General features: G+C 40.2%; 3 protein-coding genes across 5 annotated transcripts; 1 reads left to right on the top strand and 2 right to left on the bottom strand.

Moving 5' to 3' along the window:
- Positions 1-21151: 21151 nt before the first annotated feature.
- LOC308337224 (uncharacterized protein) lies at positions 21152-63193 on the bottom strand. Its single transcript, XM_080795339.1, has 4 exons — positions 62935-63193; positions 58741-58865; positions 22977-23103; positions 21152-22264 (listed from the first exon to the last, which is right to left on the bottom strand). Exons 2-4 carry the CDS (start codon positions 58751-58753, stop codon positions 22099-22101), a joined length of 306 nt encoding a protein of 101 aa, XP_080651465.1. The 5' UTR covers positions 58754-58865; positions 62935-63193; the 3' UTR covers positions 21152-22098.
- A 155-nt stretch (positions 63194-63348) lies between these two features.
- Positions 63349-89189, top strand: CSTF2 (cleavage stimulation factor subunit 2). Of its 3 annotated transcripts, XM_080794757.1 has the most exons (16): positions 63349-63444; positions 64769-64847; positions 65386-65555; positions 66269-66405; positions 66877-66996; positions 67111-67248; positions 68777-68900; positions 73491-73553; positions 75883-75942; positions 76124-76210; positions 76589-76730; positions 77532-77707; positions 78289-78596; positions 82059-82169; positions 83078-83203; positions 86422-89189. In XM_080794757.1, the coding sequence occupies exons 1-15, from the start codon at positions 63387-63389 to the stop codon at positions 83198-83200; spliced, it is 1896 nt and encodes a 631-aa protein (XP_080650883.1). In that variant the 5' UTR covers positions 63349-63386; the 3' UTR covers positions 83201-83203; positions 86422-89189. The 3 variants fall into 3 exon arrangements, with proteins under 3 accessions (XP_080650883.1, XP_080650884.1, XP_080650885.1); XM_080794758.1 differs by lacking the exon at positions 76124-76210; XM_080794759.1 differs by lacking the exons at positions 75883-75942; positions 76124-76210.
- Positions 89190-89584: 395 nt separating this feature from the next.
- Positions 89585-113927, bottom strand: NOX1 (NADPH oxidase 1; the record flags this gene model as incomplete). Its single annotated transcript, XM_080794760.1, has 12 exons — positions 89585-89711; positions 93753-93877; positions 94615-94777; positions 94995-95230; positions 96323-96415; positions 102364-102496; positions 102585-102766; positions 102871-103022; positions 103721-103805; positions 104045-104155; positions 108586-108681; positions 113883-113927. The coding sequence occupies 12 exons, from the start codon at positions 113925-113927 to the stop codon at positions 89585-89587; spliced, it is 1548 nt and encodes a 515-aa protein (XP_080650886.1).
- Between the last annotated feature and the right edge of the window lie 30252 nt (positions 113928-144179).

The raw sequence follows: 144179 nt of genomic DNA on the forward strand, positions 1-144179 counted from the left end.
ATCACTATTGATAGGCTGAGACTGACAGAAAACTGCCTAGCAGCAGGATTGCAATGATTGCTCTTGTAATTAACTGAAGGAAATGCCCTTTAGCTGCAACTGACTTAATAACTGTTTAACCCAGGTGGGTAACACCATCTGGAAAGGTAGCACTGCTTACTGGTGGTCTCTCACACTGCTATGTGCTTTTGCATATTGCCTCAGCTGTGTGTTGCCTGCAGTATCCATCCTAAAATGTCACCATTGCCATAATAACTCAACAATCTCCCCAGAGTAGCGTGATCAAAGCCATGTGGACCAATGAGACAATTAGACCACTTAATTGACTATTAATATGTGTGAAGTTCCTCCATGCCTCGAGGCCAAGAAGAGCTAAGAGGTGGGGGAGTGGATCACAAAGCTATTGTCACCGCACAAGGAAAATCTCACCACTAAAGCCATGAGGAATAGATACTACCCTAGGTAAAGGGGAGGGAGATCTCTGCCTGTGACTGCTGAATTGGTGGGTTCAGCAAGGACTGTGTGTCAACCCAGAGGAGTAAAATAGCCTTGCAACAGGAGACCAGTGGCACTGTGAAAAGGGAAATGCAGCAGAGACCTAATGTCTCTGCATTGGTGCTTCAAATTCATGCTGTTGCTCTTCATCTCCTGACCTGATGTGATATTATGGGTCCAATTCCTGGTGTGATGTTGCTAAAAAATTAATGGACAAATATAAAAGTCCTGAACATCTGGTGCCAGCATCTCCTAAGGACCCCAAGGAGGTATACTAGCTCCTTGACAAATGCAAAACCCCTATGAAGATTCCTGAACATTGCCTAGTGCCTTGGCACACCAACATATCAAGGCTCCGGTATTATGCTCCAGAGGTGTAGGGACTTTTCCCAAAGACTCTCCATATTGTTGTAGCGAAGGTGGATTCCAGTCCTGAGGAGGTGGATTGGAACACCCTGGAAAGGGAAGTGGCTGCCTATGAAGAAGGCTCACAAAGGCATCATCCACAGATTTTTCTGGTAACATATAAGTTTAAGGTAATAAGAAAGAATCAGAAAGTAGAAACTGAGATCAGAAACTATACCTTAACTTAAATTAAAAAACCTTTTTAAAAAGATTTCATGCAATAGGAAGGAAAGAAGGGAACCGATTAACTAATTACGGGTTTTTGGAACAGCCGCTGAATTGTTACTCACAGCTACCAAAATGCTTGAACTGACTAGTATCTCAAAAGACTGTAAAATCTACAACTTCTCAAAGATACATCTAGGCTCTATGTCCTCTTCCTCTGGGACCACAGATCCTGAATCCCCTTGCCTTTCCTCTGAATGGAGCGGAACCAAGAAACATGCCTCATGAAGCTTCCCCGCTACCAAGGGAAAAGCTGACAGGGTTATCAAGTCCTTTACTGAGGATGAAGAGGGAGGAGGGAATGCAAAGGCCTCTAAAGCCATGGATATTCATACCATGACCCTTCCTCTCCTCCCATGGATAATATTGCCTGATACCATGCCTGTTTTTCCATCATGATAATCACTGCTAAAATTCACAATGAATGGAACACATTAGATGAGGTCAGTCTCTTGCTGCACAAAATTGGCATGGTCCAATGGATTGTCATTTCCATGACCAAAGTGACCAAAATCACCCCCTCTTTATTTCTAACTATGAAAAGGCCCCCATTTGATTCTGAGTCCAGAGAATTCTTTTTGCAGGGTGCTCCCTGTAATTACAGGGTGGCACTATGACATTTTATTGGGTCATCCAAAACTATCTAAAAGTCACTGGAAAAATAAACTATAGGGACTTCTCAAGATAAAAAGCTTCTGCACAGCAAAGGAAACAATCAACAAAACTAAAAGACAACCTTCAGATTGGGAGAAGATATTTCCAAATGACATATCTAATGAATGATTAATATCCAAAATTTATAAAGAACTTATCAAGCTCAACATCCAAAAAACAAATCCAGTTAAAAAATGGACAGAAGACATGAATAGACATTTTTCCAAAGAAGACAAACAGAGGGCTAACAGACATGAAAAGATGCTCAACATCACTCATCATCAGGAAAATGCAAATTAAAACCATGATGAGATACCACCATGCACTAGAATGACTGAAACTAACAACACTGGAAACAACAAATGTTGTCACGGTTGGAGAAAGGGGAACCCTCTTACACCATTAGTGAGAATACAAACTGGTACAGCCATTCTGGAAAACAGTATGGAGGTTCCTCAAAAAGTTAAAAATAGAACTACCCCTGATCCAACAATTGCACTACTAGGTATTACAGAAAGGATACAAAAATACTGATTCAAAGGGATAATATAACCCAATGTTCATAGCTGCAATATCAACAATAGCCAAATAATGGGAAGAGCCCAAATGTGCACTGACTGATGAACAGACAAAGAAGATGTGGCATATATACATACAATGGAATATTACTCAGCCAAAAAAGGGTGAAATCTTGCCATTTACAACACAGGTGGAGCCAGAGTATATTATGCTAAGTGAAATAAGTCAGTCAGAGAAAGACATGCCATATGATTTCACTCATATGTGGAATTTTTTTAAGATTTATTTAATTGAGAGAGAGAGGGAGAAAGCTCAGGGAGAGGTGACAGAGAGAGATGGAGAGAGAGAATCTCAAGCAGATTCCCTGCTGAATATGGACCCTGAGGTGGGGCTCAATCCCATAACTCTGAGATCATGACCTAAGCTGAAATCAAAAGTCAGATGTTTAACACCAAGGCACCCTTTATACTTGGAATTTAAGAAACAAAACAGATGAACACGGGCAGGGGGGTAGTGAGAGTCAAACCATAAAACAGACTCTTAACTATAGAGAACAAACTGAGAGTTACTGTAAGGGAAGTGCATGGGGGGATGGGTTAAATTGGTGATGGGTATTAAGGAGAGCACTTGTGCTGAGCACTGGGTGTTGTATATAAATAATGAATCACTAAATTCTACTACTGAAACTAATATTACACTATATTTTAACTAACTGGAATTTAAATAAAACTAAATTGAAACTAAAAATTATAAAAATAAAATTAAAATTAAAGGTACTGGAGGACATTGATATGGTTGCTAGACATGGGGCGATCCTGCCCAGATACCCTGATACACCAGAGTCATGCCCTTCCATATATGCTGTCAACTCCCCACCCATCCCCAATAAACCCTTACCTAATTTTGCCCCTTATGGGAAAACACAGGCAAACCTCTACTGGGAGTTACAAAAACTTGAGGTTCCTGGCCACTTTATCTCTGGACAGCCAGTCTCTAAACCCTGGGCCCTAAAACCAGTATTCTTGCAGCTATAGTCCTGTTCTGCCATCCATCCTCTTGCCACACAGCCACCCTCTAACCACTGTGGCCTCAACCTAGTGCCACTACTCCTCTTTCCCCCTTCCCTGACCTCCAAGACTGGAAGACATCTAACCCCCTACCCTAGGAAATTGATGGTTCCTTGGGGCTTGCCCCACCTTTTGGGGACAATCCTCTATACCACTCTAGTAATCCATTGAGACAATAAAAATGCACAGTCCTGAGGCACCTGGGTAGTTCAGTCAGTTGAGTGTCCAACTCTTGATTTTGGCTCAGGTCATGATCTCAGGTTTGTGCAATCGGGCCCCAAGTCAGACATGGAACCTGCTTGGGATTCTCTCTCCCTTTCCCTCTGACCATCCCCACCTCTCTAAGAAAATGCAGCCCTTCTTGGCCCTGTTAGACCCTGGGGTGGGGCCCCAGTCACTGTCATTCCAGGCAATCCCACCAAATTCCACAAATTCCACAAATGCACCTAAAGAGCATTGCTAGTGTACAAACCCATTCGGGTATAACCATTAAGACCACTCACCTTAATTAACCAGCTTCCTCTGGTGGTGCCCCCCGACCCTGGTTCTTTTCTCCCTATTATAGGCATGGAGGCATTTGACATAATACCATGCTATATGGAACAAGCCCAAATTCTTGGCTTTCCTGGTGGGACTTGCCAAATGGATGCCAGTGACTCTCCCTCCTCAGGTCAAGATGGAAAACGCTTCCCAATAACTGATTTTTTTTTTATTTCTTTTCAGCGTAACAGTGCCAGCCATTGTTTTTGCACCACACCCAGTGCTCCATGCAATATGTGCCCTCCTTAATACCCACCACCTGGCTCCCCCAACCTCCCACCCCCCGCCCCTTCAAAATCCTCAGGTTGTTTTTCAGAGTCCATAGTCTCTCATGGTTCACCTCCCCTTCCAATTTCCCTCCACTCTATGGTCAAATAATCTTTGACAAAGCGGGAAAAAATATACAGTGGAAAAAAGACAGTCTCTTCAATAAATGGTGCTGGGAAAATTGGACAGCTATATGTAGAAGAATGAAACTCGACCATTCTCTTACACCATACACAAAGATAAACTCGAAATGGATAAAAGACCTCAACGTGAGGCAGGAATCCATCAGAATCCTCGAGGAGAACATAGGCAGTAACCTCTTTGATATCAGCCACAGCAACTTCTTTCAAGATATGTCTCCAAAGGCAAAGGAAACAAAAGCGAAAATGAACTTTTGGGACTTCATCAAGATCAAAAGCTTCTGCACAGCAAAGGAAATAGTCAATAAAACAAAGAGGCAACCTGCAGAATGGGAGAAGATATTTGCAAATGACAGTACAGACAAAAGCTTGATATCCAGGATCTATAAAGAACTTCTCAAACTCAACACACACAAAACAGATAATCATATCAAAAAATGGGCAGAAGATATGAGCAGACACTTCTCCAATGAAGACATACAAATGGCTATCAGACACATGAAAAAATGTTCATCATCACTAGCCATTAGGGAGATTCAAATTAAAACCACATTGAGATACCACCTTACACCAGTTAGAATGGCCAAAATTAGCAAGACAGGAAACAATGTGTGTTGGAGAGGATGTGGAGAAAGGGGAACCCTCTTACACTGTTGGTGGGAATGCAAGTGGGTGCAGCCACTTTGGAGAACAGTGTGGAGATTCCTCAAGAAATTAAAAATAGAGCTTCCCTATGACCCTGCAATTGCACTACTGGGTATTTACCCCAAAGTTACAGATGTAGTGAAAAGAAGGGACATCTGTACCCCAGTGTTTATAGCAGCAATGGCCATGGTCGCCAAACTGTGGAAAGAACCAAGATGTCCTTCAACGGACGAATGGATAAGGAAGATGTGGTCCATATACACTATGGAGTATTATGCCTCCATCAGAAAGGATGAATACCCAACTTTTGTAGCAACATGGACGGGACTGGAAGAGATTATGCTGAGTGAAATAAGTCAAGAAGAGAGAGTCAATTATCATATGGTTTCACTTATTTGTGGACCAATAGCTGATTTAAAGATGACATTGAATGTCTATACCCTGTCATTAAAAATTTGCTTGAGACTGGAGTCATAATCTCCCCTTTTGACAGCCCCATTTGGATGGCATTTAAGCCAGGCACTAATGAACAGAATCTCATAGTTGGCTATTGAAATCTCCTCCAATTAAGGCTCCAATTCATATTATTATAGAATTGATTGGGAACATACAATGGCCTAAGAAGCATCCATGGGTCATCAACCTTGCTAATATGTTATTTTCTGTTCCCATTGCAAAGGAACTCCAAAACCAATTTTCTTTCACTTTTGAAGGGGCTCAATATATATTTATGGGTCTCCTCATAGGAAATTTAAATAGCTCTGCAATTGTTCATAACCTCTGATGCCAGGATTTACATCCCTCGCAATTGGAAAGGTACTGTTTTTTGGCATTGTATTATGCTGAGGGGTTCTTCTGAGAAAGTACAGGAAAATTTACACACCCTCACAGACTAGCTACACCAACAATTGCCCCTCACAAGGCCCAAGGTCCAGCCTCATCTGTCAAGTTTCTGGGCATCATCTAATCTTCTGAGGGCTGAGAAATTTGTCCAACAGTCAAACATCAATTATTCACCATTAAACCACTCACTACCCTCAAAACAGTCACAACACATACTAGGAATTTTCACGTTCTGGAGGCAACACATCCCTCATATCTCACTAATTCTTTACCCTATATATGCAAGCACATAAAGTTCTGCCATCTTCCATTGGGATTAAGCCCAGCATTGTGCTTTGGAACCTGCCCAGCAGGCAGTTCAGTAAGTCTTACTTTTGGTCCCACCTAGCTCTGCATTCCAAATGAGACCACAACTGACTATGCCTCCTGGAGTTTCTGGACCGAACAGGAATCTACGTGGCTTCCTATGGGGTTTTGAACTAACTGCCTACTTCCAGTGGCAACCTGCTATACTCCCCTTGAATGCCAGCTTTTGTCATCCTGTTGGGCTCTTTTAGAAACTGAGGCCTAAACTGGCCCCCATTGGGTAATACCTTAGACCTGAGCTCCTTTATTGTCCTGAGAAATGCCTCCCAGTAGAAACTCTGCATGACCACTGATGCCTCCTTGATAAAATGGAAATGGTACCTTTAGGAAAGGACTAAACCTGATGTCAGAAGCCTTGCCAAATAACAAGGAGATGTGGCTTCCCCCATGGTCAGTCCCTTGCCTGAAAGCATTGAGGAAGTGATAGTAGCACCCTGCTTCCTCTTCTTCTGGCTGCTTGGGGAACCCCTTGGAACCAACTCTCAGAGACAGACGGGGGTCAGTATTGTTTACTGATGGTAGAACATACAACTTTGTACAACACTGTACACAATGCAGCTTGTTGGAGGGCCATAGCATTCTACCTAGCCTTAAGCACCTCACTAGTTGATGAGGGCACTCCAGGTTCAGCCCAGTTGGTGCAACTTGTAGCTGTTCATTTCGCCCTTAAGGAAGCAAAAAAGGGCTTTTCACAACTCCACATTTTCATAGACTACTGGGTTGTTGCTAGTGGCCTTGTGGTTTGGTCTGGCCAGTGGCTAAGGGACAATTTTCTCATAAAAGGCAAGCCCTTCTGGGGCACTCAGATATGGAAGTGATTAACAGAGTCCCCAGTTTCTATTATTATTACTCACATTTCTGCTCCTAACCACTGCACACTAGAAGACATTTTCAACAATATTTTAGAATCTCTCACTAAGACCTCTACAATCTGCCTGGTACAGACTCCTCAGGGTATTAACTTTTCCTACTAGCTCACAAAATGGATCTACACAACCTCAGGTCATTAGAGAATTCAGCCTTAATAACTTGGGCTCAAGTGAAGGGACTCCCTCAGTCTTCAGTGGCAGTCAAGTTTGTTGGTTTGCTCATATACCAAACAATGTAGACTATCCAGAGGGGGATATACTCCAGGGGAAACCAACCATACTTCTGTTTTGGTGTATTGATTTCATCAGCCCACTTCTCCCTTCTGCTGGGTTTTCCAGATGCGCCATTAAAATCATATACACAACTGATGAATTGTTGAACACTATATCAAAAACTACTGATGTACTACTATATATTGACTAATTGAAAGTAATAATAAAAAATCATCAATACTTACATGGGTCTCCTCTTGGTGACCCCAACCCAGAATTTCTCTTCAAAACAGGTAATACCTTCCTTACTAAATTTGTTCTTGCTCCCTTTGGATCACCAAACATTATTGACCCTTACCATGGTATTCATTTTACCTCTCAAAAGACTCAACAGTGTTCTATCCAATATAATATTCTTTGGATCAATCTAGACTATTGCTGCAAGGCAGAAGACCTCATTGAGCACCATAATAGCCTTCTCTTTTTCAGTATAGTTGACATATAATAGCATATTAGTTTCAGGTGTACAACATAGTGATTCAATAATTATGTAAATTATAAAATGCTCACAATGATAAATATAGTTACCATCTGTCACCATACATAGTTATTACAATATTATTGACTCTATTCCCTATGCTGTGGTTTTATCCCTGTGACTTATCAATTTTATAACTGGAAGATTGTACTGCTTAATCCTCTTCACTCATTTTACCCATCTCCCTTTAACTCCAGGAACCACCAGTCTACTCTCTATATTTATGAGTCTCTTTCTCTTTTGTTTGCTGATTTGTTTTGTTTTAAATTCCATATATACTTGAAATCATATGGTACCTGTCTTTCTTTCTCTACTTATTTCACCTAGCATAATACCCTCTAGATCCATCCATGTTGTTACTAATGGTAAGATTTCATTTTTTTAAATGGCTGACTATTAGTCTATTGTGTATATATACCATATCTTCTTTATCCATTCATTTACCAATGGACACAGGTTGCTTCAATATCTTGGCTCTTGCTTCCATATCTTGGCTCTTGCAAATAACACTGCAATAAATATAGAGGTGCATATATCTTTTAGAATTAGTGTTTTTGTTTTCTTTGGGTAAATATCCAGAAATGAAATTAATGGGTAGTAGGGTATTTCTATTTTTAATTTTTTGAGGAATCGCCATTTTGTTTTCTGTAGTCACTGCACCAATTCACATTCCCAATTATAGTGCATGAGAGTTCCATTTTTCCACATCCTTGCCAATGCTTGTTATTTCTTCATTTTTCTTCTTTTTTAAAAAGATTTTATTTATTTGTCAGAAAGAGAGAGTGCACAACAGGGGCAGCAGCAGGCAGAGGGAGAAGCAGGCTCCCTGCTGAGCAAGAAGCCCAATGTGGAACTCACTGTCAGGACCCTGGGATCATGACCTGAGCCAAAGGCAGATGCTTAATCAGCTGAGCCACCCAGGTGCCCCTATTTCTTCTCTTTTTGATACTAGCTATTTTGGTCCAGTTTCACATAGACCAATGGAAAAGAAATGAGAGCCCAGATATGGACCCTCAACTCTACGGTTAAATAATCTTCAACAAAGCAAGAAAAAATATCCAATGGAAAAAGGACAGTCTCTTCAATAAATGGTGCTGGGAAATTTTGACAGCTATGTATAGAAGAATAAAACTCAACTATTCTCTTACACCATACACAAAGATAAACTAAACATGGATGAAAGACCTCAAGGTGAGATAGGAATTGATCAAAATCCTGGCAGAGAACATAGGCAGTAACCTCTTCAACACTGGCCACAGCAACTTCTTTCAAGACATGTCTCCAAAGGCAAGGGAAACAAAAGCAAAAATGAACTTTTGGGACTTCATCAAGATCAAAAGCTTCTGCACAGCAAAGGAAAGAATCAACAAAACAAAGAAGCAACCTGCAGGATGGGAGAACATATTTGCAAATGACACTACAGACAAAGGGCTGATATTCAAGATCTATAAAGAACTTCTCAAATTCAACCCCCAAAAGATAAATAATCAAATCAAAAAAAATGGGCAGAAGACATGAACAGACACTTCTCCAAAGAAGACATACAAATGGCTAACAGACACATGAAAAAATGTTCATCAGCAGCAGCCATCAGGGAAATTCAAATCAAAACCACATTGAAAGTGCTCACTTTGGCAGCACATAAACTAAAACTACATTGAGATACCACCCTACACTGGTTAGAATGGCAAAAATTGACAGGGCAAGAAATAACAAATGTTGGAGAGGATGTGGAGAAAGGGGAACCCTCTTACACTGTTGTTAGGAATGCAAGTTGGTATAGTCACTTTAGAAAACAGTGTGGAGTTTCCTCAAAGTTAAAAATAGAGCCAGCTACCCTATGACCCAGCAATTGCACTACAGAGTATTTACTCCAAAGATACAGATGTAGTGAAAAGAAGGGCCATTTGCACCCCAAAATTCATAACAGCAATGACCACAATAGCCAAACTGTGGAAAGAGCCAAGATGCCCTTCAACAGAAAAATGGGTAAAGAAGATGTGGTCCATATATACAATGGAATATTGCTCAGCCATCAGAAAGGATGATACTCAACTTTTGCATGAACATGGATGGGACTGGAGAAGATTATGCTAAGTGAAATAAGTCAAGCAGAGAAAGCCAATCATCATATGATTTCACTTATTTGTGGAACATAAGGAATAGCATGGAGGACATTAGGAGAAGGAAGGGGATAATGAAGCTGGGGGGGAATTGGAGGGGGAGACAAAGCACATGAGACTATGGACTCTGAGAATCAAACTGAGGGTTTTAGAGGGGAGGAGGTGGGGGGATGGGTGGGCCCGGGGATGGGTATTAAGGAGGGCCCATATTGCATGGAGCACTGGGTGCTATATGCAAACAATCATGGAACATCAAAACAAACATCAAAAACTAATGAGGTACTGTATGGTGACTAACATAATAAAATATAAATAAATAATTAAAAGGTATGATATTGGAAAATTTTAAATTTTTTTTAAAAATGGTCCAGTTTCACTCTTCTACATGTGGTTGTTCAGTTTTCCCAGCACCATTTATTGAAGAGACTGTCCTTTTCCATTGGATAGTCTTTCCTGCTTTGTTGAAGATTAATTGACCATGGAGTTGAGGGTCCATGTGTGGGCTCTCTATTCTGTTCCATTGATCTATGTGTCTGTTTTTGTGCCAGTACCATACTGTCTCAATGACTACAGCTTTGAATAGAGCTTAAAGTCTGGCATTGTGATGCTACTGGCTTTGGTTTTCTTTTTCAATATTCCTCTGGCTATTCAGGGTTTTTTCTGGTTCCAAGAAATTTTAGGATTATTTGCTCCAGCTCTGTGAAAAATATTGATGGTATTTTAATAGGAATTGCTTTAAATGTGTAGGTTGCTCTAGGTAGCATAGACATTTTAACAATATTTGTTCTTCCAATCCATGAGCATGGAATGTTTTTCCATTTCTTTGTATCTTCTTCAATTTCTTTCATAAGTGTTCTGTAGTTTTTAGAGTACAGATCCTTTATCTCTTTGGTTAGGTTTATTCCTAGGTACCTTATGGTTTTTGGTCCACTTGTAAATGCAATCAGTTCTTTACTTTCTCTTTCTTCTGTCTCATTGTTAGTGTATAGAAATGCAAGTGATTTCTGTGCAATGATTTTATATCCTCCACTTTGCTGAATTCCTGTATGAGTTCTAGCAAGTTTGGAGTGGAGTCTCTTGGGTCTTCCACATAAAGTAACATGTAATCTGTGAAGAGTGAGGGTTTAACTTCTTTGCCAATTTGAATGTCTTTTATTTCTTTTTGTTGTCTGATTGCTGAGGCTGGTACTTCTCATACTACATTGAACAACAGCGGTGAGAGTGGACATCCTTGTTGTGTTCCTGACCTTAGGGGGAAAGCTCTGTTTTTTCCCCATTGAAAATGATATTCACAGTGCCTTTTCATATATGGCATTTATGATATTGAGCTATGTTCCCTCTATCCCTATACAATGGAGAGTTTTAATCAAGAAAGGATGCTGTATTTTATCAAATGCTTTTTCTGCATCAATTGAGAGAATCATATGATTCTTGTCCTTTCTTTTGTTAATGTGATGTATCACACTGATTGATCTATGAATGTTGAGCCAACCTTGCAGCCCAGAAATAAATACCACTTGGTCTTGGTGAATAATCCTTCTAATGTACTGTCGGACCATATTGGCTAGTATCTTGGTGAGAACTTTGGTATGCATGTTCATCAAGGTTATTAGTCTATAATTCTCCTTTTTGATGGGGTCTTTGGTTTGGGGATCAAGGTAATACCAGCCTCATAGCACAAGTTTGGAAGTTTTCCTTCCCTTTCTATTTTTTGAAACAGCTTCAGAAGAATAGGTATTAGTTCTTCTTTAAATGTTTGGTAGAATTCCCCCTGGGAAGCCATCTGGCCATGGAATCTTATTGGGAGATTTTTTATTACTGCTTCATTTTCCTTGCTGATTATGGGTCTGTTCAGGTTTTCTATTTTTTCCTGATTCAGTTTTGGTATTAACTCTTCTTTAAATGTTTGGTAGAATTTACCTGTTAAGCCATCTGGTCCTGGACTTCTGTTTGTTGGGGTTTTTTAAATTACTGATTCAATTTCTTTGTAGGTTATCAGTCCGTTAGTGTTTTCTATTTCTTCCTGTTTCAGTTTTGGTAGCTTATACATTTCTAGAAATTTGTCCATTTCTTCTAGGTTGTCCAATTTTTCACCTCTAGTTTTTCATAATATTCTCTTATAATTGTTGTGTTTCTCTGGTTTGGGTTGTTTTTTCTCCTCTCTCATCTGTGATTTTCTTTCTTTCTCATTTCTTTTTCATACATCTGGCTAGAGGTTTATCAATTTTATCAATTTTTTCAAGGAACCAGTTCTGGTTTCCTTGATCTGTCCCATTGTTTTCTTTGTTTCTATATCATTTGTTTCTGCTCTAATCTTTATTATTTCCTTCCTTCTGCTGGCTTTCATTTGTTTTTCTTTTTCAAGCTTCTTTAGGTGTACGGTTAGGTTGTTTATTTGAGATTTTTCTTGTTTCTTGAGTTAGGCCTGTATTGCTATATACTTCCCTGTTAGGACCACTTTTGCTGCATCCCAAACGTTTTGGACTGTTTCGTGTTGTCATTTTTATTTGTCCATGTACTTCTTTATTTCTTCTTTTATTTCCTGGTTGACCCATTCATTGTTTAGTAGAACATTGTTTAACCTCCATATATGTATGCAGATTTTTTTCTTGTGGTTGACTTTGTTTCATAGTGTTGTGGTCAGAAGAGGTGCATGGTATGACTTCAATCTTTTTTATTTTTTTGAATCCTCTTTTGTGACCTAATATGTGATCTATTTTGCAGAATGTTCCATGTGTACTTGAAAAGAACGTGTATTCTGCTGTTTGAGGATGGAATGTTTTGAATATCTCTGTTAGGTCCCTCTAGTCCAGTTTGTCATTCAAAACCATTGTTACTTTGTTGATTTTTTGTTTAGATGATCTGTTCATTGACGTAAGGGGGTGTTAAAGTCTTCTACTATTATTGCATTATTATCAATGAGTTCCTTTATGTTTGTTACTAATTGTTTTATATATTTGGGTGCTCCCATGTTGGGTCCATAAATATATTTTTTAAAGATTTTATTTATTTATTTGACAGACAGAGATCACAAGTAGACAGAGAGGCAGGCAGAGAGAGAGGGGGAAGCAGGCTCCCTGCTGAGCAGAGAGCCCAATGCAGGGCTCAATCCCAGGACCCTGAGATCACGACCTGAGCCAAAGGCAGCGACTTAACCCACTGAGCCACCCAGGCGCCCCAGGTCCATAAATATTTACAAGTCTTATATCTTCTTGTTCAATTGTCCTTTTATGATTATATAGCACCATCTTTGTCTCTTGTTAGTCTTTGTTTTAAAAGTCTAGTTTGTCCAATATAACTATTGTTACTCCAGCTTTATTTTGGCAGTCATGTGTGTTATAAATGGTTATCCACCCCCTCACTCAATCTGCAGGTGTCTTTAGGTCTTAAATGAGTCTCTTATAGGCAGCATATAGATGGGTCTTGTTTTTTCATCCATTCTGACACCCTATGGCCTTTCATTGGAGCATTTAGTCCATTTTTGTCCAAAGTAATTATTGATAGATATGTACTTATCACCATTTTTTATTTGCTTTGTCCTTGTTCCTGGAGGTTTTCTCTGATTCTTTCTTGTCTTTGTCACTCTTGAGAATTTCCTTGAATATTTCTTGCAGGGCTGGTTATAGTGGTCACAAACTCCTTTAGTTTTTGTTTGGGAAACTCTTTATCTCTCCTTCTATTCTGAATGATAGCCTTGCTGGATAGAGTACACTTGGCTGCAGATTTTTCCATTTAGCACTTTGAATATATCATGCCACTCTCTTCTGGCTTGGAAAGTTTGTGTGGATAAATCCCCTGATAGCCTTATAGATTTTCCTTTGTCAGTTAAGGACCTCTTTTGTCTTGATGTTTTTAAAATGTTTTCTTTATCAGTATATGTTGCCAATTTAAGTATAATGTGTCCTGGTATGGCTCTGCTTTTGTTGATTTTGATAGGTGTTCTCTGTGCCTCCTGGATCTGGATTGTCTTTTTCCTTCCCCAGATTAGGAAGTTTTCAGCTATTATTACTTCAAATAAATTTTCTTCCCCCTTTTCTCTCTTTTCTGGGGCTCCTATAATACAAATATTACTATGTTTGAAGGAGTTACTGAGTTTCCTAAGTGTGCTCTCATTTTGCCTAATTCCTTTTTCCATGGGGACATGGAAGAAACCATAGGTGGAGAGGGTCTCTCTTAGCACTGAGCTTATATCGCCTTAAAGGAAGGGTGACTTAAGTGCAGGAAACCTTTTCCTCTTACCATTTACAATGTGTCCAATCTCATTATTTTTGCTCCAGTGATATGCTAGAACTTCTCCACTGGAATCCTAGGCTTCTGTGAAGGCACTCTCATCTGTAGAGGATTGTGAAAATTGATGTTCTGAAGAAGGGGAAGATAGTATAAAACTTCTAATCTGCCATTTTGCTGATGTCACTCTGAATCCAGTAAGTTCTGTTATTTCATGCTTTTGTTTTCATTTGTCTCAGATAACTTTCTAAATTTTATTGTAATTTCTTCTTTGATTATTTAAGAGTGAATAGCTTAACTTCTACACTTTTGTAGATTTTCTTGTTTCTTGCTTTTGATCTCTGATTTCATTCTATTGTGATCAAAGATTCTTTGTATGAATCCAATCTTCTTAAATTTGTTAAGAACTGTTTTTGTGATGTAATCTGAATGTTTATGTTTATGTTTATGTTTATGTTAAGAAGAATATGTATTCTGCTGCTGTTAAATGAAATGTTCTATATACATCTGCTAGGTCTATTTGGTCTACAGTGTTGGTCCAGTCCTCTGCTTCTTTACTGATCTTCTGTCTGGTTTTTCTACCAATAACTGATATTGAGGTATGTAAGTCTCCTATTATTATTGTACTACTATTTATTTCTCCTTTTGATTTTGTCAGTGCTTCCTTCATATATTTGGGAGCTCTGATTTTAGATGCACATATTTATAATCATTATATCCTCCTGGAGAATTGACCCTTTTATATTTAATATCCTTTTTTGTCTCTTAACAATTATTGTCTCAAAGTTTATTTTGTCTAATATAAGTATGGCTATCCCTATTCTCTTTATATTCCTGTTTCCATGGAATATCTTTCCCATCCTTTCATTTTTAGTCTAACATGAATGTCTTCTAGATGGCATCTGGTTAGACCTTGTTGTCATCCATTCAGCCAATCCATGTTCTTTAACTGAGGTGTTCAATTAATTTACATTTAAAGTAATTACTGATAGTGAAAAATAATTGCCATTTTGTTCATTTTTCTGTATGTCTTGTAGTATTTTGTCCCTCTTTTCTTGTTGTCTATTTTTGTGTTTGTTGAATTTTTGTCATAACATGTTTTGAGTCCTTTCTCATTTATCTTGTGTATATTCTATAGATATTTTGTTTGTTATTATTATTACAATTACATGAAACATCTTAAAGTAATAACAATCTATTTTAAACCAAAAACAAGTTAAATCCAATCACACAAAACAACACTAATTTTTTAAATCTCTGTCCCTTCAACTTCATGTTATTTATTACAGAAATTACCCTTTTATACCATGTATTCATTAACATAGATGTATAACTACTTTTTATGCTTTTTCTAAAATTGCTTACTAGTTTTTAAAATGATGTGTGTACTTAGAATATTACAAGATTATTTCTGTATATATTTACCTTTATTTTTTTAAGATTTTATTTATTTATTTGACAGAGAGACACAGAGAGAGAGGGAACACAAGGAGAAGGAGTGGAAGAGGGAGAAGAAGGCTTCCCTCTGAGCAGGGAGTGCAATGGAAGGCTCCATCCCAGGACCCCAGGATCATGACCTGAGCTGAAGGCAGACACTTAACAACTGAGCCACCCAGGCACCCCTATATTTACCAGGGAGTTTTATATTTTCTTATGGTTTTGTGTTGTTGTTTATCATTCTTTAACCTCAACTTGAAGGAATCCCTTCAGTATTTCTTTTTTTTTTTCTCCCTTCAGTATTTCTTGTAGGGCAGATGTAGTGGTAATAAATTCCCTCAGCTTTTATCTAACAAAATCCTAATTTCTTCTTTATTTTTTCTGAAGGTCAGTTTTGCTGGAAATAGTGTTCTCAGATAGCAGGGTTTTTTTCTTTCAGCACATTGAATATGCCATCCCACTTCCTTCTAGCCTGCAAGGTTTCTGCTGAGAAATCCACTAATAATTTTAATAGAAGTTCACTTGTATATTACAAGTTGCTGTTGCTGCTTTCAATTATTCTTTTTGTCTGTGAACTTTGACAGTTTGCTTAAATGTGTATATCACCTTATACTTATCCTAGTTGGAGTTTTATGAGGTTCTTGAATTCATGTGTTCATTTCTCCTCAGATTTGGAGAATTTTCAGCCATTAGTTCTTCAAAGAGATTCTCTGTCCCTTTTTCTCTTTCTTCTCCTTCTGAAACTTCCAAATGCATATGTTGTTCTCCTTGATAGTGTCTCTTAAACTCCGTTCAGTTTTTTCATTCTTTTTTTCCTCCTCTATCTTGGTAATTTTAAAGTCTTTGAATTCATTGATTCTTCTGACTGGTCAAGTCTACTGTTGAACCTCTCTAGTGATTTTTTCAGTTCAGTGATTGCATTCTTCAGTTCCTGAATTTTATGTTTCTTCTTCATAATTTCTAACTTTTTCTTGATATTCTAACTTACTCATGAATTTCCGCCCTGATTTTGTCTGCACTCTCTTTTAATTCATTGAGAATTCATATTATGGCAGTACTTTGAATCTGTTGCCTGGTAATTCATATATCTTTATTATTCTAGGAATGGCTTCAGGATATTTAATTTGTTCCTTTGAGCCATGTTTCCCTGTTTCTTTGTATACCTTGTCATGTTCTACTGGGTCTTTGGTATTTGAAAAATCAACCACCTCTCCCAGTTTTTGCGGTCTGGTTTTGTATAGTGAAGACTTTCTCCAATCACTCAGCTAGAGATTCAGTAAACCCCTAAAGCTTTTTCTGGGAATACATTCTCTCCGGGCTTGTATGTAAATTCCTAATTTAAGAGATTTTTTTTTTTTTTTTTTTTGACAATGTCTATTCGCAAGCTCCCTCTGGTGTCTGTTTGCGATACTGCAGGCTCTTTAATATTATACTAAGCCACTGTACTGGAGCACCATCTAGTGTCTGCAGGCTTTGGTCCATGTTAATTTTCCTTGTTCTCAAATGCTTCCAAACTGACACCATTTTAGAGTTAAGGCAAGGTAAAAGCAGTCTCTCGGGGAACACCCCCAAAAGTCAGAATACTGCATATGTTTTCTACTCTCCTCTTTCCCTCCAAAGGGAAAAGTAGGGGGTTGGGAGTTTTCTCTCAATCATGCGTACTGTGCTGGGGGGAGGGGCTCTAGTGAGCGAGCACTATGAATTTTTCTACCAGGCTTTGAAGCAGTGGGCTTCTTGCGCACCTGGAGTACTGGAACCTCTTAACTGGTGTGTCTTGATTTCTTACAAAGGCAACTGGTCCGTGTCTTGTAGTTAAGTTGGTGTTTGTGTGGGGGAAGGAGGTTCTGGGGCTTCCTATTCTGCTCTCTTGCTGATGACACTATCCAGTAGTCTGTTCATTCTTTTTTGTTGTTGTTGTTCATTCTTTTTTTAAAACAGATTTATGAATTATAATTCACATGCCACACAATTTACCCATTTAAAGTGTACAACTCAGTAGTTTTTTTTTTTTACCGTATTTACAGATATGGGCAAGTAGCACCACAGTCAATTTTAGAACATTTTCATCACCTCTAAAAGGAGCCCTGTACAATTTAGCTACCCTCATCTTTCCAAACCTTAAGCCACCACTATCTTCTGTGACTATAGATTTCCCTATCCTGGATATTTTATATGAATTGAATCGTATGAAAGCATGATCTTTTAAGACTGGCTTGTTTTGCTTAACACAATGTTTTTAAGCTTCAGCCATGTAGCATGTATCAATACAGCACTACTTTTTGTGGCTGAATATTATTCATATTATTAATATTCATATTCACATTATTCCATTGTGTGGTTATACTACATACACAAAAAATTTACCCAACGAAATAACAAACTGAACCCAAAAATGTATAAAAATAATTATATACCAGGACCAGTTTCTTCCAACTATGTAAGGTTTGTTCAATACTTAAATATCAATGTGATCCATTATATTAACAGGCTAAAGGAAAAAACAGTATCAATTCTTGAGAAAACTTAACACCTATATGTGAATTTCAGTAAAGCTATTTTTTAAAGTCGTAGTAAACTTGGAATACAAGGGAACTGTTTTGATGTGTATTTTTACATATATATTCATAAGGAATATTGTTCTGTAGTTTTATATTTTTTGTTAAGTGTTTGGGAACTTTTGGCATCAAGGTAATACTGGTCTCATAGAATAAAGCTGAAACTGTTCCTTTATTTTTCAAAGTTTATATAAAATTGATATTAATTCTTCTTTCAATGATTAGTAGAATTCACCAATGAAGTGATATGGTCCTGGGGTTCCTGTTACAGGAATATTTTATTGATATAATTTAGATACTATAAAATCCAAACTCATAAAGTGTGCATTTGTGAATTAGTATGTTTTCAGAGTTGTGTAACTATTATCACAATTAGTTTTAAAATACATTCATCTTATACCAGCTGGTATTCTCCTGCGCACTATGCTCCCCACTATATTCCTATGCAGCCAATAATCTACTTTCTATGTTTTTGTCTATTATAGGCACTTCATAGAAGTGAAATTATAAGATATATGGTCCTTTGTGACTGGCTTCTTTCATGTAGCATAATGTTAATGTTCATTCATGTTATATCATACATCAGTACGTCACTGCTTTGAATGTCTGAACAATATTCCATTGTATGGAAATGTCACATTTATCCATTAATTGACATTTTTGGCTATTATCAGGAATGCTGCTATGAATATTTGTGCATAATTTTTTGTGTGACCATGGTTTCAGTTCTCTTGGGTATATAACCTAGGAGTGGAATTCCTCTATGTTAACTCAGTGCTTAACCTTTTTTTTTTTTTAAAGATTTTATTTATTTGACAGACAGAGATCACAAGCAGGCAGAGAGGCAGGCAGAGAGAGAGGAGGAAATAGGCTTCCTGCTGAGCAGAGAGCCCGATGTGGGGCTGGATCCCAGGACCCTGGGATCATGACCTGAGCTGAAGGCAGAGGCTTTAACCCACTGAGCCACCCAGGCGCCCCAGTGCTTAACCTTTTAATGTTTTGTTTCACATAGCAGCTGTACCATTTTCCATTCCTACTAGCAATGTGGGAGGATTCCAATTTAACTGTGTCCTCATCATTTGTTATTGTCTGTCTTTTTTTTTTTTTTTAAGTAGGCTCCACGCTGCCCCCGCCCATGGAGCCCAACACAGGGCTTGAACTCACAACCCTGAGATCAAGACCTGAGCACTGAGATCAAGAGTCATGCTTAACTAAGTCACCCACGAGCCCCTATCATTTTTAAATATAGACATACTGCTATGTGTGAAATGGAATCTCATTGTTGTTTTGACTTGTATTTCTCTAACAATTGATGATGGTGACCATCTTTTTGCTTATTGGTCATTCATATATCTTCTTTGGAGAAATGTCTACTCAAACACTTTGTCCATTTTTAAGTTGGATTGTAGGCCCCACTTTTCTTTGTAGGCTCCACACCCAGCATGGAGCCCTATGCAGAGCCTGAACTCATGACCCTGAGATCAAGACCTGAGCCAAAATCCGGTGTCGGACACTTAACTGACTACGCCACCCAGGTGCCCTGAGTTGTATGTCTTTTTTTTTTTTTTTTAAGATTTTTTATTTATTTACTTGAAAGAGAGCACGAGAGGGGAGAGGGTCAGAGGGAGAAGCAGGCTCCCCGCTGAGCAGGGAGCCCGATGTGGGACTCGATCCTGGGACTCCAGGATCATGACCTGAGCCGAAGGCAGTCGCTTAACCAACTGAGCCACCCAGGCGCCCCAGTTGTATGTCTTTTTGAGTTGAAAGAACTCTTAGATGAATGTTAAAGAGTTCACACATTCTAGATACTAGATCCTAATCAGATATATGATGCAAATATTTTTTGTGGATTTGCTTTTCATTTTATTAAAAATGAATTTTAATGAATAAAATTTTATTTTATTAAGTGTCATTTGAAGCAAAGAATTTCTTTTAATTTTGATAAGGCATAGTTTATATTTTCTTTTGTTGTTTTTCCTTTAGATATCATACCTAAAAAGACATGACCTAATCTAAGTATAAGAAGATGCACACTCACGACTTTTTTAAATTGTTTTTATTTTAATTCCAGCATGATTAACACACAGCATTATATTAGTTTCAGGTGTACAATATAGTGATTCAGCAATTCCATACAACACCCACTGCTCATCACAAGTGCACTCCTTAATCTCTACCACCTATTTCACCATCAAAGAAATATAAATTTAAACTACAGTGAAATATCAGCTCACACCTATGAGAATGGCTAAAATCAAAAACACAAGAAAGAAGTATCAGCAAGGATGTGGAGGAAAAGGAACCCTCCTGCACTGTTGGTAGAAAGGCAAACTGGTGCACCCACTGTGGAAGAAAGTAGAGGGTCCTCAAAAATAAAACTACCCTACAATCTAGTAATTGCACCACTGGGTATTTACCCAAAAAATACAAAAACGCCTATGCCTTCTTGTAATAATTTTGCAGTTCCAGTTCTTAACATACAGGTTCTTTGATACACTGAGTTAATTCGCATATGTAGTGTGAGATGGGTATAGTTTTCCCAGCAAGATTTGTTAACAAGACTGTTCTTTTTCCATTGACTTGTCTTGGCATCTTTACTGAAAATCAAGACATACTGGTTTATTTCTGGACTCTCAACTATATTCCACTGATCTATATAACTATCTTCATGACAAAATCACACTGCTCTAATTACTGTACCTTTGTAGTAAATTATGAAATAGGGAAATGAGTCCTCCAACTTTGTTGCTCTTTTTCAAGATTCTTTTAGCTCTTAACAGCTTCCTTGAATTTCCATATGAATTTTAAATCAGATTGCCAATGTTAGGGAAAAACAGGCATCTGAAATTCTGATAGCGATTACATTGAATCAGATCATTTTTTTTCAGAAGATCATTTTGGATAGTATTACCACCTTAACAATATTAAGCCCTCTAATCTATAAACATAGAATATATTTCCATTTATTTAATTTCACCCAATAATGTTTTGTAATTTTCAGTGTAAAAGTCATGCATTTCTTTGGTTGTTCCTAATACTTCTTTTTGATGCTATTGTAAATAAAATTACTTTCTTTAATTCATTTTGGATTGTTAATTACTAGTATATAGAAATACAACTGATTTTCATATTGATCTTGTATCCTGCAATGTCTCTGAACTCATTTATTAGTTCTAACAGTTTTTTCTGTGTAGATTCCTTAGGACTTCTTATATAGAAAATTATGTCTTCTGAAAGTAAATAATGTTTTACTTCTTTCCTTCTGACCTGGATGTTTTTATCCTTGTTTGTTTCAGGTTTAATAAGGTAGAGCTGACAAATAGAAATTGTATATATTTAAGGTATAAAATTTGATGTTTGTTGTTTTTGTTTTTTTAAGATTTTATTTATTTGACAGAGAGAGACAGAGCTAGAGAGGGAACACAAGTAGGGGGAGCAGGAGGGAGAATGAGAGAAGCAGGCCTCCTGCTGAGCAGGCAGCCCAATCCCAGGACTCTGGGATGGTGACCTGAGCTGAAGGCAGCCATCTAACGACTAAGCCACCCAGGTATCCCTACAATTTGATGTTTTGATAAATGTATACACTGTAAAATGATCACTACCATCAAGGTAATTACCATATCCATCACCTAATGTAATTACCTTTTCTGTGCATGGTGAGAATACCTCTTAGCAAATCTCAAGTTTATAATAGAGTATTTCTAACTAGTCATTATGCTAGACATTAGATCTCTAGGACTTCTTTATCATATATAACTGAAACTTTGTACTCTTTTCCCATCTCCCCATTCCCCCTCACCCCAGCTCCTGGCAACAACCATTCTATTCTCTGCTATGAATTTGACTGTTTTAGATTCCATATTGTATTAGTCAGGGTTCTCCATAGAAACAGAACCAATAGGATGGATGGATTGATAGAGAGCTATAGATATAGATACAGCTATATAGATGAGGGGACTTACTATACAAATTAGCTCATGTGATCATTGAGGCCAGGAAATCCCAAGATCTGCCATTTACAAGCTGGAGAACTAGGAAAGCTGTAATTCAGTCTGAATCCAAGGGGCTGAGAAATGAGGGGCCAGTTGTGTAAATTCCAGTCTGAGTCTAAAGGCGCAAGAGCCAGGAGTGGCAATCTAGAAGGGCAAGAGAAGAAGGATGTTCCAACTCAAGCAAAACTCAAGCAAAGAGTAAATTTGCCCTTCCTCTGACTGTTCTATTTAGGCCTTCAATGGATTGGATGATGCCCACCCACATTAGTGAGGGTGGTCTTTACTCAGTCTACCAAGTCATATGTTAATTACTCTGGAAACATCCACATAGACACACCCAGAAATACTGTTTTACCAACTGAGTATCCTGTAGCCCAGTTATGATGATACATAAAACTAACATAAGTTCACCACCTATCAATTTGGCACCAGTACATATCTCCTTAAACTATACTTAATCTCCAAATAAAGACAATAAACAAGGTCATAATTCTACCAAACAGGACACAACTCTCCTGCATATAACTGAACATGTATTAATCCCTTCTCCAGAAGATGAGGTAGAGTCCTTGAGTGGTGTTTACCCTTCTGATATCCTGTAATTTAAATACTATGATGTAAAATTAGCAATACTTAAAAACTAATATAAAGTCAATTCATGATAATGGAATAAGAAACAAAGATATTTGCTTCTTTACGTGTATATATGCACACAAACATGTTTATGACAAAATGAGGAAATATTCATCACAATTAGAGTCATTTCTGTAACTTGTCATGTGGTTGTAGGTGGTATTTATAATGACCTTCTTCTAATACCCATTCAGTATTCCCTTTGCCTTCAATGAACACTTACCTCAGCTGGTCATTGTTCTTTAGCAGGCAGGGTAACTCTTTCATTCCTGAAGGGTGTGGGCCATTATTAGTCCTGCCTGGATTGGTTTGTTGTAGTTTTCCATTGGCTTTACTTTTTTTTTTTTTACCTGTTTTTATGAAACAATATTTATTACAGATGTTTATAACAATATGCATACAGAATATAATACAATCAGAAAATTCAGAATACGGGGGCGCCTGGGTGGCTCAGTGGGTTAAAGCCTCTGCCTTCGGCTCAGGTCATGATCCCAGGGTCCTGGGATAGAGCCCCACATCGGGCTCTCTGCTCAGCAGGGTGCCTGCTTCCTCCTTCTCTCTCTGCCTGCCTCTCTGCCTACTTGTGATCTCTGTCAAATTAAAAAAAAAAAAAAAGAAAATTCAGAATACAACAAAAAATCCCACACATCCACCAAATAGCCTTATTAAATTTTAACTTTTCCTTGTTTGTCTCAAATCCATTCTTTAACAAAAAAAAAAATTGCATATAAAAACGAAGCCCTGTGTATTCTGATATCATTCCCTTCCTCTCTCCTTCCTTCCCAGAAGTAACCACTATTCTATCCTGAATTCTTTTATCAGCTTCATACATGTTTTAATACTTGTACTATAGAATGACTATATCTATGAACAACATATTAAAATTCACCAGACTTACTGGTTGTTTCTCATATAATTTCAAGCTGTATCTAAATATTGGGCTTTAGGTAACCTTCTTTAACTTGTGGGGTTTTTAAAATTAACCTAAAATGTACTATTTGTTTCAGGGGTACAGGTCTGTGATTCATCAGTCTTACACAATTCACAATGCTCACCATAGCACATACCCTCCCCAATGTCCATCTCCCAGCACCCCCATCCCTCCCACCCCACTCCCTTCCAGCAACCCTGTTTGTTTCCTGAGATTAAGAGTCTCTTTTGGTTTGTCTCCCTCTCTGGTTTCATCTTGTTTCATGTTTTTCTCTCTTCCCCTATGATCCTCTGCCTTCCACTGACTTTAATCACAAGGCATGGTGATACTAAGAGACATCCTAAGAGACTGACTGTATTCCAGACATACTTATCCTAAGTTCCCTTGTGTAGTAGTAATCCAATTTCCCCTTGATAATCAAGAACAATCACCCCAGGTAATGCCATAACTCCTTTCTTCATCTATGGATTCAGAGGCATGAGGAGCCCAAAGTAGCTAGGTGGCCGTCTTAACCTTCAGCTCGTTGGAATCATTGTTGTGTCTCCCAATAAAAGCTTTCCTCCCTCTGACACCAAAACCTCTAGGCCAGCAGAACACAATATCATGAGAACGGGAAGCAAAAATTTTGGTAGTTAGTCACTATGATATTAGTGAGTGGTGCACTTTCATTTCTACCCCTTGATTCCTGGACCTGTGAATCCTGGCTATTGGAAAAACAGCACCATATACTGAACACTTATTCAGAGCATATACAGTTTTCTGAAGAACCCTGCCCTGGGCCTGCAAGGTACTACCACCTAGCTGGTACTATAACTAAATCTTAAAAAGGTCATTCCATTGTTATATTAAGCAAGCTGCTTCAAGATGATAGGGAATAGGGGTGCCTGGGTGGCTGAGTCCATTAAGCTCAGGTCATGATCCCGGGGCCCTGGGATGGAGCCCCGCATCAAGCTCCTTGCTCCGTGGGAAGCCTGCTTCTCCCTCTTCCCTCTGCCCCTCCCCCCAAAAATAAATAAAATCTTTTTTAAAAAGATCTTTAAAAAAAGATAGGAAATATAGTAAGACCAGTGAATTCCCTAAGTATGAGCCCACTGTCATACTTCTTTTGCTGCGAAGTGAGTTCCTTGATCTGCAGGCAATGCTCTGTGAAATACCACAATGGTGGATAAGGCATTCCTTAAGTCCACAGATGGTAGTTTTGGAGGAAGCACTGCATGCAGGGTAGGCAATCTGTATCTAGTATGTCTATCCCAGTAAGGACTGCCCTTACTGGGATAGACATACTAGATATAGACTGGCAGAAATGCTGCCCCTTCCACGATGGGAGCAGTCCAAGGTAACCAACCTGCCACCAGGTAGCTGGCTGATTATACCAGGGAATGATACCGTATCAGGGGCTCAGATCTGGTCTCTACTGTTGACAGACTGCACACTCAGTGTTGGCCATAGCCATGCTGCGCTTGGTTAGTGGAAGTCCATGTCGCTGAGCCTATGTATAACTACCATCCTGCCACCACAGCCACTTTGCTCATGAGTCCACTGGAAATGACAGAAGCGGCTGGAAAAAGAGTTGAATGGTATCCACAGAATGGGCCATCCTACCCACTTGATCATTAAAATATTCCTCTGGTGAGGTAACCAAACCATTGGTGAGCATTCACACAGGTTATAAATATCTTCACATCTTTTGCTCATTCAGACAGGTCTATCCACATACCTCATTCCTAAATTTCTTTATCACCAATTCTTTAATCATGTTCTTTCCAAGTCCCTGGCCCTTGGCCACAGCCCAGGAACTGGTATATAATCACTTGTCTGGTCATTTGTCTTTCCAACATAAGTGAACAATCAGAGGTACTACCTGAAGTTCTGCCCACTAGAAGGATTTCCCTTCACCAATGTCATTCAGGGATGTCCCAGAGAGGGGCCACAGTGTTGCAGCTGTCCACTTTTGAGCAGTACCTGCACACCATGCGGAACCATCTATAAACCAGGTCCAAGTCTTTTCTTCCTGTCAACTGATTGTAGGGAAGTACCGCATGAAGCAACAGATACAGGCTGGGAGGAAGAAGGCAGTACAGCAGGAGTGGAGACCATGGCATTTGGGCCACTTCTTCATGTAACTTGTGTCTTTAGGGCCCATTTGGGCCTGATCACATATATACCACTTCCATTTGATGATGGAGCATTGTTTTGCATACCCAGCTTTAAGGCTTGCTGGGTCAGACAACACTCAAGTTCATGAAAGGCAGCTAAGGTCATGTGGTAACTTGGTGGCCCATGGTCAAGTGTTCAGTCTCAGGTCCAGTAGCAGGTCGGAGCAGTTTCTCAAAAGGGGAGTTATTTCCAGATGATGACAGGGTCTTGCTCCAAAATCCTAAAGGACTACACTGCAATTCACCTAGAGAAGTCTACCAAATTCTTCAAACACCATCTCTGTCACTAACACTTCAAGCACCTATTGGATCTTCTGGATCATATGGCCCAAGTGTGGTACACCTTGCTAAGTAGCCTGGACTGCTGCAAAGCCTTCTCTTGTTGTAGATTTCAGTCAAAACTAGCAACTTTCCAGGTCGCTCAGTAAATGGGCTGGAGTAACACACCCAAATGAATATGTTCCTTCCAAAATTCAAAGAGGCCCACTAGGCACTGTGCCTCTTTCTTGGTTGTAAAAGGGACCAAATACAATTTATCCTTCATCTTGGATGTCTCAGCATTGGTGCCCCACACCACTGGATCCCTAGAAATTTCGGACAGAAGACCCCTGAATTTTAAAGATTTTTTATTTATTTATTTGACACAGAGAGAGAGAGCACAAGTAGGCAGAGAGGCAGGCAGAGAGAGAGGAGGAAGCAGGCTCCCCGCTGAGCAGAGAGCCTGATGCGGGGCTCGATCCCAGGACCCTGAGATCATGACCTGAGCCAAAGGCAGAGGCTTAACCCACTGAGCCACCCAGGCGCCCCCAGAAGACCCCTGAATTTTAGTTCAATCTATATCCCACCCTCTGAGTACAACTGTATCACCAATAAGTCTAGATCAGTTGCTAATTCTCACTCACTAGGTCCAATTATCATAATGTCATCAGTACAATGAAACAGTGTGACATCTTGTGAAAGGGAAAGGTAATCACATTCCCTGCAAACTACATCACAACATAGAGCTAGACAGTTGATTTACCCCTGAAGTAAGACAGTGAAGGTACATTGCTGGTCTTGCCAGCTGAAAGCAGACTGCTTCTGGTGGATCTTTTGGACAGGTATGGGGGAAAAACGTGCATCTGCCAAATCAATACCTGCATAACATGTACCACATAATCTTAATTTGCCCAAGCAATGATACCACATCTGGTATAGCACCTGCAACTGGAGTCACTACCTAGTTAGGCTTAAAATAATCCATTGTCATTCTCCACCTGTCTTCTGCATAGATCAAAGATATAGAAGAGCTGAAGGGGGATGTGGTAGAAATCACCACTCCTGTATCTTTCAATCTTCCATGGTGGCACTAATCTCTGTAATCCCTCCAGGAATGTGGAGTTTTTTAAATTTATTATTGAAGTATTTTTGATTTATTATTTTCCTAAGTAGAGGCAGTTCTAATGGCTTCTACTTGGCCTTTCCCACCATAGTAGCCCTCACTCCATAGATCAGGAAACAGCTGAGATTCTGCCAGCTGTTATGTGTTTCTATTCCAGTTATATATTCTGGAACTGAGGAAATAATCACAGAACGGGTTTGAGGACCCACTGGACTCCCTGTGAGATAGACCTGAGCTACAACTCCATTGATCACGTGATATCCATAAGCCCATACTCTGACTACAGGGCCACAGAGATCTTTCAGGCCTCCTAGAATTAGTGTCAGTTCAAATCCATGTCCAGCAGTCCCTGAAAGGTCTGATTATTTCCTTGTCTTCAACATGCAGTTACCTCAGTAAAAGGTTGTAGGTTCTTTTGTACAACAGAATAACAGTATAAATTCTCAATAGTGTACGGGGGTCCTTCCTCAAGGGAACTGGCCTCTCCTTCCTTCAAGAGTTGTGGGCCTGGGCACCTGGGTGGCTCATTGGGTTGAGTGACTGCCTTCAGCTCAGGTCATGATCCTGGAGTCCTGGGATTGAGTTCCACATCAGGCTCCCTGCACAGCAGAAGGTCTGCTTCTCCCTCTGACCTTCCCCATCTCATGCTTACTCTCCCTCATTCTCTTCTCTCTTTCAAATAAATAAATAAAATATTTAAAAAAAAACAGAGTTCTGGGGCTACAAACTATCTCAAGTGTGGGAATTTATTGAGAAACTGTGATTCTTGGCTTTAGGATTTGAGTTAGACTTTCATTCATGTGACCTAAAACTTTTCTGTTTATACAGATCAAATAAGAATCTAGTAGGTTTTCTATTTATTTCACTTTTTAGAACACAATACCTAGCCAGTGCCATAAGTCTGCATGAATCAGAAAAATCTGCTGTTTCGATTCTATTGCCCATTACAATAACCACACCCAGCTTCCCTTTGGTGTCTGAGTGCCACCACTTGGCCCCCAGGATCCAATTATTCCCATTACATTTAGTTTTTCCAACTGAGTGGCTGTGGTTCCCACTATAAGGTCTGGCCCACAGAGAAGAGCAATCACAGAACTCTTTGAGGATGCTAGGGCTCCATTCACAAAATTATTTCTCATAGTATTAGTAAAAGGTAGGTCTTCTGGACCCTCCCAGTATGGATGAGTACATCTTAAATGACAAATCCACTCTAATAGTCCAATCTCTCTAAGCCTCTCAACTCCTTCCTTTACATTAAACCAAGGGAGATGGGACATTTCCAATTCACATAAGGTGGGACATCTTTTGGTCCATATTTCAGCCAACCAACCAATTAAAGCCCTAATTTCCTAAGCTACATTATACTGCAGAATTACATTACATGCAGAATCTCTGCTTAGTGAACTGTTGGAGGTCATTGAGAGGATGGTTGACACATGAACTAAACCCAAGAAATCAGATGCACAAAATTGTAACTAATTGGAGAAGACTTTTAAGATTTGTATTTGCCCTTGATGAATAATCTTATGGAAACTATACACTACATTTTGGGGAAGGAAGCTTCAACAGCAATTGGTATTTTAGAAATTCATCTGTTTCATTCTCAACCACAACATTCTCCACTTTGTTCTCCTCAATTTCCCAGTGATTCCACCTCTTAATGTCTCAATCAGGCTTTGTCACAGCACTCAAACTTTAAGCCATGGCAGTTTGTGTCCTCCTGGCTATGCAAAAGTCTCCAACTTCTTATTCTGCTCTCCTACCTTGTCTGCTAGCCCCAAAGTTAGTTGAGTAGTGGATAACTCTGGATAACATCCTTCTCTACCTTGGTCCTTCTGCCAACTTTCTAACTGGAGCTTCAGCTTCTAATTGGGCTGAAATGCTTACAATAGAGACCAGCTCAACATAGAAGTAATCTGTTTCCTTTCTTTGCTGCAATGCACTGTGAAGTTTCTCAAACAAGCACATCAAAATAATCAGCATTTTTAGAAGTCTCTGTACTTAAGCAGTGATCAAGCATCTAACATACTACTCCCACACACACACACACACACACACACACACACACAGGTTGATGGCCAACTCAGGACTCCCCACCCCCACAGATGCCTCTTTCCCAAGACCCATTTCTGCAGTCTCCTGGCTGGCTGACCAACTGTTTATTCACAAATGGGCCCCATACACACAGGACTAGGAGAGAACAAAGAAAAAGACCATTCCAGACTAGTACGTAGCAGTTTTAATAAGCAAGGGAACTTAATGTAAGACTTGTCCTGGGCAGTCACAAGATGAGTAAATCACTGCAACCAACCACCAGAGGCTTACAAGTTTATTTAGTTAACTGCATCAGTCACATATTCCTTCCAGATGGGCTCAGCAACACACTGCTCTCTCAAGGCTGCATCCTTGAAAATAGCTCCTACTGTGAGAATGGTGAACAGAATGTACATTCCAACGATAGGGGAGGAGGCAAGGAGCCGCTAATTGCCCAGGTCCAGTTTGTGGGTCAACTGGCAGTCACGTCCTCTCAATTACCTCCTCCTATAACAATTCTAGTTATTTTAGAAGTGATGTTACAGTGGGGTGCCTGGCTGGCTCAGCCAGAAGAGCATGTAACTCTTGATCTCCGGGTCATGAGTTCAAGCCCCACGTTGAGTGTAGAGATTACTTAATGAAATATTTTAAAAAATGATGTCACAGAAATCATTAAATTCCCTTGTCAAATGCATTATAATGAACTCTCATCAGATCTTTATGCACAGCCACTTGTAAGTCTTATGTCATTTGCAGACAGTTGTTGTTTTACTCTGATGCTTTGCAAAAGTGTTCCTGCAAACCTACTTTATCTTTAAGGAAATTCATGGAAAAGGCTCTGACAAGTAAAGGTTTTTGATAACTAAGATCATTCCACTGAACTAAGAATTAACAGAACTCTAATGGAAAAAAAATTAGATGAACTCACTAAACTGCTAACAAAAGATCAAAAATTATATGGGACTAGAGACTGATTATAATTTTTATGACTTTTTGTTTAAAATATTCTTTGTGTGTGTGTGTTTTACACATTTAAGATAAACTTTTCCTCTTTTCTCTTACACTATTGGCAATTTGCCAAGATATACCTTTGTCAATAAGGATAAAACACTTGTCTTTTTCTCTCTACCTGATCTCTTTAGAATTCAGAAACTCTTAGTGATTATTCTTACATCCATGATGATAATAGTTATTTGCCTAAGTTCCATGAGAACCTGTTCACCTTATAATGGGACACAAATGGAAACACTGGTTATGTTACCAGGGCTTTGACTAGAATGCCATATTCCAAAATGTACACAGAATCAGATATGACTAGACAGTATTAAGGAACACATTATCAGGGTAAGAACTTCCCTTCCTACCAAGGGATGGATTGAGAATATAGCCCATCAACCCACCTCTGAGATACCCAACACCATGAAAGTGTATAAAGGTATGGATCACAGGAGATACCCATTGCCCAGATTCTTACCATGGATCAGTGTGCTATGCTGCTGAGAATACCATGCCCCACCATGCCTGGGAAAGGTGTTAACCACTGGAGTTTGCAATAGGACATCCCACCAAGAGGGGTAAATTACTTTGCACCCCTGGTTCACAGAGAACTGTTCAATCTCCACTGGAATCTCATTGTCCTGGTACAAGCCGGACCTACTGAAACACAATATACCTGTAACAGAACATGCACCATTAAAAGAGGGGTAAAGGTGGGAATTCTGCTGTGGCAGATCCCATCCCCAGTCCATCTCTTCACACCTGCCAGTCCTGCCTCCCCCCGCCAACATGTATGGTATGTACAACTAGGTCAAATTCCTAAAGCTGCACTCACATTAACATCTGAGGTTCACGCCACAAGTGTAATTCTTATAGAAGGGGAAGGCCTTCCCATACAAGTTCCTACTAAATATCTGTCTTTTCAACCTTAGATTTCTGCTGCTTCTATAGGATCCAGTCAGTGGATGAGCACATTCTTTTTTCTACCAATACAATCATTTGGCCACTGTCTATATACCCTCCACTGGCCTGGAGAAACTTACAGCACACATAGAAGCCCTCATTAAATTCACCCAATAAGACTTAAATGATAGACAGCAAACCTATTTTCGTTGAACACTGAAATATTTGTAATAAGAAAAACTGTCCTCCAAATTAGGATGGTCTTGGGACATTATTACTGCCTCACAAGGAGGCCTCTATGCCATTATCAAAACAGAATGTTGTATGTTCATATCTGATGACTCTGCTCACGTATAATCTTTATTAAATGACATGAGGACACAAGTGAATGTCTGAGTGATACAACCCCTAGCCTAGGGGACTTAAGAAATCAATGGATTATGTTGCTCTTGGTAGAAAAAAAAAAAAGATGTTATCACGAGCTGTACCTGGACAATCAGAGGCTCCTTACCCTGTACTTTGGATATATGTTCTGCCCACCATTCCCACACTAGATGCCACTTCAAGGATGCAGCCTTGAGATAAGACCATCTGGACTATGTACGTGACTGAATTCCATTAAGAACTCTATATAAACTTTTAAGATTCTAGTGGATGGGTACAGAGATCTACCCCTCTTGCAGCCATCCAAGACAAGCCTCATAAGTAAGTTTCCTTGCTTATTAAAACAACCTCCTGCCAAAACTAGAGCAGTCTGCTGCTTCAGTCTCTCCAGGCCCCCTGTATATGGGAGCCAGTTCCAAATTTCACCCAGGAAGCTCCCAAGGTCGAACCAACATGAGCCTGTATCAATAAATTTGGACTGATCCAACTTTATATTCTTTCTACCATTATTCCATACTCTGAGTACACATTCCCACAATTTCCTTGGATTTAGGCATGTATAAATTACTTGAAAAAACTCAAGTAATTCATCTGAAGTAGAGTGCACCACCCCATGGATCACATTTTATACCATATCTTTAGAGGTTTGCTGGGACTTGAGTCTATTTATAGAAGCAGTGAGGGGGTGATGAGAGTGGATCCTAAGTCTCAGTATTGTCTTGCATGGAAACTGCCTCTGGAGAAGCCATTGCCATTTCCTCAAGCAATGCAGTGTTAATCCCCATAGACAGGTGGAGAGGCCCACACTGCTGTGACTAGGGAAATGGCTGCTACTGCGGGTAGGGAGGACACTTCTCCTGTAGTTGAGGGAAATACTTTTCCTGGGGCTGGACAGGTTGCTTCCACTGGGAGTGGGAAGACCTCTTCCACTAGCAAAGAAGATCCTTCAGTATTTAGAAGCTCGATGTTCCTAGCCTCATCAAGATCTTCCTATACATCCTTATAGCAATTTACAGGATGCCATTCTTTCCCAATCAATGCCCCTTTAACAGAAGATATCCTGCAAGGTTGAGAGTTAAACTTATGTTGTAACTCAGCCAATTACAAGGTGAGGTTCTATATTTGAGTGTCAGCAATTTCAACGCTGCAGCTATGAGATAAGACTCTCTTTCAAGGCACACATAAGGCTCTTAAGTCATTTACAGGGCATTTGAGCTGGGAATTCAAATCCCTGACCTCATTTCTTTCTTTCACCACTCTGTCCAGCAACATTAGGAGCAACCAACCAATGTCATTATATTCCTTAGTTTTCAAAAAAAAATGTTTAAAAGTATCATATTCTGAGTCACTTAGCTCCTTGCTTCTCAAGAGTGGTTGGTTAGGAGTATCTGATGCAGAGATTTTGCATATCTCTACAAATAGTTCCCACATGGACTATCAGTGTTCTCTGTCCTAATGGAAATAGAGTCATTAGCGTCTTTTTTAAAAAGATTTTATTTATTTATTTGACAGAGAGAGATCACAAGTAGGCAGAGAGGCAGGCAGAGAGAGAGGGGGAAGCAGGCTCCCTGCTGAGCAGAGAGCCTCATGCGGGGCTCGATCCCAGGACCCTGAGATCATGACCTGAGCCAAAGGCAGAGGCTTAACCCACTGAGCCACCCAGGCACCCCCTTTAGTGTCTTAAAATCTAATCAGATTAGAGAGCAAATTCCAGAAACAACAGAACCAAATCCAAAAACATCCTTAAATTTCTATTCCTCTAGAACCACTCTTGGTTCCAAATTCTGCATTGGTCAAGGTTCTCCCAGAAACAGAATAAAACGGATATAGATAATGACATGGGGAGAGTCAGAAAGGGAGGGAGGGAGAAAGGAAGAGAGAGAAGAGAGATTTATTATAAGAATTGGATCACATAGTTATGGAGACTGAAAAAAACCTACTTTTGGATATCTGCACTCCCCATCTTCATTGCAGCGTTACTTACAACAGCCAAGACATGGAAGTCACCCAAGTGCCCACCAATGGGTAAAAGAAAGAAAATGTAGTAAATACAGAGCAATTCCTCCTGAAGAACTGAGGGCTGACTGAACAGCAAAACAAAGGATAAAGGGACCATACTGAGAATGGCAGGAGAGAAGGAGGCACAGACATGTTAACAATAAAATCCCACCCCCGATGCTGCAAACTATGGTAGGGAGAGTCAGTCCTGCAGAAACAGGAGCAGATTCAGTTGCCCTGGAACAGAGAAAAAAGATGCAATTTAAAAGGACAGCAGCAATGAAAAGGAACTAACCCTCCTCTAAATGGTGGGAGGCTACTGGAACTCTCTTAAGTGGGGGCTAGCCAGCACCATCTTTTACATACCCCCTCCACATTTTAAGTGCAGACAGGAGCAGGGTCCAGGTGCCCCAGTGGGCTCACTGCCACAACAATCCCCAAGCCCCTAGAATACACCAGCCCCAGACACCTTGGAGTACAGGGGAAAAAAAAAAAGCTGTGGTTTAAAAGAGCAACTGATGGGCATCTGGGAGGCTCAGTCTGTTAAGTGCCTGCCTTCAGCTCAGGTCGTGGTCTCATGGTCCTGGAATCAAGCCCCGCATCAAGGGAGTCAGCTTTTCCCTCTCCCTCTGCCCCTCTCCCCTGCTTATGCTCTCTCCCTCTCTCTTTCTCTTTCAAATAAGTAAATAACATCCTTTAAAAATAGTAAAAGATCAATTTAAATATCAAGGAACGAGTCCTAAAACTCAAAGAGCAGGGGAGCTGCAGGAACTCTCTAAAATCAAAGGGACTGGTGGCACCACTGTTTATATTCCCCCTCCACCTTAACAGTAAAGATGGGAACAAGGTCCAGGCACCTGAGCCATCTGCTGCCTCAACAAGTAGTGGCCCCTAGCCCACACCAGCCCCAGCTTACCCCCAAGGTGGCCCCACTGCCTCAAACCATCCTGAGCTCCAGCCATCCCACCAAGACAACCCCAGCGGGACACACCCTGGGACACTCCTACTAGACAGTGACCACTACAGCTCCAGCCAAATGACCAAGGTGACACAAGTACAAAGAACCCTAGAACATCCCAGGCCCACACCTAATTCAGCTCCAGACCACTTGCCAGGTCAATCACTGCATGAAGCACCATGAAACCTCCCAGCCCACACCCACCTCAGCTCCAGTTACCCACCAGGGCCCCTATTCATGGAACATCACAAGCCTCCCAGCCTATAGCCACTTCAGCTCCAGCCATTCTGCCAGCGTGTCCCATGTACACAGTACCCTGAAACCACTCAGCCTGCACCCACTTTGGATCTTGTGATCTTTCCAGTGTCCACTATGTGGAGCACCCCAGAACCCTGTGGCCCTGCGTGCTTCAGCTCCAGATGCCCTGTTAGGACACCCACTGAGTGAAATAGCCCAGGATCCCCAGGCTGCACCCACTACAATTCCAGCCAACCAGCCAAAGCAACCAGGTACACAGTCTATACAGGGGCTGTTCCTACACAACACCATTCCTTCAACTCTAGAAGCAGCTAGTCTGCATAATTCACAGAAAGAAACACAGCAAGTCAAACAAAATGAGGAGAAAGAGGAATATGCTCTAACTGACAGAACAAAATAAAACCTCAGAAAAAGAACTAAACAAAGTGGAGACAAGCAATCTACCTGATAAAAAGTTCACAGTATCAGGGGCGCCTGGGTGGCTCAGTGGGTTAAAGCCTCTGCCTTCAGCTCAGGTCATGATCCCAGGGTCCTGGGATCGAGCCCCGCATCTGGTTCTCTGCTCGGTGGGGAGCCTGCTTCCCCCCCTCTCTCTCTCTGCCTGCCTCTCTGCCTACTTGTGATCTCTGTCAAATAACTAAATAAAATATTTTTTTTAATTTTTTTTTAAGATTTTATTTATTTATTTGACAGAGAGAAATCACAAGCAGGCAGAGAGGCAGGCAGAGAGAGAGAGGAGGAAGCAGGCTCCCCGCTGAGCAGAGAGCCCAATGTGGGGCTCGATCCCAGGACCCTGAGATCATGACCTGAGCCGAAGGCAGAGGCTTTAACCCACTGAGCCACCCAGGCGCCCCACTAAATAAAATCTTAAAAAAAAAAAAAAAAGTTCACAGTATCAGCCATAAAGAAATTCACTGGATGTGAAAGAAGAGTAGATGAACTCGGTGAGAATTTCAATAGAGAGAAAAAATATAAAAAGAACCAATTGCACCTGAAGAATATAACCGAAATGAAAAATAAACCAGAGGAAATCAACAGCAGATTAAAAGATAAGGAGGAACAGGGGGTGCCTGGGTCGCTCAGTCAGTTAAGTGTCTGTCTTCAGTTCAGTCTTGATCTCAGGGTCCTGAGATCGAGCCCCACATGGGGCTCTCCATCGAGCAGTGAGTCTGCTTCTCCTTCTCCCCCTGTGATCTCTCTCACTTTAGTTGTCTCTCAAATCAATAAATAAAATCTTTAAAAAAATAAAAGATAAAGAGGAACAGATTAGTGATCTGGAGGCTGGGTAGTGGAAACCACGCAAGCAACACCACAAAAAAAAAAAAAAGAATTTTAAAAAACAAGGACAGATTATGGAAGTTCTGGGGAAACATCAAGCATACTAACATTCACATCATAGGGGTCCCAGAAGAAGACAGAAAGGGGCAAAAAACTTACTTGAAGAAATAACAGCTTAAATTTCCCTATTCCAGGAAAGAAAACAGACATCCATATCCCAGAAGCAGAGATGCTCAAATAAGATGAATCCAAAGAGATCCACACCAAGACATGTAACGATGAAAAATATCTAAACTAAAACATAAAGAGAAAATCTTGAAAAACTTAAGAGAAGAATACTTACATACAAGAGAAATCTCACAAGGTTATCAACTGATTTTTCAACAGAAAGTTTGCTGGTGAGAAGAATAACATGAAATATTCAAAGTGCTGAAAAGAAAGAATCTACAACAAAGAATACTCTACCCAGCAAGGTTATCCTTAAGAATCGAAAGAGAGAGGGTGCCTGGGTGGCTCAGTGGGTTAGTGTCTGCCTTCGGCTCAGGTCACGATCCCAGAGGCCTAGGATTGAGTCCCATATCAGGCTCCCTGCTCACAGGGGAGTCTGCTTCTCCCTCTCCCTCTCCCCCTACTCTCTGTTTGTGCTCTCTCTCTCTTTCTTTCTCTCTCTCTCATATAAATAAATAAAATCATAAAAAAAGAACTGAAAGAGAGATAAAGAGTAACCCAGAGAAACAAGAGTTAACAGAGTTCATCACCACTAAACTTTAATTATAAAAATTGTTAAAGGGACTTCTTTATTTTTTTAAAGGGACTTCTTTAAGCAGAAAACAAAAGGCAATAATTAGAAGTAAAATTATGAAAGAAAAAAGATTCACAAGTAAAAGCATGCATACAGGAAGGATGGTAGATCAATCAATTGTAAAACTAGTATGAAGGGTGGGTGCCTGCGTGGCTCAGTGGGTTAAGCCTCTGCCTTTGGTTCAGGTCATGATCTCAGGGTCCTGGGATTGAGCCCCACATCAGGCTCTCTGCTCAGCAGGGAGCCTGCTTCCCCCTCTCTCTCTGCCTGCCTCTCTGCCTACTTGTGATCTCTCTGTGTCAAACAAATAAAATCTTTAAAAAAAACTAGTATGAAGGGTAAAAGACAAAAGTAGTAAAATCAATTATAACTAAAAAATCAGTTAAATAAAAAGACGTAAAATATAACATCATATACATAAAATATGGAAAGGAAGTAAAAATGAAACAGACTCTTAACTATGGAAAACAAAGTTATGGTTACCAGACAAGGGTGGGGGATGGATGAAATAGGTGATGGGGATTAAGGAGTGCACTTGTTATGATGAGCACGAAGTGATGTATGGAATTTATGAATCACTATATCGTAACCTGAAACTAATATATAGGTTAACTCTCCTGGGAAATAAGATTTTTTAAAATGAAGGTCTTTTAATATGTGTTCAAATTTAAAGAACCATCAACTGAACACAGAATACTATATACTTAGGATATTATATATAAACCTCATTATAACCACAAACCAAAATGTGTAATAGATATGCAAAAAATAGAGATAAATCCAAGTATATAACTAAAAAAACTCATCAATCACAAGGGAAAAGAGTAAAAGAAGGAACAGAGACCTAAACATCCAGAAAAGAGTGAATTAAATGGCATTAACTACATACCTATCAATAATTACTTTAAATGTAAATGGTCTAAATACTCCACCAAAAAAATATATGGTGAATGAATTTTAAAAAGCAAGATCCATCCATAACATGCCTAGAAAAGACTTCAAACTGAACAATACATATAGACTGAAAGTGAAAGGATGGAAAAACATAATTCCATGCAAATGGTAGTGGGAAAAAATGTGCAGGTAGAAATACTTAGATCAGACAAAATAGATTAAAACAAAGACTAAGAGGCTGGGAAGATGGCCAAGTAGGAGGACCCTAAGCTTGCCTCCTCCTAAGATACAACTAGATAACACTCGTATCAGTGTAAATAACCCAGAAAATGACACAAAGATTAACAGAACAGACTCCACAACTAAAGACAGAGAAGAAGACACATAGAAAAAGGGAGGAGACAGAGTCTGGGAGTGAAACAGACTATGGAAGTCTACAGTTGGAAGGGAGCTGAGGGCACAGAGAAGGGTAGGAAACAGACAATAACACTATGGAGTACACACGAGAAGAATATACCATATATACGTGGTTTTGAAAGGAAGAGGGGCCAAATTTCCTAAGTTGTTACAACGAGCGAGACTGAAGACCTGGAATTCTAAAAATCAGTGAGCTCTACTCTAGGAGCACACAGAAGATGTTAAGAAGCTGAGCCCCCTCCATGGGACGCCTGGGTGGCTCAGTGGGTTAAAGCCTCTGCCTTCGGCTCAGGTCATGATCCCAGGGTCCTGGGATCAAGCCCCACATTGGGCTCTCTGCTCAGCAGGGAGCCTGCTTTCTCCTCTCTCTCTCTGCCTGCCTCTTTGCCTACTTGTGATCTCTGTCTGTCAAATAAATAAATAAAATCTTAAAAAAAAAAGAAGCTGAGCCCCACTCTTAAAGAGACAGCATGACAAACACCTTGCAGAGATATAGCCTATGAGGCACATTTAAGGGAGAGTGATTTACTCATCTCAGAGCTTGTGCTGGAAAAGCAGGAATCACAAGGAGCCCCCTCCAGAACAAAGGAGCTGGAAGGTACCATGTCCATTCCCCGCCCCTCAGCATAAACACACAGCCACCTACAGGAGTCAGTGTGGTGCCAACACTCTTCCCTAACTTGCTTACACAAACCCTGTGCCCTCAATTGACAGTCTGCCCTTTTGAGTCATGCTGGCCTCAATCTCTTGCTAAAGGGCCCCTCCCCCAGAAAAACCTTGTCAAAGACAATATATTTTGTGGGGCCTCAATTCTGATGATGGCTACGACAGCAACTGCCACTGTGGTAGCAGGCCCTACTGAAGCCTGAGGTATGCCTTGTTAAGGTTGTACACATGACCCACATGGACTTTGCTGATCCCCTTAGCCAGCCCAGTCCCAGCAGCGGGTCTCATTTCAAAACCAGAGTGGCAGGTAACTTGTTAAAATTAACCCAACACAAGCCAGGGACCAAACACAGCTCACACAAAAGACAGCTACTGCACCCAACTGGACTGAATGAAAACGTGTCCAGGACAAAACAGGGAACTCAGAACACACACAGGAGACACCCCTGAAGTGCCAGGTCCTGGGGAACAGGGACATTGCACTGTGGGCACTACAGGACCTCTTCATAAGGCCATTACCTTCAAGAGGAGGAGACATAGGTGACTTGTCTAACACAAAGAAACAGACGCAAAGAGTTACACAAAATGAAGAGACACGGGAATATGTCCCAAATAAAAGAACAGGAGGAAAAAAACACTGTAAGGAACCTAAGCAAAACAGATATAAGTAATATGCCTGATAGAGAGTTTAAAGTAATGGTCATATACTCACTGGACTTTAGAAAAGAGTGGAGGACATCAGTGAGACCCTTAACAAACACACAAAAAACAGCCATCCAAGATCAAGAACATAATAAATGAAATCAAAAATAAACTTGATGAGGGACGCCTAGGTGGCTCAGTCATTAAGCATCTGCCTTCAGCTCAGGTCATGATTCCAGGGCTCTGGAATCAAGCCCCATGTCGGGCTCCCTGCTAACCCTAAACCTAACCCTGGGATCAAGTCCCGCATTGCTTTCCTTGCTCAGTGGGGAGCCTGCTTCTCCCTCTATCCTGCTCATGCTCTCTTTCTCTCTCTCAAATAAATAAGTAAAATCTTTAAAAAAATAAAATAAAATCAGAAATAAGACAATAATGTCCACTCTCACCAGTTTTCTTAAACATGGTAGTGGAAATTCTAGCAGTAGCAATCAGAAAAATAAATAAATAAAAATCATCAGTTAAACAGTTACTCTTCACAGATGACATGATACTATACAGAGAAAACCCTAAAGACTCCACCAAAAAACTATTAAAAATGATACATGAATTCAGTAAAGTTGACACAAAATTAATATACAGTAATCTGTTCCATTTCTACACACTAATAATGAAGAAGCAGAAAAAGAATTAATAAAACAACCCCGTTTACAATTGTACCAAAAAGAATAAAATACCTAGAAATAAATTTAACCAAGGAGGTGAAACACCAGTACTCTAAGAACCATAAAACACTGATGTAAGAAATTGAAAAGAACACAAAAAAGGAAAGATATACATGCTCGTGGATCAGAAGAATTAATATTTTTAAAATGTCCATACTACCCAAGGTAATCCTCAGACTCAATACAATCCCTATCAAAACACAAACAATGAATCACAGAACACTACATCAAAAACTAATGGTGTACTGTATGGTGACTAACATAACATAATAAAAAAAATTAATAGTACTTTTCACAGAACTAGAAAAAATAATGGTGAAATTTGTATGGACCACAAAAGACGCCAAATAGCCAAAGCAACTCTGAGAAAGATGAAGAAGACTGGAGGTATACAATGCCAGACTTCAAGATATACTACAAAGCTAAAATGATCAAAACAGTATGGCACTGGTACAAAAGAGACCAACATATAGATCAGTAGGACAGGACAGAGAGCCCACAGAAACACACCCACACTTATAAGGTTAATTACTCTATACAAATGAGGCAAGAATATATAATGGCAGAAAAGACAGTCTATCCAATAAATGGTGCTGGGAAGAGTGAACAGCTACATGTAAGAATAAAACTAGACCACTTTCTTACACCATACACGAAAATAAAGCCAAAATGGATTAAAGACCTAAATGTAAGACCTGACACCATAAAACTCCAAAAAGAAAACACAGGTAGTAATCTCCTGGGCATCAGCTCTAGCAACATTTTTCTGGACTATTCTCCTCAGGTAAGGGAAACAAAAGCAAAAATAAACTATTAGGACTACACCAAAAAGAACAACAAAAAAAAAATCAATAAACAAAAAGGACACCTACTGAAGATATTTGTAAATGACAAATCTGATAAGGGGTTAATATCCAAAATACAAAGAGAACTTTATTCAAGTTATCACCAAAAAAACTCAAACAATCCAATTTAAAAATGGACAGAGGACCTGAATGGACATTTTCCCAAGGAAGACATATAGATGGCCAAACAGACACATAAAATGATGTTCCATATCACTAATCATCAGGGAAATGCAATCAAAACCACAATGAGATCACTTACACCTCTTAGCATGAAGACAAGAAATAAATGTTTGCAAGGATGTGGAGAAAAGAGAACACTTGCATTACTGGTGGGAAGTAAATTGGTGCAACTACTGTCGAAAACAGTATGGCAGTTCCTCAAAATGTTAAAAATAGAAATATCATATGATTCAGTAATTCCACTACTGGGTATTTACCTAAAGAAAATGAGAACACTAATTCCAAAAGACATATATGCCCCTATGTTTATTGCAGCATTATTTATAATATTCAAGGTATGGAAGCAACCTATGTGTCCATCAATAAATGAATGGATAAAGGAGATGTCATACACACACACACACACACACACACACACAGAATAGAACATTACACAGCCATAAGAAAGAATGAGATCTTGTCATTTGCAACAACATGGATGGACCTAGAGGGTATAATGCTAAGTGAGAGACATCAGAGAAGACAAAAACCATATAATTTCACTTATATGTGGAATGTAAAAAACAAATGAACTAAGAAAACAGAGACAGAGTTGTTAAGTACAAAGAATAAAATCATGGGAGAGACAAGATGGCGGGGAAGTCGGAGGAGGCGCCATTTCAACCTATACCCCAAAGTGAGCTGATTACCTACTAAAGAACTCCGATCACCCAAGAAATCAGCATGAGATCAGAATTATACACGTCTGGATCTCTACAGGGGCAGAAGACATCAGTGGGCAGGTAAAGCAGAGTGGGAACATTGGACTGATTTCGGAAGAGAAACAAAAGGGGGAGGGAGCCACCAGAGGCGACCAATTGGAAAGGAATACCCCAATACGAGAGTGCCCTGCGTCTGGGGACCAGCATTAACTTGGAGTCTGGTTAAAGCACTCAAAAAGAGCAAAGGATCATGGGGGGAAACTGTGGGAATCGGGGCAGCTAGGGACAGGGGCTTCAGTCCCCAGACCCAGGACAGCCTCCCCTGGCGCTGCACCAGAGAGAGTGCGGCGGAGAAACCAGGTCTTGGTCCCTGAGCTGCCAGTGCGCCCGAGAACGCGTGGAGTCTGGCTCCCATGAGGGGCTGGGAGCCGCGCCAGACGGCAGAACGCGCACCTTGCTATCAGCCTGAGACGCGCGCTCCACACACTCCCCTGGGAGAGGTGTGTGCAAGCCCGGCGCTCTTAGACCCGGAAAGACCAGGCACTCCCAGCCCAGGCCAGCGAGAAAATCTCAGTGTGCGATCACTGCTTGGAACTTCTCTGGCGGTCTGGAGCTGCCCAGACAGCCGCCACTGCTGTGGTTTTGCGTACAAGCAGGAGATCCTGCATCCCCAGGGACTGCAACTAGGAACCTGCTCTGCCAGCGGCCAAGGGGGAATTTATATGGGCTCTGCAGCACCCACAGGGGAGCAGACTGAGGCTTCTCTCTGAGAGGGAGGTCGGGGTGCAGTTTGCTTTCCTCTAAACCTCCAAAAACCATCAAAAGCTGTCAAGGCAAGAGAAAAGAAGTGAACAAACATAAAAACCTCCAGAGAACAAACGCCTGAAAAAAACAGTTTCCTCAGAGCCCACCCCCTTGAGGGGGGTGGGAGGACTTAACTCAGGGAACACCACTGACTGAAAATCCACGTGGCAGCCCCCTCCCCCAGAAAACAAACCAGGAAAGAAAAAAAAAAAAGACTACAAGAGAACAACCACCACTACTTCATAGATACAACTTTTATTTTTAACTCATTCCCACTATTCTGGTTCATTTTTTTTTCTTTTTTTATATAGATAATTTTTTAACCTATTTACCATCACAGTGAGATGTCTAGTACATCAAATTCCATAATAAACTTCTAACCTGAACTTTTTGATACATACACCTGTGTTTTTCTTTTGCTTTTCTATTTTTTTAATTTTTTTTTAAATTTTAGTTTCGTTTAGTCCAGTTTATTTCTTTTTTATTTTTATTTTCTAATATTCATATAGAGTTAAACTTCAAGGTAACCCCCTTTCTCCAATCAATGCTACCCCTATAGGTAAACCAATTTTTAATCCCCCTTTATCTTAGGAAAGTTGAGTCCTTTAACAAAGATATCAAGATACAGCCAGGAAGAATCAAAATAACCTTCCTCGCCCACACTGAGAATCTATAACCACGCTCCCATCTTTTTCTTCCGCCAGTGTGTCTGTGTATTTGTGTTTGTCCTGATAGTATATAAATCTTATACTTGGGGTTCTTTTTGACAAGGTTCTTACTTTTTTTGCTTTTATATATATATATGTATGTGTATATATATATATGCATATATATATGTATGTGTGTATATATATGCATATATATATATTCTCTTGTCATATACTTTTATCAGTCTTTTTGTTTGTCTGTTTTTGTTTGTATACTTCATAAATCTTACCTTGGGGCCCATTTGGGCTGAACCTTCTCTTTTATCTTCCCTTTTTTTCCTGTCTCTCTCTCTTTTTTCTTTTTCTTTTCTTTTTTCTCTCGTTTGGGTGGGGAATCCTGAGTATTCAGAAGCGTTCCAGGGTGCACCTTGACTGCACCACGGTCGATACATCCAGCTACATCTGTTCAGTCATCCCTTACCAAAATGACTAGGAGAAGGAATCCCCAACAGAAGAAAAATACAGAAGATGGGCTTTCTGCAACAGAGCTAATGGCTATCAACATAGACAATATGTCGGAAAGAGAATTCAGGCTAACAAGTATCCAGGCAATAGCTAGGTTGGAGAAAGCCATGGATGACCAAACGGAATTGATTAAGGCAGAACTGAAAGCCACCAGGGATGATGTTCACAATGTTAGGGCAGAGCTGAAGGCCACCAGGGATGAGGTTCACAATGCTCTCAATGAGTTCCAATCTAATCTAAATTCTCTAAAAGCTAGGGTAACTGAGACAGAAGATAGAATTAGTGACCTGGAGGACAAACAGACAGAGAGAAAGGATCAGGAGGAAGCCTGGAACAAACAGCTTAGAAGCCACGAAAACAGAATCAGGGAAATAAATGATGCCATGAAACGTTCCAACATCAGAATTATTGGAATACCTGAAGGGGAGGAGAAAGAAAGAAGTCTAGAAGATATAGTGAAACAAATTCTTCATGAAAATTTTCCCAATCTCGTGAATGGAACCAGCGTTCATGTACTAGAGGCAGAACAGTCTCCCCCCAAGATTATAGATTCCAAAAAAACATCCAGGCACCTGATAGTAAAATTGAGAAATCATAATTGTAGATACAATCTCTTGAAAGCCGCTAGGAGAAAGAAGCTCCTTACGTACAGAGGAAAGCCCATCAGAATAACGTCAGACCTGTCCACAGAGACCTGGCAAGCCAGAAAGGGCTGGCAAGATATATTCAGGGCACTAAATGAGAAGAACATGCAGCCAAGAATACTTTATCCAGCAAGACTGACATTCAAAATGGATGGAGAGATAAAGAGTTTCCAAGACCGGCAAGGCTTAAAAGACTATGCAACCACCAAGCCGACACTGCAGGAAATATTAAGGGGGGGTCTATAAAAGAGGAAAAATCCTAAGAATAGCATTGAACAGAAATATAGAGACAATCGACAGAAAGAAAGACTTCAAAGATAACACAATGTCAATAAAAACGTATCTCAATAATCACTCTCAAGGTGAATGGCCTAAACGTGCCCATAAAACGACACAGGGTTGCAGATTGGATAAAACGACAGGACCCATCCATATGTTGTCTACAAGAGACCCATTTTGAACCTAAGGATACACCCAGACTGAAAGTGAAGGGATGGAGAAGCATCTTTTATGCCAACGGGCCTCAAAAGAAGGCTGGGGTAGCGATTCTCATATCAGATAAATTAGATTTTAAACTAAAGACGGTAGTCAGAGATACAGAAGGACACTACATAATTCTTAAAGGGACTATCCACCAAGATGATCTAAGAACAAAATCATGTTTGCCAGAGGGGAGGGGTTTGGAGAGATGTGTGAAATACATGAAAAGGATTAAGAGTTACAAACTTCTAGTCATAAAACTGGTAAATCACAGGACTAAAAAGTACAGCATAGGGAATATAGTCAATAATACCGTAATAACATTGTATGGTGACAGATGGAGATGGTAACTACACTTTATCATGGACAGAATTATTGAATCACCACTGTACACCTGAAACTAATACAACATTGCACATCGAATATAGTTCAAAACAAGGGAAAGAAAATATGGTAAAATATTACAATGGAATGTAATTCAGCCATAAAAAAGAGGAAATCTTGTCATTTGGGATACCATGGATGGACTTTGAGGGTATTATGCTAAGTGAAGTAAGTCAGACAGAAGATGAAAAATACCATATGATCTCACTTACATGTAGAATCTGGGGGGAAGGGGGTGGAAACAAACTCACAGAGAACAGATTGGTGATTGTCAGAGGTGGAGGTGGGCAGTGGGCTAAATGGGTGAAGGGGGTCAAAAGGTACAAGCTTCCAGTTTTAAAATAAATAAGTCATTGGATATAATGTATAGCATGGTGACTACAGCTAATAATACTGTACCGTATATTTGAGAGTTGCTAAGAGAGTAGATCTTAAAAATTCTCACGAGAAAAAAATATAATTATATGTGGTGATAGACATTAATTAGACTTAGTGTGGTGGTCATTCTGCAACTTATACAATTTAAGTGCTTATGTTGTACATTCGAAACTAGTAATATGTCAGTTACACCTCAATAAAGAAAAAAGAAATGGGTAGAAGTAGCCAAAGATCACCAAAAATACTTGCAAAAGAAACATTTGATAAGGATTTTAACCCTGATCAAACAACAGGTCAGAGACCTAACAGACACCTCACCAAAGACCCACATACAGCACATGAGCGTATGAAAGAAGTTCCACATCATATGTCAGCAGGGAATTGCAAATTAAACCAACAAATACATACCACTACATAACTATTAGAATGGCCAAATTCTAGAGCAGTGAGTGACAACACCAAATGGTGGTGAGAATGTGGAGCAGCAAGAACTCTCTCATTTACTGCTAATGAGAATGTAAAATGGTATTTAGCCTCTTGGAAACAGTTTAGTGGTTTCTCACAAAACCATATATGTTTTCAACCATACAATCTAGCAATCACATTCCTTGGTATTTACCTAAAGAAGAAAACTTACATTCATGCAAAAACCCGCACACAGATATTCTAGGAGCTTTATTCATAATTGCCGAAACTTTGGAAGCAATAAGATGTCCTTCAGTAAGTGAATGGATAAACAAACTGTGGTACATCTAAATAACATAGTATTATTCATTGCTAAAAAGAAATGGGCTATCAAGCCATGAAAAGACATGGAGGACCCTTAAATGCTTATTACTGAGCAAAAGAAGTTAATCTGAAAAGGCTACATGCTGTGTGACTCCAACTATATGACATTCTAGAAAAGGCAAAACTATGAAAACAATTAAAAAAGAGATCAGTTAGGGGTTGCAAGCAGGGGTACTGAGCAGACATTATTTTTAAGGCAGCAGAAATACTCTGTATGATACTATAATGATGGACATGTATAATTCCATATGTTTCCAAACCCAAAGAATTTACATCAAGAATGAACTCTAAGGACACCTGGGCGGCTCAGTGGGTTAAGCCTCTGCCTTCAGCTCAGGTCATGATCTCAGGGTCCTGGGATTGATCCCCGCATCAGGCTCTCTGCTATGTGGGGAGCCTGCTTCTCTCTCTCTCTGCCTGCCTTTCTGCCTACTTGTGACCTCTGTCAAATAAATAAATAAAATAAAATAAAAATTAAGTCTTTTAAAAGACCCACAGGATAGAAGAAAATAATAGCAAATAAGGGTCAAAAAACCCACAGGATAGAAGACAATAATAACAAATAAGGGTCTAATATTTAGAATATATAAAGACCTCTTATAATTCAACAACAAAATGACAACCCAGGGGCACCTGAGTGGCTCAATCAGTTAAGTGTTTGACTCCCGATTTCAGCTCAGGTCATGACCTCAGGATTGTGAGATCAAGCCCCACATCAGGCTCCACACCAAGCCTGCTTAAGATTCTATCCCTCCCACCCAGATCACACTCTCTCGGAAAAAAAAGAAATGACAACCCAATTAACAAATGGACAAAGGACTTACACATTTTTCAATGAAGAATTACATTATCTGCAGTAAGCACATGAAAAGGTGCTCAACAGCATTATTAGAGAAATGCAAAATAAAATCACAACAAGATACCACTTTACACCCACTAAGCTGCCCAAATTTAAAAAAAAAAAAAAACCAGAAATGAGTATTGGTGAAGATGTAGAGAAAATGGAACTTTTGTATACTGTTTGTGGGACTGTAAAATAGTGCAGCCACTTTTGAAAGTTTGAGACTTTGTTAAAAATTGAAACACAGAATTACCATAACACCCAGCAATTCCACCCCTAGGTATATACATAAAAGAACTGAAAACAGGAGTTCTAAAATGATCTAAAATGACTAACAATTGCATGTGTCTATGATTATAGTAAATATTATTGAGTAGTTTACTATTTTTTTAAAGATTTACTTCTTTATTTTAGAGAGACAGAGCCACTCAGGCACCCCTGAATTATTTTGTGTGAATTATACAGGGATAATATCTGAAAATAGCTGCTATACCCACACACACACTCTCACACATAAATACAGAATGAAATACTGATATATGCTACATCAATGAACCTTGAAATCATTATGTTCATTCAGTTAAAGAAGCCAGTCACAAAAGACCACATTACATGATTCAATTTATATAAAAAGTCCTTAATAGTCAAATATACAGAAATGAAATATACATTATTGGTTACCCAGGGCATGACGGAATGGGGAATTCGGGTGATTAGAGCTAAAAATTACAGAGTTTCCTTGTGATGTGATAAAAATATTTTAAAACTGATGGTGGTGATAGTTCCACAGTTCTGTGAATATACTAAAAACAACTAAATTATATACTTCAAATGGGAATATGACAATAAACGGTTTTTCTGTAAAGGAGAAAAAAAAGAACTGAAGCAGATTACTAGGAGATAAGGGGCTCAGAACTTAACACTGAGATAACAAGTTAAAGGCATCAACTACGGAAGCTCATTCACACATGGAACCCTTGTGCACAGGATTTACCTCCTCTAGTCAACTAACGGACAGGGATAATCTGCTCATACAGTTCGGATCCAGGACTATGTGATCTTACATGGACAGAACAGGATTTTACCATCTGAATATGCAGGATCTGTGTCTTCCATAGTTCAGTGTGCACTTGGATGAAAAATGGCAAAGTGAGTTTATTCAGATCAAACCCACCTTTGCCACTCTAGCTCGGCTACTGCCAGATTTCCTCACAGAAACCCTGGTAGCCTTGTATTTTCAGTGGTCATTGATAATTTGCTAAGGATAATGACAGTGTTTCTCCATCTCTATTTCCCTGCTTCCATGAAGATGGAGATTCTTCCTCAGGAAAGATCCCACAATTTGGTGGACATGCAAAATGCCCCCAGTTCTGATACAACCTTTTTTTTTTTTTTTTTAAAGAAGGGAAGTTTTTTTTTTATTTATTTATTTGACAGACAGAGATCACAAGTAGGCAGAGAGAGAGGAGAAAGCAGGCTCTCCACAGAGCAGAGAGCCCGATGCGGCGCCCGATCCCAGGCCCCCAGGATCATGACCCGAGCCAAAGGCAGAGGCTCCAACCCACTGAGCCAACCGGGTGCCCCTGATACAACCTTTAACAGGCAATGAACCAACCTTCTTCAAAGTGAAGGACCAGCCCCAGAATTACCCTATCAGTGATGTGCAACAGTTTCAGCTACAAGAGGCATAAAGAAATGAAATGAGGAACAATAGCAGTACTATCAAATGGGACACAGCCATAGCAAAGCAAAAGAAAACAACAACTACCTAGATTTTCCCAATTCTCTTTACCAGCTGTGTATTCTGAAAAGAAGAAAAATAAATTCTTCCACACTTTATTCTGTAGGAAATGATGACTCATCCTTTTTTAAAAATTTTATTTATTTATTTGACAGAGAGAGAGATCACAAGTAGGCAGAGAGGCAGGCAGAGAGAGAGAGGAGAAAGCAGGCTCCCTGCTGAGCAGAGAGCCCAATGCAGGGTTCGATCCCAGGACCCCAAGATCATGACCTGAGCCAAAGGCAGAGGCTTAACCCACTGAGCCACCCAGGTGCCCCAATGATGACTCATCTTTCATGAGTTTTCACTTCGACTTATTACATTTCTCACATCATCTTCCTCTCTAATTTAAGGCAAGCAATACACATCTTTAAACAGTTTTAAATTCCTAAAGTCCCATACTTTTATTTCTACCACTTTATTATCTTTCTGTATTGGTTCCAAACCTTGGCTTCCTACCGCATCCCCTTCCCCCATCCAATTACATGCAAATAACTTCCTACGTTGCTATCACTGAAATTCTGAGTAAAATCACTCAATATGAGAGCAGTACTTTGTACAGTGAGATGATAAAGGCAAGCAATAGAGGTGGTCTGGTTTTATTTTTGGAGAGAAGGATACTTTCTGACTTTACTGTAAAAAGTCACTCCAAATTATCAAAAGATGTATTTCCCCAGCACTCACCTGTTATTCTCAAAGTATATTTAGCACCAGTCTGCTACTCCATCTACCTCTAGATTTTTTTTTCTCAGCGTAGCTATGAGGATTCCAATCACAGCCATATAAGGCAGCGCAGCATGAACTGGGAATGGCAATGTAAAATAGTCAATCTCCACAGCAAGATTAGACACTGCTTGGTATTATGGACCCCAAGTGGCCAACCAAAAAAAGGTTCCAAGTTCTAAGACTCAGAAATAGCAATCTCCTTGAGGGAACACCTAGCTCTGGACTGAGTTGGAAGTTAATTTCCTATAATCACAGCCAAGGGATTAAAGAAGGCATAATGAAACCGACTACCTCAGATTTAAGAAGTCCCTTTATTCATATTTGTAGATGACTATACTCGAGAGCTACTAGAAAATGTTTATCTTCCTCCTGATTATCAATAAGCAGATACTTAGTACTATCTTGACTGGGGTATTTACGCACATGTTCTTTAGGAAGATGACAGCATTAATACAAATATTTAGAAGATATGTAGGAACATAACCAAATGTTCAACACTTTGAGTATTTATACCATATACATATCAAGGGCCAGTACATTCTGGAGGATAAACAGCAGTGTTCAAAAGGCAGTAAACAGGGAGGTATTAGCACTCCCTGTATTACTCCAGGTGGCGTTTGAAGTTATTTGAATCGTAGTCTAGTGAAGAAAATGATGAGAAAAGAACATGTCATGCATGAAAATCATGGGAGAAGGTTCACAGGTATAAAAAATATGGCAATCTTACAGGGGGTGCCAACACTCAGGAGGAAGATTTTGGACACTGCCCACAGTGAAAGAGAAAGACTCTTTAGGAGAAGAATCACAAGATCAAAAGGAAGATAACTGCTTCTTTAAGGAACCACTTAAGGAGCTCCCCTAACAAGGGTACACTAAATTTGCTAGGAAGATAATAAAAAAATTTAATTCTATTAACAAAAAGAGATTGGGGGGTTCCTGGGTAATTCAGTCAGTTGAGCATCTACCTTCAGCTCAGGTCACAATCCCGGAGTCCTGGAATCAAGCTCTGCATTGGGCTCCCTGCTCAGCAGGGAGTCTGCTTCTCCCTCTCCTTTTCCCCCTCCCCCCACTTAAGTTTGCACTCTCTCTCTCTCTCTCTCTCTAATAAATAAATAAAATCTTTTTAAAAAAGAGATCTGGTGTTCAGTTCACATTAATATGAATATTTTATATCCGAACAACACAATTTTTTACGGTCTTGAAGAAAAAAGATTGATAAAAACTCAAGAGTGAACTGAACCTGAATATGGGTCTGAGGAAGAGATAACAAGTTAAAGTAAAAGGTCCCTAGAACTGTTATCTACATACAGACCCACACGTGCTTCTCCAGTACGAGGCAGTGATGCCACTTGCAACTTCTCTGTGGTGATCTCAAAGGAAAACACACACTGGGTCACATCAAAAGTATTCCTAGGGAAAGTAATACAACAAGGGGGAGCTGAGTAACAGAGGCATCAAACAAAAATGGTGAGGGTTCATAGTTGTTCATGACATTAAAATAGCTAGTTCAAAGGAATAAAGAAATGAGACTAGTAACAATAGCTAACATATGAATGCTTACTGTGTGCCAGGCACAGCAAAGCATGTGCTTTATATTATTTAATCAAATTACAGATGAGGAAATTGAGGTTCACAGACACACAATTAAAAATGTCAGAGTTGGTATTTAAACCTAAGGCTTCTGACTCTTAGTTTATGCTGTTAAATTACCTCCGATTGTAAACTATCATTCAGGAGAAAATTGGATTATGACCTTTCTGGCTTTCTCTTCTTCTTTGGTCTTGTTAACCACCTCCTACACATATATACCTTTCCAAATGAGTTTTCATTGGCTACTACAATCTATTAGACCTTTCACATATTCTGGAAGACATCTTGATTTACTAAAAGGAACCACAGCTCTTTGGAGAAATGACTGATTCTCCAGTGGCTGAGGCAAGGAATATACAAAATGGGCATCCTGTAGTATAAGAAAGTAAGGAAAGTGCACAAAAAAACACAACAGTGAGGGCATGCCAAAGAGACATAGGGACCAACATGAAAGAGCTTCCAATGGACAAAGCTGAAACAACTGGAGAAACAAAATAAATAACCTACAGAAGAATGCTAAATAATTTATGTAGTCTCTCACCCTCCAAGAAGTAGAGCTTAATTTTCCCCAATCCTTCTTAACTGTGGTATATGAAGTAGAAAAAGTAATTTTACAAAGCAGAAACCTGTCCAACACTACCTTGGCCAGCTGATCAAGGCCTTAACATGACACAATAAGAATGGTCTTCCTCCCAAACACCCATAAGGCAGTCTAATGATGAGAAAAGCCATCAGACAAATTCAAATGAGGCACAGTCTACAAATACCTGAGTGGTATTCCTCAATACTGTCAAAGTCATCAAAACAAAAAAATTCTGTGAAACTGCCACAGTCAACAGAAGCCAAAGGAGCCACGACAAGAACGTAACATGGTATCCTAGACTGGGTCCTAGAATGGAAAAAAATAGGTTAAAAGTAAGAAAATCTGAATAAAGTATGGACTTTAATTAACAATAACATATCAGTATTGGTTGATTAATTGTAACAAACATAGCATACTAAACTAACATGTTGATAAAAGGAACAACTGTGTAGGTCAGAGGGTGGGTGGATATGGGAACTCTGTACTATCTTTGCAACTTTCTGGTAAATCTAAAATTATTCTAAAATACAAAGTTTATTTTTCAAAAAAAATTTAAAAACCTGGAGAAAGAAATATAGTCAAATCCCAGCCTTTATCCTTATTAACTGCATAACCCTGTCCAAGTCACTATCTGAGCTTTGGTATCCCTGTTTATAAAATAGATACTCTTTTTAGGGGACATCTGCAAGTTAGCAGACTAGCAAGGTCTATCCAGGCCTTCCATCCCCCACCCACACTGACATTTAAAAAAAAAAAACAACTAGAGGCGACAAGGAAGATGACAGAGTAGGAGGATCCTGGGCTCACCTCCTCCCACAGACACACTAAGGCAATGACTTCATGTAGTGCAGTACACTCTGAAAACTACCTGAACACAGGCAAAACAGACCCTCCCAAAGCCAATGACATTTTAAAAAGGGGGGGGGGGCTATATTGAGAAGAGTAGAAGGGGCAGAGACATAGCCAGCAATCAAATGCCTGGCACAGTGACCCACAAGCAGAAGGTGTATCATAGGCATGGAGTCCTCTCCTTCAAGGAGTAAGGGGATCAAGACCCACACTGGGCAGCTCCAGCCCTGGGGAGCTACAGCAAAAGGAAGAGCCTCCATTATATCTGTCTTTGAAAATCAGCAGGACTCAAAACTGCAAGACTTGAAAACCAGCAGGGCTTGACTCCAGAAGAGCCACAGGGCTATAGGAAACTGAGACTTCACTCCAAAAGGGCCAGTACCCTCTATCACTCAGTCTGACACTCAGCACAGAAGCGGCAGTTTGAAAAACACCTGTGTTATACGTGAAGGAGATTTACTAATTTCAGGTATGTGCTAGAAACACAGGGATCTATTGGAACTTTTTCCAGGAAAGGGAATGCTAGTGGGCAGCACCATTTTTCTTGCCCTCCTTTAGTCTAGCTGGCCCAGCACTGGTGGACACCAGTTCTGATACTCTCCATCTACCTTGCTAGCACTCTTTGCCCTGCCTCAGTGTTCCCCTGCAAACCCACCCCCGCAGGAGCCCCTCCAAAGCAACTACTGCCTCATCATGCCTGGCAGGCAGCCAGCCCACGACAGGCACCCCTACAAAATGACTCCTGCCCTAGGGAGGGGGGTAAGATTCCTGCCCCATCTACCAGCATACCCACAGCCATTGTGGCCAGCCAACTCAACCAGCTGTACCAAGAGATGGTTGCACCCACTAGCAAGCCACCAGAATCTATAGCCCAGCTTCTCAGCCAGCTACAATGGGAACTAATTCCACCTACCAGCACACCAACAGCAGCTATAGATGGAACTCTCAACCAGCTGTGTTAGGAGCTACCCCACCCACCAGAAAGCCAGCAACAGCTGTAATTGCACCACTCACCAAGCTGCACCAGGGTCCAGCTCTGCCTACCAGCATGCTCACAGCAGTCACACCTGGGTCACTGCTGACAACAGGGCTGATGGCCAGCCAGGCCCACAAGTGTACCAGCAGCAGTCGTGGCCAAGTCACAACAAGACATATGTCCCACAGAGTGGACACTCCCACAGTGGCTGGTTCTGTTGACCAGGGAGAATGCACTACTGAGCACCACAAGGTGCCTTTTCATAAGGCCACTACTTTCAGGACCAGAAAACATAGATGACCTACCTAATTCAAAGAAACAAACACAGAGACTCGGACAAAATGAGGAGACAGATGTATATATTCTAAACAAAAGAACAATAAAAAGCTTCAGAAAAAGAACTAAAGGAAATGGAGATGAGCAATCTATTTGATAAGGACTTCAGAGTAATGGTCATAAAGATATTCATCAGACTTGAGAAAAGAGTGGATGAACTAAGTGAAAACAGCAACAAAGAGAAAAATATGAAAAAGAACCAAATAGAACTGAAGGATAAAATAACTGAAGTGAAAAATATGCTAGAGAGAATCAAGAGCAGATTTTAAAAATGTAGAAAAACAATGAAGCAATCTGGAAGACAGGGTAGCAGAAAGCATCCAAGCTGAAGAACAAAAAGGAAAAACACTTTTTAAAAATGGGGACAGGTTAAGGGACCTCTGAGACAATATCAAGCATACTAACATTCACATTAGAGAGGTCCCAGAAAGAGAAGACAGAGGGAAGGGGGCAGAAAACTTATTTGAAAAAATAATAGCTAAAATTTCCCTAATGTGGGGAAAGAAAAAGACATCCAGGTCCAGCAAGCTCAGAGAGCCCCAAACAAGATGAACCCAAGGAGGTCCACATCAAGACATGTATTAATTAAAATGTCCAAAAAAGTTAAAAATAAAAGGAGAATCCTTAGAGGCACTTGGGTGGCTGAGTCAGTTGGGTATCCACCTCTCTATCTCAGCTCAGGTCATGATCTCAAGGTTGTAAGATCAAGCCCTGTGTCAGGCTCTGTGCTCAGGTGGAGTCTGCTCAGGATTCTCCCTCTCCCTCTCCTCTCTCTCAAATAAGTAAATAAAGAGAATCTTTTAAAAACAAGAAAAAAGCAAATAGTTATGTACAAAGGAAATACCATAACCCTATAAGCTGATATATTAGTAGAAAATCTGTAGGCCAGAAGGAGTGGCATGTTATATTCCAAGTACTGAAAGGAAAATACCTGCCACCAAGAATATTCAACCCACAAGGTTATCATTCAGAATTAAGGGAGAGATAGTTTCCCAGAAACAAAAGATACTAGTACATCACCACTAAAACTGCCTTACAAGAAGTGTCAAAGGGAATTCTGAAGTGGAAGAGAGAAAGCCATAACTAGAAGAAAATTATGAAAGGAAAAAATTTCACTGGTAAAAGCAAACCAAATAAAGGTAGTAAATCAGCCACTTATAAAGCTAATATGAGGGTTAAAAGACAAAAGCAGTAAAAACAATTGTATCTACAAAAGTTGGCTAAGAGATGCACAAAATAAAAAGACATAAAATATGACATATAATACATACAATGTGGAGTGTGGGAAGTAAAAATGTAGTGTCTTTACAATGTATTTGAACTTAAGTGACCATCAACTTAAGACAGATTGCTATATATATGCCATATATACATATATATGTGTGTGTGTATATATATATACATATATATATACACATATGATGTTACATATGAACCCCATGATAACCACAAAAAAAAACCTGTAATAGATACACAACAAGGAGAGAGAGGAATCCAAGCATAACACTAAAATCATCAAATCACGAGTGAACAGAACAAGATGAAAGGAAAAGAACTATAAACACAACCTGAAAACAAAAATGGCAATAAGTACACACCTGTCAATAATTACTTTGAATGTTAATGGTCTAAATGCTCCAATCAAAAGAAACAGGGTGAATTAATGGATTTTAAAAAGCCCATCTACATGCTGCCTATAAGAGACTCACTTCAAACCTAAAGATACATAAAGACTGAAGGTGAAGAATAGAAAAAGATACTCCACATAAATGGAGACAAAAAAAAAAAGCTAGGGTAGCAATACTGAGATCAGACAAAGCAGACTTCAAAGACCATGATGAGAAACAAAAAAGAGCATTACACAATAAAGGATCAATCCGACAACAGGATATAACAATTATAAATATATATGTACCAAATAGAGGGGCACCTAAACATATAAAGCAAGTATTAACAGACCTAAAGGGAAGGATTAACAGTAATTCGATAAGAGCAGGGGTCACCCACATACATCAGTGGATCACCCAGAGAGAAAATCAATAAGGAAACCATGGCTTTGAACAACCCACCAGACCAGCTGGACTTAACAGATATATACATAACATTCCATCCAAAAATAGCAAAATACATATTCATGTGCCCATGGAACATTCCCCAGCATAAATAACATGTTAGGCAACAAAACAAGTCTCAATAAATTTATGAAGGCTGAAATCATATCAAGTATCTTTTCAGACCACAGTGGTATGAAACTAGAAAACAATTACCAAAAACAAAAAAAAATGGGAAAAACACAAACATGTGGAGGCTACACATGCAGCTAAACAACCAACAGGTCAACTACAAAATCAAAGAGGAAATCAAACATACATGGAGACAAATGAAAATGGAAACACAGCTGTTCAAAATCATTGGTACACAGCCCAAGCAGCTTTAAAAGGGACATTTACGGGACGCCTGGGTGGCTCAGTTGGTTAAGCGGCTGCCTTCGGCTCAGGTCATGATCCCAGCGTCCTGGGATCGAGTCCCACATTGGGCTCCTTGCTCTGCAGGGAGCCTGCTTCTCCCTCTGCCACTCTGCCTGTGCGCTCGCTCGTTCGCTCTCTCTCTCTCTCTCTCTCTCTCTCTGACAAATAAATAAAATCTTTAAAATAAAAAAAAAAAGGGACGTTTACAGGGTGCCTTGGTGGCTCAGTCATTAAGTGTCTGGCTTTGGCTCAGGTCATGATCCCAGGGTCCTAGGACTGAGCCCTGCATCCGGCTCCCTGCTCAGCAGGGAGCCTGCTTCTCCCTCTCCCTCTGCCCCTGCTTGTGTTCCCTCTGTCACTGTCTCTGTGTCAAATAAATAAATAAAATCTTTTTTTAAAAAAGAGAGAGGGAGAGACATTTACAGCAATACAGGACTATCTCAGTATGAAAAATCTCCAAGAATCTAACTTTACACCTAACAGAACTAGAAAAAGAACAAAAAAAGTCCAAAGTTAGTAGAAAGGAGGGGGAAAAAAAGATCAGAGCAAAAAATAAGAGTTGATCCTTCAACAGCATGGATTTGAACTATGCACGGCCACCTACACACAGACTGTGTGTGTGTGTGTGTTTTAAGATTTTTTATTTATTTGACAGGGAAAGAGAGAGAGAGAGAGAGAACAAGCTTGGGGAGCAGCAGGCAGAGGGAGAGAGAGAAGCAGGCTCCCCCTAGGGGCGCCTGGATGGCTCAGTGGGTTAAGACTCTGCCTTTGGCTCAGGTCATGATCCCAGGGTCCTGGGATCGAGCCCCGCATCGGGCACTCTGCTCAGCAAGGAGCCTGCTTCCCCCTCTCTCTGCCTGCCTTCTCTGCCTACTTGTGATCTCTGTCAAATAAATAAATAAAATCTTAAAAAAAAAAAAAAAAGAAGCAGGCTCCCCACTGAGCAGGGAGCCCAATGTGGGGTTCGACCCCAGGACCCTGAGATCATGACCTGAGCTGAAGGCAGACAATTGACAGACTGAGTCACCCAGGTGCCCCCAGATTTTGTTTTATAAAGTACAGTACTGTAAATGTCTTTTCTCTTCCTCACAATCTTCTTTTTTTTTAAGATTTTATTTATTCATTTGAAAGGGACAGAGACAGAGCACAAGCAGGGGGAAAGGCAGAGGGAGAAGCAGGCTCCCCGCTGAGTGGGCAGCCCACTGTGGGGCTCAAACCCAGGACCTGGAGATCATGACCTCAGCCGAAGTCAGATACCTAACCATCTGAGACACCCAGGCACCCCTTCCTTACAATTTTCTTAATAACATTTTCTCTTTAGCACACCTAATTGTAAGACTAGAATACATACATATTAAATATGTGTCAATCAATTGTTTGTATTCTCAGTAAGGCTTCCAGTCAAGAATAGGCTATCAATAAAGCTATGCAGGAGTCAAAAGTTGTATGCAGATTTTCGACTCTGCAGGGGTTGGGGCCCCTAGCCCCCACAATGGTCAAGAATCAACTGTAAATGATGGGGCGCCTGGGTGGCCCAGTGGGTTAAAGCCTCTGCCTTTGGCTCAGGTCGTGATCCCAGGGTCCTGGGATGGAGCCCCGAGTCCCCCCACGGGGCTCTCTGCTCAGCAGGGAGCCTGCTTCCCCCTCTCTCTCTGCCTGGGGCTCTACCTACTTGTGATCTCTCTCTCTGCGTTAAATAAACAAATAAAATCTTTTTAAAAAATAAATAAAATTTAAAATTTTTTTTAAAAAGAATCAACTATAAATGAAATGCAGCCCCCAAAACAATCAAAAATATAATGAAACTCAGTGCTGGTTTTTTGCGTTTTTTTTAAATTTAATTTTATTTTTTTTCAGTGTCCCAAAATTCATTGTTTATGCACCACACCCAGTGCTCCATGCAATATGTGCCCTCCTTAATTCCCACCACCAGGCTCACTCAAACCCCTACTCCCATCCCCTCCAAAACCCTCAGTTTGTTTCTCAGAGTCCACAATCTCTCATGGTTTGTCTCCCCCTCTGATTTCCCCCAACTCACTTCTCCTCTCCATCTCCCAATGTCCTCCGCGTTATTCCTTTTGCTCCACAAATAATTGAAACCATATGATACTTGACTCCCTCTGCTTGACTTACTTCACTCAGCATAATCTCAGCACTGGTTTTCTGAAGAGATAAAAGTGATAAACCTTTAGCCAGACTCATCAAGAAAAAGACAAAGAAAACTCAAATAAAATCAGAAATTAAAGAGAAGTTACAACCAACACCAGAGAAATACAAATGATTTTAAGAGGCTACTACAAAAAATTATATGCCAATAACTGGACAACACACAAGAAATAGAAAAGTTCTAAGAAATATACAATCTTCCAAAACTGAATCAAGAAATGGTAGAAAATGTGAACAAACCAATTACTAATAACAATATTCAATCAATAATCAAATCCCAGCAAAAAAAGTCCACAACCACATGCTTCACAGGTGAATTCTACCAAACATTTACAGGAGAGTTAATCACTATCCTTTTCAGGGGCACTTGGGTGGCTCAGTCATTACGCATCTGCCTTTGGCTCAGGTAATGATCCCAGGGTCCTGTGATCGAGCCCCACGTCAGACTCCCTGCTCAGTGTTCTCTGGCCCTCTCAAATAAATAAATAAAATCTTTTTTTTAAAAACGCAATGGAATACCACTTCACACCCATTAAGGTGGCTATTACTCCAAAAATAAAAATGTAAATAACAAATGCTGGTAAGGATGAAATGGGAATTCCCAAGCACTACTGATGGGAATGTAAAATGATGCAGCCACTGTGGAAAATGGTATGGCAGTTTCTCAAAAAATTATACACAGAATTACCACATGATCTAGCAATTACACTTTTGGATACATACACAAAAGAATTCAAAGCAGGAACTCAAACAGGTATTTGTACTCCTATGTTCACAGCAACATTATTCACAATAGCCAAAAGGTAGAAGTAATGCAATTGTCCTTTAACGGATGAGTGCCTAAACAAATTTTCATGTGTACCTACAATGGAATATTATTCAACCTTAGAAAGGCAGGAAATTCTAACACATGCTACAACACAGATGAACCTTGAAGGCACTACACTAAGCGAAATACACCAGTTACAAAGTAAAAACAGTGTTAAGATTCCACTTATATGAGGTACCTAAAGTAGTCAAATTCATAGACACAGAGAGTAGCATGGTGGTTGCCAGGGGCTGGTGGGAGGGGATAATGGGGGATTAATATTTAATGGATATGGAATTTCTGTTTGGGAAAATAAAGAAGTTCTGCAGATGGATAGTGATGATGGTTGCACAATGTGAATATACTTAATGCCACTGAACTATACATTTGAAAATGGTTAAAATGGTAAATTTGGGGGCACCTGGGTGGCTCAGTGGGTTAAAGCTTCTGCCTTTGGCTCAGGTCATGATCCCAGGGTCCTGGGATGGAGCCCCACATTGGGCTCTCTGCTCAGCGGGGAGCCTGCTTCCTCCTCTCTCTCTCTGCCTGCCTCTCTGCCTATTTGAGATCTCTGTCAAATAAATAAATAAATAAAATCTTTTAAAGAAATGGTAAATTTTGTCATGCATACTTTGTTATAATTAAAGAATACATATAGCACACTAAAACAATCCCCCAGGTTTTGTGAGACTGAAGATCTATGTAGATAAGCTTTGTAATCTATACAGCCCTTCACAAATACCAGCTCTTTTTAATCATTATCACCCTGTTTACTCCAACCTGATACCATTACCCACATGTTCTGTCCAGCCCTGTTCACCCAGCAGCACACTGTTGGAGTTTTAGTGTGGTACAAGTGATAGTCACCTTCGTTTTGCTAAACCCTGGATTCCACACATCACTGCAATAGTCTCCCAGAGTTCTGGTTCTGAAACAGAACAAGGCCCCCCAAAAGACATAAGTTCTAGACAAGCCTGATTGGATTCTAGGGAAAAAAACTCAGAGACTTCCTCCTCTAACCCAGTTCTCCCCAATGCTTGGTTTGGAAGCAGTCCTCGTTTAGCAGCAAGAGGTCACCATGCCATTGCCAAGAACAAGGAAAATCTTCCTCCAATTGAGCTAACCAACTAACTCCCTGGCCTACTACCAAGCAGTGTATCTCATAAGGCAGCCCTTGAGCAGGTGAACAATCAGGAAACTTCAGGGTTCTAGGAAAGGAATATAGGAAATGTATTCATTGAATTTGAACTAAGAATAAAAGTAGTTAGATAAGAAATAAAAAATGAGGGTTGCCTGGGTGGCTCAGTTGGTTGAGCGTCTGCCTTTGGCTCAAGTCATGATCCCAGGATCCTGGGATGGAGCCCCACATCGGTCTCCTTGCTCAGAGGGGAGTCTGCTTGTCCCTCTTCCTCTGCCCCTGCTCTCTCTCTCGCTCACTTTTTCTCAAATAAATAAATAAAATCTTTTTTAAAAAAGAAATAAAAAATGAAAAAGCTAAAATCAAAAGACCGGAACGACCACCTTTGATGGACTGCACAATTCTCTACACCGTAGCCTCAGAGCTGAACCCTCAAAAACTCAGAGAAAGTATAAATATTACTGCAGAACAGGTGTGATAATACAGTAGTGCAAAATGTAGGAATAATGTTCCTTTCTAGAAAGCAAGCCAATTGGAACCTACACCCAGATACTGACCAGGACCTGCATGACCATTCAGGTGCTCTCTGAGTGCCCCAAGTTTCCTTAGCTATTACAGTGCTGTTCATTGAGAATTTCTCCTAACATGGGTAATGCTACAGTGCCATCTGAAATCTTTTTCATGCAATGATGTATATCCAGGAGTTGCTGCCTTTGCAGATATTCCCTGGAGACCAGAGGGATTTTATTCCATGGCTCTGAGGAACTTAAATGTCGGTCAAACATGAAGTAGTACTTACCACAGCCTTTTTTTTTTTAATTAAATTTTTTATTTATTTTCAGCGTAACAGTATTCATTGTTTTTTCACCACACCCAGTGCTCCATGCAATCTGTGCCCTCCCTAATACCCACCACCTGGTTCCCCCAACCTCCCACCCCCGCCCCTTCAAAACCCTCAGGTTGTTTTTCAGAGTCCATAGTCTCTCATTACCACAGCCTTTTAAGTTTGACTTCTATGGCCAAGTGTGCCCTCACAATCTTGAATGCCTTCACTTGCTTCACTTTTACGTTGGCCAAGATTCTTGGTATCGTCAACAAGACTAAATAAATAAGAACTCGGGACTTTTCCATGAAACTTTCTGCCAATGCCCCACAAATCTTGACTATGGTTTCCCAAATTCTTTGATTCTGCACCGGGTATCCTTTCTCTTCTGTGCAAAACCCCCAAATAACACTTATTCTAAGCATAGTCCCACTGTTGTAGAAATGCATTTTTCCTAGTTCCCCCTCACACACCTCTTCATACTGCATCGATATTGTTAACTGAGGTTCAGTCATGACACCTACAAAAACACCATGAGGCCCCCTACCTTCTGCCTTCATTTTGTTATAACCTATAGGCTAAAGATATGTATCACTCCGAGAGTGTTGCAGTCAAGGAAAACAACTCTGAGGGACATCAGGCACTGAGGCAGGAATCACTAGCACAGGGCCTATAAATTAAACCCGAATATACAAAAGCAAAAGCTTAGGAAACATCCCCTGCACACACCTTCTCCTTTATAACCAGTGGAGTAGGGTTGAAGAAGAGAGACCAACAATCCATTCTCTACAAATGACTGATGACAGCACAAGTCCCTGGTTATAGGTGCTTCAACCTATTCTTGAATGGTTCGTTGTTATGAGCCACCGACCCAGTATCACCATGTCAAATGCTCTAAGTTCTCTTTCAAAAATGGTAATAAAATATGCCGAGTCGCTCATATCCCCGCAGTTATACTGGGAGACAACAGTTACAGGGGTTAAACATTCGGTCTCCGAACCAAAGCATCTGAGTTCAAATCCTGCTTTAGCCGCTGGCTGTGTACCCCAACCAATGATCTTTTCTGATACCCCGCTAGCCTATGCCCTCCGCCAGCTCGCTCCTTCACCACCACCAAGCATATGGAGCTGAGGGGGGCTACACAAGAGCAGAAAGAAGTCTGTTCTCCCTTTAACCCCCCATCTCCTTGGCTATGGTGACGCCTTGAATTTGAGCGCTCCTCATTCTCTCATTCACTAGACTGCCGCGACTCTCTTTCCTCATATTGCTTGGTACACTCCAGCTTTTACAAACTCACCGGCACGCTGCTGGGGCGGGACCAAGCACTTCCCTTCCCTCATAGGGAGGAACTAAAATGTAAGGGCCAAGGTTGTTAGCAAATGACTTCCCCGTTACCACGGTAAAGGGGCTGCCGCCATCTTTATCGTGGCCGATGATTCTTCGTGTTGGTCTAAGAAAAAATGAATAATAAGGAACTCTACAGACTAAAATCCTGCAAGTTAGTCTAGAACCGCACAAGCCTAAGTCGGAACCGAGTTATCTTCCGGTCGCAAGCCAGACCGGAGAGGTTACCTCTTGGGAATGGAGGGTGCGCCAGCTGCTTACGCAATGACGCCAGGGGCGGGGCCATGTGCGCGCCCCGCCCAGGTGCTTCCGGCTTACGCGCCTGTACTGAAGCGTGTTTAGCGCAGAGCCCAGGCGCCGTAAGGAAGTGTGCTCTGGCGCACCGGAAGCTGCCGGAAGAGAGTGATGGCGGGTTTGACTGTGAGAGACCCTGCGGTAGATCGTTCTCTGCGTTCGGTGTTCGGTAAGAGGAATTCGTGGAGCCAAGCGTCTGGGAGGGATAGAAAGAGACAAGGAGCAGCAAGGAATACCCCCTGCACCTAATGAATTCCTGCAGGAGCTGGTGATGGGTCGGGCTTGCAGCTCTACCTGCCTGTCTTGTGGAACGGCCACTCTAGTGGACTCGCGGGCAAAGTGATGCTCCCTTCCCCTGAGGTCTCACAGCCTTTTCATGATGTGGCTGAGGAAGTTAAACTAGCGTTCAGTTTCTATGCGTTTCTCCTTTCATGAGCTTCTATTATTGTCTAGAATCGAGGGCGCATGGCAACTGTCCCGTACTACTCACTCCCTGTCCCAGAATACAGATTATATGCTGAGTGTATAGAACCCTGTGTCCACTTCCCGCCCTCTCATAAGGACTTTCAGCCTCTGTTCTTTACTTGTAACATTTTGGTTCGATACTGGTAATGGCCACCTGGAGTCTTAAAGTGGATTGTAAATTATGAATGAACGAATGATTAAGATCTCGTCGAAGAAATTTTAAAGAGGTTCAGGTCCATTCTGAGTAATCTTTTCAGATGAAATAAGGTTTTTTTAATTTTTTTTAAAGATTTTATTTATTTATTTGACAGATCACAAGTAGGCAGAGAGGGAGGCGCGGGGCCAGGGGGGAGGGGTGCGGGGAAGCAATCTCCCTGCTGAGCAGCGAGCCCGATGGGGGACCTGATCCCAGGACCCTGAGATTATGACCTGAGCTGAAGGCAGCGGCTTAACCCACTGAGCCACCCAGGCGCCTGGAAACTAACTTGTTTTGTTTTGTTTTGTTTTAACGTCCGTGTGGTGATTTTAAAGCACCTTTTGGAATGGCCATAACAAAACAGTTCAGAATAATTTTTAAACATCCTCCACTACATTCATGGTTATTCTTTGAGTTTGTATGTATGTGTGGAAATACAGAAATAATATGCCAGTTTTTAAAATATCAAATACATTGGTATTTTTAATAGTTGTCGATAAGACTTGCAGATCTTCAAGTAAATACCAATGCCAAAGTATTTATTTTCACCAAAGGTAAGGAAAATCATAACACTTGTAAGATAAGTCTGAGAACTGATATTTAGAAGTGCCTGTACCTTTTATATTTAATCTTAGTGGTTTGTTTTGTAATTAAAGTCAGCAGACAACATTGAAATGTTGTCTGAAATACCATGGAACTAGGAGTGTGGGAACACTATTTTGAGGTAGTTGTTACATTTTCAGTGATGTAAGTACTGATTCGTTTTACTTCCTCACAGGGGAAATAGGTTACAAACTCAGAGTTTTAATCTGTTGTCTATTTTCTTCCATAGTGGGGAACATTCCATATGAGGCTACTGAAGAGCAATTAAAGGACATCTTTTCTGAGGTTGGACCCGTTGTTAGTTTCAGGTGAGCTTCTCCTTTGATTACTTGGGGTTTTCTTTAAAATCACAAATTTGGCCTTTAGCAATAATAGCAAGGTTTTTACTGGTGACTTTTCACATGCATCCTTCTGTTTGTAAAAGCTTTATTCTGGTATAATTTACATACCATACAATTCACATTTATTTTTACTAAAAGATACATTTTTAACTTTATTTATTTATTTGAGAGAGAGAATGAAAGAGAGAGAACATAAGAGTGAGGGTCAGAGGGAGAAGCAGACCAGACTCTCTGCTGAGCAGGGAGCCTGATGTGGGACTTGATCCCGGGACTCCAGGATCATGACCTGAGCCAAAGGCAGTCACTTAACCAACTGAGCCACCCAGGTGCCCTTACTAAAAGATACATTTTTTTAATTTAAAAATGTTTAAAAAATATTTCAGTGAAATAGTCAAAGTGATAAAGTTATTTGTCTTAGAGTGGACCAAATTAGAACATGCCCATGTTAGCAAGAACCCTATGTATGTGTAACATTTGTGCCTGATACTTGGTTCTGCTCCTCCAGGTTGGTATATGATAGGGAGACAGGAAAGCCAAAGGGTTATGGCTTCTGTGAATACCAAGACCAGGAGACAGCACTTAGTGCCATGCGAAACCTGAATGGGCGTGAATTCAGTGGGAGAGCACTTAGAGTGGACAATGCTGCCAGTGAAAAGAACAAAGAAGAGCTGAAGAGTGAGTATAAACCTGATTTGTATGCAACATGAATTAGTAAAGATGTAACAATGAAGATATTTCCATTTGTGATATGTTTTAGCACCTGTTAAAATGGTTGGCCACTTAGCTTCTTGACCCCCTTGAGGCTCCTGCATTAGGGAAGTGTATATCTTTGAGAAACAAGGTAAAGTTGACTTTAGAAGTCCTTCAGTTACAAAGGAGTTGATTTACAGTTGAAGATGAATTCAGGCTCACCAAGCCATTAGTTGCACGATCTATGTCGTTAGGTAACCGCTGCTATAACTGTTTGTCAGATCTTTAATTGGTGGGATTACTAAGGCATCCTGGCTTTTTTCATGAGGTACCAGATCAGGAATTCCATTCTGAAAGTAGCATCTTTTTCTGTTATTTTGTTTTTAAGATTAGCATCTTTATCTCTTGTTTCGCTTCTAATGACTTGTCAAAAGGAAATCAATATGCCTCATCCCTAATTTAGGTTAACATTGTCTACCTATGTGATCCTAGTCCCAGCTTTCTTCTGAGAACAGAAAATACTTTCTGTCACTTTCCTCTATAGAAATAAGAGACTTGCAGATCACTTACTTCTCAGTTCCAGATAATTTAAAGTTATAACAGGTCCTGGAAAGGAAGCAGTCCTGGAAAGTAGATACTTGAAATGATTTAGCTCATAATTTTGCCTCCTTAACTTTTTGTACTTTCTTCCCAATCAGGCCTTGGCACTGGTGCCCCTGTCATTGAGTCACCTTATGGAGAGACCATCAGTCCTGAGGATGCCCCTGAGTCCATTAGCAAAGCAGTTGCCAGTCTTCCACCAGAGCAGATGTTTGAGCTGATGAAACAAATGAAGGTGGGAGGAGGCATTAGGTTAAGAACAAATCAAATCACATCAAATTTTTGAGGAGTTAATCAAGTGAATGGAAATGGTTCCCTGAACTCAAATATAAGGTGTGCCTGTTGACCACCATTTCTTGCACCTTCGATATGCCATATGTGAACAGCATATTTTATATTTTGTGCAAAGAGCTTTCCATTTTTTATACACAAACACAACTATACAATCTGGCTTTTTGTGGCCCATAGATATCAGATGTAGATCTTCAAATGTGGCTTTTCTCCTAAATGGTGGTATTATGGTATTTGAAATGCCTCTTCCTTCTCTTGCCTGTCATGACCAAAATTTTGTGTGCTATACAAAAACCGATGATAGCTTAAAATGCTTCTTGAGTATTATATTTCTCAGATGAGAATGGCTCTAAATCACTATTAATTTCTAAGTACTAAGTATTGAGCCTGATGATGAATCTCTTTATCTTTCCAGCTTTGTGTCCAGAATAGTCCCCAGGAAGCACGGAACATGTTGCTTCAGAACCCTCAGCTGGCTTATGCTTTGCTACAAGCTCAGGTAGTGATGAGAATTGTGGATCCAGAGATTGCTCTGGTGAGTGCTTCTTATTTGTTTATGGAAACACCACGGCACACCTTGAGTGGGGTAAGAACTGCCTGATTGCCTTATTAAACAAACAACTCATAGATTTGTCTTTTCATTTTTTAGAAAATTCTGCATCGCCAGACAAATATCCCAACACTGATTGCAGGCAACCCTCAGCCAGTCCACAGTGCTGGGCCTGGCTCAGGATCCACTGTGTCAATGAACCAGCAGAATCCTCAGGCCCCTCAGGCCCAGGCTTTGGTAGGGCTTTATCTCCTTTAACGTTTCTTTTACATGTTTTGAATGCCATTTTCATGTTAGGAAGATATACTGAAAGAAGAACAGTCAGGAGCTGAAGATGATAATTTCAGTTCCCAGGCATAAAAGCAGTTTTCGTTTTGCAGAGTACATGGCATCTGAATGAACATAGATTTGGTGCCAAGTTTGTGAAACAAAGTGATCCTTTATGTGTGTCCTTTTATTTTTTTTTAAGATTTTACTTATTTATTTGATAGACAGGGATCACAAGTAGGCAGAGAGGCAGGCGGGGTGGGGGGGGTGGGGGAAGCAGGCTCCCTGCTGAGCAGAGAGCCCGGTGCAGGGCTCCATCCCAGGACCCTGGAATCATGACCTGAGCTGAAGGCAGAGGCTTTAACCCACTGAGCCACCCTGGCGCCCCTGTCCTTTTATATATAGGCTAATTTTGGTATTTATGTGCGTGTGTGGTACTATGGTTGGCACTTTGTTATTCTACATCCATTATCTCATCTAGGACTTACAGTAATTGTATGAGGTTGGCATTCTTACATCTCCTTACCAATGGAAAAAAGTAAAGCTTGCTTACCAAGCATGACACAAAACTGAAGCCATAGGAAATCAGTACATTTGAAAACTGAAAAATTTCTGTATAGAGAAATAGAAATAAACCCCAAAGATAAATGACAAATTGGGAAAAAGTATATGCCACACACATGACAGACAACAGGCCCATTAAGTGTCCTTGGTCACATTCAAGAATGTTTATTTCCACATTAAAATTGTGAAAGGTTAAAACATCCTAAATGTCCATCAGTGGAAGAATGGGGAAAATGTTGTATATTTATCCAGCGAAATACTCTATAGCAGTTAAATAAATTACACCTGTCGCCATGAATGACTTTCAAAAACCTAATTCCATATAGTAGTAAAGAGGAACTAGGATACATGGTGTAACACAGATAACTCAAAAGTTACAGAAGTGAAAATGAGTGAATGTAGAAGCCTTCCCAAAATATGGCATATTTGTATTTGCACAGATCCCAAAATCATGTTGAATGAGTTGCAAATATGTTTAGTATGTAATGATTTACATACAATTTTAAAATGTCTGTAAAAATTCTTAAGTGGTTGTCTTAAGAAGGGGACACAGGATGCAGTTAGGGAAGACCAGAGGGCAGATTTCAAGTATATATAATATATTTATTTCCTAAACTGTATGTTTATTTTCTTTTCTATACAATTTATATATCTGGAGCTTTTCATAATGAAAGTGTTCCACCTCAGGGTAAACGTAAACAGAAAGAACAGTAATATACCATTTTTACCATTCAGATTGGTAGAGGTAAACAACTTGAAGTCAACCGTAGGTGCCACATATGGCCTCACAACACAGGTCAGACTTGTCAGTGTCTGCTTTTAGAGAACATGGTCCATCTTAATTGTGTTCTATATAACCAGGCTCATGTGTATTGTCCAAAGGCATATACATACCATTTTTATTTTTTTTATTTTTGTTTTTATTTTTGTTCAGGGTGGAATGCATGTCAATGGTGCACCTTCTCTGATGCAAGCTTCTATGCAGGCTGGAGTTCCAGCACCAGGACAGATACCAGCGGCTGTAACAGGGCCTGGTCCTGGTTCCTTAGCTCCTGGAGGTATGTTTCCTTTACAGTCTCCACCATTTTGGTATTTTGCTAAAGTTTTGTTGTAGCAAATGGTATAATGTCACCAAATTAGTATGTGGTAATGAAATCTTGATAGAAAATTACATAGCTAGGAAGCATATATCCTAGGTGGAGGAAATAGTTGGTCTCTTATACACAGAGAGAAGGGAAAAGGACCACAAAATGGAAAAGTGAGGTAAAACATCCAAATTAACAAGGAGGAAATGGAATGAATGGAAACTAGCCAACAAAGCCTGCAAATAGAGGAAAAAGAAAACAACATTGTGAAGTAAGTAATAATAAACATAGAGTAAGGAGAAAGGAATAAAATCTCATGTAGTCATTATTCTGCTAAATGTGAATGGACTGAATTTTCCCACCAAAAGCCAGAGACTTAGATTAGGTTGAAAGGCACATTAAAAAAAAAGATACAAAATACATAGTGACATTTTTTTATTATATTTAATAGATATGAAATTACATTTCATTAAATACAATCAGACCAAACAACAAAAGGAAAAAAATTTTTGAAACTGTACATTTTGATTGCAAGTATGTCTGTAGAAATTATTAATGAGTATTGCTATTATGCTTGTAGCTCTTTGTCATTCAACAATCATAACTAAGAGTTACTGTGTGAAATAGTGGTTCCCTATATGAAACTCCTGTATGAACACATGATAGATATCAATATTTTAAGTTTTTATGCAACATATTTGCCTCTTGTTAATTTATCTAATCTGGGTTAGATTGACTACAACACTACTCAGTGTTGAATCTCAATTGTTCTGTTTTGTAGAGAAACTGGTCTATAGAGCTAAGTTGACAAGAAATAGAGGAAGGGATTTTAAAAGAAATTTCAGCAAATTCATGATTGTCATTTACCTATAGAGTAAATATCTTTCAATGAAAGAAATGGATTCTGTATTTCATACATTTTTGAGTTATGGGTGCCTAACTTAAAAACCTTAAAATAAGGGTGCCTGGGTGGCTCAGTTGGTTAAGCGACTGCCTTCGGCTCAGATCATGATCCTGGAGTTCCGGGATCAAGTTCCAGGATTGAGTCCCACATCGGTCTCCCAGCTCCGTGGGGAGTCTGCTTCTCCCTCTGACCTTCTACCCTCTCATGCTCTCTCTTACTCGCTCTCTCTCTCAAATAAATTAATTAAATCTTTTTTTAAGGATTTTATTTATGTATATGACAAAGATCACAGGTAGGCAGAGAGGCAGGCGGGGGGCGGGTGGGAAGCAGGCTCCCTGCTGAGCAGAGCCTGATGCGGGGATCGATCCCAGGACCCTTAGATCATGACCTGCGCTGAAGGCAGAGGCTTAACCCACTGAGCCACCCAGGTGCCCCAATAAATTAAATCTTTAAAAAAAACCCTTGAAATATCACAAGTCAAAATGTGGCCCTACTACACATGACAAGTATGCAACCCATGACATATGCAGCTCATAATGTGAGTTGAAAAACACCCAAGTCATCTGTATTCTGTTCAGTGACACAGGTGCCCTGATCATGCAATTAAATGTCACAGAAGCATCAAATTGCTGTAAAAGTTTCTAAGTGCTCTCCATTTCTGTACTTACAGTGTCATGAATTGTTAACATACAGTGTGTGGATCAACCTTTCTGTGGACCACACTTTGAGTACCTTTGTACTATTAGACAAAAAATAAGTAAAAGATAGTGAATAAAGTAGTGGAACCAGTAAGTATGACTTATTATGGGAGATTTAGGTCTTTTGACTAAAGAATACACTTTTGCCCCCAAAAACCTTGGAACACTTAAAAAACACATACTTGGCCATAAAATAAAAACAAGTTTAAAACGTAGAGATTTTACAGGCCATGTTCTCTTATTATAAATCAGTAAAATTAGAAGTAATTACAATGTGACTGAAAATAACCTTTACTTGGAAAAATAAGGGACATAACACTAGGTAATCCTTGAATTAAAGGGGAAGTAAAGAAGAGATTCATAAATTATCCAAAAGGCAACTAAAAGTATACAAAAAAGTATGGGAAACAGTACTTAAAATGAATACCTTCAAATGCCTGCGTTATTAAAGAATAAAGGAACTCTAAGTACTAGTTTTAAAAGAACTAGGAAAATACTTTTTATAAAGAAACAAGATACCAAAAACAGGAGATTAATAAATATAGAAGTTGAAAGTAGGTGTGAAAGGAACTTAAAGTGATATTTTTATAAGTTTGTAGCATTTCTATTTCTGAAGTTATTAGAACATCAATCAGATGTTTGAAATACCCTGTACAAAACTCATTGACAGTTGGTGAGAAGGGGAAACAGCCTAGTAGCAAAGAAGGCAAAGAAAATGAGTAGACGCTTCATAGAAGAGCAAATGCAAATGGCAACAAAGACAAATGCATTTGTAGTCATGGGATTGCAAATTAAATTACAGGATTTCACTTTACTTAAACCCATCAATCTGGCAAAAGTTTCAAAGAGAGATGACACTATTAGTGGGGAAAGTGGTATCATAACTTGTTACTGGAAATGTGAAATGTTTTAGCCTTTTAAGAAAGTAGTCTCACATTTAAAATCCATGTACACTTTTACCCACCAATTCCACTTCTGGGAAGCTGAAAGTGAAAGTGCCATCATGTGATAGTGTATAATATGAGAAATTATGCCCATATGTCCTTCTGCCACCACTTTCCTCAGATCCTAAATCTTTACATTGTTTTAGTGAATGGTCTGAATAAATCATAGAGTGGTTTGTGATTAGAAGAGACCTTTGAAATTCTGTAGACTGGCAGTTCTCAAACTTTAATGACCACCTGAGGAGCTTATGAAAGTGCTGATGCTGGTCCCCACCGCCAGACTTTGTAATGCAGCAGGTCTGAGGTCAGGCCCTGGAATTTGCAGTTCTAACAATTTTTGGTGACACTGACGCTTCTGATCTGAGCAGCTCATTCTGAGAACCACTGGTTTAAACAAGCTTATTCACTTTACAGATGAGTAAGCATGGACAAATGTTAACTTTATCAAATCACTTGTTCAAAATCACAGTTACTTAGTAGGGATGGGGCTAGCAGAGGTTCAGGTTCTTAATCCATGGCTCTTCAGTACCTGGCATATTAAACGGACTAAGAGAATATAATGTGGGGCCGCCTTGGTGGCTCAGTCGGTTAAGCATCAGCCTTCAGCTCAGGTCATGATTTCAGGGTCCTAGGATCGAGCCCCGTGAGCCCTGCATGGGGCTCCCTGCTCAGCAGGGAGTCTGCTTCTCTCTCTCCCTCTGCCCCTCCCCACCATTCACACGTGCTCACTGTCTCCCAAATAAATAAATAAAATCTTAAAGAGAGAGAATATGATGTGTACTTGATCTTTTAGTTAAGTATTAATGAACTGCAAACAGTTCAGCTCGTCTTTTCTTCTTACATATAGCATATATAGTTCCCTTGAGGAAAAGAGAATTATTGCTATATAGAAAGGATGAGACAAGGACTTGTGGTACGTAATTATTCTTTGTATAGCAAAGAATACTGTCCCAACTGGTTAGGGTAGAGCAGTGGTTCTCAACCCTGATAGACCCTGCAGGCTCTTTTCATAACATTTTCATAATGTATTTCATAATGACTTTTTACTATCCTGAAATGAAATACAGAGATATAACCTACTTAACATGAGTTCCCAAAAAAATATAATGCCCTTACTATAATATAAAGGAGAAATAAAAGGAAATTAACCTATAATAAAGAATATTTTTAATATGCATGTGTTCAGGCACAACTAGACAAGAAACCAAAAGGTAGCAGTCAGATGTTTGCTCCTGTCCCATCAGTGTAAAAGCTACAGATGCAGACAGATACAGGTATGGTGTTTTCGCAACTCAAATACCAGAGGGACTGTTGACATTAGTGTTACGATTTTCTCAAATGGTGGAAACTTTTGGTAAAGTTCTTAATGAAACAAAATGCCGTACCTGTAATTGACTCAGTAATTGTATTTCTGGAAAATTCAGTTTATATGTGTACAGATGTAAATAGGGAAAAAGAGCTTTTTTGTTTACAAGTACAGCAGCCTTAGGTTCTAAGTTCAGATGACTGTAAACAGGTTTTCATTTGTGCTAATGTTCACCAAGACATCTGAAAGTTTTGCAAGACAAGATGATTCTGGATTATGGAGGACTATCTCAGACATTGCATTGCATCTAGTATCCCTGTTGGCTTCTCATGAAATGCCAGCCATGCCCCATAAATCTTTTTACAACAAAAACCCACAAATTTACAAAATACCTTGGGAACAATATTGCCTCCTCTGAGAGGAATTATGTGGGCAAGTGCCATTGTTCTATATCACAGAATTTCTGCCAAGGTTTTAGTAACCAGGGTGATTAAATATTCTCATTTAACTCACTTTTCTATCACTGAACCCTAGAGTTTACTAACAAACTTTACCTTCTGTATAACTACATTGTTTAGTGCTAGTTATGATCTTTTTTTGTAGTTTTCTGCCTGTGAGGCAGAAGAAGGGAATTTGTTAACTCAGCCACTGTCCTAATTTTTTCTCCAGTGTCCTAATTTGTGTTTTTCTTTCCTTCTCTTTATCTTCTAGGAGGAATGCAAGCCCAGGTTGGAATGCCAGGAAGTGGACCAGTGTCCATTGAGCGAGGACAAGGTAAATAAGTACTAGTATCTGGTTAATGTGAACTAGACTTGGAAATGTTGTATATCTGCACTGTTTTAATATGGCAGCCACTAACCATATGTGGCTGTTTGAATATTAAGTTCATTGAAATTAGGTAGAACTTAAAATTCAGTTCCTCGTTCCCACTAGCCACATTGCAAGTGCTCAGTGGCCACATGTGGTTATGGCACCACATACTGGATATGGCAGATAGATAATATTTCCCTCATTGCAGAGTATTTTATTGCACAGTGTTAGTCTAGACTTTCCATCTAGTGGCTCAGAGCCCAGCTCTACAAGAATCAATAAAGCAGATGGATCTTTTGTTTCTATTTATGTCACCTTTTCATAATAATCCAATGACACTGCTGACATGTCCTCTCTCACTCTGCGGATATCTGTTGACTGATTAAGGAATTTTAATAATGAGCATATAACATGTAGAAGCCTAATCTAAACCACAGAGAAGACTGGGAGGGGATCAGAGGTCTGTGAAGCCTACTTGGTAAGGGTATATTACACTGTGGCTGTAACACTGGCTACCACAGCAATGGCCACTCCAGAATCTCCACATTATTTCCCTCTGTTGCTAGAGTTTGAAGAAACAGAAAATGCAGTGGTTTGGTTGAAAACATTAGGAGGAGAGAGTAAGAAAACAGAAGGAACTAACAGTAAAATTGAGCACGTGCTATAGGCCAGGCACTTAAATTTTCATCAACAACTGTGTGAGTTAGGGGGCAGCACCTCAGTATTCAGGTAAAGAGATGGAAGCTCAGAGTTTTAAGTTATTTCTTCCTGGGCACATGGTAAGTAAATACTGCTGAGTAATGTGGACAGGACTTGGGGCACTCATCTCTCCCAGCTAGTATGTGGCAGAGCAAGGTGCTGAAGTCTCTGACTAAAATCTTACTCTGAAAATCCTCACCACCTCTATTAACTTCCACAAACACTCTTCAGTGTCTTCTATTCTCAGTCATGTTATCATCATGATGAGAAAGAACAGCTTTTGGCAGCACAGAGAAGCTTAAGTTACTTCTTAGCACATGGCCTATAAATGAAACCCATTTTTAAGAAAAAACAAAATATTAAGATAAAGGCCTCGGTACTATATTTTCTTGTCTACAGTTTGTTCACTAAGGTTGGGTGCTAAAGTGACAGAATGGATCATCTGGTCAGATGTTTGACAGTAGAACAAGCTCTTGACCAAATGCCTCATCTAAGCAGCCTGTGGTTTTGTGCTGTTGTGCCCCAATGCCCTTGACCACTCTCAGTAGATCGTACGTGTACCCAGAGTATTGCTGCATCAGGGAGAAGGCATTGGGGTTCCAGTCATATTTTTCTTCTTCCCAAGCCATCAGTCAATCAAACTTGAGCTGTTTAATATGTATTCCCAAAAGACCTCTTCTCTCCTGCTATAGTTCTTATCACCTCTCTGGGTCAAAGTTAGCAAAGGGAAATAACTAGAGTTTTGAGGATGTATCAGGTGTGTCTTCTCAAAGAGATAAAGGAGATGAGTGTTCTTTTATAGTTTTTGTTCAGTACTCAGCAGAGGAAGCAAGAATCTTTCCACTTGTACCCAGTTTTCTTTCTTTTCCTGGAATCCATGCTTCTTATGCACATTTGTAATGGTAAAAGGAGACAGTGAGATTAGTTTAGGAAGACACTTCTTTCCTTCTGCCACCTCTGTGTAGTGTTGGCTCTCTTGTCGTCTCATTAGTCTTTGTCTGCTGTTGTCATGGTGTTTGCTTATCACCAGAGACTCGCAGTGGCAGAATATTTTTTGAGGAGTGATGTTCTCTTTCTTTGTCTAAAGATCATTCAGTGCATTTCCCGCAGAGATTTTTGTGCAATAAACTATGGCAAAAACAGTACAGTCCGCTTCTGTTAGGGACCTTTTCAGAATAAATCTTGCCTTCCAGATTCAGTAAAGTGTCTTTCATGTTTTTCTTATGAAAATATGTCTATGTTCTTTGCCTAACTAGAGATTCGGAACTGCCTTGTTTCTTGTAACGGTATAAGGAGATTTAGATGGACTCGTAGTAGCAGAGGTGGAAATTCAGAGTGGCTGAATAAAATCAGTGGCCCACCTGTTTCACTTTAGGAGGCAGTCTCATTACAGCAGAACAGTTTCAGATCCCAAAGACGCTACTATGGTTTAGGAAGACTTTGTAGCGCTCTTGGCATTTTAACTTATATGTGTAAATCTCCAACGTCTATATGTGTATGATTCTGTGTGTGGGTGTGGGTGTGTGTATGGTTGCGTGCGTGCAAGCTATTTAAGTGTCTGCTCTTTCTCCTTTTGAACTTACTGCTCACCTAGGAACCCTACAGCACTCGCCCGTGGGACCCGCCGGGCCTGCATCAATTGAGCGAGTTCAAGGTACCCATTGTATCTACGGGTTTCCTTTTGCTTGTGGTGTTCAGGGTGGGACGTTGAGAGGACAAGGGCTGCTTGGCAGTCATCCTCACGTTCAGAACCCAGAAGGGTAGTGTTTTGGGCTTTTGTTTTTAAATTTTTTTCCTGTTGGGGCCACAAGCCTAAGATTGACCTCTTCACACAGGGCAGAGAACATGGATGATATGGGCATCTGTCCGAGGCTGTACTCCCTCCCTACTGGTGTCAGGAGGCTTGGATGGAATAGCAGTCTGTAAGGAGACAGCAGGTTCTTGCAGAGCCATGGCAGTGTTCCCATATGCCAAGACCCTACCTCTCTTTTGTGACTCTGGTCCTTGAACTAAGATTGATTTTAAGGAAAACCAGGAACATAAGGTTCTTCAGGTTGCAGTGCTAGTCCTTGGCAGGTTGCTCCCCACTTTGTTCTTTATGTAATTCCATCCATACCTCTGACATGGCACAGATGCTGCCTACACCCTGCTTCTGTTCTTGAGCTGCAAGAGGAGTCTGCTGTGGTGAGGTTTCACCCGCTCTCAGGTGTCTGAATTATGTTGTCAGTGGTATATAGAGTCATTTCTTGTTTCCTGATGTGTCCTTCACAACAGTAACTCCCTGTTTGTTTCCCTGTCAGTGCCGATGCAGGACCCCAGAGCCGCTATGCAGCGTGGGCCCTTGCCTGCCAACGTCCCAACTCCTCGAGGTCTATTAGGAGACGCCCCAAATGACCCGCGTGGAGGCACTTTACTTTCTGTAACTGGAGAGGTAGAGCCTAGGTGAGCACTAACAAAGAAGGAAAAGACTGGGGGAATCCAAATTTTCCCTTGGTCCGAGAACACCATCTTTCTGTACCTCTTTACCTACTTCAACAGATAAATAAATATTCGTGGCCACTGTCTAAGACTAAGGAAGCACTTCTCCTTGGACAGAACTGTATCTGTTGAGTTTACCATTTTGAATGAACGAACTATGGTTACCCAAGTCATCTTTAGAAACTGGAAATTCTAGCACATATCTAAACAGGAAAAACTTACATTGCTTATCGGTAGTGGCAGTATCAACAGTAGCAGTAATAATAAGATGATGATGATTGATATGAATGGGGATTATGCCTCTGACTCTGCTGTGAGTACTTTACTTCGCTCATCTCATTAAATCCACACAACAGCCCTGTGAGAGTGACACTAATATCGGTCCTGTTTTACAGATGAAGAAACCGAGGCATAGAGAAGTTAAGTAAATGTGCCCAAGATCACACAGCTAATAAGTGATAAAGCCTAGATTTGAACCCATGCAGTAACCCACGTTCTTAAGCGCTCTACTACATACTCGTTCTGTACAATGGAATATCCGTTACCTTCTCCTTAATTATGAGTGCCCTGAGCAAATATGAAATTCTAAAATACATGCATGTATATCTCCATAGCTTTTTTTTTAACCTATTCATTTCATTCTCTTAGCATTTGTAGACTGATGTTTGCATCGGTTCTTTTTTTTTTAACTTACTGATCTTCTGCTTGGCATTTCTTCTGTTGTTTTGTTCTGTTTTAAAATATCACATTTTTCTCCATCTCTAGAGGTTACCTGGGACCACCTCACCAGGGTCCACCCATGCACCATGTCCCTGGCCATGACAGCCGTGGCCCACCCCCACATGAGATGAGGGGAGGGCCATTAGCTGAGCCCAGACCTTTAATGGCAGAGCCAAGAGGACCTATGCTAGATCAGAGGGGTCCACCCTTGGATGGCAGAGGTAAGGGGAGACCATGTCATAAGGCCGCCTGGTCATTGTGGGCTGATAATAAACCCAGCTGTCTTAGGTTCTAATCTGGGATAAAGAAGGCTGGGACAGTGGGGTTGGCAAACATTTTTAAGGTTTATCTGCAAACCTGTAAAACTAGGAAGGAGAAAGCAAAAGCAGTCTCATTTATAGTTGATCCTTGAACAACACGTTTGAACTGCATAGGTCCACTTAGACATTGATTTTTTGTTATAAACATAGTGCAGTACTAAATGTATTTTCTCTTCCTTAATGATTTTCTTAATAACATTCTCTTTTCTAGCTTACTTTGTTATTAGAATGCAGAACATAATACATAAACATACAAAACAGGTGTCCATCAACTGTTTTATTATTGGTGAGGCTTCCAGTCAGCAGTAGGCTACGACTAGTTAGGTTTTGGGGGAGTACTCCAATCCTCACCTTGTTCAAGGGTCATCTGTAGTTGGGTGGGAGATGTGACTGAAGGAATAGATTTCTTTCTTTGATCATTGATTCTTTTCGCTGTGAAGATGAGCAGCTACACAGTGGTTTTCTTACAACTTTCTTTACAGGCGGAAGAGATCCCCGAGGCATAGACGCACGAGGAATGGAGGCACGAGCCATGGAGGCTAGAGGATTAGATGCCAGAGGATTGGAGGCCCGAGCAATGGAAGCCCGTGCAATGGAGGCCCGTGCAATGGAGGCCCGTGCAATGGAGGCCCGCGCGATGGAGGCCCGCGCGATGGAAGTCAGAGGGATAGAGGCCAGAAGTATGGATACAAGGGGCCCGGTCCCTGGCCCTAGAGGCCCTATGCCTACTGGAATCCAGGGTCCCAGTCCAATTAACATGGGGGCAGTTGGCCCCCAGGGATCCAGACAGGTATGTGCGATACTCACTTCTTGCTTCTACTTGAAATCTTGATCTATTCAGGAATTGGCCATTGAGCCTAGCTGTGAGTGCTTTCTGATTTGGGCTATTTCTCAGCTTGTTAGAACAGGAAGATCTCCCTTTTTCTAGTTTCTCTGTCCCTTAAGATGGTTATTTTCTGGCCACCAGGATTGTAGCAATCTTATCCCACAATTTAAGGAGTTGTTCCATTCAGAGCAGAGCCCCTGCAGATTTAGGAGGCAGTGTGTATCACTAGAATCTAGGCATGTATAATTTGAAAACCTTCCCCAAGTGATTCTAATGTACAACCGTAGGAACTGCATTAGAGCATATGAAGAACTATTAGCAGTCATTTCAATAATCTTAGATTTGCAGAAACCTATTTTAATTTACTTTCATCATGTAGCCTAAGTGAACGGTGGAACATGAAAGGAACATGAAAGGCAGTTTTTACTAACGTTCACCTGAAAACCTGTGCAACTGAATTCTTATCTTTTCTTTCTCCTTATTTGGCTCTCTCTAGCTGTATGTATATGGCAATCTGTGATCATCTCTGTGTTGTCATCTCCTCCCTCTTCACACACAAATGTTTGTGGGGAGATGGTATGTGTGTCTCTTCCCTGAATTTGTATGTGCTGGCACCTTCATCTCCCTCTTGCTCCTCCTTCCTCTATGTACTACTTCTGTCTCTCTTCCCTCTTCCATATGTTTATGTGTCTTGCTCTCGTTTGTGTGTGTGTGTATGCGTGAGAGGGAGAGGGAGAGTGTCACTGGAATGGAACACGTTAGTCATCCAGTTCTCTCATGTTATAGGTTCGGAAACTGAGATCCAAGAATTCAGGTGACTTGTCCAAATTCACACAACTAAAAGTGGCAGAGCAAGGAATAGAACCCACTGTTTTTTTCAGTGTACCACTCAGTCCTGTTATCTGCACATCATGTGTGTGTATCTGACTCCCCCTCTTTAATAGGAAATACGAATATGTTGTTTTCTGGTGTGTAAAAGAAAACTATTCTCTTTTTCAAATTGTGCTTTTTAAAAATGTGTCTGGGGGCCTTGATGTTTATTCTGCCCTCTAGGATCAGTAGCCTTAAAATAGAAACAGTTTTTATTCATTTATTTAGTCAGCAAATATTTGTTGAGCACCTACTGTGTACCAGAGAGAGCTCTAGGTACTAAGGATATAGCAGTGTGAAAAAAACGAAGTCCCCGCCCCCATGGAGCTTGCATTCTAACTGGAGAGACTGACAACAAATAACTACATGATGTCGTTATATAATTCTATCAATAGTTTTGTGGAGAAAGACATTGAAAATAAAGGTTGGAAGACCATTTCTGGATAATGTCTTGCTGTTTTGTCTCTGCTAGTGCTTGAACTCATTACTCTGTAATATTAGGTTTATATAGTTTTCATTAGTAGATTGTATAAAGCATATTAGATCTGAGTGAAAAAAATAAAAACTTTATCTTCAAATCTTTTTTATATTGTTTAAATTAATATGTTCACTCATATGTAAGAGATAGACAGTGGGAACCCTGCTTCTTCCCCTGTATCTGTCTCCCCTCTGACCCCATCCCCTACAGATCATAGCTTTTATTCAATTTTTGATGTATCTTTCTAACAAAGAAGAATATATTATTAGAAAAAAATGCATCTCTATTTCCTTTCTTTCACTATTCTGTGCCGTGTTTGTTTTTAACTTTATAGTATATCCCTAATTCATAATTTTAAATCAGATTTTTAAAAATTAATTCCAGTTTACCTAGTTGGAAACTTGTTAGTTAAAAGGCTTATTATGGGGCACCTGGGTGGCTTAGTCGTTAAGCATCTGCCTTCAGCTCACATCATGATCCCAGGGTCCTGGGATCGAGCCCTGCATTAGTCTCCCTGCTCGGCAGGAAGCCTTCTTTCCCTCTCCCACACCCCCTGTTCAATGTTCCCTCTCTCACTATGTCTCTCCCTGTCAAATAAATAAATTAAGTCTTTAAAATAAAAATAAATAAATGAAAGGCTTATCATTACTAGGGTGATTATGTGACTTATCCAAACAGGGACATGTTTGCAAGTGAGAGTGCTATTAAATAGTTACTCTGGGGCAAAAGCATAAACTGGGACTATCTTGGGCAAACTATGGCCGTGTGGTCACCTATATTGTGACTTGTCTGCCTAGAGCAGGCATTCCTGGAAATTTTAAATGGCCATTATTGAATGTTTAGCTCATGATATAATACTTCAAATTAGTATTAATTGTGAAGCTTCAAACTTGTTATTTTCCTAATGTTTCAGATCTGTAACATAACATTAAGGTTCAGACTGGTCTCTGGATTCAGTATTGATAAAGAACAGAAAGTGATAATAAAGTGTACTGTGCTTTCTTCCCTTTTTAAATAAGATAATGAAAAATGATTTTTTACCATTTTTGATTACTCAGGGTCATCATTGAATATGCCTATTATATGTGCTATAATAGAAAGTGTAGTTATCTCCTGTGTGGTTTCCAATCTCCTTCACCATCAGGCTGTCGCCTAGCTATTCACATTGCTGTCATGGCATCTGCTCTTAACAATGTATCCACATTTCTTTTTGTGCTTTGCTGCTTCTGATCCACTGGGGAAGCAGGTAACTAAGTTTGTTCACAATTTGTGTTTCATAATAGTACCTAAACTCTGGGTCAATGCCTGAGTGTGAACATAACAATATAAGGACCTTTAACAGTTATTCTCGGTGCTCTGAGGCCTTTTCTTTGGGTTCTGATAGTCTTCCCAAAGATCAAACTCACCGAAGATCGTAAATAAGTATGATATAACTGCATTTTGTTCTTTTAACTTGGGTCAGTCCTATTTCTTGCTCTGTATTTAGCAGAAAGCATCTGCTGCATATTTTCTCTGGGAAGGTATAAAAAACAAATGTTGGGAATAGCAGTCTTTTCCCCAGAGGCCTTCCCCTCTCCTTTCTGCCACTGCCATTATGATCATCTCTGCCTTGCTTGTGGGATAGGGCTCTTTGGGATGAACTGCCCATGTCTGATTGAACTAGAGGTAGGCAGTATCTCTGTGAATGTCACTTCCCCAGTGGACCAGCATACATTATCTCTAGAATCTGCTGGCTTTCATTGCTGTTTCCACTGAGCACTAGTTTCTAGGATGCTCTCAGTTTTCTCTCTGCTCATGCAGCTGGATTTTGCTTGATTTGATGGTACCTGATTGAGCTGTATGATATTTGTTGATGATGCTAGAGCTGCTATAAGCAAATGTGTCTAACTCCCTAGTTGATCTCTTGCTAAACCCTGCCTTCTGCCATTGCTAATGGTAGAAAGTGATCTTCAGAGTCATTAATTTGCTTTTTTTTAAACTCCTATCCATAATCAAACCATATCTTTCACATTGCTGCTATTGGATTCTGAATACTATATAAGTTCTGAAAACTCTCTCCTCTCTCTTTGTGCACATAGGTCCCAGTCATGCAGGGAGCAGGCATGCAAGGAGCAAGCATTCAGGGTGGAGGTCAGCCTGGGGGCTTTAGTCCTGGCCAGAACCAAGTTACCCCACAGGACCATGAGAAGGTAAGCTGTCTGTCTCCATAGACACACATCTTCTGGATTCCTCTTTTCAGTTATGATGTGGAGGTCCTGGGTCTTTGGAGTTCCTTTGGAACTGATGTTTACTCTTACAACTTTTTATGATCTTGTTATCTGAAAATCTGTGGGCCTGGTCTTAAAGTTCTTGAATGGTTGTATGTAAATGGCAGCTTATGTTACATTTTAGACTCATCGGGTGATAACGGTTGTTTTCTGCAGACCAGATTGACCTGAAAATCTGATTTCCTTTTTTCCCTCTCCCCTTTCTGCTTTATCCCTAAAAACATAGCAGATTCCCCATGAGTACATCTGTTTCTATATTTGACCATTGTGGGGAGCTCATGTCTGATGGGAGGACTAAAACTTGTGAAAAACAGATTTTTAAAAGGGGCGCCATCCGTTAAGTGGTTAAGTATCTTTCTTCAGCTCAGGTCATTATCGCAGGGTCCTGCTGGGATCGAGCCCCGAATCAGCTTCGGGCTCCCTGCTCAGCGTAGAGTTTGCTTCGCCCTCTGCCTCTGCCCTCCTCCACCCACTCACACTCTTGCGCATGCTCTGTCTCTCTCAAATAAATAAAATTTTTTAAATCTTTAAAACAGGATTAAAAACTGAAGACTTCCAAGGTTCACAGATAGCATGTTAGTCTGTAAGAACTTTGGGTTCGTGCAGGCGTCTGTCTGATTTGAGTCTCCTAATCTTTGGTATTACTGTACTTGAGCTTTTCATTGTGCCTTTTCTTGCCAGCTGGTTTGGGCTTGATTTGGTTTGGGGTGGGTTTTTTTGCCTGTAGTATTCTATGTGTGAAGTATCCTTCCTTTTTGGATGGAAGCTGGTGGTGGTTTCTTAGCCGCCATCATTAAAACTCATTCCCCTTTTTTTTCTTCTCTTCACAGGCTGCTTTGATCATGCAGGTTCTTCAGCTGACTGCGGACCAGATCGCCATGCTGCCTCCGGAGCAGAGGCAGAGTATCCTGATCTTAAAGGAACAAATACAGAAATCCACTGGAGCACCTTGAAAGGTGAGCAGACTTAACTTGCCTAAGTCGGATGATCTCCTTGTGCATTTGGGGTATTAGAGACTTTCAGCCTTAACCCATGACCCTCTCAGCTGATCTATGAAGACTGTCTGAGGCCCACACTCCTCTTGGCTAAACTCTTCACCCTTTATTAGGTCAGCTCCTATCAGGATGGGAAGGAACAGGGTATCTGTTCAGTTGTTGAGTTGGTTGTAATCTTTTTTAACCTTTCTTTCCTAATGGCAAAAGTAACATCACTTTTACGAATTTAATCAAATACAGAAATGGAGAAAGGTCGGAGTAGGAAGCTCTGCTTCTTTAATCTTCTTCCCTGGACAACCTCTAAATGTGGTTTGGTGTGTATCCTTCCAGGATCAGTGGTGTTATTTTATTCCAACTGTCCCATCAAAATGGTGGAAATACAAAGCATTTCAATAAAATATATAAATATTTTGGTTTCCAGTATTTATTTAATATTGACGGTTTTGATGTTAAATTGTTAGAGCACATATTTCAGGGTTGTGACCATCCACCATTACCATCAGCCCCTTTACATTTTAGAGGTTGCTATACACTGCTGCCCTTTCTTTTTCTTTCTTATCTGTCAGATAAAATGGATCGTAATCATGGAACCATCTGATTCCGTGTATTGGCCTTTCTTTTAAAAACCATTTTCCCGGGGCACCTGGGTGGCTCAGTGGGTTATTCGGCTTGGGTCGTGATCCCGGGATCCTGGGATCGAGCCCCACGTCGGGCTCTCTGCTCAGCAGGGAGCCTGCTTCCCCCTCTCTCTCTGCCTGCTTCTCTGCCTACTTGTGATCTCTGTTTGTCAAATAAATAAAATCTTTATAAATAAATTAAAAACCATTTTCCCCCAACATCTTGTATTTCATAAATAATTTTTTCTTGGGGCATCTGGGTGGCTCAGTGGGTTAAGTGTCCACCTTCAGCTCAGGTCATGATCTCAGGGTCCTGGGATCAAGCCCTGCACCGGCTCCCTGCTCCACAGGGAGTCTGCTTCTCCCCTGGCCTCTGCCACTCCCGCTGCTTGTGTGCACTCTCTGGCATGCGCGTGCGCGCTCTCTCTCTCTTTCTCTCTCTCTGTCAAATAAATAATCTTTAAAAAATAAATAATTGTTTTCATTTTTCTTTAAAGATTTCTTTAGTTTCAAGTAATCTCCACCCAACTTGGGGCTCAAACTTACAATGCTGAGATCAAGAGTTGTATACTCTACCAACTGAGCCAGCCAGGCACCCCAATAATACTGTTTTCTAAAAACAACTTAAAATTTAACCTCTCTGTTGTCCCAATATCAGCTGGGATATCACATTTTGAATTTTTACTTGTTACCTCATCTGTATTAAAATTCCCATCCATATAATATCAGATAATAGTGAGCTCATTTATACTAATTAGAAGTCTTTACAAAATATATTGTGTTTTAATCCATATTTGCAAAGTCATTAAAACATCCAAACTGGAAATATGCTCATATCTGTATTTAGACTTTTTTTTTTGGTAGGTGCTCAGGTTTATTTATTTATTTTATTAACATATAATGTATTATTAGCCCCAGGGGTACAGGTCGGTGAATTGCCAGGTTTACACACGTCACAGCACTCACCACAGCACATACCCTCCCCGATGTCCATAATGCAACCACCCTCTCCCTACCTCCCTCCCCCTGGCAACCCTCAGTTTGTTTTGTGAGATTAAGAGTCTCATGGTTTGTCTCCCTCCCAATCCCATCTCGTTTCATTTTTTCCTTCCCTACTCCCAAGCCCCCCACACTGCCTCTCAAATTCCTCATGGACTTTGTTTTTTTAATAATTGTTTAACTTTATTTATTTATTAGAGAAAGAAAGAGCGCACAAGCAGGTGGAGCTGCAGGCAGAGGGAGGGGGAGAAGCAGGCTCCTGCTGAGCAGAGAGCCTGACACGGGGCTCCATCCCAGGACCCTGGGATCATGACCTGAGCCAAAGATAGATGCTTAACCAACTGAGCCACCAAGACATCCCTGTATTTAGACTTTAAATGATTGGACTATAATGAGAAGCTGTCATAGATGGATAGCTAGCCAGACTTTTGGTATGACCAGTACTTTATCTTTTTAGTCCAGATACCCCAAGACATTTTTTTTAGTAAAAATATACACTGTTATAGTCAGAGGAATAGATGAAAAACTATTCCTCTCTTTTACTTTTTCTAGTTTATTATGTCAGAGAAGATATTCCTTACAATATGAGGAAATTACTGTTTCTAGATAGTGAAGAGAGAAATGTTTCTGAAATTTCTTTCGTTGTGTATTCTATCTTGTAAGATAATTCAAAGCCTTTCACATAAACCACAGGGTAAAGGTTTTTGTTTGTTTTATATTTTATTTTGAAATAATTATAAATTCATAGAAGGTTGGGAAAATAGTACAAAGAGCCTCATGTACCTTCCCCCCAACTTCCCGCAAAGATAACATCTTGAGAAGCTGTTATGCAATACCTTTTTGGTCTGTAGTACAAAACCAAGAAACTGACTTTGATACATTACTGTTAACTAGATTACAGAACTTTTTCTGTTTTCACCATTTTTTAAACCTACATTAATGTGTGTGCATGTGTGTGAGAGAGAGAGAGAGAAAGAAAAAGATGTGCTGTGTGCTTGTAGGTCTATACAGTTTTATGTGGGCAAGGTTTTAATGTGTATTTGTTGTTACTTGTGCATAATGGCCAAAATGTTGGTTCTCGGTCCATGCTATACCTTGCTGTTTGTGATCCATTTCTGCTGTCACTTCTGACAGGCTTCTATTCTGTTAAATCAATGGTTCTCAACCAGAGGCAGTTTAGCTCCCTGTAGGACATTGGGAAATGTCTGGATACATTTTTCATTGTCACAACTTTAGGGGATATGGTATACTATTGGCATTCAGCAGGTAGAGAGACCAGAGATGCTTCTAAACATCCTATAATCATAGGATATCTCCCCCACCCCTGTGCGCATAACAAAGAGTTATTTGTCTCCAAATGTCAGTAGTGTTGAGGTTAAGAAACTCTGCTGTAACAGGTGATCCCTTTGGGGATCCTGGAGGCAGACACCTTAGGAATCTCTCCCTGGTGATTGGCTCTTTTGCATAGCCTCCCTCCCAACTTTAAATTTTTTTTTTCCTGATGTTTGGGAAAGAGAACCTTGTCTCCATTTCTAATGGCTTTCTCCCAACTTTTCCTTACAGGTTTTCAAAAATACCTGGCAACAAATCGGGAAATTAATTCAATAACTTTGTTGAAATGTTGCAAAAAGATGACTTCTGCATCCTAACCCTTGAATGACTCAAATTGGTGCCAGGTGGAGGATTCCCATCACCTTCTCTTAGAACAAAATCAGTTTATTCTGTTGTCTTAGTTTGTATATTTTCTGTGACTTGAAATAAACTTTGAACAAAATTTTAGTATACTGCAAATTGATATACACGACCTTTTTGCTTTTAAAAAGCTGAACACCAAGGTTGAAACCTTAGATGTGTTTTCAACCCTTACCGCAGTATTGTACTTTAATGTTATATTGCCATAGTTCTGTTTTTCCTTTGAGTTAACCACTTACTCTTCTTGGTGATATTTGAGAATTTCTCAGAAGCAATGTTTTCTGGAACTTAGTTTTTGCTTTGTTTGCTTCCAGCAAGAATAATAAGATTTGCCCTTTGAGAATTTGCTAGAACTTCTGAGTTTACTGGGAGAAAATAGCCCCTGCTTAGAGCTATAAAATGGTCAAAAGGCCAACAAAGCAAAGAGCCTAGCAGAGCAGTGTATTTAGTTTAGAAAAATGCAATGATCAAAATGCACTTTTTTTTTATCAATAACAGGTTTATTCACATGCACAGTTAAGAGCTAAGACAAGAATGTTGAATTGGCACTGGTTGGAGTGTATCAGCAACACGGGAGACTGTTAACATTTACCTGTCTGTCCTAAAACTTTTCAGTCTTGGTAGTCAACCTTAAAAGTTAAAGAAGCCACTAATTTTTCACATGTTCAAGATGAAGTGAAAACTAAATAGAAATCAAAGGAACAATATACATTTCACTCTGCCTTCTAGATAATCATGAACTTACGGCCTTCCCCCATAACCAAACTTATTCTGGGAAATTAAAACATAGAAAACCCTAAAACTTCTACATTCTTCTCATTTATTTTAAGAGGACCAAATGTAGATCACAAGCAGTCAGATTGCCCATTAGGCCTGCCCCTTCCTGCTTCCTTGCAGATACATGTGACAGTAATTAGTGCCACTCGCTCTAACCTGTGGCTCCCCCTGCCTAGTATTCTCTCTCTCATAGTGGCATTAAGGAGGAACATGATTTCTCTCCCATCAGGCCAACCTCAAGAGGTTAAGAGATGCCTTAATAATTAGTAAAGTTCCACTGGAACTATTATTTGAGCCTATTTATATTCTCAGAGTCCTACCCCCTGGGTGAGGATTACGGTCAAGTGAATTAAAAGCCTGCCCTAGGCTTAGAGAATGTAATAGCATATTGCTTACATGTCAAGCAAAAGAATGCAATGATAATCGACTTTATGAGAGACATTGAAATTGAGGGATTTTCTATTCTGATATGTAAACATTTACTATGACAAAAATTTGCTAAATAAGCTACTTCATATTATAACCTAGGAAGAAAAACGTGCTCAAAATAGCTGAGGAGCTTTCTGGGTATCCTGCTCATCCCCAGTTGAGGCTTGGATGTTGATTATACCTAGGATTTATTATCAATACCTTTTCTGCCTACTTCCATGAATATTCTAGGCCTTAACATGTTGATTTTTAGCAGCAGTCTTATCTTGAAATATCAATATAAGTAGACATAGAAACAGAGTGAAGCCTTTCTCATTAGGAACTCATTATGTAAGTTTCAGGGAACACTAAGATTCCAAATCAAAATTCTATGGTCAGCAATTATCTAAGAGGAACCACGCCATCCAGGTTCCATTGTGCATTTTCCTAAAGCCTTATTAAATTTCATTTAGATCATTGAAATCCAGGAAATCGGCAACAGCTGGGATATTCCAATCTGTTCCTACGGAAATAATCCATTACTATTTTTTCCTGATGTCCAATTAATAAATGAAACGATTAGCTACCATGAGTTCATGACACCTTTGTTTTGTTCAGACTAGTTACTGAAAATGGATCTTACTAATCCTTCAAGTCATGTAGGTTTTTGGATCATTAGAAACAACTGTCTATTCATTTTTGGTCACTTAATGGTAGAGAAATAGGTGCTATAATGCTTATTTAGTAAAAACATTCTTACAAATCTAATGAGTTGACTTGTCTTTGGTCACAGTGAAGTATGGGTTTTTTCCTCTCTCTTTAGGGCCCCCCAGTCTTTACTTCTACTGATCACTGTGACTACTAACATCCCAGAGCCAGGTGGATGGAGAAAAAAAGCATTTTGATAGGAGAAAAAGACATCTTGCTTATGTCATTAGGTGAATGATTCCTTAATAAATAGGGAAGAGCCCGAAAAATGGTATCAAAGTTTTAAATTTATCTTTTTGAGAAATGAAACGTTCATAAACCCCCCTAGTAAAAATGATGATAAAGAGCCCCTGTTGACTAAGTCATTTTAAGATGGAGTTCAAGTTTTTGCAATTATTTCCAACAGAACAATGTAAGCTAATGACAATTACCTGACTTTCAATTATAATATAATTTTACCTAAAATTAGCAGAGTTCCAGGATTTTCTTTCCCAAATGGAGAGCCTAGATTAAGTAATAAAAGTTTCACTCATTAAGCAAAGAAAAAATCCTTCATTTCTTGGCAAGTAAAAATAAGTAAAGCAGAAATTGCTATTCACACCAGGTAACACCATGTTTAAAATAACAGTAAGAATGTACATAGTGTTATATAGGGATGGGGTTCTTGGTGATTTTATGTTCATTGTTTTATTATTTATGCTTATTATTATGTTTTGTCATTAATTCTTCAATAAATTTTTTATTTCAAAAAAAAACACCCTAATTACAAATCTTCTTTGGAGGTGAGAGGGAGGGAAAAATATGACCAAAGGCAACACCTGGAATCAACAGTATCACCTGGGGTCAGATTGTGTAGCTGTCAACCACCACTGCTGTCAGGCCTTGTTGCAGTCATGGCGTTCCGGAAGGATTTATATAGTTCTTTTCCCAAGAAAGGATCCATGGCCTTTGCCATTAGCATGACATGAAGATCAGTGACATCCAAGTTGAATCCAATCAAAAAAGAGATGCCAGGGAGTCAGAGCCTGAGAAGCATGTTACCATCCTTTAAATGGCTGTACCCAAACCTGATCAGACCAGGTAACTTGTTGGAGATTCAGGGGAGAGACTAAATGCAGATTAGCACCCTTGTTCCTATAGATCAGAAGTTCTCTTTGTTGAAGTAGAATTGAACCTTCCTGGGATCCAGACTGGAGTATTGGTGACAGCGTTTGCTCAGACTCTTTGCCAGAGTCTGAGGACCACATAGGAAGACTCCCACCACAGACCTGCAGGAATCGAACAATCAAAAGGCTAGAATCCAGCAAAAGGGGCTAATGTCAGTGTGGATGGAGAAACTGCCTCTGCCAGGCCTCTACTACTGCCAACATCCTGCCTATTCAGCTGTTGACTCCCTCACATTATTCATGGTAGTTTTCTCACCTTTTCTGCCTGGAAGCCCCAAATGTGCTCTCAGCCCTTGTCACACTCTCAGCATGCAGCCTTGCCTAGACTGTCGAGAGAACAGAAACTCAGGAGATAGTGCAGGATAGAGGCAAAGTGCTAGACCCTGGAGCCCTTGGAGCCAGCTATCTGGGTTGAAATTGCAGCTCTGACACTTAGCCCAGCTGGGTGACTTCAGGCAAGTCTCTTTAACCTCTCTGTTGCAGGTATCCCCCCTGTAAGATGGGGATCAAAACAGTCCCCACCTCACAGGGTTGTTTTGGGGTTTAAATGAAAAACGTATGTAAAGCAATTCAAAAAATGCCTGGCACACAGCAAGTGGATATGTGTTTGCTGCCAGTAGAGCCATCCACTGTGCATCTGTCCCCACACCACAATTTCTCACACTAAAGAGGTGATGAGCCTTCTTGCCAAGGATAATCTTCCTAACTGTGCTCTGGGTCTCACCCTCACCTTCCCTCTCTCATACCTTCCTCTCCCTTCTTTTTCACTTAATTCAGATATAATTCACATGTCCTAACATTCACCTTTTTAAAGTGTACAGTTAGTGCCTTTTTAGAGAGAGAGAGAGAGAACAGGGAGGGGGAGAAGGAGAGAGAGAATCCTAAGTAGGCTCCACATTCAGCATGGAGCCCAGCATGGGGCTCGATCTCAGGACCCTGAGATCATGACCTGAGCTGAAATCAAGAGTCAGACCCTAAACCTACAGAGTGACCTGGGCACCCCTACAGTTAGTGCTTTTTCGTATAGCCACAAAGTTGTGTACCCATCACCACTATCTAATCCAAGAACATTTTTATCACCCCCAAAAGAAACCCCATACACATTAGGAGTCAGTCACTGCCCATTTCCTCCCAACCACCTTCACCCAGCCCCAGACAATCAAATCTACTTTTTATCTCTAGATTTGCTTGTTCTGAACATTTCACATAAATGGAATCATACAGGGGCGCCTGGGTGGCTCAGTTGGTTATGCATCTGCCTTTGGCTCGGGTCATGATTCCAGGGTCCTGGGATCGAGCTCCAGCAGCAGGCTCCTTGCTAGGCGGGAAGCCTGCTTGTGTTCCTTCTCTTGCTGTGCCCCTCTCTGTCAGATAAATAAATAAATAAATCTTTTTTTTTTTTTATGGAAAGCTACACACATATCCAGGGCAAGATGTGTGCTCAGGAAAGACCTGAGAAGACACTAGTCTCCCTCCCCTGGCTCATCTCTAGATTCAGTGCTAGCAGGAAGTGAAGGCTGAGGAGTAGAAAGAAAACAGAATGAAGAATGATGAACAGAGCCTAAGAGATCTGTGGGACACCATCAAGTGGACAACATACACATATGAAATTCCCAGAAAGAAAAGAAGAGAAAGGTGCAGAAAGAATATTTGAGGAAATAATGGCTGAAAATTTCCCAGATTTGATGAAAAGACATGAATCTACATATTCAAGAACCCCAATGAGCTCCAAATATGATACTCAAAGAGATCTACCCTGAGGCATAATGAGTCCCATGTATCAAACTGTTAAAAACCAAAGACAAAGAGAGACTCTTAAAAGCAGCAAGAAAGAAGTGACACAACACATACAAAGAATCTTCAATAAGATTTTTAGCTAATTTCTCATTGGAAACATTGCAGGCAAGAAGTCAGTGAAATGACATATTTAAAGTGCTGGCGGGGCACCTGGGTGGCTCAATCAGTTAAGCATCTGCCTTGGGCTTGAGTCATGATCCCAGGGTCCCAGGATCAAGTGCTGCATGGGGGAGGGGGTTCCCTGCTCAGCGGGGAGTCTGCTTTTTCCCTCTGCTGCTCCCCCTGCTTGTGCACTCTTGTGCTCTCTCTCTGTCAAATAAATAAATTAAATCTTTAAAAAATGAAATAAGATAAATGGAACCATACACTATGTGGCCTTTGGGGTCTGGTTCTTGCGCTTAACATGCTATTTTCAAGGTTCATCCATGTTATAGCATGTGTCAGTACTTTGCTCCTTTTTTTACAGCTTAATAAGATCCCACCGTGTGGATATACCATATGTTGTTTATCCCTTCTTCTGTTGATGGATAACTTGACTTATTTTCACTTTTTGGCTATTCTATATGCATTCATGTATAAGTTGTTGTGTGGCTAGCAAAGGCTGTTTTCAATTCTCCTGGGTATATACTTAGGAGCAAAATTGCTGGGTCATGTTGCTACTATGTTCATCATTTTGAGGAAATGCCAGAGTTTTCCCAAAGTGCCTCACCATTTCACATTCCCACAAGCAATGTGGGAGGAACTCTCCTATAATTTCTCCACCTCTTCACCTACTCTTATTGCCCATCTTTTTTTTTTTTAAGCTTTGTTTGAGAGAGAGAGAGAGAGAGAGAGAGCGAGCACAAGCGGGGGGAGGGGCAGAGGGAGAAGCAGACTCCCCGCTGAACAGGGAGCCCAATGCAGGGCTCAATACCAGGACCCTGAGACCATGACCTGAGCCGAAGTCAGATGCTCAACTGACAGAGCCACCAAGGATGGGCCCCTTATTGCTCACATTTTATTATGGCCACCCTAGCCCTCTCCCCATTTTTGCATATTTACTTTATTCCTCTCTAGTGGCTCCTGTTCTGTCTGTAAGTATGCTTAGATCATCATTAAGTTAAATAAGCATTTCCTGAATCCTGCCACACCTCCAACACTGTTGACCACACTTCTCTAATATTTCCTTCCTTGGCTTCTGAGACACCATTTCTCCACATTCTCCTACTTCCTCCATGGCTCATCTTTCACCCTTCCCACCTGATGTAAGCATTCCTTACTCTGTCCTCAGCCACCCACTCTCCTGGCAATCTCATCCATTCTCACAGCTTCAACTATGGTCAGCTCAATAATTAACATAATCACTTTTGTTTAAATGCTGCTTTACTGTTTACATAGCATTTTTCATGTCTGTATTGTTTAATGTTTACAACAAGTCTGCAAGTGAGTAGAGAGGGCGTTTACTAACTTAACCCCCATTTCATAGATAAGAAATCAGAAGATCAGAGGACTTTCTAGCTCAAGTTCCCAGAAATGGAAAGTGTCAGAACTAGTGTTAGGACCAAAGATCATCTGAATCCGAGTGACTAAGTGTCCTGACCATTGCTTTCGTGAGGCCTGCCCTGATCACCCCCATGTGGGCATAGACTTTCCTTCCCTCCATGTCCATGTACTTGTTTCATGGAGTGGATCATTCTGTTTTGAGTGAATTGTATGCACCTCTTATTAAAATGTGTGCTCCTTAAAGGTGAGAACTATATTCTATTTCTCTTTCAACCTCCAAACCTTCTAGAATAGTGAGTGTTGAGCTTATAGAAGGTAACCAATAATGTCTGTGGAATTGAATTGATCTTCGGCTGCCAGCTTGTTCCAGGAACTTACCTAATGATCAGCTCAATCTCGTTCCCCTTGAAATGACTGATTTCATGGCACAAGATTTTCCTATATGCTCTAACATATCTCAAAACTCTTCCAGAAATACAGAGGTCAGGTCATCATTTAATTAGATAATACACTCCAAACCTTTCTTACTTTAACCAGGGATTATTAAGGCCCAAAACAATGCATTTGAATTTTTCCAGTTTTCCATTTTATTTGATAATACTGATCGGAACTGAATCCCCTTGCCTCACTGCTGGAATGGAGGACTTGTAGGGGCAGAAAACATCTTCTCATCCATTACAAGGTCATACCCTTATTTGGCTAAAACCCCAGATGAAATTTTGTTCAGCTTGAAGCAAGAATCTGAGAGTGGGGCAAACAGTTTCTGCCCCAGAGACCTTTTCCCAAAGAGTGTTCAACATGCTATAATGTTTTTCCTAAACCCTAACTCTGCAGACTCAGCTAACTAGAGAAGAATATACATACCTGGGGTGGGCATTAGCTATTGTAGAAAACTCATTGTCCCACATGGGTCTCCCAAAAGAGGTTTTCTGTTTCAGACCTGTCAGGATGTCAGTGGCCTTGTCAAAGTTTAATGCAGCATGACCGGCCTGAAGGCAAAGAAATAAAAGTTAGAAAAAAGCAGTTTCTGACAGATATCTCTTCCTTCAGTCACTTTTAAACTTGGGGGTGGGGGTGAGGGCAGGTAAGAAATCATAAGAAATAATTATTTCCAATGAGCATGCACGATCTTGTCTGACATTGATCTTGCATCTAACATGAGAATTAGTGTGTTCTCTGAACTCACAATGTTGCTGTCCCATCCGGTAAGGAAGAGACGGTAGTTTAGAAAATCCACTTTGCCTAATTCCTCCATCTCACGTTCCAGAGACACCAACAGGTTATTGAACCAGGCAAAGGCACCTGTCTCCCTGCAGATCCAGTAGAAATAGATCTGGAATCAGCAAGAGAGAACATAACCTTATTCAAGTGTCTTTAAGATGTCCATTTGGTGACATGACTATTATATATACTCTCTATTTGTTGGTCACATCTATGGGTGATCTGAAAAATCAGTCATACAAAAGCAGCATAAAGGTCCAGAGTTCTTATGACATCCCTTAAGGAAAAAGACTTCCAACGTCATCTTTGGTTCTAGGTGATTTTAAACTCCAAACTGAAAATGAAGACCCTGGTCCTATGATAAATCTATGGAAATGGATGCCTTGGCAGAGAGAAGAGATCACTCATTCTCATAGCTCCAGGGACCAGTTGTAAAGAGGTTAAGCCATGAAAGCAATGGACCAGTCAGGCCCAGACCAGATGAAAAGAAGTATGAGGGAGTTACCGTTTGTGTTTTAAGGTTGTGATCTGCATGCCGAAATTTGTACCAGATAGATTTTAAGATGGAAGCAAAGGGGGTGACCCCAATTCCTGCGCCGACCAACACAGCCACTTCATACTGGAAGACATCTTCACTGACAGTGCCAAAGGGACCATCCACTTCAATCCTGGCGGCAGACAGAAGACAATGGGCAAGTGAAGTCTCGCCTCCATTCCCCACCTCAAACATCCCTCCCAGGACATAGCTGCTCCCATGGTTCATGCAGTGCCTATTTATTTTAATCATATTTTGATTGCACGAGACTTAAAGTACAACAAGGAATTGCTTTCTCTTTTCTGCCTGTCTGCGTCTGCTGTGGGTCTCGGCTGCTCTCCAGGACCTACCTGGGAATTGGTGATGGCTGCTGCTCAAAAGCCCTGATGAGATTTTCTGTCCAGTCGCCTGCTGCTCTGATATGAATGGAGAAGAAGTCTTCCTCTGGAGCAGAGGTCAGAGTAAAGGGATGCCACTCCAAGTAAGAGATGGAGGGACAATTAACAAAAATATACTGTCCCACTTCCATGCTGAAGCCACGCTTGTTCATCTGCAATTCCAGGACTTTGGATGGGTGCATGACAACCTATGAATGAAGCATAGAGGCCAAAGGAGGCAAACTCAAATGGCAACAGGAGCAGGCAGATGAAATAAGTCAGTAAAGCAAGAGGGCTGGCGAAGGCGGTGAACTGCGAGCAGTCCTTTCGAAAGAGGGCAGCATTGACTGTCCAGACAGTGGGTGCACTGTGGAACCCACTGTTTCACATGGAACTCAACGTTATCGGGTTGCCTGATTCTTCAGTAGAAGACAGAAGGGCCATTTTTCTTATACTGTGAAAGCCTCCCTCTGGATGTTTAAATGTCAGCAACCAATTCAACTTTCCAAAAAATCAGCATGCAGGCCAGCCGGAGGATGTCTGTGGGCTCTCCCAGGCTACCTGTTTGTGGCCTCTGATGAAGACCCATGCTGATGATCTTGACCAAACCCCTTTCCCCACAGTTCTGTCTAGCACTGGAGGAACTAAAGTGTGTTGCCCCAGTTCCTTCTTATTCCCTCCAGGGTGAAAACATGGCAATCTATTCCTATAATCAGGAAAAAAATAACTCTTATCACAGCTAGAGGAAAGTGCATATTCTTTTTTAAAAAACTTTTTTAAAGATGTATTCATTTATTTTAGGGGAGGAGGGGTAAAAGGAGAGGGAGAGAGACTCCCAAGCAGACTCCACACTGAGTTCGGAGCCCGGCGTAGGGCTCCATCCCACAACTCTGACTCAGATCAGGACCTGAGCTGAAACCAGGAGTGGGATGCTTAACTGACTGCGCCATCCATGTGCCCCAAGTACATATTCTTTTTTTAAAGTTTTTAAAAAATACTCTCTACACCCCATGTGGGATTTGAACTCATGACCCCAAGAACCAGAGTCACACTCTCCTCCCACTGAGTCAGCCAGGTGCCCCGGAAAAGACACAATTTTTTTTTTAAGATTTTTATTTATTTGACAGAGAGAGATCACAAGTAGGCAGAGAGGCAGCCGGGGGGCGGGGGACAGGGAAGCAGGCTCCCCACTGAGCAGAGAGCCCGATGCAGGGCTCTATCCCAGGACCCTGGGACCATGACCTGAGCCGAAGGCAGAGGCTTAATCCACTGAGCCACCCAGGCGCCCACATATTCTTTACCTTGGTAATCACAACCTTCTGCTGTGAGTGATAAAATCGAACAATCCTTTCAAAGATATAAAGAACTCCTGGTGCAAGGATCCACTTCCAAGACTACAGAGAGAGAGAGAATAAAGAATGAGGTTACATATTAATCTCCTGTTGAGGATTTATATGGGTAGCAGTCCATTTCTTCATTCAATAATATTTATCAAGTTCTCTGATGTGTATCATTATCAAGCCACTAATTTCACCAACTCTTACAGACGGAAATGGAAATGAAAAAATTATAACAGTTTGTTTGCTAATATGTGACTCATAAAGCAGGATCATTTCCTGAGTTTTACAAGTCTCACTAGGAAGCAAAAGAAAAGCACAGAAATGAAATATGTGGTAATTATACATATAATGTATATTATATATATTCTTAAATTTCATATAAATGTTAATTTTAAGATTCCAAGACACTCTTCCAGTACAATTTGTCCAACCTGAAAAACCAACAGAGAAGCAGATGATTAAAAACAAAACAAACTAACAAGGGAAAGCATGTGGCTGACACTATTTGTACCACTACATAAAACTTGGTATTTACCCGTCACCTCTTTTCTCAGGTGCTCAAAACACCTAACACAGTAACATACTTTTTATCTTCTCTACATCTTTTTTAAAAGCAGCCTTTCTACCCCCCTGAGATTCTCTCAAAGGTAGCAGGTTGCTTCCTATGCACAGGAACTACTAAAAATGTATTTCCTAGGAATGCTAACTCATGTCCTTTCTCACACAACTGCTTCAGCATGAAACATCAGAACTGTGTGGAATGAGGTTTCTTATGCTGTTTCAGGCAAACAACTTCCTTGCGTATCTCCAGGGAGGAAAGAGGCAGGGATGTGGCAGGTGAACTTGAGAGCGGGTATTACACAATTTTGATGCTACTCCTTATTTGGAAAAAAAAATTCTCCATGTCTTCAGAGAAAACACACAAAAAATATATTTAAGAAGTGGCTAATAACAACATGGCAAAAAAATTTTTTTGACCTCAGAAATATTCAGAGAAGTGAATTTTAAACCAAAATAGCACTTTAGTCTCTCAGGTTGGAAAACAACATTAAACAATAATGCCCACCATTAACTGGGATGCAGGGACATGGGCACATTCACATGTGCAATCAGTGGAGGGACAAATTAGTAGTATCTTCCCAGAGAGCAATTTGGCGATACATCCCAACAGTCTTAAAAGCATTCCTTCTATTTGACCCAGAAATATCACTTCTAGGAAATGGAGCATAAAGATATAATTAAGGCATGCACAAAGTATATGAGTATAGGAATGGCTCTATTATTTACTAAGAAAAAAATGACAAAAATGGCATACCACACAGATTTTTTTTTTGCTAATACCAAACTGTCTTTTTTCATTTTTCTTTTTATTTCATTTTTTGTATTGAGATATAACTGACATATACCATTACATTAGTTTCAGGTGTACACCATAATGATTCGATATTTGTATATATTACAAAATGATCACAATAAGTATAGTTAATATCCGTCACCATACATCATTGCAAAAATTTTTTTCTTGTGCTGAGAACTTTGAATATCTACTCTCTTAGCGAATTTCAAATATGCAATACAGTATTATTAACTAGAGTCGCCATGCTGTACATGACATACCCATGACTTATTTATTTTATAACTGGAAGTTTGTATCTTTGGCCATCTTCACTCATTTTGCTCACTCCCCCATCCCCTATGTCTGGAAACCATCAATCTGTTCCCTGTACCTGTGAGTTAGGTTCATTAAAGTAAGATTCCACATACAGTGAGATCATACAGTATTTGTCATTTTTCCATCTGACTTATCTCACTTTGCATAATGCCCTCAAGGTCATTAAAAATGGTCACATAAGGGTGCCTGGGTGGTTCAGTGGGTTGAGCCTCTGCCTACGGCCCAGGTCACGGTCCCAGGGTCCTGGGATCGAGGCCCGCATCAGGCTCTCTGCTCAGCGGGGAGCCTGCTTCCCCCTCTCCTCTCTCTCTGCCTGCCTCTCTGGCTACTTGTGATCTCTCTCTCTGTCAAATAAATAAATAAAATCTTTTTTAAAAAAATGATCACATAAAAAATGACAAAATGGTATACATAGAGCTTTTTAAAAACAAATATTTCAGTGAAACAGCAGAAAGAGAAATTAAGAAAGCAACACCATTTACTATTACACCAAAAATAATAAAATACCTAAGAATAAATTTAACCAAAGAGGTGAAATATTTATACTCTGAAAACCACAAAGCACTGATGAAAGAAATTGAAGATGATACAAAGAAATGGAAAGACATTCCATGGTCATGGATTGGAAGATAAGTACTGTTAAAAAGTGTGTACTGGGGCACCTGGATGGCTCAGTCATTAAGCATCTGCCTTCAGCTAGGGTTGTGGTCCCAGGGTCCTGGGATCAAGCCTGCATCAGGCTTCCTGCTCAACGGGTAGGCTGCTTCTCCCTCTGCCTCTGCCCCTGCTTGTGTTCCCTCTCTCACAGTGTCTCTGTCAAATAAATAAATATTTAAAATAAATGTGTGTACTACCCATAGAAATCTGCAGATTTAATGTGATCCTTATCAAAATATCAACAGCATTTTTCACAGAACTAGAACAAACAATCCTAAAATTTATGTGGAACTACAGAAGACCCCAAATAGCCAAAGCAATTTTGAAAAAGAAAAACAAAACTGGAGGCATCACAATCCCAGACTTCAAGTTATATTACAAAGCTGTAGTAATCAAAACAGTATGGTACTGGCACAAAAATAGACACATAGGACAATGGAACAGAATAGAAAACCCAGAAATGAGCCCACAACTGTATCATCAATTAATCTTCAACAAAGGAGGAAAGAATATCTAATGGGAAAAAGTCTCTTCAACAAATGGTGTTGGGAAAATTGGTCAACAGCACGCCAAAGAATGAAACTGGACCACTTTCTTATATCATCCACAGAAATAAACTCAAAAATGTATTAAAGACCAAAATGAAACCACACAAATCCTAAAATAGAGCACAGGCAGTAATTTCTCTGACATCAGCTTTAGCAACATTTCTCTAGTTATGTCTTCTGAGGTAAGGGAAATAAAAGTAAAAATAAACTATTGGGACCACATCAAAATAAAAAGCTTCTGCACAGCAAAGGAAGCAATCATCAAAACTGAAAGGCAACCTCCAGAATGGGAGAAGATATTTTCCAATGACAAATCTGATGAAGGATTAGTATCCAAAGTATATTAAGAACTCATCAAACTCAACACCCATAGACCATTTTTTTAAATAATGCAGTTAAAAAAATGAGCAGAAGACACGAGTAGACATTTTTCCAAAGAAGACATACAGAGTGCCAACAGACACATGAAAAGTTGCTCAACATCACTCATCAACAGGGAAATGTAAATCAAAACTATAATAAGATATTGCCTTAGACAAGTTAGAATGGCTGAAATGAACAACACAGGAAACAACATGTTGGCAAAGATGCAAAGAACAGAGAACCTTCTTGCACTGTTGGTGGGAATGCAAACTGGTGAGGTCACTCTGGAAAACAGTACAGAGGTTCCTCAAAAAGTTAAAAATAAAACTACCCTATGACCCAGTAGTTACACTGTTAGGTATTTACCCAAAGGATATAGAAATAATAATTCAAAGGGATATGTGCACTGGGATGTTTATAACAGCATCATCCACAATAGTCAAATTATGGGAAGAGCCCGACTGATGAATGGATAAAGAACAGGTGGGGTATGTGTGTGTGTGTGTGTGTGTGTGTGTGTGTGTGTGTAATGGAATATTACTCAACCATTAAAAAGAATGAAATTTTAAAAAAGAATGAAATCTTGCCATTTGCAATGACGTGGATGGACCTAGAGAGCATTATGCTAAGTGAAATAAGTCAGAGAAAGACAAATGCCATATTATTTCACTCATACGTAGAATATAAGAAACAAAGCAAATGAGTATAGGGAAAGAAAGAGAGAGAGAGGGAAACCAAGAAACAGACTCTTAAACATAGCAACAGACTGATGGTTACCAGAGGGGAAATGGGTGGGGGGATAGGTGAAATAGGTGATGGGGATTAAGGAGTGCACTTGTGATGAGCACTGGGTGTTGTATGGAAGTGCTGAATCACTAAATTGTACACCTGAAACTAATATTACACTGTATGTTAACTAAATGGAATTTAAATTAAAACTTAAAATTTACATATAATACATTTTAATACATATTTATTTAAATTTATTCTATTTTATTTTCTGACTTCATTTAAATTTATTCTATTTTATTTTCTGACTTCAAGGTCTTTCCTTTTTTATTTTTTTAAAGGTTTTATTTATTTGACAGACAAGAGATCACAAGTAGGCAGAGAGGCAGGCAGAGAGAGAGGGGAAAGCAGGCTCCCTGCTGAGCAGAGAGCCTGACGCGAGGATCAATCCCAGGACCCTGAGATCATGACCAGAGCTGAAGGCAGAGGCTTAACCCACTGAGCCACCCAGGCGCCCCTATTATTCCCATTTTTGATGAGGACCAAGATATTGCTCTTAATTCTGCAACTGACTTAAAGACTTTAATCACCCTCAGAGCACTTTGAGACGCCACAAGTCAACCTTTTCCCTCCATTTATTCCTCCATCTAACATATTTTATGAGCATGCAAAGGTAAACCATGATATCCACAATAATTTTCCCAAGGCATACCTTGAGTTCCCTGGAACCCAGTTTCTTGATTGTCCACTATTTAACAATTTCCAAGCATGTTCTTATAACACCAAAGAAAGCTGACTTTGAGAGTGCTTTTTTAAAAAAGTTGAACTCATAGAAACAGAGACTAGGAAGGTAGGTAACCAGGGCCTGAGACGGGAGGTGGGAGAGTGATCGAAAATGCTGGTCAAAAGGTATGTGACTTCAGTCATAAGATGAATAAGCTCTGGGGATCTAATGTAAAGCATGGTGACTACAGTTGATAATACTGTATAGCATGCTTGAAATTTGTTGAAAGAGTAGATCTTAAGCATTCTCACCACACACGCACAAAATAGAAACTATGTGAGGTGATGTATGTATTAATTAATCTCATTACGGTGATCATTTCACAGTATGCATGTATCACTCCCCCCAAGAAAACTGATTGGATTTCAGTGGTCAAGAGCACAATCTTTGGAATCTGGAAAGCCTGGGCTTGAATTCCGATTCCACTAGTTACTTACTGTGAGAACTTGACAGTTGAATCTTCTTGAATCCTCGTCCTATTGTCTCATAATGGAGACCAAAAAAATACCTACCTCATCAATTATTGTTTTGCATAAATGAGATAATCCATATTACACAGCAAACCTGTCCCGTGGTAAACACTATTAATAATGTGAGGTATCAGGATGCCTGGGTGGCTCAGTTGGTTAAGTGGCTGCCTTCGGCTCAAGCCATGATCCCAGCATCCTGGGATGGAGTCCCACATTGGGCTCCTTGCTCAGCAGGGAGCCTGCTTCTCCCTCTGCCTCTGCCTGCCACTCTGTCTGCCTGTGCTCACTCTCTCTGACAAACAAATAAATAAAATCTTTAAAAAAAAAAAAAAAGAATGTGAGGGGGCGCCTGGGTGGCTCAGTGGGTTAAGCCTTTGCCTTTGGCTCAGGTCATGATCCCAGGGTCCTGGGATGGAGCCCCGCATCGGGCTCTCTGCACAGCGGGGAGCCTGCTTCCCTTCCTCTCTCTCTCTCTCTCTGCCTGCTTCTCTGCCTACTTGTGATCTCTGTCTGAAAAATAAATAAATAAAATCTTAAAAAAAATAATGTGAGGTATCATTATTTTGGAGAGGGTCTCACAACATGCAATAACCATTAGTCCTTCCTCTTCAGGATCCCCTGTTGATGGTAATTCCCTTGATGGTAGGAACCTTGTGAATATATCCTCCATAGGACTCAGCACAGTGCTGAACTAATAACAGTAACAATAGTAAGAGTAATAATAACCACAACAATAACAGCTTCCAGCAAGAGTCTACCCTTGTCTATGGGGCTCTTACCTCAGCAGGGAGCCCTTCAAATTGGGGATCCTTACAATGGGACTCCTGATCATCCCAGTGCTTGAAAGATTCTGCACACCTGTGAGGATGACTCTCATTCAGGCTCTCTTCTGTTTGACCCCGGACAAGTCCACTGAGACAGAAAAAGAAGGACAGTTTGGGGCAAAGAATTATGCAAGGTCAGGGGCTGGGGCACGAGAATGAGGGTTCGAGGACCTTACCCAATGCCGTGAATCCCTAAACCAATGATATAGATGATAAAAATATGGTGTGTGTACCAGAAGACCTCAAAATAACTCCTCCGGATAAACTCCATAGCTGATGTCACCATGAGAACCAGAGCTACTGTGATGATCAGGCCAGTGAGACCAGCAATGCTGGTAAATGTCACATACTCCACTGTCTACAAAAGGAGAAATTTCAGCCTGACACAACAGGTGCCAATCATGCCATGCCCTTCCATACTCGTGACCAGATCGCAGATGCTTTGCCATTGAGTCAACTCACCATGTTTGGAGACTGGAGAGGATTTAGCCAAGAATCTTCCCCTTTCTCTTTATGAGATAGGGTGGAGAGAACAAAGGCAAGGGACCCATCTCTGGCCTGTCGGCTTCTGCTGTAGTGTTCAAAGTTGAACAGGTGTGCAATGATGTGAATGGCTAAATGGAAAGATGACGGTGAATTGAAATGTGTCTCAGAAACATCACTGCAGGCATGCCCCACTAGCAAAGGAGAAACCTATAGATAGTGTCTAGCAGAATGCTGAGTCCACAGAAAGTGCCAGATAAATCTTGATTGCAGAGAGAACGAAGATCTTTTGTATTCTCATTCTGTTCCCAAAAGAATCGAATATAAGTTCCATGAAAATAGGCCTACAGGGGCACCTGGGTGACTCTGTTAAGTGTCTGCCTTCAGCTCAGGTCATGATCCCAGGGTCCTAGGGTCCAGCTCTGCTTCAGGCTCCTTGATCAGCCTGCTCAGTGGGGAGCCTGCTTCTCCCTCCACTACTCCCTCTGCTTGTGCTCTCTTGCTTTCTCTGTCAAATAAATAAATAAAATCTCGAAAGAAAGAGAGAAAGGAAGAAAGGAAGGAAGAGAGAGAGAAGAAAAAAAGAAAGAAAGAAAGAAAGAAAGAAAGAAAGAAAGAAAGAAAGAAAGAGGAAGGGAGGGGTGGAGGAAGGAGGGAAGGAAGGAAGGAAGGAAGGAAGGAAGGAAGGACAGACAGACTGCCTACAGCAGTGCCTGGCAAATAGTGCCAGGTGTTTGAAAAATACTTTCCGAATGTCTAAATGTGGAGATGAACGAAACTATACTCTGAATGCTCACGAGTTTGCAGATTTGTGGTTTGCATCAGTTACCTGTGAGTAGGCAGATCATATATGCTACCAGCTTGTGGAAGATGAGGTTGTGACCCAATTGCTTTCTCAGGGTATGCCTGCAAAACTACAAATGGAAATTGATCAAGGTCAGGTGTCTCCAGGCAATTTATAAAATTCAGTAACCCATAACCAACATGTCTTAGAGCATACCAATACCCACCCACCCTTGCCTACCCCCTTGGCTACCAAAGGAGACCCTGGTTTCCCTTCCTAGGAGTTTGAAGGTATTGGGTTGCCCCACTGAGGAGTTCAGGGTCTCTTGTCTTTAATGTGAAAGTTGACTTAGGAATGGTTGAGACTCACTGAGCAGGTGCCCCTCAGGAAGGACAGCAGATTTCGACACACAGGAAGCAGGATCAACATGCTGTTAAAATTCAGGCAGCGAGCAGAGGCTCGGGCCCAGGCCAATGCCGACTAGAGCAGAGGAGAGAAGAGATCATCAGCTGCTTCATCCCATCATCTAGGAAGTGAGAACAGCCCAGTCCACCTGTCTGAGACCTGGAAAAGGGCGACGTCTTCCTCACCCCTTTCTCAGTAGTCAGCACACTAGGTCTAGGCTCTCTGTTTGCAAAATGACAGAACATTTGCTGAACTTAACAGTAAATTGAGAAATTCTCATGACAAGTGACTTGGAGATATTTGACTATACATCTAACAATACAAAAGAGAATAGGATTCAATAACTTCACATTAACAAATACATTCTATCGATGTAATACTTTGCAATGAGTATCTGTGCTTAATACACTCAATTATTGGTGTGCCTGGGTGGCTCAGTCGGTTAAGCGTCTGCCTTCTGCCTTTGGTTTGGGTCATGATCTCAGGGTCCTGGGATGCAACCCCTGTGTCATCGGGCTTCCTGCTCATCGGGGAGTCTGCTTCTCCCTCTGCCTCTGCCCCTCACCCCTGCTCAGGCTCTCTCTCATTATCTCTCTCTCAAATAAAAAAATAAAATATTGAAAAAAAACACACTCGGGTGCCTGGGTGGCTCAGTCAGTTAAGCGGCTGCCTTCAGCTTGGATCATGATCCCCCGGTCCTGGGATTGAGCCCCGCATCAGGCTCCCTGCTCAGCAGAGAGCCTGCTTCTCCCTCACCCTCTGCTTGTCTCTCTGCCTACTTGTGCTCTCCTTCTGTCAAATAAATAAAATCTTTGAAAAAATACACTCAATTATTATTTTACTGTCATTTGCAAAACAATCTTGAAGATTGTATATATTTTTATTTGCATTTTAAATAAAGCTTATATATTTGGAAGTATAATTACAGACGGTGACTATTTCTTCTCTTTTCTGTACTTTCTAATGTTGCCATTATAAGCATGTACTCATCATGTAAACAACAAAAAATTTACCATTTATATTTAAGTCACCTTTAATGATTGAATACAGCTTAGGCAAAACTAGTGAACCCCTCAGAGCAAACATTTTAAACTCAGGCCAAGAATTGAGAAAGGAGAGCTTCTGAGAACAGAATTTCAAACCGATTTCCTTGGGTGGCCAGGCAGCATACATCAAGATCAGTCTGTTCCAGCAGTACAAGTTGCCAGAAAAAGAGACAAGGAAGCCATGCTTCAAGCCAAGTACTTAGGCCCCAAACAGGCTTGATTAGGTATCGGCCAGACAGAACATGCTCAACTCCATGGTGGTCAAGTCCAACTTCCCTCCTTGACTCTGTGGAACTGGTCTCTGAGTCAGTTTCCTGTACTTGGGGCTGCAAGCTATACACTGTGCCAATGTCATAACAGCCAGCCTTACACATGTGCCAATCAGTGACTCACCAAAAGGAAGAATATGGGTCAGAGTGAATGGTTTAATATTTTTAGCACAAAAGCTCATTTTCCATGAGACACCTAAACCCGGGGCAAGGTGACATCGAGCCAAGTTAGATCTGCCTGACGTCCATAATGGCTTACCACATTCGGCAGCACAGTGAACAGGAACTGCCCTACTGTTTCCCATTTCTGGCTCTTCCATACGACCTGTGTTTTTTCCCTCTGCTGAGTCACACTCCGACTGTTTTTCAGAGAGACATTCTGTTCCATTTCTGAGTAAATTTTCTCTGCTCATCTTAAAGATCCTGCCTTTCCACATTGGTTTGCGCAGCTTGCTTATTTGAGACACAGAGGTTTCTTAAAGCTAAAATCAGCAAGTGAGTGAAAAATACAGGACTACACACTTTCACAGTTCCATATTCCAGAGGGGCTATCTGTATGGGATGAATTCTTTTTAGAGGAAATCTTCTTTCCCCATTGCAGTGCACCGAAATATCCCAATTTATGTGCACTTCTCAATATCAACAACACCTGATGTTCCAGTTCAGCTGCTGCTGTGATTAATGTCTCACTGACTATGAATTTAAACTGCTTCTCCTGTTACCTATTTGCTCTGCTTCATAATGAATCAAATAACTCTCTGTATTTTCCTAGAGAAAGCACAAATTCAAGAAATAACTACAGAATGATTAAATAAATTATGGCACATCAATGCCATGGATGGCTAGGGTCTTCAAAGGATGAGAGCTATACACAGGGGAGTAGGAGTGGTAAATGTTTAAGAACCAGCTTTCCAGGGAAGAGAGGAGATCTTGATTTCCAGCCTTTGCCAATTTACATGATGTCAATACCCCTGTCATGGCAGATTTCAAGATACCAATTTGCTGTACCTGAACACCATGAATACAGGGCTGGGAAGAGATGCACGCAGAGGCTATTGCAAGCTGGTACAAGCTAGTTCCAGCATATCACTAGTTACATACCCACATGGAAAGCTATCTGAACTACATTAAGTGTAAGAAGCAATTTCCTGCCAATATCAACAATATGATCCCTTTTTTGGTGAAAACAAAACAAAAAAACCCTCAAACACACCAAAAAAACCAACAAATAAAAAGACCTCTTTGCTATAGTGTATGTATTTTTCCAAATTCATAGAATGGTACATACACCCAAAAAAAGGGCAAATTTTACTCAGGCAGGAAATTAAAAAGTGAATAAGAATAGTACCCACCTCAAAAACAAAACTTGTGTGTCTGATGCCTCTGTGAACTTACATCAGTGTATCTGTACAGACACACACAGAAACTATTAACAGTGGTTATCTCTGGGGAATAGAGTGGGAGGGCAATTTTCACATTTTTACTTACACATTTCTGTATCATTTGCTGTCACAGAAAGTAGCATTATTTATAATTAAATGTTCTTAATAGAGAAGATTTTAATAAATGAAGTGAATGAAATGTCCACAGGATATCAACATGATTCATTTTTCTGCTGTGACTTTTTGGTCATAAGCTAATTAAGCTCTTAATAACTAGTCACATGTATTGCATCACTCTCTTACTAAAAAGCTATTTTTAAAATAAATTAACACTTCCTTTAGAGTTATGGTTTCCAAAGAAGGATCAAGGAACAACATTTAAAATAGAAAACAGCAGGGTGAAATAAGCCATGAACAGAACATTCAAATTGGTTGTGATCTCAACATGGATCCTTTGATCATAGAGAGAAAAGAAGTATTTTTTAGGACAAACTCTTTAAACATGTACCTTGGACAGGTCTTTGTGGAAAGCCAAGATCTAATCAAGATGAAAGTGATTTAACCAAACCCCTTACCTGCTACTGAAAAACTCACTAGAGTTAGCAGTCAAATTTGCTTTCCTAAGACTGATAAGCCTATGAGACAATCAGTCTCACCTCCATGCTTCTCTCTGGTCACCTCCACACCCACGTGCTCTATCCACTCCCCACCCTCCCTCTTCTATTCTTCACCTACCACTTCCACAGCCTTCTCCATCCTGTTATTCTCACCCGACCCCTGCCTTTCTTCAGGTCTTGACTTCTGCCATGCTACTCACCCCACAGACCCCCCATGTATCCCTCTTTTTAGACGGAGAGGTGTTTTTCCATGAGATCAGTCCACAGCGGTGGCTTTCAAGATGTTTATTTACTTGTTTTAAACCAAACTCTTTCTGGAAATCATAAGCAGGAGTCCATAAGACAAATAAAGGCTGAGGAGCGCCTGGGTGGCTCAGTTGGTGAAGCCTCTGCCTTTGGCTCAGGTGGTGATCCCGGGGTCCTGGGATCAAGTCCCACGCGGGGCTCCCTGCTCAGTAGGGAGTCTACTTCTCCCATCCCTTTCCTCCCACTCATGTGGTGTGTGCTCTCTCTCTCTCACACACACACATAAAAATGAATAAATAAATCTTTTTTAAAAAAGGCAGGTAAAGGCTGCTTTGAATGAAGCAGGGGCAGGGGCAGGAGGTCTACTCAGATTTCCCCTCACACCCCATGGTAGTACTTGAGTCATTTTAAAATGACTGCTTAATAGTTTTCTTTACTGTGTGTTTTTATCATGGGGTCTGGGGAGTGTGCCTTACATAGAGCTGTCAGATTTAGTGAACAAAAGTACCAGATGCCCAGCTAAATCTGAACTTCAGATTTTAAAAAGTGAGTAATTTTTTTAGCATACCTATGTCCCAAGCTATACTCAAAATACAGTTATACCAAAAAGTGATTTATTTTTCTGGAATTCAAATTTAACTGGGAGAGGGGGGCGCCTGGGTGGCTCAGTCGTTTAAGCATCTGCCTTCAGGTCAGGTCATGATCCTGAAGTCCCGGGATCCAACCTCCCCACACCCCCTCGGTCTCCGTCTTCCTCTCCCTCTGCTCTTCACCCAGATCATGCTCTCTCTCTCTCTGGGCATCCTGTATTTTTTTTTCTGGGTACCCTAACCCTAGCGGAAATTGGGGCATTTGGGTCTCAAAGGAGCCAAGGTGACAAATAACCAGCCAAACAAACAAACAAAAAACCCTAGAGATTCTCCATATTGAAAGTGTGATACTCACCCCCAAGATTTCTCTTGTATAGTAGTACTTATCGGCTTTCTCATATGACTGGAAGGCATGCACAAAGAGGAAAATATTCAGCCCCAACCAAGTAGCCTGGAGGAAGAAAAAAACAAGCAAAGAACCAAGTAAAATTTGGCTATGGGAAGGAATAGATAAGGGATAGGAAATAGTGTCACCATTTGGCTCTTTTATGTTTATCTCTTTTCATTGTAAATGAATACAATCCCTCAAGTATCCAACTTACTTTCAGAGAGAGTTAGCACTTCAAGACATGCATTCGTCAGATGCTAATGACCAGGGTCAGCAAACCCAGGCCCATGGGCCAAATCTAGCTCACCGTTTATTTTGTACAGCCTACAAATTAAGAATGGTTTTTACTTTTTTGTTTGTTCTCACATATTTATTTTTTAAATATTTTATTTATTTATTAGAGAGAGAGAGAGCGCGCGCGCACAAGCAGGGGGAGCAGCAGGTAGAGGGAGAGGGAGAAGCAGGGAGCCCTGCATTGGGCTCCCACCAAGCAGGGAGCCCAATGCCAATGCGGGGCTTGATCTCAGGACCCCAGGATCATGACCCAAGCTGAAGGCAGACGTCTAACCAACTAAGCCACCCAGGTGTCCCTGTTTCCCCACATTTAAATGGTTGGAAAAATCAAAAGAAGAATAACATTTCATGATGTGACAATTACATGAAATTCTAATTTCAGTGTCCATAAATAAAGTGGTACTGGAACTTAGCCACACCTACTTATTCTTACATTGTTTACGGCTGCTTTCATCATTCAGTGGAAGTAGTGAGTAGCTGTGAAAGAGACCATAGGGCCTAGCAAAACCTAAAATACATTCTACCTGGCCCTTTGCAGAAAACATCTGCCAGCTTCTGGACTGGAAACATTCCAACCATTGTAACTAAAAGATGGCAATAAGTGAATAAATGGATTTTTAAAGAAACAAAGAATAAATTTAAAATCTATAACAATACCAATGTGGAAAGGACTAAACGATTCCAGATGGGCCTGCCTCTTTAATTACTCCCTGACACACATTTTCCTGTTTTTAGATTGTGAGTCTCTTTTCAAATTAACCTATCATTGCTCTGGACTCAGCTGAGCTCTTAAGACTGCTTTTGTCTATTCCAGGCTCTGTCCCTGTGCTGGCAAAGGGGAATTTGGAACCCACTGCCCCATTGCCTTGGAGACCAACCAAGGCAGCTCTGGCCCAAGCTTTGAAGTGCTACTTTGTAACTGAGCAGAACTCAAGGGCACTGGGAGGCCCTTAATATATATTGCTGGCCCCAGGATGGATCAGAACCATCTCAGCCCGGCAAGTAGAGAGCCTTTAGCTTAGGGCTTGGCTTGTTCAGATTCCCTAGATCTGGACCACTCACTCACACACCTCCAGCAGCATAAGCATAGTGATTTAAAGTGATATTGGAGGGCGCCGGGTGGTTCAGTCGTTAGGCATCTAGATGCCTTTGGCTTAGGTCGAGATCCTGGAGTCCTGGGATGTAGTCCCACGTTGAGCTCCCTGCTCAGCAGGGAGACTGCTTCTCCCACTGCCCTACCCTCTCTGCTTATGATGCATGCCCTTCCCTTCTGCTTTCTCTCTCTCTCTCTCCAATAAATAAATAAATAAATAAATAAATAAATCTTAGAAAAATAAAGTGATAGTGGAGTCAAACTCCTTGGGCTCAAATTCTGGCTTCACCACTTTCTAGCTCTGTAATCTTAGACAGATATGTTATTTAACTTCTCTAAATCTTAGTGTATTCCATAAAGTGAAGAGAATAATGATATCTACCCTCAGAGCAATGCTGTGAGGCTTACATGAAATAATTATGCAGAGTGATTAATACAACAGTCGGTGCATTGTAGGAGCTCAATAAATGCTAACTCCAGATCTAGGTTATTCCAGTCTTCACTAATCCATTTCTTCCTGCATCCTTTGCTCAGGCTCCATTTCCAGAATTGAGTGTCTTTCAGAGATTCTTGATCCTAATAGAAAAAGAGCGGTGAGAGCCACAGACACCTCAAGAGTTCCAAAGACAGAGAGAGCAGAACAATTTCAGGATCTGAGAGTTCTTTGCCTCTGTGTCAGACCATCACCAACTGTAGGCAAGGTGAATACAGTGACATCTGGGAGTAAGGCATTCTATTTCGCACCTTCACTATCATTTCCTCCATTATGGGTGGAAAGTGAGGTAGAAGACCTGGCCAAAAGGGGGGAGGTAAGAATGTTTTTCGAATAATTTATTTTTTTTATTTTAAAAAATAGTGCCAGGGGTGCCTACATGATGCAGTCTGTTAAGTGCTTGACTCTTGGTTTTAGCTCAGGTCATGATCTTGGAGTCTTGAGATCGAACTTGAAACCAGCTTCCTGCTCAGCTTGGAATCTGCTAGAATCTCTCTCTCTCTCTCTCTCTCTCTCTCTTTCTCTCCCTCTCCCTCTGCCCTGCTCCCCTGCATGCTCTTTCTCTCTCAAATTAAATAAATAAATCTTTTTTTTTTTTGAATAGTGCGGGGCATCTGGGTGGCTCAATTTGTTGAGCATCTGCCTTTGGCTCAGGTCATGATCCCAGGTTCCTGGGACTGAGCCCCAGGTTGGGCTCTCCACTCAGCGGAAAGTCTGCTTCTCCCTCTCCCTCTGCCCCTTCACCTCCCCTGATCATGCTTTCTCGCTCTCACTCTTGCTCTCTCTCTCTCAAATAAATAAATAAAATCTCTAAAAAAATAATGCATAAGTGTATATGTCAGAGATAGCAAGAAGTCTGAGCCTGCCAGCAAGATTGGTAGGGGGTGGAAATTCAAAGCTACATAGTTAAATGTGAGTCACTATAATGGGTGATGAACTCTCTGAGCAAAAACTAAGAGAGAGATACAAAATGCAGAGGATTTTAGAACTAGAAGCAAACTTATATTTGTATCTAATCTAGTTATTTAATTTATCGCACACACACACACACAGGTGACCCAAAGTCTACAAAGAATAAATAATTTGATCAAAATCCCTCAATTAACACCAGAAATGAAACTCATTTCCAGGTTCCCTGTCTCTTCAACTAGTGCAAAAAGAATTAAATATACAGGATCGAGTGTTGAAAATATAAAGCATAGGGTAACCTGCCAAAATAAGCACTGGGCCTTTTGTTGAATGCAAAACAAACAACCTTCCAGGGGAATATGATTGCTCTTAACGCCTTTTTCCCTCAAGCACCTGGGCCATCCTAGGGGACACAAAGGAAAAAGATGGAAGAAAATAGAATACCCCAGAAGGGGATGACACGAAGATCTAGGAAAGTGAGAAAGGACAAAGGGAGTTCCAAGCTTGGGGGTGGCTCAGAAATGGAAGAAAGAGTGGGGATAGGTGTGTGTGTGTGTGTGTGTGTGTGTGTGTGTGTGTAAGGAGAAGGAGGTTGTGCATACGTGGCGTGCAGGGTAAAGAATTTCTGGCCTGAACACTGGGAAGGTGGGTTTGAGTGATCGTTCTGCAATCCATTCACAGTGTGACATATGGGTCTTATTTTCCTTGTGAAAAATAAAGGAGCTGCTTTATAGCTGCACTAGGCAATGCCGTAGCCACTACCCACATGTGATCACTGGAAATGTGGCTAGTCCTAATGCAGATACACTGTAAGTGCAAAATACATATCTGGTTTCGAAAACTTAGGAAAAATAAAAGACATTAAATGATCTCATTTTATTATTTTCTTTTGTCTTTTTTTTAATATTTTTTTGAGTGGAAAGTTTATTGGAAATTATATGTCAAGCATAATTTACTATATGTTGGCTAACTGAACATTTTAAAAAAGATGAAAATTACTTAAAACAAATTAAAAACCTCTATAAAAGTTCAGGACATTCGGTATTTTAAGATAAAACTAGGAAAGTTATAGTATCATGGTTAAGAAAATAATATTTATGAGAAGCTATACATTTTTAAATTATAGAAAACATGAAAAACAAATATCTAACAAAATGTCTTGCCATTGCTCTGGGGGAGAAGATGAGGACAAATATTTTGTATTTCATTTATATATATTTATTAAAAGATTTCCCATATGACATTTCAAATAGTCCCATTTCCCTCGTATTTTTGGTATAATACATGAATTCACACAAAGGAGATGGAATAAATAAAATTACAAATGTTGTAGAAAAGTAAACCACATCACACTCAAATACACTGTGAATTACTGCAAAGTGCATAACCCGAACATGTAAGACATATTAGTTTTAGAAAAAGAGCACTGCCCACCCCCATCTTGTTAATATTTTCAATATTGATTACATGTTGAAAGGATAACATTTTTAAAAGATTTCTAATCTATTCATTTGTCAAGAGAGAGAGAGCACAAGCAGAGGGAGCAGGAGGCAGAAGGAGAAGCAAGATCCCCTCTGAACAGGGATCCCGACGCAGGACTCGATCCCAGGACCCTGGGATCCTGACCTGAGCTGAAGGCAGATGCTTAACCAACTGAGTCACCCAGGCACTCTGAATGGATAACATTTTTGATATATTGGGTTAAACTAAATAAACTACTGGACATTAATATCACCTACTTCTTCTTACCTTTTGCAACCTAAGTACTAGAAAAATTTTTAATTACATATGTAGCTCACATTCCATTTCTAAAATGGAGAGCACTGGGCAATGATCACCAAGAATATTTCTATCTCAAACATTCAATGATTTTATGAAATCTTGCTGTTGGTAGTATGGAAAGGATGAAGAGAAACGAAGGCTGCATGGCAGTAGTTAGAAGTGACATGGAAGAGAAAAAAGATGGAAAATGAAAACACTGAGATTCCAAATACTTGAGGCTTATATCATTTGTCTCTTTACCAACCAATTTCTGGAGTTGGATTTTTTTCCCTTTTCTAAAATGGTGAAATACATCATATACACAAGATTTTATAAAACATGTGTAATATTAGAGTTGGGCTTTTAACTGATAACTGGCCTCAATGGGCCCCATATTGGCATAGAATATTTCCATTTCAAATAACTCTAGAAATATTAACAAACAGGGGCGCTTGGCTGGCTCAGTTGGTTAAGCATCTGCCTTCAGCTCAGGTCAGGATCCTGGAGACCCAGGATTGAGCCCCATGTTGGGCTTCCCACTCACCAGGAAGTCTGCTTCTCCCTCTGCCCTTCACCCGACTCGTGCTCTATCTCTCTCTCTCTCAAATAACTAAATAAAGTCTTTTAAAAAAGAAATATTAACAAATTACTCTGTTTACAAATTACTCAAATTACTCTCTTAAGAATAATTCATAGATTGGAAACATTACTTACCAGAAACAAAACTGAGAACCAGTGGTTAACCACCCAGTTGCCCATTGTCAAGAGCTGGTTTGGAGTCTCTCTAGGCAGCAGGGAAAATTCAGCAACCTGGATTCTGGAGAGGTTCTTCAGGGTTGGGACCTCTGTCTAGCTCAGAGTATGTGAGTCTTTAAGAAATGAAAGATGCACAATTACCCAGAAAGCTTCAAGGAGTGAAATAAGTGCATTCTGCCTTCCTCCTCTGGACGGAACTATGTTATCAGCTTGAGGAGACCAGCCCTACCTATGACAACTGCAGGGGTTTTCCCTGGTGGGGTTTTATCCCTTCAGGAAATACCAATCTTCTTGAGTGAGAATATTCTCTCTTCGTCTTATCAATATGACCTAATGTGAGGCATTGCTCGCCTTGATAAGCCATTTGCAAAGGTTTCTCACTAAAGGCTGAGGCTATAAGCAGATGGCCTCAGGAGAAACAGGGCAGGAAGCAAGCATGTTAAGCTTTAAGGTGCGCTTTCAGAAGAGCTGCCACAGCTGCCCACTGCAATTTGGACCTCAGCCTGGCTAGCTCAGAAATGTCGCTATATATGTTCTCCTGAAGGATGATCTGGCTCTGGGGAGAGCTTGACTGACTGGGAGGACAAGGGGAAAAATGGCCAAATAAATAAGAGAAAATTTCAAAGATATAAAGGCACACCTCGGTTCAAAAAACAGAGACAGAGGAGCACCTGGGTGGCTCAGTCAGTCAAGCGTCCAACTCTTTATTTCGGCTCAGGTGGTGATCTCAGGGTTCTGGGATCCAGCCTGCCTCAGGCTCCACACTCAGCAGGGAGTCTGCTTGAGGATTCTCTCTCCCCCTGCCTCTCCCTCTGTGCCTGCATGCCCATGAGCGTGCTCTCTCTTTCCCTCTCTCTCTCTCTCTCAAAATAAATACATACATCTTTTTTAAAAACAGAGACAGAATACTCAAAATGAGAGAGGTGATAGTTTTCTAGTATGGATTAACTAGAATTGTGTGTTCAGTTCTGGGCAGTTTTCTTTTCCTTTTCTAAAATGGCGAAATATATCATACACAGAAGCAGCATAAAACATATATATGTACTTTAAAGAATAATTTTAAGGAATGACTATTTATGTACTCACTACCCAGGTTTAAAAAAACAAAATATTTATTTCTTAAAACCCTCTGTGCATCCCTCTTTGATTACAATTCCCTCCCCCATTAGATGTAACTACTACCTTAAAATTTGAGGTAATTATTTCCTTGTTTTTCTTCATAGGCTTACTGACTGTATGTATCCCTAAAAAATATACTATATTGTTTACTTTTTCTGTTTCTGAGCTTTTTAATAAATGGAACCTAGTTGTTTGTATGTATATATGCTCCTGTGGTTTGCTTCTTTTACTCAGTAACATATTGGATGATGATAGAGCAATGTTAACAAAATCATGTACATGCACTGCAGTTCCTGGGTCCTGGGATTTACATATGTTAAACTTTACTATTTAATGCCAAACCTTTTTCCAAAGTGCTCACATAAATTGTATAATCCAAAGAGCCATGGAAGAACATTCCACTTCCTCCACGTGCTTACCAGCACTTGGCAATTTTTATTAGACTTTTATTATTAGACTTTTTTATTTTTATGATTCCAGTGAGTATAAAATACTACTTTGTTGTGATTTTAATTTTCATTTCCTTGATTACTAAGGAGGTTGAGTATCCCTTTTTTTAGAAAGATTTTTTTAATTAATTAATTAATTAATTTGGCAGACAGAGTGAGAGCACAGCAGGGGGAGCAGCAAAGGGAGAGGGAGAAGCAGGCTCCCCGCTGAGCAGGACTCAACCCAAGGACCCTGGGATCATGACCTGAGCCAAAGGCAGACACTTAACTGACGGAGCCACCCAGGCACCAGAGGTTGAGCATCTTTTAACTCAACTATCGACCCTTTCAATTTTCTCTTTTCAGAAGTGACTCAGTTTTTTACCTATATTTCTACTGTTTTATTTTTCTATGTTTATAGAGTTTAGTTCTCTTTAGAATCTGATAATAATTCTTGATTGGTTACATTTATGGCTTGTCTTATCACCCTCTCAATAGTGTTTCCTATAAATAGAAGTTCTTAATTTTCATGTATTCTGATTTATCAGTTTTTTCTTTTGTAAGTTATGCATTTTTGTGTCTTCTTTTAGAAACCTTTTAATACCCAGAGATCATTAAGATATTCTTTTACATTTTCTTCTAAAAGTTTTATATTTTTGCCTCTCACATTTCTTTTGACTCCATCTGGAGTTGATGTTTTTAGGTATGGTGTGAGGTAGGGGCCCAATTTACTAGTTTTCCAGATGGAAAACTAATTGGGCCAGCACCATTTTTGAAAAGTACACTTTCTTCACTGATCTAAAATGTCAGTTCTATATATAGGTGGTTTTATTCTTGAACTCTCTTCAGCTCACGCCATGCCACAGCCTTAGTTCCTATGGTTTTATAATAAATCTTGACATTTGATAGGGCAAATTTCCCCACCTTGTTCTTTAATATGTTTTGACTATTCTTGACCTTTTGCACTTTTATGTAAATTTTATATTCAACTTCCCCTTGCACCTCCTTTGTTACATTGGTTGCTCAATACTTTGTTATAGGATTGTAAATTATACTTTTTTAATATTTAATTGTAGCTATTACATAAAAGGACAACTTATTTTTACATATTGATTTTTATATCTAGCAATGTTGCCAAACTTACTTATTAATTCTAATAATAGTTTTGTATCTAATATTTTGGATTTTTATAAACTAAGTCATACTTTTGGTATAATAACAATTTTATTTCCACCTTCCTGATTCTTATATTTTTTATTTCTTTTTCTTTTCTTTTCTTTTCTTTCCTTTTTTTTTTTTGGCTTCCTGCACTCACTATAACTTCCAATACAATGTTCAACAAAGATAACAATAGCGATCTCCTTGTCTAATTCCCAGTCTCAAAGAGGATTCTTTCAACATTTCACCCTTTTTAAAGATCTTATTTATTTAAGAGAGAGAGCAAGAGTGTGCACAAGAGCACAATCAGTGCAGAGAGGCAGCAGGAAAGGGAGAAGCAGGAGCCTGATTCAGGACTTGATCCCAGAACCATGGGACCATGACCTGACCCTAAGGCAGATGCTTAACCAACTAAGCCAGGCAGGTGCCCCAACATTAAACCCTCAAGTATGATGTTTGGTATAACTTTTTGTAGATACCTGGTTATACGTATTCTGATTTTACTTTACACAGAGAAGTGAATATTTAAAATAAGAAAAGATATCATAGCACATTTTTAATAGCTTTATTGAGGTATAATTTATGTACCATAAAGTTTCCTCATTGTAAGGGTGCAGTTCAACGCATAGCACATTTTATATTTTAAGAAGCTGAAAAATCTCTTCAATATCACAAAACTCATAAAAATAACCCTTTCAGGGCGCCTGGGTGGCTCAGTCAGTTACGTGTCTGCCTTCAGCTCAGGTCATGATCCCAGGGTCTTGGGATCAAGTGAGTCCTACGTCAGACTCCCGGTTCAGCTGGGAGTCTGCTTCTCCCTCTCCCTCTCCCTCTGTCCCTCCAACTGCCTTTTCTCTTTCTCTCTGTCGAATAAATAAATAAAATCTTTAAAAAATAAAAAGATTTTTAAAAATAACACTTTCATTAGCTTTCTAACACACCTGCAACTTAGTGTCACAATGCTCCATGAAATTAGCACAGTAGGTCTTAAGGGTATTCCTGGAAACCATTCCTGCACTAAAATAGCTAGCAATCAGTCTATATATATACCACATGATATATATTCTCCTAAACGCAAACTAAATATACCACCAACACAACTTTCCCTTAGCTCTACCCAGAAATGCACATGGCCCCTCCAGTGTGGCTCAATATGAGGGGAAGTATGACAGAGGGAAAGGAGGAACAGAAAGTGACCATCATCTTAACCATGTGTGATAAAAATATCTTAATTTTGCAAATTTTACAAAAACACTTGGCCGTGCCCAAGACCACACCTTAAAAGAGAAATGAAAACCTGTCCTTGGGAGGGTACCCAGAATGATGTAATAATGATTTGAAACCATTTTATATTAGGAGGTGTTAAAGGATTTAGAGAATTTGGCCTGGAAAAGAGGTTTGTCCAGAGCATGAGCTTATCAACGTTTGGGTGTTGGGGGTTTTTTTTGGGGGGGGGTATTTTTATTTTTATTTTTATTGAGGTTTATTTTTCTTATATGTGGTCCCAAGAGGTCAACCTAAGACTGAGGGCTCTAAAGTAGTAACACATTTTTGTTCAATATAAAGCAGAATTTTCTAACAAAGGTTTTCAGAGAAGTGAAGAGGTAATGAGTTTCCTGTTATTTGAGATGCTCAAGGAAAAATGAATGACTCCTTGCCAACTATTTTATAGGGGGAATTTCAGCACAAGATGGATGGTTAATTAAATGTCTTTGAAGTATCCTCCAATGTTGAGATCCTGTGATTCATAAGAGAATGATTTATAATCTAGAAGACAATTGATGTATTATCTAAACGATTATACATACAACACTGAATGGAGCCTTGTGTCTGTGGTGAGGGGCCCCTATTCCCAATATAAGAGTATTAAGAAGTCATTTAGTAAATTGGCAGGCATAAAATGTGGGCAAAGAGAGTCTGATGAACTTAATGGAATATTATTAATAGACCACGACAGCAGGATCAGTTGGGCTCTTTCAGAATCGGACTATATTAATCCAAATAAAATATTCATGCCCCGAATCTGAGGGTCCTCTTTCTTGGGCAATCCTGGACACACTAAAAAGATTCTTACTGTCAACCTCCTTTTTTTGGTGAATTATCTAAGAATTGCTTTCCTTCTTCTGGCTGTAAACCTTATAATACCTCGCCTCCCTTCTCTTTTACCAGATCTTAATGTTTGCATTTCCCAGGTTTATAGATTTTCAAGTTTGATGTTGGCTGCTTCCTGGAAACTTCTAAGGAGTACTTAAGTGTCATCAGTAACTTATCCACGGTTACACTACAGGCTGCAGTCTTTTGGAAAGACTTCCTGTAGACAGTTGATCCCACCCATGGTAGGTAGATTTTTGTAAATTGCAAACAGAGCCCCTCCCTGACTTGATTGCTCCATCTTCTTCCTGATCACTTGCCTCTGTCACTGTATGTTCCAAACTTACTTTTACAATTGTAACTTTTATACACCCTTTCCAGGAATTAATACGTAACAGTAACAGTCAGTATTGAATTACTTAACAGTTGAAACATGTGCCTTGGACATCCAGAAAAATGCTTTTGAAAATTCTTTTAAGACTTTGATTGTTGGGGGGAGGTATACCTGGCTGGCTCAGGTGGTAATATTACCATAATATGGTGCCACATTACCATTAATAATTATTATTACGTTGGTTGTAGAGAGGACTTCAAAAAAGAAAAATCTTAAAAAAAAAAAAAGAATTTGATTGTTGGTTTCCAAAAAGAAAAATTTAAATGGTCACGATGAAAAAAAAGGTGTTTGTATTTATTTTACCATTTATAACTATAACTATTATTAATTGCCTTTCATTTAAATCCACAGAGGATGGTTTGGGGAAGACAGCCTTCTCTTTCTTAACTTAGAGCCTCTAAAGGTATTAATCTGGCCTTGATCACAGTATCTAAAAATAAAACACCCCATACTGATAACGTGGTATTGTTTGAAATAAATTGTTTTTATTTATTATTCTCCTAAATTCTTTTCCCTATGATGGATCAGAACCAGACTTCACAAAGTGGCCTCTATTAAAGACAATATGGTGTGATGGTGCTGGATTTAACTCCCAGCTCCTACTCACCAACAATGTTGCCTTGGAAAAGCCTTACTTTTCTCGGCCTCAGTTCCTTCCTCTGTAACTTAGTGTGTTGGTTCCTCATAGCAAAAGTGTCCAGGTAGTAGTCTTATATTAATAGGCAGAAGGTGAGGTGATGTTAGGGAAGAGGCAGTGATGCACCAGTGTGATATAGTGGTTAGAAACACAGATTTCAGAGCCAGTCTACCAGGATTTAAAGTCTGCCTCATTTGATTTATCGATAAAATGGGTTGGTGTAAGAATTAAATGAGTTAAAATATGTAAAGCAATTATAACAAGGCACTCTATAGTTGCTTGCTGCCGTGATGATGATGATCCCTAAGAAAATAGAAGCAGAGGGCCTGAACCCAATGGTATTTTCTTTTACCGCTGGGAAAGAAAGCAGAAATCATTAGAGGCCAACATTATATAAACTTTGTAAGATTATGGAACATTTGCCACTCCCGTGTATCTATTAGCTTTATCTCTTGTTTCTCCAGAGTGGTTAGCAGATAAAGCTGAAAATAAAATGAGCCTGGGGGCACCTGGTTGGCTCAATCGGTTAAGCATCTGCCTGCGGCTCAGGTCAGGTGGGGTCCTGGGATGGAGCTCTGCATCGGGGTCCCTGCTCAGTGGGGAGTCTGCTTCTCCCTCTCCCCCTCCCTCTCTTGTGATCCCTCTTCCGAGGTCTCTCTCTCTAATAAATAAATAGAATCTTAAAAAAATTTAAATGAGCCTGTATGCTTGGCTTCACATGCAGCAAGGAAGTGGGGGAGGTAGAGAGACTGTGTCTCATTCTACATTTAGGCTTAGAGAGACTGCTACCAAAAGGAGAGAAAACAGGGGTGTCCCTGTGGCTCCAAGGAAGAAGGAACACAAGGAACAGACCTAGACCTGGAAAGGGGCTTGGGGACTCAGTGATGGCAAGGTTCATGTGCTTCCCTTCCCTCCCTTCATCCCTCATGGGGCTGTGGTAAGCATCAAATGAGCTTCTGACAGTGCCTTTTAAGCAGATAAGTGTTACAGAGACATCACGTTAAATTGCAGTGAGTATGTTCACTCTACAACTATTGCATTGGAAAGCTGACCTCAAAACTGTGTTGTTAAAAGATAAACTGAGGCATGTTAAAAATATTGACAGTTTATGTGAACAAAGATCGATTCTCATCAGGCAGTACCAAACCCGAAGTGGTTAGGAGGCCTCCTCTGGCAGGAGCTAGGGGAATAACTCCAGTAGAGAAGGTACAGAAGCAAAGAAAGGAAATTATTGGATGGACTATAGCTTAAAGCCTAGTTGGCTGTTTGTGATTCGTTGTCCTCAGGTTTCTATTTCTTAACCTTGAGGCATTTACAGGCAGAGGTTTGAGTTTGTTCATAAAGGCCACCAAAGCGTTAGAGCCTCCTCAGTCTAATGGCCTCTTCATTTAATTAAACAGTATGTAAGACCTGTTCAACTGGGGTGCCTGGGTGGCTCAGTCGTTAAGTATCTGTCTTCGGCTCAGGTCATGATCCCAGGGTCCTGGGATCCAGTGTGGTGTCCGGCTCCCTGCTCAGAGGGAAGCCTGCTTCTCCTTCTCCCGCTCCCCCTGCTTGTATTCCCTCTCTTGCCGTCTCTCTCTCTGTCAAATAAACAAATAAAATTTAAAAAATTTTTTAAAAACCTGTTCAACTCCTTGAACTCAGTTCAGTGTTTCAATATTGTCGGGACCACAGTCAAACTTCCTTTAAGACCGACTGAACAAGCTCTGCCTAGTGCAGGAAGCCTTCTCTGACCGCATCAACAATCACTCCACACCCTCTTCTAATTTTCATAGGAGTTCTTCTTATCTTCCTGCAGCTGGTGAAACCTTCTATTGTGATTTTTACCTTGCTCTGAATGAGTCCTGTCTCATCCAGATGGCCCCCTAAGGCAGAGCAGAAAGCTTTCTATTCATAGGTGCTCAAAAAATAGTTGTCGAGTGATGGCATATGGCAGGTAGTATAAATGGCCCCCCAAAGACGTCCACATCCTGATCCCTGGAACCTGTGAATATGTCACCTTATATAGCAAAGGGGAATGAAGGTTGCAGGTGGAATTAAGGATGCTAATCAGGTCACCTTAAAACAGGGAGGTTATTCTGGATCATGCAGATGAGCCTGATGTGATCACAAGGACCCTTAGAAGTGGAAGGAGGAGGAAGAATGGGTCAGAGTTACATAACATGAGAACATGAGACTCTGTTGCTGGCTTGGAAGATGGACAGAAGGGGCCAAGAGCCAAGGATCGTGGGCAGCCTCCAGAAGCTGGAAAAGGAAGGACATGGGTTCTCCCCCAGAACCTACAGAAAGGAATGCAGCCGTGACAATACCTTGCTTTTCGCTTAGTGAGACCCACTGCAGATTTCTAATATCCAACATGGTAAGCCACCAAGTTTGTAGTACTTTGTTTCAGCAGCAGAGGGGAACTAAGGCAGATGGCAAGAAATGACTTTTCTGTGACTGTATTCAGTGGCCCTGAACTTCCTAGTCAGCCTAAGAAGATAAAGCCTCAAGTTTTCAGAGCTCAAGGTTGAGAGTCTATACTTCCTATTATTAACATAACCTGTGCTATGGGGGAAATGAGTCAGAACTATTTTGAAACAAAGCAAGATACAAATGATAGATCTTTTTAATAAGGAATGGTAACTGCTTAAAACAAAGTTTTCCCCAAAAAAGTTTCCTTTGTTGTATTAGAAACATTTAGCTCATTCTGGGGGTAAGGGAACTCTCCCAAAACAGGATGCAAAAATTTGCCCCTCCCTTCCAGAAAGCACGAGATGAGCTTTCTGAAATTTTGAAAACTGAGCTTTTCTTGCTGTCAGGAAAAGGATTTTTGATTGTTAAAAGTTGGGACTCTGGTTACAGGCTCTTCACCATGGGTTATCAGAACACAAACCTTGGTTTTCTTGGTGAAGAAAAGAGAACTGGGAGCACCTGGTGGCTCGGTCGGTTGGGTGTCTGCCTTCAGCTCAGGTCATGAGCCTGCTTCTCCTTCTCCTCCCCGCTCTTACTATCTCTGTAGCTATCTCTCAAATATATAAATAAAATCTTAAAAAAGGAAAAAAAAAGAACTGGGTATGGGATAGAAAGGAGGCATCTTGAAACCCAGGGAGAGGGTGCCTGGGTGACTCAGTTGGTTAAGCGTCTGCCTTCGGCTCAGGTCATGATCCCGGAGTCCTGGGATTGAGCCCCACGTGAGGCTCCCTGCTCAGCAGGGAATCTGATTTTCCCTGTGACCCTCCCCCTTCTCGCGTGCTCTCTCTCTCTCTCAAATAAATAAATAAAACCTTAAAAAAAAACCAGACAAGGAAGGGAACTGCTAGGTATGTTAGGGAAAGTAGCCCTAACGCTCTGGGGCTCAGTCCTAGAAAGCTATCCCCCCACCTATAGTCAATCAAGTGCACCAAGAGCCATAGCAAAAGGCAAAACCTGTACCCAGAACCCGTGCCCACTGGTATTCCAGTCTGCATGTGAGTAGGAACATGATTCCATTCTGCCCAGGGCTTTACCAGTCAACCATCCTGTGGGAGAAAGCAATGCCTGGAACTCAGTAAGATTTTTTTTTTAATTGTGGTGAAATACACATAACCTAAAATTCACCATTTTAACCATTTTAAAATGTACAGCTTAGTGGCATATAGTACATCCACAACATTGTACAACCATTACCAGTCTCTGCCATCATTTCACAATGTATACACGTATCAAATCATCATGTGTACACCTAAAAGGGATCTGTTATATGTCAATTATACCTCAGTTGAAAAAAGAAGATTTCTGTCACCAACCACTTTTCCAGGCGAATATCTCCCCACAGTACCCACAGACACCACTTGTTGGAGCTCCTCATCCAAGAATCTCTTATGCTCCTACAAATCTTGCTGGTTATGGCAAGGATGCAAAGTCCCAATCTGCTCTTTGCCCAAGCCGTTTCTCAGAATTTTATTTGCAGCAAGCAGCCTTGAGAGATGAGGTAATATCTCCCCACAGATAAAAAGTCAGCTTTCTTCTGCTTGCTATAAAGCAGCGATCCCCCAAGCTGAGTGTTCCTTGGCCACAAAGCAAACCCATTCCATGCATAGCATCTGCCTGCCCTACCCTAACCTGTTTACACCTCCCCTGTATGGCTTGAGAGGCATGAGGAACCCACACAAACCCACATGAAGCTTGTGCTACTTGCTGTGCTATGGGTAATAAAGTCCAATGTCTCTGACTCAGGAGTCTCGGGTCTTTGCCATCTCACTTATTAGCCTATAAATAAGGAAAAATACTGGACTCTTCAGTACTTTTTTTTTTAAGATTTATTTATTTGAGAGAGATAGAGAACATGAGTGGGGGTCAGAGGCAGAGGGAGAGGTAGACTCCCAACTGAGCAGGGAGCCCAATGTGGGGCTAGATCCCAGGACCCAGAGATCATGACCTGAGCTGAAGGCAGACGCTAACTGACGCCACCGAGGCATCCCAATGACCATTCCATTCTTGACACCTGTAAGCCTTTGAGATCTATTAGGGTAGTAAGGATGAGCATACACATCTGTTCTGGGACAGAATGTGAACAGAGCAAACTTAAACCCTAGGGCTGGAACACAGCATTTGGTATTTTAAAATGTCTCTCTATGAAATATTATTTAACCGTTGAAGTCTTGCATATTTTTCTGTGTCTTCTTAAAAATTTATTTATTATTGCCTGACAATTTGATCTTTTAGATTTCACTTTTATCTGTCATCTATATAGGATTCAAATGATACATTTACTTTGTATATAAGAACCTAGCTCAATTTTTCAAAATTCTAATATCTAATCTGGACATTCTTTGGATGTTACAATGTGAAAGTTAATGAAGTTTGTGGCTACCTTATAAAAAATTATTATTGGGGTGCCTGGGTAGCTGAGTTGGTCAAGCCTCTGACTCTTGATTTCAGCTCAGGTCATGATCTCAGGGTCGTGAGATCAAGCTCCGTGTTGGGCTCCACGCTCAGCAGGGAATCTGCTTGAGGTTTTCTCTCCCTCTCTCTCTTGTTCTCACTCTCCTTCTGCCCCTCCCCCGGCCTGCATACACTCATGTCCTCTCTTGTGCACTCTCTCTAAAATAAATAAAAACTTTTTACTTTTTTTTAAGATTTTATTTATTAGAGAGAGAGAGAAAGCACGAGCAAGAGCAGGGGAGAAGCGGGCTCCCCACTGAGCAGGGAGCCCAATGCCGGGTTCGTTACCAAGACAATTGAATCATGATCTGAGCCAAGGGCAGACACTTAACCGACTGAGCCACCCAGGCACCCTAAATAAAAATTTTTTAAAAAATTTTTTTAAAAGCCTGGGTGGCTCAGTGGGTTAACCCTCTGCCTTTGGCTCAGGTCATAATCTCGGGGTCCTGAGGTCAAGTCCCGCATCAGGCTCTCTGCTCAGCAGTGAGCTTGCTTCCCCCCTCTCTCTGCCTGCCTCTCTGCCTGCTTGTGATCTCTCTCTCTGTCAAATAAATAAATAAAATCTTTTAAAAATAAAATAAAATAAAATGAAAAATAAAATAAAATCATGATTCTATAATGAAGGTTAGACAGTATTTTTCAAACTATAAGGCCTATAGAAATACAAGGGAAGAAGTCCTATGTGATGAAAAGATTGCCATCAACCAAACTATCCTGTCCAATTTGGGTGACTTTCATTCATCATAGAAAATTGAATTTTATATTTGATATTTATTGAATACTTATCATATACAAGGTATGAGGAAGTCAGAGATGAATGAGATGTAATCCTTTCCTTCAAGGAGGTCACAGTGTAGCAGGAGGGATGGAAGGAGTGGCTTTAATATTCTATTTATGTGGAAGCCTCTGACTTCATAGTCTACTATTCATTTATCACTTCGGTGTTTTTTCCTTCATTATTGCTTATGTTCTCACCCTTGTGATTCAAAGTACAGAAACCAACTCAATGTATTGCAAGAATAAAGAGGGCCTATTTTCAGGTGTATTTTCTCTGTTATTTTTATGGATTGCTTTCCCTCTCATCTCTATGCTGTCTCTGTTCTCTCACCAACGTTCTTGAGAATAGAATTTGATTGACTGAGACTTTCTTACACTATAGGCCAGATGTGTGTGGTTGCTGGGCATTCTGTTGGATGGATTGCCTACCCTTGGGTTATGTTATCATCCAATCAGTTAATGTAACTATTAGTACAGGACATGGCCACTAAAGCAGGAGGAGCATATGAAAACACTATAGATATGGCATAAGTAGAACAATCACTTACCTCTCTAATATGCAAATTTATCTCTTGAGGAGCCCATTTTTATTCCTATAAATGGACATGAGAATAAGCCATATAGAGGCACCTGGGTAGCTCAATATGTTAAGTGTCTGCCTTCCATCCAGGTCATGATCTCAGACTCCTGTGATCGAGCCCCAGTTTGGACTTTCTACTCAGTGGGAAGTCTGCTTCTCCCTCTGCACTCTCTCTCTCTCGAATAAATAAATAAATAAAATCTTTTCAATTTTTTTTTTTAAAAAGAGAGAATAAGCCATATAAAGTACTCTGTGCTGTAGGTTGAAGGTTAAATCAATCATTTTTAAATAGTTTTAATTCTACCAAAATGAAGAAATTTAAGAAAAACTATTGGGTGAAATACTGGGTAAACAGTATCAGGATTCTTTTTTTTTCCCCTCACTGTTAACCAAAACACTTTAATTACTTTACAGCTTTCATGTATGATATGAAGTCTGTAATTGCTTGAAATTCTCACCTGGCTCTTCTAAAGAGTGCAGGCTACACTTTGAGTCTTCATCATCAGAAAGGATACCTAGTTATTCATTGGCCCACTGGGAAGGATCTGGATATGGAAAGTGACCCAGCACAGGATCCGAGTCATCCGCAAAATGCAAGGGAGTCCAAAACCACATGATCGTACTGAAGAACTCTGCCGGGGTCACCTGGGATCTGGTCAGTAGGGGAAACTGTGTCTATCATGGCTCGATATGCACACCACCACCAGCAAGACTGACTCCACCTCCTTCTGCTGCCATAGAGCCACCTCTCAAGAAAAGGCCTCCAAAGTGAATGAAAGATGGCGACATGCCAGCCTGCATCCCCACCACAGTCCCCAGGCCGCCAATATCAGGATTCTTTAAGTTTCAGTAAATATCAAGCAACATACTATCATGTGTAGGGAAACCTGAACCTAGCTCTTTTGCTTCTCTTGCTTTGGAATTGCAACTCCTTTGTATATAAACAGGAAATAGCTCATCATTTGACAGTTTCGTGGTTCCGCTTCTAAAATAAGACAATGTTGTTTTTAATGAGACCAGCACAGATGAGAGGTAGAATAGAAAATATAAGTAGGTCAGGTAGGCAGTTTCCTATAGTGTATAATATTTTGAGAAATTCAAAATTATAGTGCTCCTCGCCACCCCACTAAAAAAAATAGCATTTTAATTAGTCTGTTACAGGGCAGGAAATTCTTACCATTGCTTAAATTGCATTGTAACCTTGTGCTGGTGGGGGGGGGGTGGGGGGGGTTGGTGTTCTGCTCTTGAGCAGAAGAGAGAGAAAAAAGTAACTAATCAAGCCACTATTACCAGCTATTCATTATATTTTCATAGAGGGCAGGTTCCAGAGAGAAAAGTACCTAAGACAGGTAAATTTGAAGGCAAGGTCGAAACAGAAAGATCTGTAACTGGGGCTTCTGGCAAAAAAAAAAAAAAAGGGGGGGGTGGTAGTTAAAATAGGGTATGGTAGCAGAGAGCTTTAGAAAATGGGTACCTTGGGTGTTTGGAGGTGGGCTGAGCGTAAGTGAGTGCCTAACAGGGGAAGCTTGAAGACTCACTTGATCTACTTTATAATGCCCTCTCCAGATCTGCTGAATCAGAATTTTCATTTTAAAAGGATCACCAGGTGGTTCATGTGCACATTAAATTTGAGAAGTATTGCTTTAAGGGTTCTGCAGCCCACAAGGGCTCAAACAACCATTGACAAGCAGTTTTGGAAAAAAATTAAATGGGAAAAAGCTGGGAATTGATCTCACAAAATTGTCTAATTAAATTCCTTCTCCCTTTATTTGAGAAATTTGTCTTTTAAGAAATAGTTCAGAAACTAAATCTCCTTCGCCTCTGCTTGAATCTTCCCAGATCACAAACCACAAACGATCCCCTTTTTTTATTACAGGAGAGGTATGAGTTTAGGTGAATAAACATCAAAGATTCCGGTTAGAGTCCTCTTATGACCGTTAAGGAAATATGAAAACAAACAATAGACAAAAGCCCCCAAAGACTTTGTTTAACTACCACTTTATCTTAGCACCTGTCATAGCTCATACAGCCCAGAGAGGGGTGGCAGGTGGGAGGTCATTAGTTTCAACCTTTGCAAGTCAGAACTCAAAATGTACAATTTTTTTAAAAAGCTTTGGAGAACAAAATACAGCCATTGCTCTGATTTAAGGCTCTAGCATTTAGGTATCTCAATTAGAAGTCAGCTTGGTTCCTTGGTCTTTTCTGAGCAAGTTGATCTAATGAAAGGGATCCCCTTTTTTTCCTAATAAGCAGCCCAGCCACACCCATAAATGTGTGCCTGCTGGACCTGAAAATAACTAGCCAGGCTGGAGAGAGAGCAGGAAGTGGACAATCTTTGAGGAAAGATTGAAAAGGTGCCTCTGCCTTGGAACTGACCTTTCTTCAGTCTGTATTTTTGCTACCCTCAGGTTATTTCCTGGTAGTCCAAACAGAGGGAAAACAGGTAACTCTGGGAGAGGGGAGTAATATTATTTTATTGTTTTGTAATTGATTTCTTACAGAAGATTAGTTCATTCCAAAGTGGGGGTTGTATGTGAATATCTTGAGGATTATCTTGGGATAAGTTCCATTTTCTTAGGGAAAACTTGATTCTACTGGGCTTTCCAGAGACTATATCAGACAATCTCAAAGTGAGCATTTTCCCATTCAATGTTCATGCAACAAATACTTCTTATATATTTGCTTTCTAACAGATACTGTGGTATGTGTTGATGATATAGCAGTAAATAAGATGAACAAGCTCTTTGTCCTCATGGAACTTATATTCTGGTGGGAGAGACAGATTTTTTTAAAAAGTAAAAATAAATCTAATAAATCTATTTCAGGTAGAGATGGGTGCTACAACAAAAACTGAAAGAGGTAAGGGGACAGAGAATGGTGTGTGTGTGTGTGTGTGTGTGTGTGTGATGGAGGGGCTATTTTAGATAGGGTGATCAGGGAAAGCTTTTTTGAGGGGACGACATATGAGATGACACTAGTATGCTGAGAAGGGAACAGTCATGTTTCTTTGGGGTTCTAGACAGAAGGACTAATATGTATAAAGTACCCGAGTTGGAAATGAGCTTGGTATGCTAGAACGAACAGAAAGAAGGCCAATATTATGAGTTGAGTTGTGTCTCAAAAAATTCATATGTTGAAGGCATAACCCCCAGTTAACCCAGCATGTGACCTTATTTAATGTAGTTAAGATGAAGTGGTCCTGGAGTACAGTGGGCTTTTAATACCATGTGACTGCTGTCCTAATAAAAAGGGAGAAATTCAAACCCAGACATACACACACAGAGAACACCATATAAAGATGAAGGCAGAGATCAGGGCAATGCTTCTAGAAGCCAAGGAATACCCAAGATTGCCCCCTCCCTCCCAAGACCCCAGGAGCTAGGAGGACAGGAATGGAACAGATTCTTTTTCATAGCTCTCAGAAGGAGCAAACCCTGCCAATATCTTGATCTCAAACTTGTAACCTACCAAAGTGTGTGACAACACATTTCTGCTGGTTAAGCCACTCATCGCACTTGGTTTTGGCAGCCCTAGCAAACTGATACAGCCAGCGCTGCTGAGAAAAATCGGGAATAGGTATTAAGAGTGGAGGTCCAAGAGGTAAATGAAAGTCCGATTATCTAGAGCCTTGCGGGCCTTTGCAAATGTGTTGCGAATGGACCTAACCTAGTGTTTTGGGTATATTGAGGTAACCTCTGAAGATTTGACGTAGGTGAGGGCTGTAGATCACCTCCCGTACAACCTCCTTACTCCTGTATATTATAAGGAAGGTAACTGTCAGGTGGAATTCTATGACATATACAGTTACTAGCAATTAGGGACTGAAACAGTCAGTACTTTGTCTCTGACCTTTAGGAACTCCAGCAAGTTCCTTCCATGAGGGAGTTACTGAAACAAATAGCTTCATCAAATGGTAGGTAACAGGATCTGCCTATCTTCTGGGTGAAGCAGGAAAATCTTCTCTCGAGTTGTATATATTAGTTATCTATTGCTGTGTTACAAATTACCCCCCAAAATGTAGTGCCTTAAATCAACAAACATTTATTATCTCACATAGTTTCTATGTATCATGAATCTGGAAGCATCTTAGTTGGGTGATTCTGGTTGACAGTTTCTCATGAGGTTTGGAGTCAAGATGGTAGTCATCTGAAGGCTTGAATGGGCTAGGGTATATCCTTCTAAGGTGGTTCACTCATATGCCTAAAAAATTAGTGTTAGGCATTGGCAGATCTCAGTTCCTTACCACATGTTATAAGAACACAAAAGTCCAGGGCAATGATCCAAGATAGGGTAAGACAGAAGCTGCAATATCTTTTCTAACCTAGCCTTGGAAGTCACACTCTGGCATTTCCATAATATCTGAGTGGTTACACAGTTGTCCCTACTCCGTGTGTGAAGGAACTACTCAAGGAAGGAAGCATTGTGGACCATCCGGCCAGCCGGCTACTACATAGCAGGATAGAGAACTCCACAGAGTCCAAGGCAAAGAGTTCCACTCTGAAGAGTGTGGAGCTGTTGGGCAGACTTGCCAGATTTTTAGACTCTCTTCATACAAGGGTGGTAGGACCTAGACATTATTTCTAGACACTCCACATATTTTGAACACAATTCATTTCACCAGTGAAAGAATACTTTTTATATCTCTTACACTTATTATTGGAGTCTATGGTGCAAGATTTCCTCGGGTCCTGTGGATAGAATTCGGGGGGACTGTGGACTTTGATAGGAAAAATTATGCCTTTTTTTTTATTTGACAGAGAGAGAGATCACAAGTAGTCAGGGGGGGTGGGGGAAGCAGGCTCCCTGCTGAGCAGAGAGCCCAATGCGGGGCTCGATCCCAGGACCCTGAGATCATGACCTGGGCCAAAGGTGGAGGCTTAACCCACTGAGCCACCCAGGCACCCCTATGCCTTTATTTTTATCGATTTCTAACTGAATATAGTCAACAAACCACAGTCTTGTCATCAATACATATCAAAAAATTTTTCACATCACATTACACCTGTTGCACATATCTCAAAAGTTAATTTATGTTCATCACTATTTCAAAACTACGGTAATTATTAGAGCTACTGCTAGCTCTTGTTATTTGCTGGGTTAGCAAACAAACATATGTATTAATATGTCAAAATTTTATCTTTAATATTTTAACAATTACTTTACAACATAATTGGTCTTATTTATAATCTTATGCATTACAAACACATCTCTCATTTCTCCAAAGAAGACATACAAATGGCCAACAGACGCATGAAAAAATGCCCAACATCACTTAGCATCAGGGAAATACAAATCAAAACCACAATGAGATACCACCTCATACCAGTCCAAATGGCTACAATTAACAAGTCAGGAAATGACAGATGTTGGCGAGGATGTGGAGAAAGGGAACCCTCCTACACTGTTGGTGGGAATGCAAGCTGGTACAGCCTCTCTGGAAAACAGTATGGAGGTTCCTCAGGACATTAAAAATAGAGCTACCCTTCAACCCAGCAATTGCACTACTAGGTATTTACCCCAAAGATACAAATGTTGTGATCTCAAGGGGCACCTGCACCCCAGTGTTTATAGCAGCAATGTCCACAATAGTCAAACTATGGGAAGAGCCCAGGTTTCCATCAACAGATGAATGGATAAAGAAGATGTAGTATATATATATATATATATATGTATGTATACACACACACACACACACACACACACACACACACACACACACACACAGTGGAATATTATGCAGCCATCAAAAAGAATGAAATCTTGCCATTTGCAATGACGTGGATGGAAGTAGAGGGTATTATGCTAAGTGAAATAAGTCAATCAGAAAAAGATAATTATCATATGATCTCATTCATATGTGGAATTTGAGAAATAAAACAGAGGACCATAGCGGAAGAGAGGAAAAAGTAAAACAAGATGAAACCAGAGAAGGAGACAAACCATTAGAGAGACTCTTAATCATAGAAAACAAAGTGAGGATTGCTGGAGGGGAGGGAGTTGGGGGAATGGGGCAACTGACTGATGGACATTGAGGAAGTCATGTGATGTAATGAGCACTGGGTACTGTATAAGACTGATGAATCACAGGCCTGTACCTCTGAAACCAATAATACATTACATGTTAATTAATTGAATTTAAATTTAAAAAGTAAAAATAAAATAAAAAGATGTCTCTGGAAAGGATTCACCAGTTGGCCAAAGAGGCCCATGGCACAAAGAAGGTTTAAATACTCCTGCTTTACCACAAGTTCAGATAGGAAAAGATGAACATCTGGGTGTAGCTGTCATTGGGTTAAGGATACCTGAGTAGGATCTTTTATCTTTTTTAAAGATTTTATTTATTTGTCAGAGAGAGCACAGGCAGGGAGAGTGGCAGGCGGAGGGAGAAGCAGGCTCCCCACTCAGCAAGGAGCCCAATGTGGGACTATTCCAAGACCTTGGGATTCATGACCTGAGCAGAAGGCAGACGCAAAAGAGACTGAGTCACCCAGGTTGCCCCACCCATCCCCACTAGAATCTTTTAAGTGCTAACTAACCACTCCTGAGTGTCTCTCCCTGAATAGGATAATTCAAATGTTAAATTAACCACCCCAGAGTGTGGATTAAAACTAATTTACAATGAGTTCTGTAAATTGTTTATAAGTATGAAAAATGTTGCCTGTTTCTCCTCCACTCCAAAATATATATTAACATGTTTACCTGGAATGTATTTTAGTTATTTTTGTATATTGTAAGCTGAAGCCTGCACACTTTGTACCTTGTGCTTTCTCTTTCATAGGACACATGCAGTGTGATCCAGTTGTTTTCCAGCATTTGTTTGTGCTGACCTAGGAATATTGGTCATATCAAACATTAAATGTTAAAATGTCTGCTCTTTTAATTAAAATTAACTTTTTAAAAAAGATGTATTTATTTATTTGACAGAGAGCACAAGCAGGCAGAGCGGCAGGCAAAGGGAAAGGGAGAAGCAGGCTCCTCACTGAGCAGGGAGCCTGATATGGGGCTGGATCCCAGGACCCCAGGACCATGACTGGAGCCAGACGCAGACACTTAATCCACTGAGCCACCCAAGTGCCTCTAATTAAAATTAATTTTTAAATGTTTATAGGAATATGTGCTATAAGGTGATCTGAAATTTGTAGTATTTTTGTCATGAGCTGTACTGTTCCTGATTACTGGAATGTAATAAAAATAGTTAATGTGACTATGATAGTGTGTTAAAAAAAACCAAAATATATATTAAATCCACCCCTTTTTCCTACCTCCACTGCCCCCACCCAGACCAGTATTTCAAAAGGTCATTTTATAGCTTGATATCCCACTTCACTAAATCATTGATTCTATGAATCCACGAGGTCATAGATTGTAAGACCCATCATTCTTTTGTGCACCAAGAAAGAAATACTGCTTTCATTTAAGCTATGTCATGCCATTAATAGTACATTCACCCCAATTTTAGAGGTGATAAAACCTGAAAAAAATGTATCTTCGAATAAATAAGGTATATTGCACAGCTGATACTGAAGTGTTTTGAAGTAAATCATAGACAATAGAAAACATTGCATATACACAATATAACATAGAAAGGAGTTTGAATTTTATTTTAAATGTGATAGAAAGCAGTTTTGAGCAGGGAAGTGTTGGTGTTTTCCATTTTTTAATAAGTACACTCTGGTACTGATGCAAAGGACAAATTTTGAGAGAGGGGTCTGTGACCAGAGTGGATTGGTTTAGGGTCAAGACAGTCGAGGTAGGAAGAAAGGGTAGAGTCAGGACATATTTTGAACAGAAGGAACCAGCAATGTTTATTCACACCGATAAATAATTTATACAACTCACTAAGCAAAAACAAAACATTGCTACAATACCTTAATAATTCCCCAGAGTTGTTAATGGTTGTTTTGGCATTTTTTTAAAGGTTTGATTTATTTGAGAGAGAGAAATAGCGAGAGAGAGGACATGAGCCGGGGCTGCAGGGAGGGGAGTGGCGGGCAGCAGGGAGAGGGAGAAACAGGCTCTCCCCACGGAGCAGGGAGTCCCCGGAGCCCCCGGAAGCAGGGCTCAATCCCAGGACATGGGAATCACAACCCCAGCCAAAGGAAGACGCTTAACCCAATGAACCATCCAGGCGCCGCTGTTCTGGCATTTATTTTTTTAAGATTTTACCTATTTATCTGAGAGAGGTGAGGGAGAGGCAGGGGCAGACTCCCCGATGAACAGGGAGTACCACCCTGGACTTGATCTCAGGACCCCAGGATCATGACCTAAGCTGAATGACCTGAGCTGAAGGCAGATGCTTAATTGACTGAGCCACCCAGATGCTCCTATTTTGACATTTATCAACTCGGTACTGTGGGGTGTCTGTGACTTCCAGAAGCTCTGCCAATCCCTAATTAGCTGTAGCTAGTTCGACCTCCAGGTGCCAGGACTTCACTTCATTGTAAAGAAAGCAGCATATCAAATTAAGTAATCTTGGGACATGAGTGTCTGGCAACAGCAGCCCCTTGTGTTAGTCTTCCCCAGGAACATCGACATTCTGGCATGGGTGTTTTGTTTTTTTACACTTATTTAAATTGCACTTAGTGAGCAGACAATGTAATATTAGCTTCAGCTGTACAATAGAGTGAGTCCACACTTCCATAGAACATCTGGTGCTCCTCACAAGTGAGCTCCTTTAATCTGCATTAGAATACAAAGTAAGTATGTGTTTCAGTCTGCATGGGCTGCCTTCACAAAACAACACAGACTGGGTGGGTTAAACAACAGAAATTTCTCTGCTCACAGTTCTGGAGGCTGGAAGTCCACGAGTAAGGTGCCCTCAGGATTGGTTTCTGGTGAGAGCTCTTTGCCTGGCTTGTAGAATGTGGCCTTTCCTCTTTGCACACAGAAACAGGAAGTGAGAAAGAGAGCTAGAGGAGGGAGAGAGGGAAAGGGGGGAAAGACAGAGAGAGAGAGAACTGTGGTGTCTCTTCCTCCTTTTTTTAGATTTTTATTTATTTATGAGAGAGAGAGAAAGCAAGCGCGCGCGCGCACACACGCTCACGCACGCACGCATGAGTGGGGGAGGGGCGGGGGAGAGGCAGACTCCCCGCTGAGCAGGTAACCCCCCCCTCCCCCACCACCAAATGCGGGCTTGATTCCAGGACCCTGGGATCATGACCTGAGCTGAAGGCAGACACTTAACCGACTAAGCCACCCAGTGCCCCTCTCTTCCTCCTCTTTTAAGGACACCAGCCCTACTGGATTAAGGTCCCATCCATATAATCTCACTTAATGTTTTTTACCTCCTTATAGGCCCTCTCTTAAATACACTTGCATTGGGGGAGCGATTAGGGCTACAATGTAGGATTCAGTTCATAATGTCACTCTTCAGAATATGTACTAGGGAAATAATGTGAAGTACAGAAAAAAGTTTATGAATCAAGAGGTTCATTGTTCATTGAAGCATTAGCTATAGTGCCTCCCACCAAAAGGAAACAGTCTAAATGCTCAATAGCAGAAAATAGTCAATTATAGTATAATACACAGTGGAACATTACAGAGCTCTTTCAAAGAATATAACAGGAAAATGTATATGCTATAAGTTAATGGAGAAAAAAAAAACAAGCTACGGTGTAATCACTGTTATGTAAAATTTGGCATGTAAAGACACCTGAAAGGAAACATAGCAACATATTAAGTGTGGCTATTGGTAAGTGAGTTTCTTTGTGATTTTGTTTATTTTTACTCTTCTGAAGTTGCTAAAATTTTATAATGAGCGTGCATTGCTTTTTTGTTTTATTTTTATCAAAATTCTACATTATAATTTGTAGAGTTAAATAGTTCTGTGAGTTTTGTTATGAAAACAGTGCTCTCTTTTTCCTTCCCCATAATTTCCCTTTTCTCACAGGGGCAAGAGCTTTCAACTCTTTTAGCTGATTCTTTCGGTATTTATCTTGGTTCTCTAAATAACATTATTTTATTGCTACTTCCTTAAGTTTCTGACATTGTCTGTTGACCTACCTACCCACACACCCTGCTCCCCACCTCACCCAAAGACTCGTCCTCTCCCTATATTCTTCCAATATGGGCATGTCGTAATTTTGGTTGGACCACTATTCAGTGTTTATAGTTGGGGCAAGTAAACATTATTCACAGCTGAGCCATGAAGTATCACAAATAACTTTTCTTTACTCACACAATTTAGTGTTTTTTTCCGGGAGCTAATATTTTTTTTTCTTTAAATAGCTTTCTATTTACTTAGCAGAAATTCAGTTTTAAACTCCTCATCAGTTACTTCCATCTCCTTAATGTGTTCAGGGGTATCAGATACCACAGATATCTCTTCTGATCCTTTTTGACCTGAATGAGATTGTGACCCTCTATTTCTTCCTGATGTGCAGCTGTCATCCTCAAACTTCCCTTCACCATCATTCTGGAGCTTCTTTTTTGGCTCTTTCTGAAGCTGGATCCTTTCCCCAGTAAACCAAACCTTCCCTCTTTCTTGGTTTTAAAATCTTGTTCTAACCAAGAGGTGCATGAGGATTAAATTTTTGGTAAACTTTGCTTGTCTGCAAAAGTCTTTATTCTATCCTTACACTTGATTGACAGCTTGGCTGGTATAGAACTCAAGGTTGAAAGTAATTATTCTTCAAAATTTTGAAAATATTTCTAATTATGTCCTAGTATACATTGTTAATATTACAAAATTCAAAGCCATTCTGATTCTTGATCCATTATATGTGACCTGTTTTTACCACTGGGAGCTTGTAGAATCTCCCTTTTAACCCAATGTGGACACATTTTATGAAGGTGTGTCTTGGTGTGGGTCCATTTTCATTGCTCATGGGATCTTTCAACCTGGAAATTCATGACCTTCAGTTTTGAGGAAAATTTCTGGAATTAATATATTAAAAACTTTATTCCCTTCATTTTGTCTTCTTCTCTCTGACTAGAACACCTATTATTCAGATACGGGACTTCTTTTTTTTCCTATATGATTTAAAATGCAAATGCATAAAACAATTATATATCTACATTAAGCAAAACACAATGTATAGAGATAATTTGTGACAATGACACCATAAAGAGGGGATGATGGGGCTGCATAGGAGCAGAGTTTTTGTATACTATTGAAACTCACTTAGTATTAATTCAAACTTATTTGTTATAAAGTTAAGATGATAATTGTAATCCCCAGGATAACTTCTAGGAAAAAAACTAAAAAACAAAATACAGAAAAAGAAATGAGAAGAGAATCAGATAGGTATACTATAAAATATCATACACAATATCCATAAAGTAAATGGAATAAACTCACCAATTAAAAGGTAGGGATTGGCAGAGTGAATTAAAAATAAAACCATGATCCAACTATATGTTGTTTACAAGAGACTCACTTTATTTGTTTTTCCAAGTAGGCTCCACACTCAGCACAGAGCCTAACACGGGACTTGAATTCACAAACCTGAGAACTCACAAGACCTGAGCCAAGATGAAGAGTCGGATACTCAACCAACTGAGCCACCCAGGCACCCCACAAGAGACTCACTTTAAGTTAGAAGACACAAATAGGTTGAAATAAAAAGGATGGAAAAATATTTCACTCTAATAATTACAAAATGAGAGCTGGGAAGGCTAGACTAATATTAGACAAAAAAGACTTTAAGATCAACAATTGCTACAAGACACAAAGAACATTATATATTAACAAAGTGGTTGACCCATCTAGAAGATATAAAACTTATAAATCTTTATGCACTAACAACAGAGCCCTCAAAATACATGAAGCGAAAACTAACATAATGGAAGAGAAAAATAGATAGTTCTACAATAATAGTTGGAGACTTCAACTGGCGACTCCTGACAGCGCACGGGAGAAGAATGAGGCACAAACAAGTCAGCTGCAAGAGAAAGGGAGCAGGGACGACAGTAGAAAAGACTGTCGCCCCGAACAACTCCTCAGTCTCATATTTATTAGGAAGTCAGTAACAACTAGCAAAGAAGCCAGAGTAGATTACACATTGACCATGAGTCGTGTAGATACGTAAGAAGAAAGGCAAAATATGTCTGGTCACGTAGTACATGACCTACAGTGAGCAAGCCCAAACTAAAGGATTGTCTGACTAACTGCTGATGCTCTCTGGGGAAGGGGAGGTAATGGGAAAATGAAGCAGGCGGAGTTCCGCCCTAAGCGAGCCGGGCATCCCCAGCTGCTTGGCTTCAAGGATGTATACCGTCCTCTCCCCCAGAGGCCTGTTGCCAGTACATGTTTTTCTTAAGGCTATATCTAAGCATGCTTGGTAACTAGTATAATTTCTCATGGGTTATATTTTAAGCAGTACATTGTTCTGAGGGACAGTTACATTCAATACCCCACTTTTAATATTGGGGAGAACAACTAGACAGGAGATCAGTAAAGAAACAGAGGACTTAAACAACATTATAAACCACCTAAACCTCTGAGAAATATATAGAACATCCACTCAACAACAATAGAATACACACTCTTCAGAAGTACACGTTTTTCAGAATAGGTCATATGTTAGGCCATAAAACAAGTCTCAATAAATTTTAAATGATCAAAATCATACAAAGTATCTTATCTAATTAGATGTAGAAACTAGAAGTTATAAAAAAAGGAAAACTGGAAAATTGATAAATATTTGGAAATTAAACAATACACTCTTAAACAACCAATAGGTCAAAGAGAAATTACAAGTGAAATTAGAAAACACTTTGAGACAAATGAAAATTAAAATATAATCTACCCAGACTTATGGAATGCAGGAAATACAATGCAAAGAGGGAAAATTATAGCTGTAAATAATTATATTTAAAAAAAGAAGATTCTGGGGTGCCTGAGTGGCTCAGTCAGTAAGCGTCTGCCTTCCACTCAGGTCATGATCCCAGGGTCCTGGGATCAAGCCCTGCATCAGGCTCCCTGCTCAGCAGGAGGCCTGTTTCTCCCTCTCCCACTCCCCCTGTTTGTGTTCCCTCTCTCACAGTCTCTGTCAAATAAATAAATAAAATCTTTTTAAAAAAAGATTCTAAATCAATAACCTTAGCTTTATACCTTAAGGAACTAGAAAAAGAAGAGCAAGTTAAACCTAAAGTTAATAGAAGGAGGGAAATAATAAATATTAGAGTGAAAACAAAATAGAGAACAAAGAAACAATGAAGGGGATTGACAAGATCAAAAGTTGGTTCTTTTAAAACAACAAAATTGCCAAGCCTTCAGGCTAGACTGACAAAAAAAAAAAAAAAAGCTAAGAGAGATGGTTCAAATCACTAAAATCACAAGTTAAAGTGGGGACATTACAACCAACTATATAGAAAATTGAAAGAATTGTAAGAGTGTTCAATGAACAATTGTATGCAACAAATTAGATGACATAGATGAAATGGACAAGTTCCTAGAAAGACACAAACTACCAAAACTGACTCAAAATGCTATAGGAAATATGAACATACCTATAACAAGTAAAGATATTGAATCAGTAGTCAAAATCCTCCCAACAAAGAAAAGACCTGGACCAAACTGTCATAAACCTGAGAATGCTAAGGGAGATGTGACAGTTAAATGTTATGTGGTATCCTGGGTGGGATCCTGGGACAGTAAAGGGCATTAGGAAAAAGCTACTGAAATCTGAATAAGTTTAATTAATAACAGTGTACCAATATTGGTTTCTTAGTTGTGAAAAATGTATCATAGCACTGTAAGATGTTAAGAAGACAGGAAAATAAGTGAGGGGTATATGAGAACTGTGTATTATCTTTGCAATTTTTTGTAAGTCTAAAATTGGTCTAAAATAAAAACTTGCTTGAAAAATGTCTGCATTGGATTGAAGCATATCAAACATATAAAAATATATGAGTTCATAATGATGCTAAGGGCAAGAAACCTTTGTTGATCATTACTGGAGATTGCTAAGGCATCAGCTTACTACTCAGAACACTGATAAAGAGGAAAAAAAATGCAGCATTTATCCTGCCTTTCCCGTATGAATTGTGTCTCAAAGTAAGCAACAGCTGATGAGAGGGAATTCTTATTTATAGAAGAATTCCAGTTAATAAACATGGAAGAAACGTTAGCATTAGAAAAATCATTTTGCAATTCCATAATAAAATAACAGATCTAGGTGATGATTATTAGGTAAAAGTTTGATGGAAATCTTTAGAATGGGGAGATAAGCTGGCATCATCTGAACGCTACTGACCAATTTTAGCATCAATCAAAATGAGATATGCAGACATAATGCACTTCATGGGATGCAGGAGGAAGTAAATGCACCATCCATCAGGTATCATGTCTAAAAATTGACGCTGATTCTACTCAAACCTCTCAGTCTATTGGTTCATAGGAAATACAGGGGACAGAGGAGCAAGTTAAACAATATCATAAGGAAGCAGTTGTCTAAATCCAGAGTGCAGGACAGTCTACAGAAAAAATGACCCAGTTTCTTCAACAACTCAGTGACAAAAAAAGGGGGGGGTAGCAGACGATTATAAAATAAGAGAGACTTAAAAAATCGATTAACCAAGTGCAGTGGGTGGATCTTGTTTGGATCCTGATCTGAATAAGTCAGCTGTAGAAAGACATCTTGAAAACAATTGAGAAAATTTGAATATGAACTACGAATTAAGAAATTAGGGGTGCCTGGGTGGCTCAGTCAGTTAACCATCTGCCTTCAGCCCAGGTCATGATCCCAGGGTCCTGGGACTGAGTTCCACCTCGGGCTCCCTGCCCGATGGGGAGCCTGCCTCTCCCTCTCCCTCTGCCTGCCTCTCCCCCTGCTTGTTCTCTCTCGCTCTCTCTGTCAAATACATAAATAAAATCTTTTTAAAAAGGAATTAAGAAATTAGTATCCATCTTGTTGAATATGATGATAGCATAGTGATTCTGTGTATTTCTTGATGTCCTTTCCAGTTATAGATTGCATGCCAAAGTAAGTATTGTAAAATTTTCCTTAAAATCCTCCAGCCAAATTGGTGCAGCCACTGTGAAAAACTGTATGGAGGTTGCTCAGAAAATTAAAAATAGAATTATGGGGGCACCTGGGTGGCTCAGTGGGTTAAAGCCTCTGCCTTTGGCTCGGGTCATGGTCTCAGGGTCCTGGGATCGAGCCCCCCCATCGGGCTCTCTGCTTGGCAGGGAGCCTGCTTCCCCTTCTCTCTCTGCCTGCCTCTCTGCCTACTTGTGATCTGTCAAATAAATAAATAAAATCTTAAAAAAATAAAGTAAAAATAGAATTATGATATGATCCCACTACTGGGTATTTACCCAAAGAAAACAGAAACACTGATTCAAAAAAGTATACGCACTCCAATGTTTATTGCAGCATTATTTACAATAGCCAACATATAGAAGTAACCCAAGTGTCCAACCACAGATGAGTGGATAAAGATGTGGTATGTATATATACCACATACATGTATACATGTAGATGTGGTATATATACACACATATATATGTAGCACACACACATACATGTATACACAATGGAATATTACTCAACCATAAAAAGATGACATCTTGCCATTTGCAACAACATGGATGGATCCAGAGGGTATAATGCTAAGTGAAATAAGTTAGACAGAGAAAGACAAATACCATATGCTTTTTATATGTGGAATTTAAGAAAATAGAACAAATGAACAAAGGGGAAAAAAAGACAAATTTCAGACTCTTAAATGCAGAGAACAAACTGCATTTAAGTGGTTGTCAGAGGGGAGATGGGTGAGGAAAGGGGTAAAATAGAGAAAGGCGATTAAGAGCTGTAATGTATAGAAATGTTGAATCATTATATTGTACACCTGAAACTCATAGAACACCTTATATTAATTATACCTCAATAAAAAATAATAATCAAAAAAACAAAATACAGTCCTCCAGCCAGTTGAAAAAAGATTGGAGGCTAGCTAAAATAAGAATGGCAAAATGGTAATTGTTGAAGCTGGGTGATGGTACCTGGTACATGGTTTGAACATTTTCATAAGAGAGAGGTGTGTTGGTGGGAATGAAAGCTGGTGCAACCACTCTGGAAAACAGTGTGGAGGTTCCTCAAAAAACTGAAAATAGAGCTACCCTATGACCCAGCAATTGCACTACTGGGTATATATCCTAAAGATACAAACGTGGTGCTCCGAAGGGGCACGTGCACCCGAATGTTTATAGCAGCAATGTCCACAATAGCCAAACTATGGAAAGAACCTAGATGTCCATCAACAGATGAATGGGTAAAGAAGATGTCGTATATATACACAATGGAATACTATGCAGCCATCAAAAGAAATGAAATCTTGCCATTTGCGACGACGTGGATGGAACTAGAGGGTATTATGCTTAGCGAAATAAGTCAATCAGAGAAAGACAACTATCATATGATCTCTTTGATATGAGGAAGTGGAGATGCAATGTGGGGGGGTTGGGGGGAGGTAGGAAAAGAAAAAATGAAAGAAGATGGGATCGGGAGGGAGACAAACCATAAAAGAGTCAATCTCAAAAAACAGACTGAGGGTTGCTGGGGGGAGGGGAGACGGGAGAGGGTGGTGGGGATATGGACATTGGGGAGGGTATGGGCTATGACGAGTGCTGTGAAATGTGTAAACCTGGCGATTCACAGACCTGTACCCCTGGGGATAAAAATACATTATATGTTTATTAAAATAAATTAATTAATTTTTAAAAAAAAGAGAGAGGTGTGTTGTTGTTGTTGTTGTTGTTTAAATCTGAAGTAGGGGTATGAGCCCTGGCTTCCATTCTGATTTGCCCTTAATTAGCTATGTGATCCTGGCCAAGTCACTTCATTACAGTACCTCAACTCTCTCTCATAATACAGAAATAATAACTGATTAAAACTGATTAAAATGTATCGTGTCTGCCACATACTAGAATTATTCCGAGTAGTACAAATGAACAAAAAAACCCTGTATCTATCCTACCTATTCTTCTACCTGTTCTCAAGGCATCAGGGTGGGGGAAGAGGAGAAGGAGGAGAGGAAACAGGGCTTTGGAAATGTAGAATATTCTAAAGAAGAAAATTGTCACCTCTAATTCCACCATGCAGAAATAACAAATTAAGGCCTTAGTGTATATTTGACACCTTCTAGACATTTTTGTCTGAAAACAGATCCATGTCTTTAAACAAAAAGACATTTGAACAATACTGCATGTGTTCTTTCATGGCCTGTTTTTGTTTTGTTCAGTTTGTTTGTCTTTGTGTGTGTGTGTACCATTATATCCTTTGGGTAATCATACTAAAGTACATCAAAACATTGTAGATGTAAAACATGACCTAGTTTAGTGCCATTTTCTTCCCACAGCTGTTTCATTAACCACAATCAGCCTTTTAATGAATATGTACCACATGTGCCAAAGGAATGGTCATCTCTGGTTTGAACTCTTGCAGCTGGTTTCCTGGCTTCTAGTTTTACCCTACTCTAATCCATCCTTCACACAAACACTGAATTGGTCTTCCTGAAATACCTCTCTATCACTACAGTGCTCAAAAACCTTCTAGAGGTTGTGTCCCCTATGATTCCATTTATATGACAGCCTCAAAAAGTCAAAACTATAGGGACAGAGAACAGATCAGTAGTTGCCAGGGGTTGGGGGTGTTGGGAGGGTGTGACTGCTGTTCAGTGAATATATATGTCCATGTGAACCTTGATACCTGTGTGTCTTTGCTTGTAATTTTCCCTCTGCTAAAATGCATCCCCATCCACCACCAATGGCAACCCTACTTGTCCTTCAAGGCTTAGTTCAAATCTCCCATCCTCTGCAGACCTTTCCTCAGCTCCTCAATCAGAACTGAATCTCTCTTTCCTCAGTGTTCCCACAGCGCTTTGCTTAGATCTCATAGCCTGACACCACCAGGTATTACAGGGAAAGTCCAAGCAGAAGCAGACTCCAATGAGTAGGCAATAAAACCCCAAACCTCATGCAGAAGTATTCACTTAGCATCAAGCATATGCATTCCTTCTTTCCTTTCCTTGGTGCCCAATGACTCACTGGTTTCTAGGCCAGGCTACACCTGTAGATTTTAGATGTGCCCTGTTATTTACTTCCTCATCCTTCAAATCCTATCTTCAACTTCATTCTCAAATACTCTTTTCTTCTCTGGCACTGAATTCCTGGCTGGGCCCCAAGCACATGATTCTTCCATGCCACTCCCAGGGATAG

This window comes from Martes martes, assembly GCF_963455335.1.
Source record: "Martes martes genome assembly, chromosome: X".
NCBI lineage: Eukaryota > Metazoa > Chordata > Mammalia > Carnivora > Mustelidae > Martes > Martes martes.

What these genes read in the sequence shown, in the direction of transcription:
- LOC308337224 (XM_080795339.1), bottom strand. An exon ending in AAGAACAATGACCAGCTGAG is followed by an intron (nt 22,265 to 22,976) that starts GTAAGTGTTCAT and finishes TTGCCCTTCTAG; the next exon opens with ATTGCCACTCCTGGCTCTTG.
- CSTF2 (XM_080794757.1), top strand. Translation starts at nt 63,387, where the DNA reads ATGGCGGGTTTGACTGTGAGAGACCCTGCGGTAGATCGTTCTCTGCGT. An exon ending in AGCTGATGAAACAAATGAAG is followed by an intron (nt 66,406 to 66,876) that starts GTGGGAGGAGGC and finishes TTATCTTTCCAG; the next exon opens with CTTTGTGTCCAGAATAGTCC. An exon ending in TCCACCCTTGGATGGCAGAG is followed by an intron (nt 77,708 to 78,288) that starts GTAAGGGGAGAC and finishes CTTTCTTTACAG; the next exon opens with GCGGAAGAGATCCCCGAGGC.